This window comes from Xiphophorus couchianus, chromosome 22, assembly GCF_001444195.1.
Source record: "Xiphophorus couchianus chromosome 22, X_couchianus-1.0, whole genome shotgun sequence".
NCBI lineage: Eukaryota > Metazoa > Chordata > Actinopteri > Cyprinodontiformes > Poeciliidae > Xiphophorus > Xiphophorus couchianus.
The window spans coordinates 4,805,695-4,949,251 of record NC_040249.1 but is presented as its reverse complement, the minus strand read 5'-3'; the positions used below and the strand labels follow the sequence as shown (position 1 = coordinate 4,949,251).

The following is a 143,557-nucleotide window of genomic DNA, read 5'->3' as shown; positions in this document are numbered from 1 at the left end:
AGGAAAAGCAGGAAAACATCTCCCAAATGTATTTTAAACTTAGCATATTTGGCAAATTAGCATTAATCTGTGCAAATTCATTGCAACAGCAAACGCAAATGAAAAGCTCAATAAAAATCACACCGATCATGCCGGGACGTATCACAAGGAAATAATTAAAATAATAAAATAATTAAAGTACGCAATTATAAACTTCATCTATTAAGATCTTATTTTTTTTCCCATGCCTCAATAAGTCAAAGCAGGAACCATCAGTCACTTTAAGCCTCTATTTATCACTCTTCCTTTTACCAGCTGCTCTGTCTGCTCCTATCTCCCCTCAAGGCTCCGTCAATCAAAGCTGTACGATGGTATGCGCCCATGCAGGAGAGAAACAGTGGGCTCCATTGTGAAAGTGACATCAGTTGCACAACTTACATTTAAAAAATTTTAAAAACACGATATTTCGGACAATTTTGCAAAAGGTGTGTGTTTTGCTACGGATTTGGTTAGGTAGAAATAAAATCGTAACTGTCAGACGGGAAAGCTTCGTCTCATTTTTTTCCGAAAATCTGTCTTATCAAGAATCCAGGTTGGTTGATTGCAGTCAAATGCTTTGCTGCTTGACCCAAACTTTAACTTCCTTCTTGTGCATCTTGTGCTCCTACCAGAGATGCAGCACGATTTTTTGTGCTAGCTCTGAGTTCAAGAGCGCGTGCAAGGTCTTACCATATTAAAACACAATTATCTTGTCAAAGCGGTCTGTGTTGCTAGGAGCTACACAGCTGCTGTCAGCATGTATTTACCTGGTGAATTAAGTGTGAGCTATTATTAAATATTAAGAGTCGCAAATGAGAAAGTGAGTGCTTTAATCCTGATACACTGACATTAATTTTTTACTCCTATTTTTAAGTGGGAAAGGAAGTAGTTGTTGAGTTGTTCTGCTTCTTGTGCAACTGGCTGATAACTCGATTACATAAGAATTTAAGAAGCCTCTATCATTTTAAATCGTCTGGAGAGCAAAAAATATTTATTCAAAAATAGTTTATTGATCTGAGAAGGACATTAAATGTTGTTGTAACTCATATTATTCAGGGCTCTTCAGAGTTGTTGTAGACGCTGATGACTGTGTCTCCTGTAGCGGTGTGTATTACAGCGGTTGTGAAGAAGCCTCTGACTGAAGGCGCTCTGTTTTTCTATGACAGTCTCATGAAAAGGATGGTCCGGTTTGTCCAGAAATTGTTGATTTTATATAAAATCCGCTTTTGCACCATCCTCTCCAGAGGTGTTTATATTCCTCAACCACCTCCACTTTGTCTCCCCTGATGGAAATGGGGTTTGATCTAATCCTGTTTCATCTGAAATCTACAATCATCTCACTTGTTTTGTTTAGATTCAAGATGAGATGATTGTCACCTTGACACAAAGCAATCCACCAGCTCTCTGTACTTCTTGACCATCTGCAATACATTATATATTATTTTATATTCATATTGTTATATTTCTCGTGGGTATTATGTAGAAAAATGAAACTGACAGAGTTACAAACAGGATATAAATGACTTGTAAACAATCTGACTAAGTATTAGCAACCTACAAAGCTAAAATTGGCATTAATCTTATAGCTTCCTTTCAGCTCTAAACTAAAGTAAAGCTAGTTCTCCTGCAGATTTACTGAGCTCCACTACAGGAAGTCATCACCTTTTCCCATCATCCTGTGTAGAACCTCTGCCACTTGGGATGGGAAACACTTACTGTACTTCATTTGTGTAAGGGCTACTAATAGCAAATAATATAATAAATCATAAATTACATGCATATTGTTCACAATTGTCTATTCCATTACAGCTTATCCAAGTCCTAGTTTTTTACACTTGCTAATTTGTGTTTGCATTTTGGTCGGCATCAAGAGCTTAATTGCGCATTCACACCTCCTCAAATGAACCAGACTTTCCAGGCAGATGAACTATAGTTTGATTGAAATGGACCAAACAGTGCTGGCGTGAAAGAAGCCCTAAAGCGATTTTGCTGTTTTTCTGTGGAAGAACATGTGCTTCGAAGAAGAACTGTCTTCGATTTTTCAGGTCTTTAAGCTCACCATTTTCACTGGGTCACCGGATTAAGTTTGTGGCCACTCCGTCATTATTCATGTTTATCTTTTTTATAAGAGTATAGCTGAAAAGACAAAAACAATTTTGTTAATCTAATTTAAAACCCTGGTGTTAGACTGATGAAGATCAGTCATTGGGGCACAAACATGAGAATACAGGTCAAAAATCAAGAATGAGGGAACGTCTGAAAGCTGTAAGGAGAAGACTGACAGTTTCTTTAATATCCGGCAGGTGGGTAATGTTTTCTTACACAGCAGTGTGTGCCTCTGTGTGTGTTTTTCAGCAGCAATTAGTTTCACCGCTGTAGGGATTGCCCAATTGTTAACCAAGCACCACAATCACAACAGGCAAGTGACTGAGAGTTGTTTTAAGGTCTATTCCGATCAATAAAAAGAGCAACAAGCTACTTTAAAATGTGTTAATTTAACTGTCCTAAATGTACACCACTCATTAAATGCATATTTCTGTTAAAATGAATACTGAGGGAAGGAGTATCACTTGCTGCAGATTTAACCATGCCATCTAAGACCTTTAATATCCAGCGAGACCTTTAAACCCGGGGTGCTGCAGTGAAAATAATGTTCCCACACCAATACTTACACCCAATCTGAATTTAATGGGCTTCACTTTTTTAGCCCACTGCTCATTTCCGCCTTTCTCTCAGAGTTGTCACTCACTGGCTCAGCAGAGTTAGAGAGAAAGAGAGCGCATGCTGTGCCAGCTGTCTAGAGTTACATCTGCCCTTATGCTTTCTGGGTCTAGGAGAAATAAACTTTAAGAAACCTCAAAATGCCATGAATTGCACAAAAGAAAACGTAGCCATGTGCTCACTTTTTTTTCACACGTATCCAAAAAAAAAAACACTTAGAGTTATGTATTACATATGCATTTATGTGCATACGTTCTTACCTGCTAACTGTGAGAAGAAGCAGGGAGGGAAAGTGTGTAAAAGTGTTTGTGTGAGCACACATGCAGGTTAAACTGATGTCCCATCTCATATCTGTCAGCACCAAGAGTTTATTTACTCTGCTATATTATCATTTGTTGACCCAGTCACATGATCTGAGAGCGAAAAGTGCAGAAATGTGGGCACCCAAGAGAGCCTGGCAGAATGTGATGAGAGACAAGGGCCTGTGACCTAACACGCTCCTCAAGACACACGCACACACGCAAGCAGCTGCACAACCTGACCTGCTCCTTTCACCCTCAAATGTCCGTTTAGCTTCTTCCGCTCATTCCCTGCGCCTTTGACTTTTGTTACAATCTGCAGTCTTTGCTAACTCTCACTTCTATTTTCCCTCTTGTATCATGAAGTGGTTTTCCACCGTGGCTCTTCCTAGCGCATACAAATAACAAAAATAGAGCTGCACCAATCAGGCTTTGTACCAAGCCGATGTTGAGTTCTTGTTTCCATTGAGGTATAATCTGCAGATTCTGGTGTTTTATTCTAAAGATATTTATGTGGAAAAAAGAAAAAGACACAAAACAACTTGTAAGAGTGACTATTTTTGATGCATTTATGAAAAAGTTTAGTTTTTATTGTATTTGATTTACCGAAGCCCAATCACAGCCAAACGTAAAAAATATTTTTGCTTTAGTAGATTCATCAGGAAATATGTTATCATTATCATTAATAATACTAAAACTACATAAAAAATTATACTTAACAGTTTTGTAATTTATTAGTTTGTTCATTGTTCAACCAAAAAGTTAAACAGCGTTTTCATCTTTGTTCTTACTCTGCCTTGCAGCACAAAAAAAAATAATCCTTTCTCGCATCACAGCTCAATGTTCAAATGAGCTTCACATCCTCAAAAACAGGAATTCTGCACATTTAACATTTTTACTTGCTGAAGGAGCACATCTTTTAAGCCCCATATCTTGCCAACTGATTTTTTTTTAATTAAACATTTTAAAGATGGCATCGACCGTTTCATCATTAAATTACTCAAATTTCACCATGTTTAGCTTAGCTGGAAGGCACAACAATGAGTCATGACTGCTACATGCCATCCAAGGTTCTTGGCTTGTTTTGTATTCTCTCATGTCTCCTTTCCTGGATCTACCAACAACAAAGACATTGAATTCATAGTTCCTGCGAATAGAAGGCGCAGTACGACACGTAGTGAACTCACAGCTCGCAAAATCAGCTTTTGTGTTGTTTTAGGTTCACGAACCCTGAGACAAATAAGGACAAGAGGCAGCAGAAACTAAAGTTCTTATGTGTGTCATGCCTGAACTCTTAATAATTTAGAGTCTTCATCATATTGCTTTTTTAAAATTGGAAGAAATGTAAATAAATGTCTAATTTGAGAATGAAATTCGTGCACATGCTTTATGACAAACTGAAATAGTATGCCAAAGAGCATAGATTTATATAAACAAAGACATGCTGATGGGTATGAAATTAGCAAAAAACAAAATGAAGGCCTGGTTTGACTTCTTTTTTTTATACAAAAGGAAATAAAATATAAGGCTCACCTGATACGTTCCAATGCCAATGTGTTTTGGGTCAATCTTCACGAGTTCAGCCAGTGGATCTTGGACGCGTCTTCCAATAGACACTAAAATACAATGTGAATGTGTGCACACCCAAAGACACATTAGGAAGTCATATTTCTCAGGAGAATGTCACATTTGTGTTTTGTATAAACTTGCAACACGACTTAATTGCTAAATATGCAAAACCACATTATTTATAATGACTGAATATGCTAATCATCCGCATAATAGAGAGCTTCCCTGGAGGCAGGCCCAACCCAATTGTGAGTCCTCCGCCCCCAATAATAATAATTAAAGCTGCCATTTAGGATGAGCCTCTGCACTCGTCATTTAGCATCCTGATGGACGGCGAAGTCATGAACCCTTAAACCACTAATTTGTATTATCCAGAGCTTGCAGGCTCATAATGAAATGTAGCACACAAACATCTACAGTCTGCATCAACCGAAGTAGCTTTTAGCATCATCTTGCAACTGCTAAATTAAATGATTATGCAGTCAATGCAAACAAATGACGGGAAAAAAATGGCAAAAATGAGAATAACCATTAGATCAGTTGCAGACAAGTTATAGGCTTAATTCATAAAAATGTTGCTAATGTGTTACATTTTATATTCTTTAGAGAAAATATATTAAATCTGTATGGTTTATTTTTAAATAAATGATTTAAAACATTCCACTGAAACTAAATCATTTAAAACAGTAGTTTCAACTTGTAAATTAACAAAAATAAAAAAGCAGATATGGAATTTAAAATGCAATGTATTTATCTAAATTACACGATTCAGTTTGTCCTGCCTTTAGTTCCCTTTTCAAAGCGTTTTTCTTTTTTTAAATGCAGGCACTAAAGTACATGTTTGAATTTCCGAGGTTGGAGTGAGTGTAATACAGCATGAGATGTGTCCGATTCATATCTCGGAGGCGGAAAAGATAAAGAGCAAGAGGAGGATGAGATGCAGTGGAGGGAGTATATCTGGAATCAATGGCTCTTCTCTCTCTTCTGGCTGCGGCAGGAGGCTGCTGCCTGAGATAATATTTAGACAGGGATGAAGTTTCAACCCTAACCTTGCTCAGTGCACCAGCAGAACCCTCCAAATACACTTTCCATCTATCCTGTTTCCCCGACTCTCCGCCCATTTCTCCCTCTGTGAGGAGTTGATTTGGAAATGGAGAGCGGTGAAACTCCCCGACATTTATTAAAAGTTTATGAGCCAAAGTACAGCAAGATGACAAGCCTCATCAGACACATTGAGGCCTGGAAAGAGAGAGACGCGCGCTTGCTTTTTCATGGTGAAAACTATGCTGAGTGGTGCGTTGCATCTTTCTTTTTTTTCTTTCTGTCAAACTGAAATTATTTGAGTTTTTCATGGTGTACAGTATGGTTTATGTGTCATGAACTACAACAAAAAATAACTTGAAGAGAGCAGGAAGAGCAAAAGAAGAAGGCGAGGCCACCACTAACAACTAAATTAAAGGCAGCTACTTTAAAACAGCATTGAAAAATGAAATGGATCAACACGTCACTTTCAAACTTCTGTCAAGAAAATAAATGTGGGTCTAAGTGCAGCCGACCACAGAAACTTAGTAAGAAATAATGTGGCTTGATTTATGCTTGTTAAAGCAGAAGTCTGCTGGAAACATTTGTTCTCTGAATCGCAAAGTTTTTCTTTTTTCTTTTGATATGACAGTGTTCATTTTATTAATCTTTCATATTCTGAAAACCACACTATCAACAACTGAACATAGTCATAACATCCGGTGTAATGACTGAGGACGGTGCGGTGATGATGCATGGGGAGCTTTATTAGGCTACAATACAATTTAATTTGCTACAATGTCGAAATAGTAATTGGTTTGCTAAATATTTTGGGAGCTGCAATTTTTCCTATGTTACTTTGTACATAAATCCAGATCCACATCCAGACTCAAAAGAGATCTTTTAATATGTTTATAGTAGATAATTTAATGTGATGTGCTTTTCTAGACTTTACGGTACTTGTAGTAATATAGTAGGAGCTGATGGGCTTTCTGTCTCTGCAAAGAGGAGTCAAGCTTCAGAGAAGTACAGATAGATAAGGCTAAAGTTAAAACACTGAAGGTTATTGTGTTTTGGGTATGTTGTGTGTTTATGTGTGTTTGAAGAAGAAACATTGCATGGTTATCTTTAAAAATAGAATAAAGACAGGTTTATATTCAGAGTGGTGGAGAATATATGTTATTTCTTTCTCTTTTGCTGGTTCGTGTCGCAAGCATAATTTTGAGGTATTAAGAATAAATCTAACCACAGTAAATTATTAATAAATATCCATTTCGAAAGACTGAGCATGTCATTGACACGCTCACTGACAGCCAATCAGCGTGATGCATTTTGAGTCTTTTTTTATTCATTAACTAACTTTGCAGGTGGCAGTAAGTGCACAATCAGTGTTTTTTTGTTTATTTTACATCTTTTTTTGTGTTTGTTTTGTTTCAGATAAAAGCATTAGTCTCATTCAATTTAAAGTGAATAAGAATATTGTATGGTAAATGATTATTATTATTGTATGGCTGCTTTGCAGATAGTTAAAAAAGAGTGATCATTCAAAGTTTCAAAACGTTAGTAAAGTGGTACTTAATCAACTTTGATTACAAACTGGCTCAAACTGCAACATAATTACTACAGATTATAGGACAATATATGTATTTTAAAAAATATGAACCTTTTTCTTTGTCTTCTTCCAAGAGTCAAAGAGTCTCAGTTTTAGTCCACTTTTAGAGGAAAGACTACCTTCAGATTTCTAAAAAGTTTGACGAAATTTGTTATACAATATTGCGTTTTTTCTCTGCAGCCCATGATGGAAACTATGTTTGTTGTACTCCAATGTGACTTGAACATGATGCCTGGATGTAAGGGACTTAAAAAGTTCGGGTGGGGCTGAGGAGTGGTTAAAAACCTTTAAAAACAACTTCACGCTTCCGTTGTTTTAGATGACAAAATGTAAAACGCTAGCTAAGAGATTTACATGGTGTGTTCATTTTGCCAATAATCTGCAGTCTTTCAATATATTGCAGTGTCTGTTGTTGAACATTATGAATAATTTGAAGCTTCCCAAATGTAAATAGGGCTTGGGACACACAAAACACTGCTTTACCATAGGTTATTTAACTTTTTAAAGTGTTCAGCACTTTATAGGGACCCTGTTTAGTGTTTCTCTCCTTTTTTAAAGATTTGTTTGGCACTGGTAGCCATTATTGAACAATAATTCAACAGGAAAGGAAATGGCAAAGACTGGGTATCGAACCCAGGACATCTGTGTTGAGGCCTCCTTGCTCTACCGACTGAGCCACCCAGTACCCCTTCTTTTGCACATGAAAAATGAAATGATATTATACAGTACATTATACACAGATCCTATTAAAATATAACTCATTGATATATTTCTTCTACATGTTCTTTATAATAAAAAACAAACTAATTAAGCCACTAACTTAATCATTTAAAACAATAACAAATACATTTCAAAACACAACATTGATTATAAAACTAGCAACTGTGGAAAATCTGAGTGTTACCAGAATTAGAGAGTAGTTTTGAAATTAAAGCAATCCTACCTGCACTCCGAAGGTTTGGATCCAAGTCTGGCATCTCTTTGACCGCCTCAGGACTCACACTGTAGATGGATGCCCCGGCCTCATTGGTTATGCTGTTTAAAGGATTTAGGAAAAAAAATACCAAGTAAGAAAAAAATGAGAGTGAGATGGTGGATGAGAATAATATGGCAACAGGAAATAAAAAACTGGTTAGCCCGTAAAGGTGAGGGGGAGGATGGAGTGATTAAGGTAAGAGGTGACAAGTTCACACGCACACACACACACGCACACCCCCACGCCCACATGCACACAAAAATGCAGGCAGGTATTTCTGTTTCACAGGCACAATGCTGGCACATGTTGAAGAAAATTGCTACTGCTTTGCACTTTGCACTTGACAACTTATCAAACTGGTTCCACATCTGACTTAAGCAGCCCTTTTATGCTCAGGACTGACATTATGCCCTAGCAACGTGACAAGTAGTCTCAAAGTTAACAACAAAATTACAGTCTTTCAAATGCTTTTAATCATTTTAAAACCCGGCAGCATGGAAAAAAAAAAAAAGCATGTGCCTAAAATATATAAATTACTGGGCTATGTAACTACGTACGGTATACTTAATAAGGTCAGAACAGGTAATTTGGTGATTCAGGTGGTTGATTGACATCATCTACTCACAGAATGGGTCACTCTTGAAGTAAGTATAAATCATTCACATTACATACTTAAATGGTTAGAGAATAAAACTCTCTTTCTGCTGACATGACTGATGTTTTAATAAAAAGGCCCACTGTAGCAATTTATGCAACACTACTGCCATCTAGAGCTCACTGTCATGTACTGCTGTTGGTGAATAATGCTTGGTTGACTTTTTACAGGTAGTTTTTTTTTTACCTTTCATAAAACGTGTCATAGTCATGGCAGTGGTGATTTAAACCGACTTAAAAAAATATAAATTTTTATTAAGGTAGCAGATTTTTCCAAATTATTGAGAAGAATAATTATCAACAGAGTAAAAGATGCACAGCTGAATACATTTTTGTAAACACGATAAATACATATTAAAAGAAGTTGCAAAGATTTGCTTAAAAACATAGATTCTTCTGCACACACATGACTAATACAAGTCTCTGTTTAAACATATTCACAATGAAGAAGGCTGTTTATCCTTGATCACCGATCAGGAAGGGCGGCGGTACAACAAAGCCACTGATACGGTGCTGATATTGGCAACACTCAGCAGAACTTGTCATATTATTTTGTGCCGCCCCTTTCAGATGAGAGGAGAGACGGGAGAACTTCCTCGGGGCTAAGTGACACAATAACAGGGTCAATGACGCTTCGCTCATGTCCGAGAGTCCAGCCCTGTCCAGCATTCACACACACAACCTGTACCAGAGGCTTAGATTGTGCCACAACAACCTTGCCCACCGTGAGTATGTTGTTAATTAGTCGTGACAGAGGCCTTCTGATGAGACTCATATTTAAATGAACTTGTTCTCCAATGCCTCCTATCCTTCCTCTTCTCTATTAATCTCGTCATGTTCCCCCCATTTCACCCCCCTGTTCTGTTGGTCAGCTTCCAGTCCATTGTGCTGACAGCTGACATATCGCCATGACGACGCTGCTAACGAGCATTGGCACATGACCTTCAAGGAGGTCAAAAGGATGCTGGTCATTAACATGACACGTCTTGCTTCACGTTTATACTGCATAAATAAACAAGTCACAAGCAAGAAAGGAAAACTTTTTAATATTTATTTCATTTTTTTTCCCATTGCTTTGGAATCCAATTTCAGGTGTTGGTACTAATAAATACACTGTTTGACAAAGGCAGTGTTGGATGATAAAAATGAAAACAAAAGCTAGAAGAATAAATGACGAAAAAAAACACATACTAGTGAATGGTTGAAGAAAAAATGAAGGCTATCCAACGAGCCCCATCACCTCTGTATTAATTAATTAATGTATTAATTAATGCTGCTGCCGGGGCATCTCAGTAACAGCAGTGTCATAGATACAGCTCTGAGCCCTCTCTGCCACAGCGTCCATGACTGTCGCCATGGCGAGGGCATCACCCTGGCAGACAGCAGAAGGTCAACAGTGGTTGGATGGCCGATGTGTGGACAGACACAAAGTCACAGTCTGCCTCCTGGTGCAAAGCGATGACTTCTGGCCATTTAGGGTTATCATTTATTCGCGCTTATGCTTGCTCTCTTAATTGCACGAACACACACAAACACATGTCTGCCCTCAGCGCCGTTCCTTCCTAGGGCAAAGTCACAAAAGGGTTGCCCTTTCTCCTTCCCCTTGCTGGGTGAATTTGAGACACACCCTTGAGCTTGATACTCAAACACAGACACATAATGACTGCCCCATTTTGCCGCCCCTAAAGAAAGGCAATAGTGAAGGAGATGGATACACATTTTGATATCTCTTTAAAGCCTTTGGGCGCAATCGGCATGGGTGTAAATTCAAAACACCTTCAACGAATCAGAAATAGGCCGATTATATCACTAATGAACCCAAAAACATAGAAGAACGTTATATTTCTTCTTTCAAGTCATAGCCATTAGTCTTAACACAGACCACATAGTTAATATTAACTGGGTTTTGTGAGTATAACCATGCAACTATTTAAAAGTTGAAGCGCGGTCACATGGTTGTGGACACACCTACGAACACACATTTCACCCAACAGCGCAGACCACCTGGGGAGTCAACCCTCTCGCTTCAGCATACGTCACACCCCAACCCACTGTGGGCCCCACACTCCTACCTGTATCCTCTGCTCTGCATTTAGGAAACAGTCGGAGAGAAAGCGCCGCACTTTTCTACAGACAGCCTCCACTGTGGTGCAATTGCTTTTCCAGTTTATTTTTTTTATAGTTATTTTGCGAAAAACTGCAGAAACGTATATAATTCCTAATTATTCAGGTCTTCTGCAGATACAAAACCATATAGAGGAAGTGGACTAGTTAAAGCGAAATATTAACAATATTGTCCGAGCACATTTCTGCATAAAACATGGTGACAAACTTTGCACAAAGCCCTGTTGAAATAGTTTGACCTGGACCTGATGTCAAGTTCGGCAGGTGGATGCCTCTCTGCAAACAGAATGATGACAGAATTTTTCTGTCTCCCAAACATCTACATCAATGAGAACTGATTTCAGCACTTCGGATGAAGTATGTGGGAGCCTTTTGACCCCTATGAACAGTTCAGAGCATTCCTCATATTATATATTCCCTATGTCATTCAGATTCAATTGGGGAACTAAAGTAAGGGAATAACATAACTATGAAAGGTTTTCTTTGCATAACAATAGAGGGCTTCAACTGTTAACCTCTAGAAACACAATCATGCAACTTATAGATGAATTTCTGGTCCAACACGGCCCTATAGTAGGTCCTTGTTGAATTTGATGATATGCAGAAAAGGGGATTCAGGTATATCATTGCTCTTGAGGTCTGAAGTTGGTTTAAAAGCCCTGATTTAGACGTACCAGGGTAGAAAGAACTGAATGAGAAGATGGAAATATTTTTGCCAAAGCATTTCTTTGCTGCCATTGGCAAGTTGCCTGTTTTTCTTTGACCATTCATTCAGAAGACTTTACTTCCTGGTTGGAGGTATGCTGGTGGTGCCTAGAGTTCCTACAAGTAGAATGAGAAGCAGAGCTTTTTGTTGTCAGCTACTCTTGACTCTGAGCCAGTCACCCCCATAGTCTATCCGTCTTCTAATGTCTACCTCTAACAGAAGGTAGACATAATGCACCTTGTCGTCACAAAACTCAAATCCATCCGTTAGACTCCAACTACGTGAATGCAGCTCTAGTGTAAAGTGTTTTGATTTTTCAGAATGACTAGGAAAGGGATAAATAAAAAAAAGTCAATTTACCCTGTAGTCATAAAGGCATGGATGTGGTCAACAACAAGAGTTGGCCGGTCTGCGGGGTTTAAAGGGTGACCAACTGGTTCCCCACACCCTGACGCCACAACCCAGATTTTGAAACACTGATCCCCCTGAATCCATGATTTCATGTTGTTTACACCACATTCTGACTTTACTATCTACATGTCACAACGGAAATGAAGTGCAGCAGCACATTTGCTTCAAGATTTGACATTTGTACTTAGCATTCTGTACGCCTTGGTGATAATGAGTGGTTATTAGAGCTTTAGTTACCTTTTAATTATCTCAGAGTACTCTGTCTGTCCTCCTCTTCTGACGTCATTGAGGCATTTTTGTCCTAACAACTGCCGCTCACTGGATATTTTCCTCTTTTTTCCAACCATTGTCTGTAAATCGGGGAGTTGTGCAAACAAATACCTACAAAAAACTCAATCCAGCTACTTTGACTTCACTAAAATCCGTTTTTTTTCCTTCATTTGAGTCTTTGTTTAAACTTCAGTAAGTCAGCCTCTGTCATCTAGAGCCTTGAACATACTTGACTGCTGCCATGTGATTAGCTCCCTTGCTATGTGTGTAAACAAGCAACTGAGACAAATTTTTAATTTGAATTGTAAAGAAGGGTTTCAAATAAGGTCTACCGCTTTTGCAAAAACCTGAAAGAACATTCCCATGGAAGGTAAAATATCATGTGTTGATGTTTGGGAAATATTAAGTTGTTGCAGAAAAGTAGCAAATGGTTTTAGTCATGTTTTTAAATTCTTTGTTAATAAATACAGCCAATTTGAAAAAAAAAAAAAAGAATTACAAAGAAGATTGCCTAAAGAGCTAAACTACATTGCAGACAAAAAAGCTATGGTATAAACATTTAATAAATTTGTGATTCCAACCAACCTTTGTGAGTTCAAGATTCTTGTGTGGCTTAATTATACTTGTTTAAGAGAGACAAAACTAATGCAATAATTATTTATCTAAAAAACGAAAAACTAAAATTAAGAAAAATAAAACTCACACACACACTCACCAACTGTGTCTGTCCTGGCAGCTCAAACAGCCTGGATTCATTGTTCAGTCAGCTGCAAAGCTTGACCCCAGGGAGCAAAATTGAGGGATGTGCCATATCTCTCTCCCTTATTCACACACATACACAAACATTCACGTCGGGTCTAAAGACGATGACATTTTTCACAGAGAAAAGCGTCCAAATGGCAGGTGTCAGGGGCCGTCAGTCTCCATGGAGGAGCTAGAAGGCAAGCATGCTCTCACACACACAAGCACATATAAACTCCAGCTGCCAGGGTGAGACATGTCTGAAAAGAGCAAAGCCTCACAGACACTCATGTCAATCTGTTAGCAAGAAAACCCTGTGCTTCGGCCACGCACAGAAACATACAAATGTACGCCTTACCCCCTTTAAAATATGACAAATATACACACATTGTGGTTCATGGAGACTCGTCACACGTTTGTCACATGCAAGACCACTGCAGTGAACACTGTAACCCTGGGGGAAGGTAATGGGTGAAAAATAAGAAGAACAGACAAGGGCTGGCCACCAGTTCAGTTGGGTAACGGAAGAGGGAGAGCCATGGGTGATAAGAAGAAGACTGGCAGATATGCACCGGCCACCACTTACAAATGCCAGGAATGGTGCCAGACAGCCCACCCCCTAAATCATGACAAGTACAGACCAACAGAAACATAAAAAATATTTGAGCTGTAACATATCTTGTACTCACAAGTCATATAATAACTACATTTCACACGCTTGTGGGTTCAACATTACTGAAATGTCTCCTAGATGTCCTAGAGCATAATAGAATATCACAGAACAAAGCAAACAGGACATTGTTGTGTCTGCAGCATTAGTATGTGTAGTGATTGCGGTCGAGTTTGCATTTCATTTGGTAATCAAGGGTCCAAGAATCTGGAGGAAGAGTGGAGTACATGTTGTTTGATGTCCAGTGTGAAGTTTCTGCTGTCAGTGAAGTTTTGGGTTTCGTGTCATCTGCCGATGCTTATCTGATGTGTTTTCTGAAATCCACAATCACAGCACAGACATCTACTGACAAGCTTTATGGAGATGCTGATTTTCTTTCCCAGCAGGACTTAGCATCGGCCCAAACTGCAAAAGGTACCTAAAGCTGTTTCAATGACCATGGCGGTACTGTTCTTGATTGGTTAGCAAATTGGTCTGAGCTGTCAAGAGAAAGACTAGAGACATCAGACAAAATGATGCAGATGACCTGAAGGTAGCTATCAAAGCAACCTTGGATTCTGTTACACCACAGCTGATCACCTCTATGCTTACTGATGTACTAATACATGTAACATAGACCCAACCAAACTCGGGCGTGGGAGGAGTTTGGAGAGGCCATGGAAAAAGACTTCCGCACGGCTTCGAGGCGATTCTGGTCCACCATCTGGCGTCTCAGGGGGGGGAAGCGGTGCAGCACCAACACTGTTTATAGTGGGGATGGTGTGCTGCTGACCTCTACTCGGGACGTTGTGGGCCGGTGGGCAGAGTACTTCGAAGACCTCCTCAATCCCACCAACATGCCTTCCACTGAGGAAGCGGAGCCTGGGGACTCTGGGTTGGGCTCTCCAATCTCTGGGGGCGAGGTCGCCGAGGTGGTTAAAAAGCTCCTCGGTGGCAAGGCCCCGGGGGTGGATGAGATCCGCCCGGAGTTCCTTAAGGCTCTGGATGTTGTAGGGTTGTGTTGGTTGACACGACTCTGCAATATCGCATGGACATCGGGGGCAGTTCCCCTGGATTGGCAGACTGGGGTGGTGGTCCCCCTGTTCAAAAAGGGGGACCGGAGGGTGTGCTCCAATTATAGAGGGGTCACACTCTTAAGCCTCCCTGGCAAGGTCTATTCAGGGGTCCTGGAGAGGAGGGTCCGTCGGATAGTCGAACCTCGGATTCAGGAAGAGCAGTGTGGTTTTCGTCCTGGTCGTGGAACACTGGACCAGCTCTACACCCTCAGCAGGGTCCTGGAGGGTGCATGGGAGTTCGCCCAACCAGTCTACATGTGTTTTGTGGACTTGGAGAAGGCGTTCGACCGTGTCCCTCGGGGAGCCCTGTGGGGGGTTCTCCGGGAGTATGGGGTACCGGGCCCTTTGATACGGGCTGTCAGGTCCCTGTATGACCGGTGTCAGAGTCTGGTCCGCATTGCCGGCAGTAAGTCGGGCTCGTTTCCGGTGAGAGTTGGACTCCGCCAGGGCTGCCCTTTGTCACCGATTCTGTTCATCACTTTCATGGACAGAATTTCTAGGCGCAGCCAAGGTGTTGAGGGGATCCGATTTGGTGGCCTTGGGATCTCATCTCTGCTTTTCGCAGACGATGTGGTCCTTTTGGCTTCATCAGATCGTGATCTGCAGCTCTCGCTGGATCGGTTCGCAGCCGAGTGTGAAGCGTCCGGGATGGGGATCAGTGCCTCCAAATCCGAGGCCATGGTCTTGAGCCGGAAAAGGGTAGAGTGCCTTCTCCGGGTCAGGGGGGGTGTCCTGCCCCAAGTGGAGGAGTTTAAGTATCTCGGGATCTTGTTCACGAATGGGGGAAGAAGGGAGCGGGAGATCGACAGGCGGATTGGCGCAGCGTCTGCTGTCAAGCGGGCGCTGTACCGGTCCGTCGTGGTGAAGAGAGAGCTGAGCCAAAAAGCGAAGCTCTCGATTTACCGGTCGATCTACGTTCCCACCCTCATCTATGGTCATGAGCTTTGGGTCAGGACCGAAAGAACGAGATCGCGGATACAAGCGGCCGAAATGGGTTTTCTCCGTAGGGTGGCTGGGCTCTCCCTTAGAGATAGGGTGAGAAGCTCAGTCATCCGGGAGGGACTCAGAGTAGAGCCGCTGCTCCTTCACATCGAGAGGAGCCAGTTGAGGTGGCTTGGGCATCTGGTCAGGATGCCTCCTGGACGCCTCCCTGGTGAGGTGTTCCGGGCACGTCCCACCGGGAGGAGGCCCCGGGGAAGACCCAGGACACGCTGGAGGGACTATGTCTCTCGGCTGGCCTGGGAACGCCTCGGGATTCCCCCGGAGGAGCTAGAAGACGTGGCTGGGGAGAGGGAAGTCTGGGCCTCCCTTCTGAAGCTGCTACCCCCGCGACCCGACCTCGGATAAGCGGAAGAAGATGGATGGATGGATGGATAGACCCAACCAAGCCTGACATTTCTGTTTAAAGTATTCTCTTTTTCTCTTAGTAATGGATCTTTGTAATGTGCGAGTTTCGCTTTTCGAAATGAATGACGGACATGTTCAACTTGTTATTAATATTCAAAATGTTTGAGCTGTACTTGCTCTTCTAAAAAGAGGGATAGATGGATAGACAGATAGAGAGAGAGATGAAACACTTCAGCACAAATACTCCAGTCTCTATTCAAAAGTCAAAGACATAACCTTTTCATTATCACTCACCCATGGGTTCATTTTCCTTTTGAAATAAAGATGTTCCTCGTAGCAAGGCTGAGCCCTTTCCCTGCCTCTACATCCATCTGTCCCTCCATCTAGCCAACCTTCAAACCTTTCTAGGGGTACTGAGAGCCTGGATCTCGCTCAATCATCACTGGTCCTGCCACTGTATGTTCATCAGTCTCTCAACTTGGCCCCTGGGAGCATGCCTGGACACAGGACATGACAGGGGATACACATACCCGAACCCACATAAAGTCATGAATCCAGTCTCCTTACCGCTGTCCTCCAGGTCCATCAGCTAGCCAGTAATAATGATCTCATCCCAACAGAAGTAAGCCAGAGGGCAAGATAGTCAAGGACTTATTGTCACTGTCTCTGTGTGTTACCAATGGAAAGGAGAGTTATTTAGCTAAGCCTCTAACCGCAGTAACTTGGACTGGTCTCTGACGCCTCACATACATACACTAATCACAATAAAATAGTTTTTAAAAACTATGGTTAATATTAAACAAGCAATGTCAGAGAAGAGAGTTGTTGAGTTTAGCCCTTGAAACAATGGATGCCTATGGATTTTTTTTTTAAGTAGTAGTTATGTCTGATGTTTGTCGTCTCTATTTGGCCTTGAAATACACACCAAAAACTGTATTTAGACAACTTTTTAACTACATTTAGACTTCAGTTGAAGTTTTTGTGCAAACACCTTACCATCTTTGACTTTTAACCACATTTACACATCATTTAGACAGAAGGCAAAGTCAACATTTCTGTTTATTGTCAATGTATTTTAGCTTTTTTGGAGCAGGAGATTCTTGGAGGCCTATATCAACTGATTTTACAGGGAAATTAAGGAAATTAACAACAGCACCAGATTTTATATATCACACAAAATTTACTGACACTATGCAATTAAGTTTATATGGGGTCATTTCACAAGAAATGTCATCTCAAGGCACTTTACAAAAGAAATGAACGACCATGTAGCAACAGTGGACAGTCAATTGAATTGCCTCAAACTCAGCAGGATTGTAGCATCAGCAGAAAGAAAAACTCTCCTTTAGTAGGAGGAAACCCCCAGAAGAACCTGACCCACAGTGAACAGCCATCTGATACATTCTCTTGTATTTCCTATTTTGAAGAGTAGCTAGCAGAAATAAATACAATATTTATACTTTGGGGAAATAAAAAGCAAAAAGCACTTGTAAAAAGTTCCATTTCCACTTTGATGATATTCTAAAAAAAAAAAAAAAAAAAGTCATATATATATGCATGAACCTCTGTTATAGTCCACAAATCTTACTAAAGAACTAACCCAAACTTTGGTAACATGAACAAAAACACAGTTTTATACATAGGTGCCCAACCCCAGCACACTTAAACACACACAAATCACAAGGAAGGATTTCCTACAGGCCACCGTTGCTGGCTGTCATTTCAGCTGTGCATTGAGGCAAAAAGACAGAAAGAGAGAGACGAGGGTTGGGAGACAGCGACGGGTGGGGGAGGAGAGACAATGAAGGCTCACAGGGAGACAGGAAGCAGACGGCGTAAATGAGGTTGAGGGCTTTAATGAACTACTGCAGTCAAGGCTGACAGAGAAGGAGGAATGAGTAGCAGGATGAGGCTTAATTAACTGCAGAATACATTGTCAGCAAACAATTGTACTCCTAATAATCCTTTATGATTTGAATATTGCACACATGGATGTCGCTATCGTGATATATTCTGTTGCTTTCTTTAAAAAGCAACTAAAGAAAGCCACTGAAAGTGGATGTTAACACTGAGAGAAATTATCTCTAATGTTTAGAATTCACTGAAACAGGTGCAACGACCTTGTTTCATAGTGTGATGAGACAAGTGGGATGTGCAGTATTCATTTTCTGAAATATCTACCAGCATTAGGCACATAAAAAGTTACATTTTTGTTTAATTTAGTTAATTCTCAGATATGCCAAACTTTCCATTTTCAGAAAAAATGTGCTGTGTGAAAGTCTCAAAGTCTGAGTCGTTGCTGTATAACTTAATTCTGTTTTTATTCTTTACATAACTTTACACCTGACCAGTCTCTTGTATTCCTGGAGCTGCATGAAGATGCTTGTGTAATAAATACATTTCTGTCAAGCACTCCTAATAATTAATTTTCAATGCATTTTTAAAAGATACTAAAATACTATAAAAACTAAGACACAGCCTACAATGTTTGGAATTATACACAGATATGTTAAATTTAAAGTTATTTTTCTCTCTTTTGTTCATTCCTTGAGGCTAAAAAAGTTTAAAAGGTACAACTGCAGACTAATATCTGAATAAAATAATATTTTAACAATGTTCTTATAACGTCTATGTACAATTTTGTAGTTCTTTCACCCATAAACCAAGCTATAGTAAAGTGTAAAGAATTGTTTATTACTAAAATTGTGTTTCAGTCTTTATAGGACAATCTTGTCTTGTAAAAATCATGAATCCCAAACAGTACATAAGAAAGATCCGAAAAAATTAAGACATTTAAATCATCTGAAGGTATTGAGGAGAGTTACAAATTACTTTCAAAAGATGTAACAAGAAATATGAGCTATGCAGAAATGATCAAATGAACGTTAACTTGGCAAATGCTTCACTTTGCTTCTGCTTTTAGAAAGGAACATTTCATGTTAAAAAAAAAATTGAAATTCACATTTGCACCTACAGTGTGACCTCTAAAGTGTTTTTACGTGTAAGAACTTAAAAATACAGGAGAGAAACTCTTGCAAACATTCAAAAAGTGCTCAGAATGAATTTAGTCTGCGGCCCCCCTGCTAACCTCAAGTCAACAAACACACATGGAACTCTGCAGTGAATAAAGGAGATGGTGCAAACGGCGGGCAGTGGTTATTATGCTTGGACAGGCCTTCTATGCAGTTGTATTCTGAAGCTTGGACTGGATTTAGTTACAGACGAGACCTGGACCACAAAACGTCTGTTTAATTGGACTGAAGTGAAACGAACTCCAGATGGCTTTAATAGGTATTCACTTGAGGACACATTCCAATTTGTCTCCCTCCATCTCATCCAGCTTTTCTGCTTCCCCCACACATTTCTGATGGCTTGCCTGCACTTCAAGTCCCTTCTTGCTCTGTTTCAACCACGCATTTTTTTCTCTGAAATTTATTTGCTTTCTAAATTAGATCAATTTCCCATATGTCATCCTAACTTATATAACCAATACGTTCCTAATGTGGATGGTTGCAATGGTCCAACTTTTTGAGCACCAGAATTAAATCTTTACAACTTCAGTGAACAGCTCATGTTTAAAGTTCAAACATATGAATGTCAGAAAATAAATGGGTGGTTCACATACGCTGCAGTTCATGCAGTGCAGTGTGTTTCACAATAATATATAATAATGCATAAGAGTGAAACTCATTTTAGAAGCAGTGCAATAAAACTACAATTTATTCCCATCTATGCCAATAAGTTTGATTGGCTTCACTTTGTGGCAATTAAGTTGCAAAATAGCAACAAGAGAGAAAAAAACTATTAGGGTGTTTTTTTGAGGAAAAAAAAACACAAAAAATTGAAATGTAAATTGAATTTACATTTCAATTTTGCAAATACTGGGAAAACACTGTAGTATCAGATTTTATAGTTTATGACATATTTACAGTACAGTATTTATATCAAGCTTTATGTGTAATTAGTATGTACTACATTAAGACCTTACCAGTAAGACACGTCCAGTGGGTGAAAATAACGTCTGGAGATCAGATCAGTGAAGAAGGACTCAGTTTCACGGCAAGCAGTACCGTTACCAATGACGACTTTGGTGCAGCTATTTGATGAAACGGAGAAAAAAAGGTAAGAAGACAAAAAAATAATCTGTCAAAATAATACTGTTAATTATACTGTTTTCTTGTGAGCAACATCATATCCAGTTTAGTTCATGCCCGAAATATAATTCCACGTTTGACATAGGAGTAATACCTGTATGTGGTCATGAGGTGGCGCAATTTCTCTGCTTCTTTCTGCTGTCCTGAATTGTGCAGGAACACAACATCAGTATGGAGAATCTGACCTTAGAACAGAAAGATAGAAAAAACCCAGAATAGTTGATGAATAACAAACAACAGAAGTTATTTTATTGTTTTAAATATTTTTACTGGACTTTATGAAATGAGGCTACAATTACATGCTCAAATTAAATAATGTAACAATCTAAGCAGCCTCCTCAATACGCCCAACTATTACCATGATGGCCCCAAAACAGTCTGCACAGTGTAAAGCCACACACTCTGAGAGAAGCACTATCTAGCACTATTTGAAATCTAGATTAGAGATAAGATAATGAACAAGGCAAGTGTGAGAATGACATGGAGTTATACAGAAACAGATATGACATACAGCAATGACAGATTTTTTTCTGCTGTTAATTTGCTGCTGAAACTTATTGGATTTGTTCTAATAAGGACCAAATCTAAATTGATTCTGTTTCTTTTCACATGCTCTAATAAAAAATGTTACAGATGCTTTCCTGAAATTGTATGCTAAAAAGTTATGAGAGTTTATTCCATCATCACATAATTAAAACACAAATGTAGCTGCATGTTGGTACAACATATTTAATTCAAATATTTTCCTATTTTCAGACCATTTTTTTTAGGCTATGCACCTTTTAATTAAGGTAAAGAGCTCAGATTTGGTCTAATCTCATTATTTAACAATGTGTCAAGTTTAATCAACATAAATTTGTTGATTTATTTGCAGTCTTTCTGTAAAATTGCCCACAGAGGCGGCAACATTTCCCTTATTAATCAATGTCCTGGGTGAACTCTCTGTTGAATACCTTATGGAACTGTCAAAGTAAAACATAACAATACCAGGTTGTGATATTTAAGGTCAAAATACCAGTTCCCAAATGTTTCTTGATAGAAAAATAAATATTATGGGATTTGCAATGTCTAGAGTGAACCCTTACTTGTTGGAGAGAGGATAGCCAGTTTGCAGCCATGTGTGAAGCCAGGGTCCACCCCCATTATGACACTTCCCCTGATTGGACAGACCAACAGGCGCTGACGGAGGTTTCGAACAAACATGGCGATCGATTCCTTTTCTGCTGCACTTGTTAGCTTAGTCCTAAGAAGCAGGATCAACAGGAGAGAAAATCAGACTAGAAAATGGCAAAGTAAAGATATTACAAAAATGTGATGTACAAAGGAGAGGAATATGTAATTTCTTGTTGTATTTTAACAAAAAATACAACAATTGTTTGTACTTCTTTTTAAGATGTACAAAAAAAGTTTTTTAAAGGGGAAGAAGAAAGGGCAAGCATTAAAAATGTGCAGAAAGAATGAAACCACTTAATTAGTTCACAACCTTTCAAAATGCTATTGTAAATTTAAATAGTGCCTGTTGATGCATATTCTACACATACCAAGGATCCTATTTAAATAATTTTGCTGTCATCTACAGAGAAATCTTGTTGAAATGTTCAACTTGTGCTTAAGTTTGCTAAATTGCATAATAAGTACACCAATTTCTACTTTGTCTTAATTTAGAATCTTTTTAAGAGAAAAAATATTTTATACAGACAATAACTGATATTAAGAAACATACCTGTAGCTTCGAGTGAGAAAAGGCAAAATAAGCCTTTTGTACGAGTCTTCTACTGCATTTCTTATGATTGCATTAAGTTCTTCTCTTGCTAATGTTTTTAGCCTCCACCTGCAATAAAACAAAGTAACAAAAGTGCTTTGGTCCATTCAAAACTATTTAGATCAGAACACATTTTAAAATCTTATCCAGCACCAAGAAACATGAAATATATTTTGTTTTAATGCCCATTCGTAATTCAAGACAAAGACTTCTTACTATTCTCCATATTTCTACTGATACAACAGTTTGTCATACTCTGTGGTATCATGAAGGAGAGTAGAGCAGCCTCCTCCTAACATTTTTATTGCAACCTTATATAACCACTGCAGACAGGCCTGTCTGTGTGTGCAAAGTTTTCTCTGTATTATTGTGTTTCTGACCTGTTGTTGATGCACCATCGAGTAAAGTCGCTCTTCACTCTGTCAGGAATGTTCACCTTCACTGTCAGAATCTTCAGACTCTCGCCTCGGTTAATCGCCAGTGTCTGAACACAAACACAGTTCTGAGTGAAAACACCCACATCTCCACACAGATATATGTCCCCCCATGTGATTATGAAACTCACAGCCTTCAGAAAGACCCATGTTTTAACCTGCAATACATTGACAACTGCTCAAACACACATCTTGTGTTTGAGCTCCTCTCTCTATTTAATTTTGTTCTGATTAAAACCTTAGCTGTACAATCAATACATGTATTAATTAGAAGCCATGCAGAGATCAGCTAAAATATTTCAAAAAGCAACACAGCATGCCTGATCTTACATTTGAGAAATGACATCAATTTGTCTGAAAAGGTGCCAAAAGTAAAAAAATGGAAGATGGTGAAACTTCTCAAGAGTGGCCAGTGTGTCAACAATTTGTCCAGGAGGGCACAAAAAACCCAGAACACCCACCTCAATTAAGATCAAGATTCAACAAGAAAAAAAGTTGCCAAAAATTGTTTAGGAAGAAAAAGAAGACTGCTGACCAAATAAGAAAAAAAAAACAAAGGCACATCTCACAAATGTCTTTATTATCTCAACAGCTTATAGGAAGACAATATATGGATTGAGGAGACAAAAGTTGAAGTTTTCACAAGGTGTGCTTCCCTTTACAACTGTCTTAAAGGGAACAAAGCATTACAGAATGACAAAATGATACAGACAGTCAAACATGACGATGACATTATGATTTCCTGTTGCTGCTTTGCTTTTTCAAGCTCCCGAAAACATGCTATAATTGCAATCTGTCAGAAAATACTGAGAGAGAAAGCTCCAACTTCAGTTTGAGCTAAAAAAAACTATTAAAGTCTGAAAAAAGCAAAAACTAACAAAAAGGAAAAATGCTTCAAAGCACTATTTAAACAGCTCTACCTCTAAAACCAATATATATATATCTTTTTGAGGACATTTATTTTATGGTTATAGTTCAAATGCTAACAAAGTACACCATGTAAAATACTAATTTCCTTCATCTCCTCATTTTCAAATGATAACGTCTGCAAAAATAAGAATGTGCACTAATCATTCTAAAATAAATCATCTAAGAAAATTCCTTAGCTCCCTCACATCTCCATAAAAAGTTAGAAGCCCAGGAGTGTGTCCCGTGGTCGGGCCTGTTGTGTTGTGTGCTGGTTCCCCCCTGAGAGGAACTGTTACATGCTGTTAAGCAAACAGCAGTAAGTGTCTGACCTTTTCAGTCGGGAACCTTTAGCCTGCCACAGAACAGGGCCAAGAAGCAAGACGTCAATCTGGAGCCCAAGCGGAAGAAGCGAGCTGACAAATGCCACCACTATGCCACCATCAGCTTTGAGACCGCAAGGCCTTCCCCCCCACCCATCGTGCCACAACCATTACCACTCAGCAGCACTGTTGGGTGCATGCAGCGCACCCATATGCAACACACACAGACACGCGCACACACAAGGGTAAAAATTTAAAACACAGCTAATGGCGGGAGCCAGGATTAAATCAGCAAAGATCGCTTGAATAACGATGAAAGTTAAGATTTCTCTCCTGGTGGCATGTTTCAGCCCAAGGCTTCCTCGACAACTTGTGATGAGATTTCTGAAACTATCTTCATCAAACCTCTGAGGTTTAACATATTGTCAAGGAATGCAAGCAAAACACATCTCTGACAACCCACAACTGTAACAAAACTAGTGAATTTAAAACTGCATTGCAAAACCTCTATTCTAAAGGTTCAGTTATTTTTTGTAACTCATTTATACCATAATGCATAATGCTCAGATAACGCCAGGCCAAATAAATCAGACTGCAAGTGAAGCCACAAGTTTTAGTTATAGTTTCAAGCTCTTGTAACCCCAATATCTGCGCACCATAGCATCAGATTATGTAATGTCATTATTGGGTTTGATTTTGTTGCAGTGGCATACATGTGCGATACACGTTGTGTGTGAACTGTTATACAAATGCAGTGCAATTTTTGACATGTTCAAGATTTATGATTTTTTTTGTGATGCAGTTATTATGTATGCTACAGTCAATGGTGTTGTAAGGTGATGCAAGAGTGTTATTTTTCTCTAACATATCTTCCATTGAAATGAATACCAAATATTTAATAATATGAGAAGGGGATACAATGTATTTTTTGGCAACAAACACTCCTGATCAGCCTGGACGAATGCAATTCAGCTCAATCCTTATAGTTTTAGCAAAGGCACTTCCAAATGTAGAGCAATAAAAGTTGGAGTAAGAGGAATATTTAAGACATTTTATTGCTGGCAAAGATTTTGTGGCCCGATGGAAGACAAATGAATACAGCAGTGAGGTTTTTACTAGTTTTTCCCTAGAAAAAAATTTCCTCAAAATAAAAGTTTTATATTTCTTTTTAGGATTTTTTAAGGCGTTTTACAAGGACACATGTTGTACTGTCTTAACATGGCTGTCAAGAATTATAGGCTAAGATCCAGGTTAACACTGTTCATCTAGGTAAAATGACCAAGACCAAGATCAAGTGATTAATTCAATTGTTATATTGTAAAATAACTAACAATCAAAATATAACCTATATTTAAAAGTAAATACCATAAAGATTGAAATTAATAAATAAAAAAAAGCTGTACTATATTCTTTAAAATACTCCTATAATAACTAGTTCAGTTCTTTAAAAAATGAATATTAAAATGAAAAACACAAGCTTTCCTCACTTATCTTAAGAAGCAAGATGCTACTTCTTAAAACCTTCTAACTTAAGAAAAAATAAATCCCTTAAGCAATTTATCTATGTTTTTGTTAGGCTCTAAATGTGATGGCCTGACTAAAGAAATGGCATCCTGTGCTTTTTTTCTTTTCTATTTTTTTTTTTACTTAGGATAGATCACAGCTAGTGTTCCTCTATGAATCTCTCAGTTTCTATCAGAGTTTGATGGCGTGATACAAAACAGGGATGTGAAGCAGAGTGTAAATATGTTTATGTATTAAACATGCCAAGCAGTGACAGGTAGCCAAGTGCTGGCCAAATCCTGACAAGACCAGAAAGACAATCTTTCCTCTGTTGCTTTCCTTAATCCGTTCCGCAGCCCCAAAGTAAGGGCAGTCAGCCAACAACTATCCCCTATCTGTCTCCTCCTCTTGCTCATCTGGTCTGTAGAGGTATACTGTCATCAACACATCCATCCATCCGCCATATCAAGAACAAACAGATGCAACCACACTGACAAACATTCACAGAGAATTTGCACTTTTCTCGACCTTGCTGGCACAGAGGAAATGTGGTTTATTAGAGTGGAATCAAGCCGTCTGCTGAATTTTGTTACGCTTGGCACCATCAATGTTTCCTAAACTATTTCCATTTCAATATTCCGTACTTCTCCAGACTCAAATATTTAGATTTTTGCTTTCTTATAATCTTAACATTTGAGTCAAAAAGATTAATTTGCTATTTCATGCAAAAGATGTTTTAAATTAAAATTTTTATTTAAAAATTGTCTGTTGCAGTTTTAAATTTTGTCCAATCTCTAGCATAAAACATAAAATCCAAGTCACGTGAACTGAAGTTTACGGTTGCAATATGACACAACCTGAGCAAGTTGAGTGGATGTGAAAGTCAAAGTTACTGTCCATCACCTGTTTATCAAACATTTCTCTTTAATTGATGAAGCGTTTCCGATTGCTTGAGCTCTTCTGCGGGCGAACCCCGATCAGAAGCGCTAAACTCCTGTTTGATCATGGTGCAAATCGCATTAAAAGCAGCCCACTTCCACATTCAATAAATCTGCTCTGGCATGCTGCAGAGCATGCTGGGGTCTTATGGCTATAAAGTAAATGTGTACCCTCCAGAAGAGGACTCAAATCAAGTCTAATGGAATTACATCTGGCATAAGCATTATACTTTCAGACAAGCTGAATGCCAGAGCTTCCCCTGAACAGACTTCAGATGAATTTAGAAACCTGCTGTCAATTTATATAAGGCTTTCATGGAAATAATTATCATGTTTCTTCCCAGTCTGACGTTTCTAGATCAGAAAGTAAAATTTTAGGCCTCCTATCAGGAATTACAGGCTTCATAAACTCACCTATAAGTAGAAATTTCTCTCAAATGTAATTTTATGTCATTTCATAAAAAAATAAACAAAAACAATCCAGGTTTTAGTGATCAGTAAGTACCGGTAAGTGTAAAACTGGAATTAGCAGATCTAAATTCATGAAAGCATGTAAAACACTCTTTATGCTCCCAAGCAGCAAAACCCAAGTCACTGTTAATGATTTCAAATTAGCAATCATCAATAGAATAAAAAGCAATTTGAGGATTTCTTAAAAGTGACAGAACATTTTTTTATTTAAATGTTTGAACAAAGCTAATAAAAACCAAATGCCTCCTGTCACTTGGAAGATAAATTCAAGGTTCATTAAGTTCATGAGTTGTTTATAATTTCAGGGACTCATTAAGAGTTCCCTGGGACAACTCCCTCATTTTGTCCGTTTCTCTTCCACTAGAAAAAGAGCCGAGGCTTAATATAATGTGCTAAAGCACACGGGCAAGTGTGCACAAACACACATGCCTTCTGTCAAAACACATCTCTCACCTGCTTCCTCCCCCTGACAACTTCGTGGCTAGAAAAGGTTCATTTTAGCCGGAATCTGACAGCTACCAGGGTCACGGCAGCCTGTGGATTAACACTCCGTGACAAAGGCAAGTCATCGAATTAAATGCCTTGCATACACAGAAGACAAGTGGGAGGGGAGGTGTGGATTGGAGGGGATAAGGTTTAGTCAGAGAAAAGAGGGATGAGGCAGATCAGAGCAGAGCATGAGAGATAAGTGACGAACACACCTCGGCGTCGCTCATCCCGCCGTGTTTTCTTTCTTTCACTGCCCCCGCTCCCTCTTCCCCATCCTTTTGTCCGCCTGTGGGCCCAGCAGCAGAAGCTGTCACTGCAGAGGACCGCCTGTCAATCAAAGCCTCCTAATCCAATGGCATGTCAGCGGGGGGACATGTCACATATGTTAAGAAGAGAGAACGAGGGGACTCTCGGGCGGCTGTGGCTGTGCGGAGCAAGTGTGCGCAAGAACGTGTGCGCGTGATTAAAAATGACTGCGGGGCAGAGCGCGGCTGCCAGGGAGTGTGGTGTGGCAGAGGCAGCGGGTGACAGGAGCCGTGGTGACACATGAGGCCCGGGACCAACTCTGAGTAACATACCAGTCACTGGAGAGACTGAGGGGGAGATGAAGGGGCCAAGCGGGGCGCGGGAGGGGAGGAGGGTATGAAGGCACAGACTAACCGCAACTGACGTGGGTAGCATTCAGAACCGGCACGCACCGATGAAACAACCACAAACAGAGGGAGTGTGTTAGTCCATAAGTGTGTGTGCATCAGGTAAGCATGAAAACCACATAGTAATTAATTATATCCCAGCAGAACCAATGCAGTTGTTTCATACTTGTCTTCTTGAAGTTGTTTGGTTTCCCGCTCTGGTCCTGATTAGGGCTGTCAGCGTTAATATGCCAACACATGCGATTAATCAAAAAGGTTTAAGGCATTAATATTATATAATACGGATTAATCGCATTGCCTATTTTGACCTAAATGCCTCTCTTCTGCACGGAGGGTCACTTAGTGTTCAAAGCAGCGGCTCACATGGTCTTGTACTGTGGTCAACAACGCAGAGTCGTAAACGCAAGTTAAAAGAGTCAGACTGGTTTGCTCAGAGGCAAATTTCGCTTTAAAAAAACATCCCAAAGTTTGGATAAAACTAAGGTAGTACGTATCGCAATGATGAATTATTTTTCCACTGAAGTACGACCAGTTTATAGTTGGCATTTCAAAAACAAAATGACTTCTTTAAACCTTCCTGAATATAAAAACCTAAACAATGTAAAATCTTCAGATAATTTGGTTTGAGACAATAAAAGACTTTCTTAAGCATTTTTGACAACTTACCGTACATATTTACATTTGAAGCTTACAAAGTAAGCATTGTGATTAGTCGTGATTAATCACAGCACTAGGGTGCTATTAATTGTATAAAAAATTTTTATCGACTGACAGCACCAGTCCTAATTCAATATGTACAGAGACAGCTAGTGACCCTCCCCGGTAAAAAAAAAGTCTTGAAATTCAGCTTTTAATTTAGTGCCATAATTTTACACAGAAAAATTATACAAAAAAATCAAATCTTTAATATGAGTAGAATTGAGGAGGGAGGGTAGATTCAGAAATATTTGTGTTGAATAAAAATGCTGGTGTACCAGTGATAAAGTTAGAAGAGAGCTGTGCAATATCAGGCAAACAGTCATTTTTTACAGGAGTACCAGTCGCTATAGCTAGCGCTAACCTATTCTGTACATGTGAAAATGGGTAATTATTTTCATCTTGTTACCTGATGAGGCTGGATGCGCTGAACGTTGCAGGTAAAGTCAAAGTAGAGTTGGAATTTGTCGAAGTCTTTTTTTGGGGGGTGTCCCGCTCCTGGTTTTTTGTGTTCTTGGGCAACTTTCTCCTGCTCTTTTTCCTTTAGTGCCGTTTTAGACACACTGGACTGGATGGTCACGAAGCTCTTTTCACATCTGTCAGAAAGAAACATCAAAAATCTGTTTGGGAATGTTCAAGAGATTCCCAAAGACTTAAGAAAAGTCTTTGGGAAAGTCCAGAAACTTAAAAAAAAACAAAACAACAACATTAACATCATTTATGTACACAGAAATAGAAAAATGTGCATAAAAGAAAATATTTTTACAATGTTTTAATGTAGGTGAGTGTCTCAGGGTCTTTGGCTATTATATCAGCCAAAATATGCTCCACCCCAGTGGCCACTTCCTCCACACATGATAGACCTGTCACACACACACAAACACCGATCCACAGTGACTTTACAAAGTACATCTTTTGATCTCAATATTAATACAAGAATCAAATTTTACATCCTGAACACCTGCCCCCACCCATCCTCAAGACGTTCTACAGAAGCACCATAGAGAGCATTCTGACCAGCTGCCTCTCTGTGTGGTGTGGAGGCTGCAGCGCCTCCGACTGGAAGAACGTGAGGAGAGTGGTGCGGACAGCAGAAAGGATCATCGGGGCCCCCCTTCCCTCCATTCAGGACATTTCATCCCAGCGCTGCGTGTCCCGAGGCCGAAACATCGTCAGTGACCCCTCACACCCCCACCATGGACTGTTCTCCCTGCTGCCCTCTGGAAAGAGGTCCCGCAGCATCCGGTGCAGGACCACCAGGTTCTGAAACAGCTTTTTCCCACTTGCCATCAGACTGCTGAACTCTTAACTGGACTGCACTCAAAAACTGGTCTCCACTTTATACCTTGCACATGTACAGAGCTAAGTAACTTCTATTTTACTGTCATTCCTGCACTTTATATTTTATATTTATATTCATATTTTATACTGTATTTTATTTTATTCTGGAGTAACCTCACAACATTGGAACCTCAAAACATTGTTCTGAGCCGTATGCAACGAAATTTCGTTCTGTATACACCCTGTGCATGCAAAATGATAATAAAGTCAGTCTAAGTCTAAGTCTATTTTCAGCCATACTAACTATAAATAATACGCTACAATGTGCCAGAGTAAATGGCTTGAGTCACAAGTGTCTCCATTTCACAAGAATCTGCCTTTAGAAAGTTAGAGGACAGTGAAAATAACGATCAGTTTAAGGCTTGCGTGTTTTTTGTATGCGACTACAGTCAAGTGCCTCCTACCTTCAGTACCAGGCTTTACCCAAGCGTTGAGGTCCAGAGTGTGTGGTACATTCAGCAGTGCGGTGGCAGCATCTTCCAGGCCCAATGCTTTCGCCCTGCGAGCTTTAGTGAGCTTGCTGCCTTTCTTGTAGGGCGTATACTGCAGATAAAAACACAAAACACAGATCCTGTGTTCTCTTCATTTATACATTCTGACTTTGTGCAGTCACACCATTTTTATCATTCTTTAACTCTGTCATAGCTACATAATTAAGCTCTTTGAGAATTTTCATTTTAAACAACTCATAACAGTGTTAAACACTATATTTGTTTGTGGTGTTGTTGACAGCCCACTGAGTGTTTACATGCTTATTTGCATGTGAAGTAGGTAAATTATATCTGTTAACACAGGATGGATTGAAATGCCAGGTGATATTCATCTGGCTTCACTTAGTCCGATTTTATGTGAAGCATTATTTAGTACTAGCTGTGAACAGAGCCTTATATTCTCCAAAGAAAACGGATTGAAACTCTGCACATAAATGAGTTTTTAGACCAAATAAATATACTCTCACTGCTCTAAATGGACATGTCTGATATAAATTGTTTAAATAAATTTAAAGATAACCCAAAGAAGTCAAATACAACTCAATGTAACAGTATTATGGAAATAAAATTACTGTTTAAACCTGAGGAGAGATAACGTGTGAAACCCATATTTGTTTTTTGTTTTTTTATTACTATTTTATTTTTGGCCTTGTCTTATTGATTACATAGAAAACTGTATTATTTTCAAATCAGCATCACTCCACATATCAAATAACAAAATATAATAGCTATAACAATGTTCTTTAGTTTTAGGTGATTTTTTTTAAACAGATGGTTTAGTTTTTTACTTAAAAGAATCCTCTTTGTCTTCCAGTCTTTTTGCTACAATTTTTTTTAAATCTTCATATTTTTTGCCAGGAGTTGTACAATTTATTTACTCTCATCCAGGCAAGCAGTCACTCAGGTGTGAACACTTTAATCCAAAATGAGATCTTCAAGTCAATGTAGATAGGTTATCACTGAATAAAAATCTGACCACATGATCCAGGTCATCAGCTGATCGGCAGCTCCTGAGGCTTTCCTCCAACTCAGGTGTCAGAACACCATCCTTCTTCAGGGTCTGAACCACAGACTGGGTCTTCTTAGCAAGAGAACTAAGCATATGAAGAAATCAAACAAGAAATCTGTCTTAACCAAGGAAAACAAAAAGGACGGCTTAACATCAACACAGACATGCAGACATTTTGGGCCTCAAAGATGAACCACTACCGCCATCTAGTGGCCAATAGCTGATACATCATCTCAAAAATGCTCCACAATGTAGTTTTTCACACCTAAATGTGTGATTTTATACAGCCAGCTGATATTTATCAGATTTCTAGTAAGTCCTGGGGGTTTAACAGATTATATTTATTTTATGTACAATACCTACCATAACTCCTCATAAACCATCTGGACGTCTCGAACTGCATCTGCGTCCATGTGGTTGATCATCTCTTTCCGGTAGCGCACCATGAAGGGAACAGTGTTTTCCTCGCGTAGCAGCTTGATGATGTTTCCACACACCCACCGCTCCACACATGTCAGTATAGAGATAAGCTGAGGAAAACAACAGAAACAGTAGAAAATTCATACATGCAATGGTAAAATGCAGATACATTTTCATGCATGCATTTTCATGTAGTTGTTTAGTCTTTGCTAATTATTGCATGGGTTGTAAGAATTACTTTTCTGTCAGGTTACAATGTACTGCAAAAAGTGGAAGAACAAAGTATAGAGATGTTGAACTTTTCTAAAAAAGCTAAAAGACAAATTATCCAAGAATTCAAGGGTAAGTCATGTCCTCTCCACCTCATTCAGGTCCCAGTTCATGTTGAGTTCATTCCTCAGAGAGTGTGCTCCGGACTCTGGGAAGGTGGGTCGCTGTCTCTGGCTCGTCTCGCTGGTCTTCTGTTTTTTTAGACTTGGCTCATCAAAAGTGAAATCGTCCTCCGGCGCTTCCTCCTTCTTTACTTGGAGCCCAGACTGTGACGTCCCTTCGTCTGTCCGATGGGCGTCCGACACAATAAATGAGATCCTCTAAAAACCAAAAAACAGAAATAAAAATATTACCAGAAACTGACAATAAGAAGACAGAAAATAGTCAAGTTAGATTTGATCTAACTTGGATCAAATCTGTATTTTTATCATCACCAAAGTTGTGTTTTGTTATTACTAATGTCTTTGAACACCAAGAACTGCTGTATATGCCTATGTCATTCATGCTTATTCTTGCTGAGGTAGCTGTTATAATTACCTCTTCCTTCATTCTGACACTATTGCCTCTCTTTTCAGCCTTCTGTTTTTCAGGGCAACCAGTCTGTGTTTTCCTTTCATTTTCTCCTAAATCATCACCATTGGACTTCTTTCTCTTTTTTCCACCAGAAACAGACATGGCAGTATCTTCTTGTTCTGCTGCATGTTTGCGGGGTGCCCTTGGTTTAGGGACCTTAGGTTGTTTGGGAACTTTAGGCTGTTTTGGTTTTGCGGTCCTCTTGGGCGCCGCTTTCATCCCTCCATCTGTAGGTGCTCTGGCAGCTTTGCTGGTAGCTTTTGTTGACTCCGATGGATTCCACTCGTCCATCTCTTCATCACTACTCACCATCTGAGTAAAAGACCTAATCGTAAGGCAAGAATAAAAGTTCAACATCAGAAAAAGAAAAAAGGATGGAAATTTGTAAAATTATGCAACACTCTAACATTTCCCATTACAAACATAAACTTAAATGTGTTTTGGCAGCATTTTTAGTGCTAGACCAACATAAAGCCGCCAGCAACATAAAGAAAAATTATACACTGGTGTCAATTTGGATTGGTAATTTTGGAAAACAACTGGCCACACTGGATTTTCTTTAGTGATAACAGAGTAAAGGGGGCGGAGAACATATGTAATTTTCAGTTTTCTACTTGTGAAACATTTTGAAGGCCATATAAGTAATTTTATTTCTGTATGCCTATTACAATAAATATACATTGAAACTTTAAATGTTTATTTGTACAAATATGTTTACTAGGAACTGTAAAGCCTTGCATAAAGATTAATCTCAGAGAGAACAATCTTAAATGCAGGTAAATTATTATCACAATATGAGGTCATTTCAAATCTTCTAGTCACTTTGAACATGTCCACGAAGCTACTTTGTATAAACTAACCATTAAAAAGAATAGACTTATTGATATAAGTAAACATAACTCACTGGTCGGAATCTGTATTTTCATTTTCGTTGTAAATTACAGCTTTGGCAGTTGTTGCTCTGGGTCTTCGCATCATCTGTGGAAAAAGGAAAAAGGTTAGGCCACGTTACATAAAACCTGCAACCATTAAAACGTTACATTAACTCGTTTTCTCTTAGCAAATATTACTGCCAGCGCCTTCGTTTTCGCTGTTGTTAACTTGTTGTCGTTTTCTTGTATTTTATTAGAAAAGAAGAACGAGGACAAATAATATTTTCTAACTAAACCTTCAAAGTTACAATTTCTGAGACAAATGTGAGCTCGGAGCAGCCGGCTAGCTCAAACAAATAAAGTTGAGCTTGTAAAGCTTTTCAAATTTGCCGCTACAAGTTTATGCTAACGGTGACAGGCGCGTTTGTAAACGACATTTTCACGTCTTTCGCGGTTTCTGCGTGTTGTATAAAGCATGAGTTAATAAATATACCTTTGTAACGCGGAATATGCTTAGTTTGTTTTCAGCTGTCTCACAAAAAATGTCTAAAGCTGAACAGCAGTTTCCTGCAACAGTGGAGTTTCAACCAATCACAACACGCGAAGGCTTCCGTCTTTGAGTTAGTTACCGCCCCCTACCGTCTGGTAGTGCGTGAACCACTGAGAACTGCATTCAATCGTCCATACATTTAAAAAATAAAGAAAAAAATACAGGTAAACTGTTCATTTGTTTACCTTTATTTCAGAGGTATACCTCCGAATCTAAAACAAAATTGTAAATAAACTGTAATAGGTTTCTGGGAGCAAAAAATACAATGGTTAGCCAGTTATGATCATATTTTCTAAATATTTATTTATTTTAGTCTTTTACCTTATTATACAAACACTTCATGCCAACATATACAGTAGCTCGAAAGTCCACTGTTAAAATATGAAGTCTGTGATGTAAGCACAATTACACAATGGTTAGTGGTTAAAAAAACAATATGATTTTGTAGCAAATAAATAGACATATTATCATAAAGCTTAAACAAGGTGAATGTCATTAGCACTACCGAAGCGATAAACCTCATAAATGGTAATTAATTAACTGTAGAAACTCTGACTGACTTAATAATGTATGTTTTGAAATCATGGAAATGGAGTAGTGTTTTCCAGACAAGTCTCGTTGAATCCATATTATCATAACAATATCAAAAGGGACATTTTTTTATTCTTTAAAACCTGCTAGTTTTAGCTCTTCAGAAGGAAATAGCTGCAGTTACCTTTCTGATTGGAGCAGTGTTTGACTCAAGGACTGAGACAAGCACATGTTCTTATCAAAGGAGGAAAAGATAAGGTTAACCTAACTTAGAAGGGGAAAAGATCAATAATCTTTAAAGAGCAATAATTTGACCTGCGTTTAAAGAAAATACTGTTCGAAATGGGACTTGGGCTAATATGTCTGTGAAAGTACTTTTACTTTTACTTTTGTAGCTTGCAATGAACATAACAAGGAGATGTCTATGTTACATTATAAAAAAAAACAACTACTACTAAGAAGTTACACATTTTGAAAATAAATGTCAACATAAACATTTGTCAAGAATGATTCAAGACTCGTGTGAGAATGCTCAAAGGGGTTAAGCCTCTAAAGTTGTGAGATTCTAACAAAAAATCTGGAAAGTGTAACTATTAGCATTATGAGACCTGGATAATTTCCCGTTATTTAAGACCAAATTTGCTGACTATTTTCTGTCTCAATATTTATAGTTTTTTATCCAATTCTGCTATTTTCCTAACGTGAATCCATTTACAACTTTTTTTCACCTCTGAAGACTGAGAACCAAACTGCAGGCTGAAATCTGAATTCAGGTGGATGATGCAACTGAATGCCTCTATTAAGAGAAACTTCTCTGAAGCTACACCAGTGAAGGGAAGTCAAAATCAGGAAGAAAAACTAGAAATACAAAAGAAATTCTAACCAACCACAAGCATCAACAAAGAGGACATGAAAGAAGTTGGGAGAATTTGAGGTTAATAATGCCAGAGCCTGATATCTCAGACTATCTCAGAGTTGTTTTATCTTGTATAAAATTAAATTATTATGATTATTACGATTCTCAAATGTGTATTCACTTATTCATAAACCAGGTCATCTCATTTAACAAATGTCCAACCAGCCAACATCACACCCAACATGACATATGTATCAAAGAATTGATTAATTTATCAGTAAAAGTATAGACACAGGCTGCCAATGTGATGTCAATCAATTTAAAAAGAAACATGGATTTGTTTCTATCAGCTATAAAACTCTTTGTAAATGCTTGGGAAATCCAACAATGAGAAACCAAAGGAAAACTAGATGAACAGCTGTTTTTTTACTGTTCTGAATAAATCGTTAAAACTTTATCATTCCCTGTTACTTCTTATTCCTTCCTCTTTAAATCAAACATAGACAATGATAGCATTGTTAAGCTGCCCGTGATTTGTAAAAAACTAAATCCCTTATTCAGATAAGACCTTTTCTTTTGATTTTTTCTATTCTATTCTATTCTATTCTATTGCATCATCCTTATGCAAATTTCTAACGACTGAACTGCAGATTCAACATTTATTGAATATATGACTGGCTGTAGATTGGGAAATTTAGAAACTATGCCAATTATCCATAATAACTGTGACATTTGACATTGTTTATTCCAGAAAAAACTGAAAGTTACCTTAAGTATGAAGCTGATGTCACAAAATGAAAGTTTTAATCACAAAGATACAACTGCAATAAAAATAAAATAATTTTTTTTTAAAATCATTTCAAATCCTTAATGTAGATGATGTTGATGTCTACTTATTTCTCATTTTGTACTATTTATTTCTTTATCTTTTTTATATATGTATGTATATGTATATTGTATATTATGTATATACACATAAACTGCATTTTAACTCGAGTCGAGCAAATCTCAATATCGTTGTAATCTGTTGATGACAATGACAAATAAATCTTATCTGATCTTATCTTAGAATTATATAAACAATTTTATTCAGAAAAGTATATATTTTTATAAACTTAACATGTTGTTTGCTGACAGATATTGCTATTGTTAGGAAATATGTAAAGAGACTTGCATATTTGTAACAGGGATTTCAACAAGTCTATTCAAGCCGAAGTCTCTCTGCTTTTCTTGGTAACAGATGATGAGTCAGAGTGAGCAGCCAACCACAAAATCAAGACGAGAAAAAAACCATCCAGCCGTAGCAGGACAAGGCTGTCTAGGGAGCTTGCCTGGGTTTTCCTTCCAATCACTTTCAGTTCCGTCTGCCTCAGATCAGTGAAAAGGGTAAAATCTCAGAGACTTCAGTCATTACTGCGAAACAACTTCCATCCTGCTCTAACAGAAGGTAAACAACCTCGTTCACCTTCTCTTCACTTCCTCACAGAGAAAGCAGCATCAGTGTCCTGACGAGACGTTTGTGTTTCCAGGTGTTGTGTTTGAGTGAAAAATGTCTGACCCAGAGATCCCAAGCCAACCTCTTCTTGGAGAAACAGTCGTCAATGTGGGCCCACCAGCTCAGGGGTAAGGAGGGAGTGTTTTATGTTTTTCCATCATCAAAATTCATGAATTTATGTTTTGTTCTTCAGTAATGATCAGGGATCTGTATTTTTACATAACATTACTGTTGGTGTGAGGTTTTTATTTTATGCTTTGTTATTTAAAATCCTCCTTTTGGGATCAAAAAGATCGGTTTTGTTCTACATCGTTGTAAAATATTGCGTTCAATTATTGAAACAAGGCAGTTTGGATATAGTTTATGCTCCAGCTAATGTTTTATTCTAAATAATGCGAGGAATTTTATTGATTTCTTATATCGAATCCCTTGGACATTTTAAAATGGTGGCAATAAGCAGAGTCAATGGATAACCTATTAAATTTATTTCCATCTTGCCGTTAAAAGTAACGTTTGAAAGTAGGATGTAATATTGGAACTGAACTAGATTAAAAAAAATAAAACCTCTACATTTACTGATAGCAGATGAACTCACATTTGAAATTATACATTTTATGGTCCATTATGAAGGTTGTTACTCTGCCCAAGTCTGTAAAATTCATAGAAAATTTTGTATGAACAAATATTACTTTAGGGTGCTTTTGAAATCCAAGAAAGTGTAATGTTTTAGTCTCTGTGGTTCTGGATTGCAGTATGATTCTAAAATGTATTAGGACGCTCAGAGGAAATATATTTTTTTAAAAGTCATCGGAATGTCCAGCAGCGATCGTTGATTTTTTAAAAAAGAAAAAAAAAATTCCCAAACTTTCTTTTACGTATCTAGTTAGCAACAACTGATGTCATCTGTGGGTGTATGTGGTGAATACCCTGAGCTAAGTTCCTCTTTCAGAGAACATTTTATGAAAAAAAAACAAAAAAAACATCTGGTTTTTATTTATTAACTGTGACTCCAGAATTACAGGGGGGAGGGGGTTTACCTTCTTTTAAAATGCCTTTTCTCTCCTCCTTGTGTCTCTTTTCAGCCAGCGGTCCACCCGGGCCTACACGGTGGCAGGACTCACCTTGTTGGCCTGCGTGCTGATTATGGGTCAGGCAGCGATCGCCTACTTCCTGGTCAACCAGAAGAGCGACATCAGGGATCTGCAGGAGCAGAACAACAGAATGAACGTGCAGATGACCAATGGAGGATCTGGTGAGGAAGCAACGTTCAGTTCACATTAGGAGCGTTGTATTGTAATCTAGACTTTTTTCTCTCTCTTTGCTGTGAACATATAATGGATTGTCAACAGTATTAGTAATTTAATGGGGGTTTTTTTAACATTAGTCACAGCTGAGAACATAAAGGATGGAATAAATTATGTTTTAGTACATTCATTCATTTTACTTTCAGCACATGGTTATCACTAACCTAACCTCTTAGAAAAATAAAAGTACACAATGACTTATAAAAAGTTCCCTATTCAAAGCAAAGTATAGGCAGGGTTTTTTTTCTGTTTAAAGTTTTCAAATGTTCTTTGTTGGAAAACGTAGTTTTGTTTCCCCATCAGCAGCAGCACAGCAACAGCTTCTGCAATCACAGCCTGTGGTGCCATGAAGAGCAAATAATGTCAATTACAGCCAGCAATTTTTGGGTTCCAAAAAATCAAACTTTGCTGTGGTAAATTTGGTTTGAGTTGTGTTAATTTAAGTCCTATTTTACATGCAGCACCAACATATATAGCTAATAAAGCATTATCAAGACACGCTGCGTAAAGAAATCCTCAAGGTTTTATCCAGAAAAGCCAATAGTAACAAAAGTAACCTACTTCTTCTATAATCCATTTAAGTTTTGTGTAACAAGCAAACAATGTCTGATCACAACACATAAAAAAAAAGTACAGTTACATATTTTAGGAGCGGCAGGCCTTGATAAAATCCAGGAAAATCAGTTTTAATATGTGTTTGGGATCATTGTTCTGTTGTCTCAAAGTTACAAGTATCTCACCTGAGCTGTCATCCTCACATAAAGGGAAATTGATAACGTTCAAGAACAAACAAGAAAAAAACCCAACAACACAAGATTCAAGCCTATTATGAACTGTCAATAAAAAAAACCAAGTGTTCAATCAACAGACTGAGAGCGTACTGAACAAGACGGTGTGGACACCTTCAAATTTTACTTAAATTTGCCATAATGAAAAGAAGAGTGTTTGAAAGAGTAACAGCTTGACTTTCTAAGAAGGTTTTTCAAGCTTTGTTTTGTTTTTATGCATGGTGGTGGCAGAATCATGCTCAGCATCCTGGTGGAAAACTTCTTCCACATTTTTCAGCTTCAGAATTAAGTGGTTGGAGCTCAGACACAGCGTGTTGTTCCACTGGAAACATCTGACCACCGCTGCAGTCAGGCAGGTTATCGGCGTGTTTTAATGAGCCTCTTAGGTTAATATAGTTAGTAAACAATAATGGTTTGTCCTCAAGCGCCTCTACGCACTGAACATTATTACAACGAAACACTAGGAGTTTATGAGCAGGCCTCTGTAGAGGACAAATTCTCTCTGTCTCACATGTTGCTTGTCTTTTCGTCTGCAGCTTCGGTGCCTGTGAGGCTGCACATCCCCATGAGCCATGCAATGGAGATGATGGATACCACCATGGAGGTAAAAGATGATTTTAGTCCTCTTCCCCAATTCCCTCCCTTATGTATAATTAGCATTTTAAGATGTATTCTTGAAGTAAATGTCTTTTATTTTTGTCAAACCAAGTCGTCTCTTATTTATTTTTTTATTCTTTTTGCGCTGCAGGAGGAGTCAAGCGGAACTAAAAAAACCAGTATGTTTCTGCTTAAATCACCTACTTTCAACAGAATTCATGGTATAATCTTGTCTACATAACAAACAAACAGGTGCGGTGACAAATTTTAAATGCCTTTTCTTCCAGCCACTCCCACCACCCAGTGCCAGCTGGAGGCTGCTGGTGTGAAGCCAGGCCCGATGCCTGGCTTCTTCCCCAGATGCGACAAGCTGGGTCTGTACGAGCCCCAGCAGTGCTTCCAGGGTCAGTGCTGGTGTGTGAGCCCGGCCGACGGGCAACCGATTCCCGGAGACAAGAGCTGCATCAGATCTGCCTTTTCTGGTGAGATGGTGTGGCCATCAGATTTTGTAAAATAAATATTGGAAATGACTGCATTTTGTTTTATTTTATCAATTGAAAAGAACTGTTTTGATCCAATTTGTTTTATATATAAAAAACTTTATAGATTATTTTTTAAAAGTATTTTTAATATGATAAATAGTATTAATCTTTTTTATGTATATATTATTTTAGTATCCTGGCAAAAAATAAGAGGTTACTGACATTTAAATGTTCGTTTTTGTAGGAAACCTGATGACTCTCAACCAGAAATTGGTGAGTAAACAATTTTGTTTATAACAATAATATTCTGCTAAAAGCTATTTGAACCCTAACCTGCTGTTCTGACTGAGATTATGTGTTTCAGAACTTCAAACAAATTTTAATGTTGCGCTCAGTTTTCCTGAGCAAATACAAAAATGTTTTCAAAAGATGATTTCTTCTATTAAGGGAAAAATGCTTGATCCAAACCAACCCAGCACACGGAGATGCAACTGCTGATTCCTAAACTGGTTGTTCTGTCTTTGGTGACAACAGCTACAAATAAGCTTTTGTGGTAACTAGTGAGTGGAGGGATTTTTGCGGGATTGTTTTAATTTAGTTTAATTCAGATAACTTTCCTAGTTAGCTTAGTTTGAGCTTAAAGTCACTTATAGCTAGGTATCCTTCATGACTTTCTACTAGAGAGCAATATGTGTGGCTCTTTACAGTTTGACTAGTTCAACTGTTTCTTGTGACCTTTTTCTTACAGATAGATGTCAGTGACTGTGTTCATCTGTTTGTGATTCTTTTTAGAATCGACTTTATTTGAGACATTTTAGCTTACTTCCCATTGTCACACAGGTTCTGTTTAAGTAATTTGTTGATTATGCTGATTATAATCAGGTCTGGGTGTGGCAGTGAAATGAAACCAACTTCTAAAAAAGGATTTAATTACATTTGGTTTATCATTTAACAAGGTGGCAGTTACTCTTTTATCTGCAGCCAGGTTGGTTTGGATCAATTTTTCCCCCTCAGTGAACGACATAATCATTTAAAAACTGAATTTTTGTCTTACTAAGTCAATCTTTGCTGATAAAATTTGTTTAAAATGATCTGAATTATTTGAAAAAAAAATCTATCTTTAACCAATCCTTACAATTACGTGTGCTCTATGTTACTCTATTTTCTATTTTCAGTTGACTGTAGTTTATAAGCAAGTCCAACTAACAGAATACATGTAACTTTTAAAAAAAATCTACCCTGTATTGTAAAGGTGTGGTCACATAAAATTTTATTCTTGTTTTTTAGGACACAGAGGACGCCTGAATCTCTTCCTAATGAACAGAAACTGACAGAAGTTCAATTTCTAATGACATCTTCCAGCTTTGCCAGCTTTTTTTCCAACAATTTAAATAAAGATAGTTTGGTGGTGGTGTTCAGAGTTGCTGATTGGATTACTTCCATGTTTCCTACTTTCCTGCAACTTATGTGCAAGCAATAAAGCGACTGTAGGTCATTTTAACGTGTAAGCTGATATATTTCTCTCATGTGCATCTCATGGATAGCTAATTTTTTCTTTTATTCTGATTCTGTAACAGCAAAAAAAAAAAATTAATAAATAGATATTTGGTCTTTGAATGTCAAAAATTAGGAGAAAAACATGTATTGATTTGTATTTTAAAAACAATTTATAAAACAAACACAGTTCTCATTATTTTTCATTTATTTGAACAACTGAAATAAATCTGTTACAGTTTTGATGAGATTTTTTTTTCAATGACATCTCAGTGGAATTTCAATCTGTGGAGTTTGAGTTGTGCAGGCAGGAATGAAAGCAACAAAAAATAAAATAAAGCAAGTTAAAGAATAATGAAGCGGCGCAAAATAACAATTCCAGGAGAATACTCCTAAAGGCAAAACAGAAAACTTAAAACACCAAACCACGCGTAGCAATACAAGGGAAACAAAATGATTGTCAATAGGCACATCTTCACTCTTCTGTTCCAGATATCACGCAGTATGAATGATTTCCTACTTTACCTTCAAAGGCAACTTTAAAACAATTTAACACAATTACACAACCAAAAACAATTTCAAATCAGATTTTTAGTTATGGCTTGATTTTCACGACAGATGTGTCCTTTTACATCGCAATGCAAACTATCAGTGATGTGAAAAATCCCCATGCTGCTTTACAGTCGTCGCTTTGTTGAAGATAAAACTTTTACCGAGTTAAAGGATGAGCAGAATAGACATTTTTGAAATGCAGATGGGAAAAATGTGATATTTACAACCTATTCCTACATTTTTTTAAAAAATATCTTCAAATTAATCACAATTCAAACTTTTGACGTTAGAATATCTCCAAAGTGATCTGTCGTTTTAATTTGCTCTCTAATAGATATAAAAGACTTGGTGCAGAATTTGAATAGCTTCAATAATCTTGCAGCCAACCAGCAGGGGGCTTTCTAAGATAAAGTGCACACATGCAAAACAAAAGTGAAATTTTTCAAATATGTTACATATCTAAGAAACAGGCCTTTGACACATCATATGGTAAATATAGCTTTGTCAAAAATAATGTAACAAGTTAAAATCTCCAAAAGAAGTGCAAAAATAAAAGGAATCAACTGGTTTCCAGCATGAAACAGGCAGCCAGATCTGAGAGGAAAAGGCTATTGCACACATGGCATGAGATGAGATAAGGTCAAGTCCAAACCAGATGAGGCACTCTTACACATACAACAAATTTCCACCGATATTCTCACGGGCAATAACACTACATATACTTTAAATGTATTTTTAGCTTTTGTGCACACTTCAAACTCTGCATACGGATTGTTGACAAGCGGAGACGGGAGAGTTGGACGCATTCAGGGGGGCAAAAATGTGTCCAACTTGTAAAACAGGAAAGTAATTTTAAACATTCAACAAAAACAATAGTCACATGAATTCTGTAACCAAAAAAGGAAAGTGATGTAGGCAAGTCACTTTATACCATAAATGTTCCATCACCTGCAAATAATAATGATAAAAGAAAAAAACAGTAGGGATCTAACAGGCTGAGGCTTTTTTACACAGAAAAAAGAAAAAACAAAGTACATTGATTAAGGCGCCTGCAGGTAATTTCTGATCGACTGAGGGCATGAGATGTTAAAAGAAAACTCATAATAGGTGGTGAGCAATACCACAGCATTATTTTAACATTAAAAATGCAATGATCAAGCTTTTCCTGGCCAACACATATTTCCAGTTTTCTTTAACATCTGGGCCGATTCCCATTTTATTTTCTAAAGACTTAAACTCAAAAGAGGAAAAAAAAACATGTGATCTCGGTTCTTTTTACACAGGCGAGTAGTTTAAATCCAGCATAAAGTTATGAATGGAAGTATATGTCTTGAAGTTTTACATGATTTTTATTAAACTAAAAAAATGACATTATTTTGGTTCATTGTAGACCGGAGATGCTGGCCTTTGTTAATCATGATTAAATCATGATTAATTGAATAAATTAGGGAAATATTATCAGATATTTTCAGCGTTTCACATGATGAGCAATCAGAGGTGATGTGTTGACTCTGATCTCTGACTGACTGATTAGTGCATCTGTAATTAGAACATGTCTACCAAACATACTCTGCCGCTCTTTGCTCTTGTGCAGGCGCACCAATTTTATTTTGTTCATTCTTATTTAGCTTTATAAAATACCCAACTTTTGAGTTTTCCCATAAACTCAGATTACATATTCACAAATATGCTTTAAACTAAATATTCTGCTACTTATTTTTCTTTTATGGCTGTTGGGACACAGAGCAATTGTGATTATGAGCGTTATTTTATGTTGAAACGGACCAATTTTTTTTGTTTTCCCATTTTTGTTTGGTAAAATTTTCACAATGCGTTTCCATTTCCATCACTGGGGATCCTCCAATATATATATATATATATATATTATTTGATATAATTATCAAATTAGGACTGAGTGTTACATAGAAAGTAGATCACAGCTGTACCAGCACCACTTTGATGTTGTAAACTTTCCCTATTTTGCCACTTTCTCCTCATTTACGTCGTCCTTTCAGGTTCTGTATGTACTCCTTGACGGTGTTTTCAATATTTGGTACAGCGTAGTTTTGTGCCGCGTATATCCCTGTGCATGTTCCTACTACAACACCCATCAGCGCCGAAGAGCGTAGCCTGGCAACCACGTAACCGGCCAGGAAACCCTTCAAGAACGGAGAAGCGAGCAGACTGCCTCCCTGGAAAAGACAAGAAGAATCAGACTGGTGGTTTCTCCAGCTGATTTACAGCAACATGCGTTCACAATTCAGCCGTCATTTCCAAAGACACCGAAGATTAAGACATCGTTTCCAAGTGAAGTTCAAAGTGAAGATGGCAGGCTGAATGTTACTGCACATATTTGAACTTGATTTGAACAGTAACAAGCAATCTGAAAGATCCAATTTAAAGTTTAAGTTTAAATTTATAACGAAAATATTAGTAATCAAATTAAATTGATTGGATGCTAGTCATTTCTAAGCCTTGCCATTTTGTTACTTCTGTAGTTTTGGATGTTTTCTACCCATTGAGCACCAAAAGAATAATCATAATAATGATAATAATTTCATTGCATATTAATTACATCATTTAGGCTGCTTTGACAGCTGATGAATAATTACCTATAATTTACTCATAACCTACTGTGAAAAAAATGCTACGAAATTCCAGTAAATATTACATACCAGCAGGAAGGTTAAAAATATTTTTGTCTGATCAGAGGTCCTGATATGTAATATTTTAGAAGATTTAACTGTGCAAGAGATTTGAGAATTACACCATTCTCCATACTTATCAAAAACAATTCCTTATAAAAGATAAAAATACTCATACGCAACACAGAGAAAAACATTTTTTTTTTTGTTTTGGATATAAACATGTAGGGATGAAATGATAGACAGTTGGTGCAAAATCTGAATAGCAGTTATGGTGAATTGGTAGAAGGACTGGAGTAAACAAAGGAACAATATGATGTCCAAGTCCAATCTTTAAAACACATTCTAAAACTTGAAAAAATATAAAACTGATAAAAAAAATATATCAATCAAGCTCAATAGAAGCAAAATATGAACCAGTGAAAGTGAGAGGTGTTTGTGTACAACACTTTCACCCTCAAATATATTACTATCAAAGTTTTTGCAGATCATTTGCCTCTGAAACGATGTCAGTCACTTAACCTGAACCTGAACATTTGCACATTTGTTCCAGCGTGGGCCTTACTGGAGGAATCCCAGCTTGTATTTCATCTTCCACTCGTTTCTGGATGTCCTCCAGCTGGTCTTTCAGCTCCACCAGGTCCCTGAGCTGACCCAGAGGATTCTACATTCACAGCCGCAGAAACACAGAGACAAACGGGTGAGAGAGGGGATTCTTAAAACAGGGTTTACAGAACCAATTCAACTACTTCTGATTGAGCTCAGTACATTTACATCCATTTGCAAACTGGATATTAAGCTCTAACTAGGCTCAAACTTTATCCCATAAACAAACTTCGCGATATTTAAGCAGATAAAATGTGACGAAATAACATCGTCTAAACGTTATGTTTTTTGTTATTACAACAGCTTGATAGTGGTTGTAGCATTTGCTATATGTTCCCTTTACTTTAAAGCACTTTACACGAGTGTACAACTGCGCAAAAACAAATACGAAAAGGCTATTCTGACTGAAATAGCTTGAAGCTAATGCTAACCGACCACTTGAAGGGCTACATCAATGACAGGGCGGCTTAAATTTGACATTCACATTAAAAAGCGAGCTTAATGATAAAAGCACCGACCTTATCATCTGACATTGCTTAGATTTATCCAACAGAGTCACCCTGGTTGTGTGAGACCAGAAGAACTGAACAGGAAAAGTAAAAACAGTTCTTTTTCTGGTCTTGTAGCTATTAGCAAAAATGCAGTTGGTGAATTACCGCCACCAACTGGTTTGGAGGATGTATTGTAGTGATGCTGAAACGGATGTCCTGTTAAACAATTATGTCTGTTTTAGAAAATACACCAAAGCTTGACAAATGTTGCATCTTGAATTATGACTGTGAGTTTGATTGAAATTACCTTGATATATTATCATTTTCTGTGCTTTTAAATCCTTTAAAATCCAACAAAAGCTAATTCCCTTTTGTTTTTGTTTTTTTGTGTTTTGGTTTAGGTCTCTATTTGTTGTGTTTTTGTCAATTATGCCCCTTCCCTCGGTTTTTCCTCATCTCCCTTTTCCAAAAACAACTCCACACTCTTCTTGTTAGTTTCCTCTTGTTCTTATTGCTCTCATTACTGTCAGAAAATGAACAGAAATCCCCCCGCACGCAGCATCCATGTTGTTAGCAGTAATATGCGATGGGGATGCCTTTTTCCGTGCAGAGACCAGAGAGTTGTTCAGCGTTTATGAGGAAAGTCATTAATTTTGAGGTCATGTCATGTCCTGCTTTGTGTAGGTCTAAAACATAAAATCTATTGAAGATGCTGAGAAGTTTGTAGTTGTACCAAAAGTGAAAATGAAGGCCAGCTCAAGGTTTAGTTTAATACATGCAAGTCTTTTCATTCAAAGATTAGAGCAATATTTTTCAAACTGAAGGCTGGCAGGAACACAATCGGGTTTCTTACCATTGTTCTGTAGTCAAGTCAAGTAACATTTATTGTATATGCAGGTCAATTAGGAACAAAATGAAACACTTCATAGGCAAAAATGTTAAAAAAACCCAGAGCGATCAAGGATCACAGAAACAGTTCGACAGCCATCAATTTGAGGTCGATGCTAAATTAACATAAAATATAAAGGTTGTAAAACAAACATTGCTCCACATAAATATTTTATGATGCCCTATTGGACTTTCTGAGCAGCATTTAAAATATTCTGGAGGGTAATTTTTCTTCTGTGTGTATGAACTATAGGCCTGCAGGGATGATCAAAAGCGGGATTTGAAAACAGCGAGAGTGGGAGTGTGCTGCAAGACTGAGAAAGATGAGGCAAGGAAGCACGGAAAGCTCAGTGGGAGCATCGTTTATTCTGATCAGACACAAAGAACAAGCAATAAACTGCAGGTGGAAACACGCTCCAATAGATTTAAAAAGATTTACTTTGCTGCAGATGATTTTTCCCACTTTTCACGTCTTCTGTAACCTGTTTAGGACAGAGTGCATTAACCTCTCCTCAATCTGGCTTATCTCAGATAGAGATGACACATTTTACTGCCTCTTTCAGCTGCAGTGGCACTCTGCATACTGTTAGATGAGTTGAAACCCTGTCTAAGCACGTCCCTCTGGAGGTATGGAAGTGTTTAAGGAGCCACGGAGGTAAGGCGTCTCTGATCTTCACTGCTGTTGATGATTTAGCGCAGTTATTGATTGTGGCTTTGTCCCATTTGGCTGACTAATCCTTGGACGCCTCCATAAAGGAAAGGTCACAGAAGCTTATGGTGCAGAGATTTCACTGACGTCTGTTAGGAAGTGTGTCTATGTACCATGAACATCAAGAAAAGACAGATCTATAGGCCAGAGTGCATGAAATCAGCTTTGAGAAAAACATGAACTTATTAATATTCAGAAAATAGATATTTGTCTTTTATACCTTCCAGGCTAAAATGTTATTTAATAAGCCTGTTAACATTTTAGTGTCAAAAAGAAAAAAAATGAAAGATCGGTGATGTTACTCTAATTAGTGATCCAAATGGATGTTTGAGTTTATAGAGGTTTGTGGAAAATAATTTATTTGAATATTAATTTTGTGTTCAGTGGTTTTGACAGTTTTTTTAAAAATCTAAATATTCTTTAATGGTCAGTGTTTTGATGCATTCATCTTGAAAGAAAAGGATCTTCTCTTGTTTTGTGCATTTAGGGTTATCAGAATCACCCCTATATTTAACTTAATATGGAACATCGGTTTTTTGTTTGTTTTGTTTTGTTTTTGTTGATTTTGCTTTTTAGAAATGTTGTCATTTTCTTTAAATTGAGAAGATATCAAGATGATACCAGGCTTTTAAGCAGTTTGTAAGTTTTGGGTTCCAGATATAAATGTGTATTTAAGCTAAGTTTTTGTATCAAACCCAAGCAATAAGAAGATGATGACCAGAAACTTGACACCGTCAAATTGGACCTGTTCAAAAACAGGCTCAGGGCCACTCAGCAAGGAATGAGCCATAACTTTGAAAGCAACTTTTAAAAGCTATGCTACAGTTTGTAAATTCAGAATCAACGCCTTGATTTCCACAAACGTCCAGGAGTTTGTTGACACAGAAATTAAAGGGTTTGGCCATAATGACAGACGTAATGTTTGGAGGGAAAAAAGGGATCTTCCAAACCTGAGAACATTCCCACATCTGGGAAGGTGACAGCGCCATATGTGTCACCTGTGAACCAGAAGGGACTGGTACAGTTTACAAAATGGATGGAATCACGAAGAAAGAACTTTATGTGGAATCTCGAGACATCAGCTGAGAAGTCAAAGATTGATTTGAATTTCAGAAAAATTGTACAGAGAGCTGAAGATGTGTGAGCAAGTTGGCTTACAGACTTTGCTGAGTTAGACTAGTTCTGTCTGGGGGAAATGGGTCCAAATTCCAGCAAACTATTTTGAAAAGCTGATGGAAAGATAACCAGAAACATTTGGCCAAAGATATGCGGTTTAAGAAAGAATTTTACCAAATACTGAGGACTTTTTAAAAGTCTTAGAAAGCTAATAAGTAATTAAAAAGAAACTCTTAGCAGGTATTTAGGAAAAGAATATAAATGTGTTCATTTTAACTGACCAACCCCCCCCCCCCAACGTATTCGCATTTAATGTAAGAGAGTAAAAAATAAATAAATAAATAAAAATAAAGAAATGTAAATAGCCATTGATGGTGGCAGTTTTACAAACTCAATCAAACCCAGTGCCTCAGAATATTAAGGAAAATAACCCAAAACTGCTCTGAACTTTCTTATTTTTCTAATGTCGAAAATTGACTAGCCTCTCCCAGCCAAACAAATAAGAAATAATTATCATTTCCTGACTAGTAATTCACTTAAGACTGTTGTACCGATGACTGCATTAATAAATTACTGCCTGCTGCCTCCCCACCCTCTCTCTCTCTGCTGTGGTATAAACAGACGGCTAATGACAGAATATGCACTGCTGCATTTGACGGCAATAAACTCTGTCGGATGTTTTACTGACGTGACGTTTTATGTCATTGCTGTTTTCTGCAAACAGCAGTGATGCAAATAGCCTGCAAAGCTATCCCTTAAAGTTTTACGCTTTAATTTCTGTCTCTTTTTTTTTCCAGCTGGGGATCACTTTTGATCCAGGTAATGAAATGAAAGCGTTTCATCAATCGTACGTCCTTGCACGGTACCAAACAGCCCGAAGCTTTTCCTCTCAAGCCTCAAATCTCAAAGCTTTTTAGGAAGCAGCAGGCTTCTTTTTGTGGGTGTGTGTGTGTGTGGGCAGAGTTGGCCCATGTTCAGTAAAGTGCTCTAATTAACCTGCATGTTCAGTATTCAGTCGGTGTTTCCATTGACGGTCGCTGGCCGCAGCTGCTTTGCAGAAAGGAATGTGACTTGAAAACAGGAGAAGTGGATGGGCAGGGGAAGGAGCTGGATGTAATGTGCCCACTTCCTCCCAAAAGCGCATGACTCAGCATTTTCTTGGAACCAACAGATTATCTGCCACATGAGAAAATGAGGAAGCGCAGATGAATTATGGATTATTGTCCTAACTTTTACTGTATGCCCAGTGACATCAGTCTTTGTTTGATTAAACATACAAATATCCAGCCTTCAAAGGCAACGCAGTAGAAGTCAGCTTTTATTGACTTTGGTGGGAGGTGGGGGAAATGATTTTCATGCACAACATTTCTCTTGATTGTAGCTTTGAATCAATAGCACGGACAGTTCAGACGCACTGCTTTAGCTTCCCGTAAGATTAACTATTCAATCACTCTACATATCCCAACCTTTCAACTTTAGACCAATAAACTGAAACAACGTCTTCCAGAGTTCATCTTTTCCAATGAAATGGCGTTCAAACAAATGACAATGAAAACCTCAAAACAGGCTTTAAGTGATCCTGTTCACCATTATTTTATTTGGTTAATACATAAAACACCACATTGCAAGGAAATGAAGCTTGTTCAAAGTGGTGGTCAAAACTGGAATAAAGTTTGCGCTTCTTCTTTCCAAATGTGCTAAAAGTCCATCCATCCATCCATCCATTTTCTGCTCACCCTTGTCCCTAATGGGGTCGGGAGGGTTGCTGGTGCCCATCTCCAGCTACGTTCCGGGCGAGAGGCGGGGTACACCCTGGACAGGTCGCCAGTCTGTCGCAGGCTAAAAGTCCTACAAGAGATATTATGCATTACACAGTACCATCAACGCATTAAAAAGAGCGCTCAATTGATGTAATGCCAATAGTGTTTTCCACTCATTTTTAAGATGTGTGCCAATAACTTTTAAGGAACATTTTTAAATAAAAATAAAGCAAACTACTCAAAATGCAACTTGACCCTCTAAATTTTGTTTGTCGTTTTAATAAAAGTAATTTTTTTTCAATAGACGCACAGGTAAGTAGTTATATTAAACCATCTATAATCTGCTTTCTGATGAGGCAGTCAGATTAAACCTGCATCTTACTTTTCTTTTCCTTTCATTAAGCCAACATTTCTGTATTAAAAACACTTTTTTTTTTGTCTGATGTATTGTAATCTTAAATTATTTGTTTTCATTAGCTGTAAGTGGAAAATCATCATATTGGACAGAAATAGCGGTTTTAAAACATCCGCGTACGTGTAGTTGCGCTATCTTAGTCAATAGAGATACTGAAATAAGACCATATTCTAATTAAGTGAATATGACTGTCATATCTGCCAGTAAGGATGGCAATATCACTAGACATATTTAGATGTTAAAGCTTCGTTGATTTCCCTGACAGTGTGACGTTTTAAAAATTACTTAATAGTCCTTTTTTGTTTTTGTTTTTTTTGTATTTTTTACATAAAAACATCAAGAAAATTGTTCAATTCTCTAAGTTGATGGTTTTGATGTTCATTGCTGACATTTTTAACAGAACCCAGAGGTTCTGGCATCCAATTAAGATCCATTGTTTCCATTTCAGTGCACAAGTCTCTCTGGCTGCCAGCCACTAATGGTCCCACTGTTTGTACCGTGTTTGTGTGTGGAAGTGAAGTTGTCTTACTCACATCGTGGGAACTCAATTCTCTTTTCACAGCCGCCGTTTTGGCGACACGTCTCCCTGAAGGGGGACAACCTTTCTTATTAACAAGGCTACAGGACTGCGACTACAGCTGTAGTGAGCTTTAAATACATATCAAGGCAAGCCGCTCTTTCTGAACGGAGGCTGAAATAATAGAGTAAATTAGTATTTTGCAGTGTAGGAGTTTGCCCAGGAGGTGCCAATTAAAGGTTTTCGGCTTTGTTGCTTCTCTGGCAAGATGAGGCAAGGTAAGGGAAAGGAGGTGCTGCAGCTCCACTGCACCACTCTGCTTTGATAGAGCTAGGTGTGTGTGTGCAGGCGTGTGAGTGCGGGGGTGTGTGTGCGTGTGTGTGTGTGTGGTTTACACATTTATTAACTTAAAGGAAAGGAAAACATGAAAACAAAGATTAAAAGAGAAACGTTTGTGAACCAAGGAAGGACTGGGGGAAAAAAGAGAGAGTGAGAGGAAGTTATAAAAAAGAGAGAGAGAGAAGTAGAAATGGGTGTGTCCATCCACTGGGTCCACTGGTGTTTCTCACTGAGGTCCTTCCTCTCTCTCTCTCTCTCTCTCTGTGATGCTGCACTCCTTTTACCCTCGCTCACTTTCTCTGGGTTTGCCAGCACACTCCCTTCTCTTCCTCACACACACACACACACACACACACACGCCCACCCCTCCACGCATGCCTCCACACTGGGGATGCCTGGATCAGTGGAAGCCCTGATCACTATTAGAGTTCCTAGTCTGCTGAGGGCTTAACAGGTCTGGCTCAGGCTAAATCAAATTCAGAGACTTTTTCAGGACACTGTCATAACATGAATCCTCACTGTTCGGACAGATCCATTTTGGAAGATTACCTTCAGCTTCTGGACTTCATCTCCACAGAGGTGAAGAAGGAAATCAGGGGTATGACGGCAGCTAAGGCTATTTCTTGATGCATTTGAGGAAAGCTGTAAATGCTAATCTTCTACATATTTTTGTGTCTCTGAAAAGACTGGAACTGAATGCACGCAGCTCATGTTTTTTAAAGTTATTATTATTATTATTATGAGAAATGTGATGTGCTAAATGTTCATGATGCAGCTGGGGGAAACAAATGTTTTCCACACTTATTAAAACATCAACAGGCAATTTAAATAGATTTTAAAAGATAAACTGTAACTAAAACTGAGCTGCAGAAATCGGTCAAGCGACCAGCCATGGAGGCGCGAGGGACCCGGGGCCAACTAGGAGGTCAAGACCTGAAGGGTCTGGGGATCGGCTTTGGCTTCCAGCCCCCTGGACACCCAGCCAGCTCCATCATAACTGCAGTCCAGCAGCAGGACTATTCGGCCAGCGTTTGGCTTCGCAGGAGGGAAAAGCTCGAACACGTAAGTTCTGAATGGAGAGAAATACTGGAACAACTGAATACAGAAGAGGAAGATTCACGTCCTGTAGAGGTCGGAAAGTGTTCTATCTCTGCAGCCACACTGACTGCTGATATATCAGAGCTGTCAGGATGCTAAAGTCAGTGCTGAAGATATAACTCGTAACCCTTATAGCAGTGGTGTCCTAACTTTTTGGCGTTTTGTACTTTTTGGTAAAGTACAAAACAAAATGTTTTGTACTTTTAATTCTAATTGCAAAAAGTTGTTTCTTTTTTGTTGTTTTTACTCGCTAAATAAACTACACACTATATTTTAATCAAATAATGAAAGCAGTCAGATGTCTGTAGTTCTTTGTATGCTTAAAACAAAAAGTGTCTTGCAGAATTGCCAGACTAAAAACTAAAAAACAAAACAAAACAGTAAATCATATCCTAAATTTTATGTCAGCTAAATCATCAAAATGTTGTTGCTAAAATGAATGGGGCTATGTTTTAACTGAGGAGTGAAATTTATTCATTCATTCAATCAATTTGTCAAAAAATTGGGAGTGTTTGGTAGCGGCAGCATCATAACGTGGGCCAGCTGGGTCGGGGAAACCTGGTGATTGGGTGATATTTCATAACAATTTGTTCAGGTCTAGACAAACGCAGAACAATAGCTATAGATTTATAGCTAGAGTTTAAATGGAGTGATTTAGATCCAAACTGGTTCAAATCTGAGAGTGGCCCAGTCAAAGATTCAAAGAGAATCTATGTCAAGACTCTAAAATTGATGTTTAGTGACTACAGGTAATCTGACTAAGCTTTTTTTTTTTAAGGTCTTTTGTGGCTGTAGTGTATTTGTATTTGCATTTGTGGTCAGACAGAAGAGAGGCTTGTGAGAGAGAGGGAAGATATGCGACAAAGGTCATCAAACCATGACCATGTTTGCCTTTTTGAATGCTGCGACGCATTTCAGTCATGTGCTGTTTTGCATTTTTCAACATTCATCCCCATGAGACTTTTGCACTCGGAGAGACATTTCCTCACACAAGCTGCTTCTTAAACTCATTGTTTATTGTTAGTGTTTTATTCGTTACCAGACAGAAGTCAGGAGCGGCTCTGGAGGCTCCCCGGCCTGCAGGTAAACAGAATCAACATTCAGCGTTAGGCTTCTAAGTGTGGAGATTTAGCATCAGGGAAAAGCCTAGAAAAGCTGGGTGCTGAATATTTGATGGTGGAGGCGAACAGCGTCGGGTCCTGAAAGCCGCTTCCCAGTCTGTCTGCATAATCAACCGGGATGATGAAGCAGCCTGTCTCCGTCCCGCAGTCTCACAGAACGGAGACAGAAGTTTAAGTTTAAAAAGGTTTTCTGGAAAAACATTTTTTTTCTTGTCTACAAATGTCAGATCACAGACACGCGGAACCTCGCAGCAAATTCCTTTTTCATTTTCTGCAGACCAAATGCGCCACATACACATAATGTAGGCTCTTTATGTATTATTAAACAGTAGCCAAAGTGGACCTGAACCTTACTGCTGCTGGAATTGTTTTTCATTATTGTTGCGATCCTTTCACAGCATTTGCTCCCCATTTGTCCAAGAATAGATTATAATTCTGCTATTAGTCTATAAAGCACTAGATGGTCATTTATAAATAGGGATCACCAAGTCTCCACAGCATATGCTATGTTAAGTTGTTATTTCAGATAAATATTTGTATGTTTAATTAAACAAAGACTGTGGTCACCGGGCATACAGTAAAAGTTAGGACAATAATCCATAATTCATCTGCGCTTCCTCATTTTAAAAGTTTTTTCTATCCAACAATCACAAACGTAAATGTCTAACTCTTGCTATATTGTCAAATCTCAGTGTTGAAGTGACACTAAGCTTTTTGACAACAAACCCTTCAGGTGCTGGAGTGACTTAATGAATATGAGGAAAAGCACTTTATGCAAACTGCTATGTATCGTGAAGGATATGTGAGTCTGTGGGTCTGTTTCTGTCTCAAAGGCCCAATATACTTTGTTGGAGTGCATCTTATCAATAAGCCTTTAAAATACCAGATTTTGAATAAAAGTCAAATTAATTCTTTCTAAAAGAAATAAAAAAATAAGATACATCATTAGCGAAAGAAACAACACATAACAGTCAAAAGATGTCCCTGAATAGAATCTTAAGTAAACTACTCTCCACTAAATAAATGTGCTCAACTTGATAGTCGGATTTTTAAAATTCTCAGTGTGAGATACGTTTTATTCAATATATGATTTTTTTCATTTTTATTTTTTGCAGATCTTCGAGAGCGGTGGGGAAAATTATAGAGGGAGCTGAATGTTGATAACATCTGACAGATTCGATTTCCCGGACTTGCCATGAAAAACTAGATGTTTAATGAAATTTTCATGGTCTGCACATAAATCTAACGGAAGAGTAGGAGTTGATCTGCTGACAGAGAGAGATGATAAATGGTGTTAAAAGTAATGCAGGAGACAGATGAGGAGTTTGATGAAAAGTGCTGCCGGATGTTGGTGTTGACCAATTTTATTTAACACGCCCAACCGAGAAAATCTAGATGCATAATTAGAGTAACAACTGTAACAATCTCTCTGTCAACACGTCTCTTAAAAGTTTATATACTCCCATTTTTATACTTATTTCAGAAGCATTGCATATCCTTTTAGAATTCATGCTCTCGTTATTAAATATCAATTATAAGCCATGCTTCTGTGGCTGAAACTAATTCACATACACGTTTTTCTCTGACTGCCTGCGAAGTTAAGTCAGACTAAACTTCTCTTTTTTAGGTCAGTTAAACCAAAAATAATTTCTACTTTCTAAAGGCTAAAAATAAAAGATATAGCTTCAACTGTATCTTAAATATGTTTTCCAAGACAACAACAACAACAAACAAACCTGTTAAAACCTGTGGTATACTTTCAGGAGACCCCACAGAGGAAACCTTTGGTCTATTTTATGTTGCGGTCCAACATTTTTAAAAGTTGCTCCACGGGCATATTGTCAAGTGTGATATAATCCACCCTACTTTAAGTGAGTGATGGAAAAAGTAAATAGAGTTTTACCACATCATAATTCACAAAGGAAAACTGATCTGTCAGTATCATCTGGGTCTTTTACAAATAGTTACGAAAAACAAAAATTAAGCCTCACAGTTAAATTAACGTGTGCTGATTTTTGTCGGCACTCTGTTTGGTCATTAGATGTATTTCATCACAGCAAAGCTGCAGGTACTTCGTCTGATCCTAAGTCTGCTTTTGATTGATATGTACATTAAAAACGTTTTTTGTAATCACGGATGGTAAACCGTTAAAGCCACTGGAAGGCTTAATATTAGTTTCTTCTTTATCAGACCTTTATTAACCGGCTAATGGCTCCATTGAGCTCAACACTTGTTTCACAAGAAAATAACAAAACCTTAAAAATATAAAACGTTATGAATTTGACAAATAAAGAGCATAAGTAATTGTTTATTTAGGATAAAAATGTACAAAAAATATATATAATTAAATCATTAATTAAATGAAACAAACTGAAACAGCAACAATTTGAGCTTGAAAACAGAGGCACTGTTGAACGGTTTTATAAGATCTATCTAACTGTTAGTTGCTGAATATTTGAGGTTGGTTTTCACTTTTATCCTGGACTTTCACAAACATAGGTTGACTGGTTTTTTCCCCGTTTTTTCATTAGTTTTTTGTCTATGCTCCACTTCGTGTGGTACTGAAGTGGCTTTTCTAAAACTAAGTGCCTTAAATGATGCATTAAGAGTCTTTGAGTGGGAGCTGAGCAGATTGTCCATTATGTCATTATGTTATTCTGGACTTTCTGCACACGAACGTCATCCCGGCTTCACACGCTTGCTTTTAGATTCACACATCACCCTGGGAAACACTGTGCAATCTTTAACTTCCTCTGTTAGCTGATGGATCCAGTGTGTTTGTTTAAAACAAAACAGATCAACAGCTGACAGGCTGGCTAGGGAGGCTAACACTGCATCACTTAGACAGACAGTGAAATCTCCCGGAGGAGTTTTAGGAATTGACAATTTGTAGTGGAGAAGTTGACTGCATTTTCACTTTAGTGGGAGCAGGGTTGATGGGTGGCTTAAGTTGGCAGTATTGGTCAGACTTTATCAGGCACTAAGGAGATTTCCCCCCCTAGTCTAACGAAGAGGAAGTTTGGTTCATTCGTTTTCCCATATACGTGTGCTGATGGAAGGAAGTCTATGAGGAAAGGCAGCATTTATCCCAGCTGAAGCGACATTAATTCAGTGTTGCAGATTAAGAGTCAGAGAAATCCCTGCATGTACTTATTTTTCCATCTTGGGAATTTGATGGAATGTTTTTGGAAAGTTGCACACACCACTCGGGATTTCAGTAGCCGTCAGCTGCATTGCATTTGATCAGTCAGTCTGATCGTAGAGAACGATTGATACCAGATTCTAAATAAACGCCAAATTCATTCTTTCTAAAAAAAAAATATTTAAAAAATAAGGAAAAGAGGGAGAAAAAATATATTTTGAAGAAAAAAAATTCAACATTTTGTTCTTTTTAGAAATAAATGTTTCTAAAAATGTTGCTGCTTTTTTTTGGTATGAAAAAACAGCATAATTTATACCAAATAAATGATGCTTGCATTTGTTTTTGGTATAATGCAAGCTGCTAAATTTTGCTTTTTGAATAAGAAAAATTTAGCTGCTTAAGTCACTTATTCCAATACGCAAAATAAGAATCTGATCAGATTAGCATTTCCTTTTGAAAAAAAAATCCAGATATAATTATAGTAGAAGCTTGTTGATGGCTGCATTTACCTTTTGGTGGGAGTGTACAAACAGCGTTTAACTCTTTAGGTATAATTTTGTGCATGGTATGCATTAAAAAGAAAATAAATGATCACAAACCTCAGATTAGCATGGCTTTCATAAATATAAATAGGCGTAAACTCCTGATCCAAACGACATACTGTACATATACAGTACATATGTGTATTTTAACTGAACTTACTTACTGAACAATTTGGAATAAAGATAAAATGTCACAAAAAATATATATTTCTTTACTGAACTACAGCAAACAAAACAAAGTGGAATTTCTCCTAAAGTTTACAGTGCTTTAGTGAAAGAGTTGCTGTCTTCTCTGCTCATTTCCTACAAACTCAATCTCTGCAGTCCAGCCTTTTTAGTCCATAATCATCTCAGGCATTGTTGTCCACCTTCACAGCAGCACAGGCCCCATTTCTGCAGCTATGGACAATTATTTTCAGACTTCGTCTCCCTCTTATCTGTACTTGGTGAATTTTTATCTGGCAGTCATTAGCAGGAGAAACGAGTCACCTTTATCTTTGTGCTGTTTCTCAGCAATTCGGCATTAAGCAGCAGCTACATAATAATGATGCTTTTTGTTCTTTCAGCTACCCCACACACTTTCCTCTCAGTATTCAGAGTTGCTTTAATTAAAGCTCTTTCTTGTTGTCTGTTAAAGCAGATGCTTGCTTTCTGGGAAGGCAGTAAAGGTAATGGGAGGTGAATAAAATCAAATAGGAAGCACATCACAGCCCATTTGACAGAAGTTGCCTTTTTTAATTGTCTGCAAGTGTCATCTGTATCTGGAACTTGAAAATCTAACTAGGTGTTAGCTGCGCATAGCTAGAAGCTTAGTACAAACTCCGGGAGACGAAACAACCCAGAAGCTCTGGGTGTTTCGTTCCCTGTTTCACATCCTGCCTCATCCATTCTGCAGCAGCAGCTTCTTCAGATGTGATTAAACGTGTCGTGAAGAGTCATGTCCTGCCACAGATTCTCAACTACATTTAGCTCCAGACTAACTCATGCATTTTAGCGCAGGATTGTTGCTCTGCAGGAAAGTACATTTGGTTTTGGTTTTTCCTCAGGATTCCCCCCGTATTTATCTTCCCCCTAACTCTGACCAGTTTCCTCGATCCCAGTTGGAGTAAACAATACCCCACACAATGACACCACAGTCATCATCATTTGTTGAGGAGATGGTGTGTTCAAGGTACTGTGCAGTGTTTGTTTTCAGCCACACACGGCGTTGCATGTAGGCAGAAAAGTTCTGCTGTGGTCTCAGTGATCAGCGTCTGTTCGTTGTCTCCTCTCCAATCTTTACCTGCTGTTGGGAAGTTCAACACTGTATGTTTCATACAGGGCAGATTAATGGAGTGTACAACGACTGGTTGTGTAGTCCGTTATTGGATGACAGATTAAACTTGAACTTTGTTGGATTTTTCAGAATATCGCCCTTGGAGATTTTACCATCTGATGATGGGAAGAGACGTAAATCAATAAGTTGCCTCAAATCTCATCTATGTGTGTGTGTCAGTATCAACAGCCAAAAAATTGTCTGGGGTTTTTCAACTGTTTTAGGGTCATTTTGATGTGCTGACTCTGAAAATTTCATTGGTTTTGCTCGACCAGGTCAACTTTCTGAGCTATGGATGCAACATGAGCATCAAAATGCACGACTTGTTCTCACATCTGGATCGGTTTCCTGAGAACCTGGGGAGAGATTCCATCAGGACAGAAATTAGATAGGGTACTCTGATTTACCAGCACTGTACGGCTAAATAAACCTGGTCTCCCTCTCACAGACTTCACCTTATCTATATTTAAACATGTTAGTGATGCTGAGGTTCTTAGTAGGAAGGACTTGGGGGTGGGGAGGGCTTCTGTCTAAGGCCCCATATTACCTTGGTCCGGCCCTGCATGAACAGCCGCTGCGATGCGCATCTCTGGAATTTACTTGGAATCTACTGGAATCTACCTGGAATCTACCTGGAATCCCCGGTGGCCCCTGTCAGTCCACCGATGCTTTGGGAACATTTTGATTCATTTAATTGTGGCACGTTTGGCTTTTTGCTGCTGTTCTGATTATTGCTACAATATTTTCTCTGATGTTTATTTTATGAACTCTAAATGCTCTGGGCCGAATCTTTAACACTTGAGGTTCTGCAATAGCTTCTATCTACAGTCGTGAACCTCCAGCCCAGATCCCTTCAGCAGCGGCTTTAACCCGCCTGGTAGAAACGTTAAGGAGAAGCAGAGCGAACAGAGACCAGGTGGTACCAGGTGGTACCAGGTGGTACTAGGGCTTTGAGCTGCGTCGCGACTCGTGGTGACAGTCGGTACCGTGTCTAATATCAGGACGTCTGATATAAAGACAGATAATCTTTATATCTGTCGGTGGGACCGACTCAAACTGCCTGTAGCGAACCCTGATTAAGTTAAAGTCAGAAGTTTTCTCTGCAGCCGAAGCATTTGTGTGTTTAGGGGCGAGGCGCGGAATTCCCGCTATTGCGAGGACAATTACAATGATATAAATAGAAACAGTTTTTCTAGCGCCAACATCTGACGTCAACGTTTTTATTCACAAAGCAGTGTTTAAAAAAATATTCTTGCCCATAATTTGATAGTTACAGGGCACAGATCCGCCCCCTCCTCCTCACCATGGACCCGGAGTCTGAACAACATGGAGGCTCTGAGAGTCATTATTAGACTGAGGGCAGCCAGACTAGTTTATTTTGCTAAATTATTATATTTAGCTAAAAATTATTGCTGAGGGGCACAAACGGCCTTCTGACATACAGATTAAAAAAATTAAAAATAAATTTAAAAAAAGTTTTTTGAAAAAAAAAAAACCCTCAAAAAGGGCATTAGGGGCATAAAGGATAAAAGGGGTAGGGGCTCAAGCCCTTCAGACTTTTTGCTTACATTTGCTGTTGCGCCAGCAGAGGGAGCTGTTGGACAATGTAGCAAACAAATAGATCCAACTCATTTGCAGTTAATTGGCTGTATCTTTTCACAGTGAGACAACATGTTGTATCAAGTTGAGTTAAAAAAAACTGAAAAGCATAACCAGACTAATTTGCGAGTTTCATTATTTGGATAATTAACAGAGACCCATTAGGTTCTCTTTCCTCTCTTAAGAAGACAAATTATTCTTTTATGATTATGTTTTAATACAGTTCCTCCTGATCTGTAAGACTTGGGGTTTTTTCAAAGGTTCATCTGGGTTTAGCCAGGGCTTGAAAGCTGTGATCCCTCTCTGGATTTATGTCCTCTAAAAACATGGAAACAGAGAAAGTGAAGCAGCTACAGCACACCCCCTCACATCTCTCTCTCACGCTGTTTGGCTGAAGCAAGAGCTGACCTTTCCATGTTGTGTAGCGTCTGAGGAACCCCCCTCACCATCTGCCAGAGAGCACGACAAATAATATATTTTTTTAAAAGTCCAAAGGTCAACTGTAAAAACAGACTGGCTGTGAAATGGCCCGGTCCGAGCTGTCCACAAGCAGACAGGGTCAAACAGAGATCCGCTGTAAGCAGCGAGAAAGCTGAAAGTAGCAGTTTTACAATGAAACATGGAACCTGAACCTGACACATTTTTAAAAATATCTAACATATTTTTCAGTCAGAGAATGTTTCCTTTCAAGCGTGTGAGGTAAGAGCCCCTTGGCGTTATAGTCTCTTTGATGGCTCCTGCGATGCGGAGCTCACTCGGAAACTTCACAAGACTGTTCACATCGGGCCGAGATGGAGTTTCACAAACCAAAAGGCAACCGATTAGTCACCCTGGGGCTCTGCTCAGAGGTCTTATCGAATGAATGATAAGCGCGAATAAATTACTTCCTCCTGCCTTTGAGATTTATGTTTTGCCATTTCTGGGCTCACTGACACTTCAAAGACTGATGATGTTGCGGGACATAAAGTGACAGAATTAGACGATAACAGCTACCTGCTTTCTGAGTTAGCAGCAGCAGCAGAAGGAAAGTGAGTCAGCAGCTCATCATAGACGTGTCACTGCTGCTAAGTAATGAATCAAAAAGTTTAGAGTGGTTGATTTATGGGAGCAAAATCTTTTGTTAGATGTTAGATTCTGAGGCTGCTGAAGTTTCAGTTCGATATGAAATGTAACGGACATGATTCAGTCTAGTATTTCATCTTTAGGTTACACTTTTCTTTTGTTTCTCTTTGCGCTCTGCAGTGCTGTCTGTTCCTGTCTGAATCACAATGACACGATCTGTCAACAAATTATTGTAAAACATTAAATGTGAATCTTGCCATTGTTACAATTTACGACACTTGTCATAGAAACGTTAGCCACCGTTTACAACCCTCCAGAGCACTGTTATATTGACATATTGACTAAGCAATTTGACTGTCTTATCCATACACAATGAAACAAAAACTTGTAATTATTACGTTTCCTGACTCTGGAAACATGTAATTGACAGATATTTAGTTTTGAGCGATGAACCAAGGATATAGAGAAAGACATTGGCTCTTGCAAATGATTCGAGAAATGTACCAAAGTGACTGAAAAAACAGTCATTCAAGTGTGTAGGACAAGGAATACATGTAAACGTTGCAAGACTCAGGACTGCAGTTTGAGTCCACCTCCTAAAGGAAGACTGTCCCTGCGGTGCTGTAGGTAGGACAGAGCCTCCTACACCTGTCTGTTGGACCACAAACTCTCTTCACAACGAATATCCTCTCTGAAACAATCTTGTAAAGCGTCTTATTCAGGCCTCTGCAGGCGTCTGTGACGTCGTCACACGCTGCATCCATGGCAGCCAGGAATCCATGTATATGGATGGCGGTCATAAACTTACCCATCTCTGTTGTGGGAATAATTCATCAATGGGGTAAAGAAATGAAGAGCAGGGCGAGAGAGGAACTCCATCAGCATCCCGCTGTGGGTCACAAACCATATTGTGATTATGCTGAAGTCCATTATGTTCTCAGCCTCTTCTTCTTCTTCTGCTCCTCTGCTGTTCATCATGTCCAAATCCTTGTCCTTCCATTGTCAGAAATGCAATACTGTGTTGTGCTCTGGCTGCATGCCATGCACTATATACTTGCCAGTCGATGGTTCATTCGATGCACCTTTGAGTTATTTCAGAAAGCTTATTGACTATTGGTTGACCTAATGCTTTGTACATTTACCTACTTTAGAGAAACTCAGAATTCAAGTGGGAGTGATTTACCAATGGAGTTCAGATTTTAAAAAAACAACAAAAAAAACAACAAGGCAACTTGTTCCAGCAAGAGAGTGGTCAGACAGGATTTTTTTTATGACAACACTTAAATGACAAACTTATTCTTAAATGTTGAGGTTAAGACTATTCAATAGGAAACATTAAAGTACATTTTGAGCCACATGCCTTTAGCAATAGAAAATGTAGGAAGAAAGCAGGGAATCGAATGCGATCACTTACATGGATGTTCAACTTCTTCAGCAAAATGAGAAACTGTTTTCCCCCTCTCACCCGACAGGCACAAGTGACACAGTGATTCAAAGATCGAACAAGTAGGTATTAGAATTTCAATTCCATTCTGAGAAATGCACAGAGAAAAATAGTAATAAAGTGCAGTTGTTTCCCCCCTATTAACCACTCTGAGTCAGCACAGAGTTGCAGCATTGGCTGTCTAAACAGAAGCTGACTTGAGTTTTAGAGAGCCTTCTATGTTATTGTCTGGTAAAGGAATTGGCATTTAAGAACTACTTTTAGTATATCCTTAAAAAGACAAATTGTCTCTCAGCTTTTACCTTTTGTCTCTCTGTTTCAATTGTTTAATGCAGTTTGTTAAATGTTGTCCTGGAGATTTACTCAGACATTAGCAACTGCATCCATACCGTGTTTGATGTAATGACAGCAGAACATGCGCCGAAAGGTGAGAGGAGAGACAAGCAGGATGAATGTACGGGGCTGGACTGCGTTACCGCTCTCCCCTCCCCTTTATGGGTGTGTGTGTGTGTGTGTGTGTGGGTGTGTGTGTGTGTGTGTGTGTGTGCAGGGAGAGCAGGGAAATGTGAGCCTGCTATTAGGGGGAGAAGAGAGGCAAGATAGCAGGAGGAAGACAGGAAGGATGGAGGCAGGGATGAAGAGAGAGAGAGAAGGAGAAGGTGGACAAACATTCGATATGGCGAGATGAGAGGAAAGGAGGAAAGTGAGACACAGCAGAAGGAGAGGGGAGAAAAAAAACAGGAAGAGATAGATAGATAGATAGATAGATAGATAGATAGATAGATAGATAGATAGATAGATAGATAGATAGATAGATAGATAGATAGATAGATAGATAGATAGATAGATAGATAGATAGATAGATAGATAGATAGATAGATAGATAGATAGATAGATAGATAGATAGATAGATAGATAGATAGATAGATAGATAGATAGATAGATAGATAGATAGATAGATAGATAGATAGATAGATTCAGAGTTTTCATTCATATAGTTGGACAAGACTTTGAGAAAGGGAGCCACTTTCTGCTCTCTCACTCTTTCTGAGCCACACACACTCTTTTCACACACACAGACATTTACAAACAGCAACACAGAGATTTTTTTGCAGTGCAGAGAGGGAAGGACTCCCCTCGCCTGTGTCTCCGGGTGGAAAAGGGGGGGGAGCTAAGGACCAGGAGACGTAGATCCACTCTTTCTGTTGCACGCCAAGAGAAGCACATGTGCTCTGGACAACAGAGGGAAGCATCATGAAGGTGAGCTCTGCATCCTTACAACTGCTGCGTCTGTCTGTCTGCCGGCGTCGTGTTGTGCGTTGCGTGGCTCGGTGTGGAGTGGAGGAGAAAGTGATAAGTCACTAAGTGCACGAAAGGAGGTCTTGGCAGCTGGAGAGCAGCTGTGCTGATCGGAGACTGACTGTAGCAGGTTGTAGAGGTTGGCTGTGCTGTACCTGCTTGTGCTCACCTCGCTGATGTTATTAGAACTATTCAGTGTGCATCCAGCCATGTCGGTGTACATACTAATGCAAAGAGCTCTGTATTGGTCCTTGAGGTTTTATTATGAAGCCGGGGTGCTTTACTGTGACATGTTGATGAGGGGAGGGGAATTTGCCATAGGCTGATTTTATGGCAGGTTAGAACCAGAGAATTGCTCCCATGAAGGTGTGAAGTGTATCTGACTATGGAAACATGTAATTGAGTCATCGGCATTTTTCTTTACTTATCTCATTTTTTTATTTACATATATATTTATGTATGTGTCTTCCTGTATTCATCTGAAAATGTTTCGAGTTGGGGAAGCAGTTAGTTTGTTTTAGTTTCCTCCAAGCAATTGTCTGTTTGAAGCTCGTAATACACTGACAAGACGTCGGGTCGCAAAAAAAGATTATTATTTACGACGGTGGACGCTTTGTTAAGATGATGCAAGCCTTAAAGTGTCAAACTGCAGCACAGGATGCGCAGGGTTTCGTGCACCTGAGCTACAGAGAGGATGGGTGTTAGGTTTACTCCAGAATCTCTCTACGCATTGTCAAACTAAAAATACAGGACATTCTTCAGAAGATAGTGAGCTCACGGGGTTGTATTTACATCCTTTGATACGTATGCCAGCTGAACTAAAAACATGACTTTAAAACATTGTGTTCATAGATGTACGACTAATCTGGTCAGAAGTTGACACTTATCACAAGCAGAAATGTCCTATCGTGATTTATTTCATTTAGGATGTAGTTTTATCGTTGCAGTACGGAATTTTCATAACAGCAATTGAGTGAACAAGTATACATTTCTTGTGGTACGTACATTTCTTGTACGTACCACATACATTGAATGCATAAAACTTATGCATTTAAGTCTATATAGTTGCTTCATAATAATTTTTAAGCCATTGATATTGATTGTTCTACAATCATACCACCGTCCATCAAACCAAAAGTCCTATGGAATGATAATTGTATGTACTCTGATTTACCGGCACTGTACGGCTAAATAATGAGTGATGCAAACTGTATTAGCATTTATTTTTGATTTATGTCTTTAGCTCATTTTTAAGCTACATGGCGTTCCGTTTTGGATGTTACATATTCAAGATATTTATCTCGCAGGAATGAAAGGTATAACTCAATCTGTCAAAAATGATTCTTATTTTTCCAGTCACTGCTCCCAACTGTGTATGCAATTACCTCATTTGTTTCATGAGACACGAGGGCCGCATGTCTATAAGAGCAAGTAACTCATCCAAAACATTTCACTCATTGAAAATTCAATTACTGTGTAATGAAATTTGCTAATATAACCAGAAAGAAAAAAATAACTGCAGTAGGTGTTTTTTCTCCCCCGCATAACAGATAAACTCTGTTACTGTTTTATCTTTTAGTAGTTTAATTTCATCATTCTTTCTTCTCTTGCTTAAGAGTTTAATAATTTATTGAAAGGCAGTAATAATGCTTCAAACATTTACTTATAGACCAAATCTAACCTGTTGTTGCGCAACATATGTACCCAGAAATTCTCCATCTTTTTTGTTCTTTTGCACAAATGGCGCATAGCAACAGCTTTGAATCAAGGTTTAATTCCCTGCTGAGTAAAACAGAAATATTTATCCAAATTTGTAATTTCATCACAACTCTAATCAGGAACTAAAGTGTACTTAGACTTGCTGCAGAGTACATACACCGAGTAGCTCAGCTGTTGTTTCAATAAAAATCACTGCGCCGTCCCACGTGACTGAGACCCGTTTGTCAGATTTTATGCTTCCTTTTGTCTTCTGGTGCCATATGTTTCTTACTTGGCAGGGCAGAGCCTTGAGAGTGGACTGCTGAGCAAAAAAAAAAGAGGCTTAGTTTGAGTTTCAGCAAGACTGCAGGGAGCAGCAAGAGGAAGAGGAGTGATGGAAAACAGGGGGCAGAAAGAGCAGAGAGAGAGAGGGGCAACACAAATAATGAGTGGGGTAATGATTTAAAGTACAGTAGTGAAAAAAAGAAGAGAATGTATTGAAATATGGTACACGAAAAGAAGCTTAGCAACAGCTTAGATTTGAAAAAATGTTTACGACAAAGGTTTCCAAAGTCAGTCCTTTAGGGCTTAGGATAAACTCTGGGATGAAGATATAAAGATAGAAACTTTTATCTATTTCAAACGCCAGTAATTAAGATATTTAACAGTTCTATTACTCTATAGCAGAGACCTATTGAGACTGATCCTATTGCAAGATGCTGCCTAAACCTGTCTGTCACATAATGAAACACCTAGTCCACTACCTGAATGCTGAGTATGTCAAAAACCAGTTTGAGTGCTATAAACTTACAACATCTGTGCTGGAAGAAGCTGGAGAAGAAGATATGAAAATCGGAATGTATTATTCAGTAGGTTCCAAACTATGAATCAGCAATTTGTGTTCTTTGCTGTCACTCGCTGTCCCAAGTCGGATTGTTTATTGAAGTAATTTTCCAGCAGGGTCATGCAAATCTTGGATGCTTTGTCTTGGTGAAGAATATCAATATTTAATAGACGAAAACCCCGTTAATTAGCAAAGAAGATGCCAAGCATTTTTACAGCCAAAAACACTTTAAAAATTAATATCTTCAAAGTCGCTGAAATCGGATGAGTCGTGGTGGGATTTGGTGTTGCATCGTCTGAAGCTGGTTCTTAGGAAGAAGTCTGTATTTTTTTTAACACCAGGAAAACTTCACGCTTGATTCGGTATTGTTTCAAGAAGCGATACCACCCTTGATGAGAGACGTTAAATAACACCAATGATGCCTCCTATGGCAGCGTTTTAAAAGGCGATTTCACAACAAGGGCACAGGAAAGCCTTTTGGAGCGAATATGTTGATTTAGCTTTGTTAGCCACTTCTGGGTTGGTTTTGATTCCTTCTCTGGAAATGATAAGGCATTGAAGAAGATCCTTAAAAAAAAAACCTTGACTCTTACAATATGACTTCTTCTTACCCACTTTCTATCTGTTTTACTTTTTGTGAGCCAAGGAATACATCTTCGAGGTAAGATCGAGTCCCAGACAGGATGATTCATGGTCTCTCGGTAATTCATCTTACTATGAATTACTGAATCTTTATCTCTAAAATTACTAATTTATGTGAATATCGAAAATCAGGAGCCCAGGGACTTTTTTTTTTTTTTTACCTGAAACATTTATAATGTAAGTTGAAATCTCAAGACTATAAAGGTGTTGTGGAGAGAAATGTACTGCCTGGTGTCAGAAAGCTCGGTCTCAGTTGCAGGTCATGGGTCTTTCATCAGGATAATGGCCCAAAACACAGCTAAAAAGAGTCAAACATCGGACTATTCTGAACTGGCCTTCTTGAGGTCTGACCTAAATCCGGTTGAGCATGATGTGGAAAGAGTGGAAACATGCTATCTGGAGAAGACACTAGAGACAGCCGGAGCAATACGTTTTATTCAAAAATAATTTTTGTTCAATTTTCATTCATTATTACCTTTATCAGTTTCAAGTTATTCCAGTTTCCACTGTGTGCTATGCATTCACTGAACAGAGAGGCACCGCTTATTAAAGTGGTCAGTGAATGTATTATGAAAAGGACAGGAAGTGTACCACATGCGTGGCGTGTGTAAAGAAAACTGCTGTGAAGAATTGCATTTGCTATCACCTAAATAAAGTTGCAGTCTCAAATTACAGACAAACATTTTTTTTTTCTTGATACTAGATACATTACAAATTTAAGTTGCTGACACACACATTTCTTAAATTACACCAACTCTCTGTAAGATGGACCATCTCATTTTCTCTCTTAGTTCAGCAGCTGGACCTGTGACAAGATGCAGTGGAGCAGTAAACATAAAGACGTACGCCCTAACAGAGGCCGACAAATATCTTAAGGGAACTTTTCAACAGCAGCACACATTGATTGTGTCAGAATTTCATTGGCACTCAATTTCGTTTTTTACGTAAAAATAAGAATATTTTACAGAGGAAAAGAAAGATTTATATTTATTTGCGATATCCCTACAGCTCTGAGACAGGGATGTAAATGGAGTCTTTAACATTACAGTAATGTAATAGATTGGTCCAGTTTTCCCAAGAAGCTAGCTTTGCAAACAACCCCTACTTGGTTTTGAAGCACCAGTAAAATAAATAAATTAATTAATTAATTAATAAACATCAATTGGAGAATTTACTTTTCAACATGTGTATGTCTGTGTGAGAGAAAATAATGGTTTTATCCAAACTGCAGTGACCCTCAGGCCGCCCCGACACATTTACGGAGGCAGAAGCTTAGTATCTTCACACACACACACACACACACACACACACACACACACACACACACGCAACACCACACGCCTGTGCACCCCCGCACACACACATACACACCCTCACTTGCAAATTGAAAAAAACCGACTCTACACTTTGGACAGACACATTATTCATCATCCTGTGCTAACAAGGGATTATCCAGGCATAACAGATGACACCTCTCAGAACATTACAAGATCTTAGCAGAGAACACGCTGTCTGATTTATCAAAGCATTAATTATGAATGTCTCTGAAGTGGAGCTTAGGGGGAGCCGAGGAGAATGCGTCGATTGTTTATTGGTCAGTGTATCTGCACATCTATGGTCAAACACAGCATCTGGGTCTTGTTAAACATATTCCACCTGTGTAGTTTTATTGTTTTGCAGCTGTTGTCTAAAAGACAGATGCAGTAAACTTTTTTTTATAGCTTTGTGTCCTTGGCTTGATGGAATGGTGCATAAAAAATGTGAAAGCTCATCTATTTTCAGTCTGAAACAGTTGGAATTATAATTTTCCTTAAGCTTTTTTTTCACGGAGCAATTAAGAGCTACGTCCATTTCACATTAGCTAAGTAAGGGAAGTTCTTGACATTGAGAGATAGTCAAAGTGTAAAAAAGTAGTATGTATATGAAAACAATGATGAAAGGGCAGAACTGTTCTACAGACATTTTAAGCTGCAACAACCTTGACGTTGGAGAACAACTGTAGCTCAACCCATAATGAGCTGAGTTTGAATTTCTTCTTTAACTTATATTATTGAAAATCCCATAATGCAAGGCACAAAGATGAATTACGTCCAAAAAACAGAAAACACAATGAATGCCAAGACAGATAGCTCTAGCAGGTTCAACAGCCAGATCATCAAGGTGATTCTGGGTGTTGTTAACGATCAAAAGGCTTCTCAGATGGAAAATGTGCTGTTTTGTAGATATGTTTGATGTGTCCTATATCTGTACAAAACATTTGATGACTTCCATAGGTGATTTATTAATAATCCCTCTCTCTAATCATTTCTGCTGTTTACCCATAAAAACTGGGTTCCCTTTCAACCACTACACATTAGCATTAGCATGTAGCATTAGCATGAAGCGTTTTCCCAGGGACAGAAAACATGTTTGAAAATGAGCTGGGAATGAACATACAGAGTTTAAATGGCGAGAGACACAATTTTCATGATAATACTGAGCAAAATACAAAATGACAATGTCCATAAATGTTAGACTTTTGACTACTTCCATTCACTGTTATGCTCTGTGTATCAACTAATTAGGAAAAATTAGTTGATGCGCGGTCTTTTTAAAGCCTTTATGGGTTTCAAAAAGACAAAACTGGTAGGCAGGTAGGATGTTTGAATGGGCTGCATAAAAAGAATGAGAAGTAAAGAAAAAGGTATTTCTGTGACACAGCAGTTCCTGTTCTGTTTTCACTCAGAATTTAAAAGAACAAAAAAAATAATAATAATCCTGGCTCAGTTATTTTAAAGTCGGCCCCCCTCTTTCCCAATTTTATGTGTGCCACTAAACGTCTGGATAGGGCAGCTCATTACTGCAAGCATCAGCATCCTTGAAGGCTGCATGAGGTATGCAGCGGGCTGACAGGCTGCCAGCACGCACAAAATAAACTCACATCCTCTTGGCTAAAAGTAAAAATAAGGTTGTACAAAACCAACAATGGTATAGATAGTCCTGAAATAAAAGAGATGGGCCTTTTTATATGATTATATCTAAGCAGACTGAGTTTGGTTGTGAGCTTGTTTGGTTAGAATACATCAAGAAACAATTAGAAATCCTATTTAAGGGGAAGAGCATGACTTTTGTTTCATCCAAATTTATTATAGATGCACAACATGAACATCTATAATAATGTTCATTTTTATAGATGAACATTATATAAAAATGTTCATCTATTTTTAGATGAACATGTATTTGCTTTTTTATACATTATATAAAAAAGCAAATAAAGCAAAGTTTCTTTGCTTTATACTACAAATATGATAGCACTTACTGTATTAAGGAGGATAATTGTAATTATTTCCGTATAAATATGAATAGATTCTCATCATTTCAAGTTCTGAAGATTATCAGTTTCATTATCTCGGCTTGTTTCAGCCTCTGAACTAGCAGCTAAAATGGCTTGTGGATGATCAGATTCATATTCTGGCTCAAACATACAATACTGAACCCAGGCAGGTGAAACATTACCTCTGTCTGAGATTTTCATTCTAAAGCGAAATGGTCCATCTGTCTGGATGGAAAATCCTTCAGGATCCACTGTGGGATCTATTGAAACTCACTCATCCAGAACGGTGCTTACTAATGCCACAAAAATGAAGCTAATTTCTTTGACTCAGCTCTTGATGCTTACAAGTACTCTCTATTTATTGTGGTCACTAAGAAGGAACACACATTTATATTAAAACAACATCATATTTTTGTGATTATAAATCCATATATTTTATTAGAATTTTTAGAAAAAAAAAAAAAAAATCATATATATAAACTATATATACTGTATATATATACAGTTTATATATATAATTGCGACAGACTGGCGACCTGTCCAGGGTGAACCCCGCCTCTCACCCGAAACGTTAGCTGGAGATAGGCACCAGCAGCCCTCCCGACCCCACTAGGGACAACGACATTAGAAAATGAATGGATGGATGAATATATATAGTTGCAGTAAATGTAAAAGAGATGCATATGCAGCTATTTTGTTTAACCTTTATGTTTTCAGTTCTGATCTAAATTCAGTGCTTTAGGCCCACAAAACTCTGCTCTTCATAATACACGTAACGCAAGTGCTCAATCATACAGCTGACAAGGTGATACCATAAAACGCACCCACACATATAAACTAGTCAGAGCGGTGAACATGCACAAGTACTGTTCTTGTTAAGCAGCACCTCTTCAACACTGCAAATGAATCTCTTGCAGCTCAAAACACAAAGTCAGAGGTGTCAACTGGGGAAAATGCTCTGCTCCACAAAAGTTCTGCAGTGGGTAAGGCTGGATGGCTTTAAATAAAATGTGTCTTTGATCACTAGACACAAAAGATCTTTTGTAGAGTAATTTGTCTCTTTTCGTCACCAAGGTGATACTTCATCGGGGGGTGATCTAATCAAGTTGTTTCCCTGAATGATGCTTTTCAGAGTGCAGCCCCTCAGAGGATCAGATGAATTAAAGCAGAAGAGACAGGAGCCTGATCTCTCATTGTGATTCACTTTGGGCTTCCTCTGTTCTCTGCCTTTTTTTTTTTTTTTTGTTCCCTTCCATCGCGGTCATTTAGCCAAAGCCCTGCAGCTTGTCGGGATATCAAGTCCAAGCAGCTCAGCTGGCAAAACTTTAATGAAACACTTTTAGCTTGTATAGTGAGTGCACCTTTGTACATAAGTGTGTGTGTGGTTTACACACTCAGTAAACCATCCCCCGTCTACGTACACCAGCTGAGACAGTGTAATTGAAAATCCTGCTGATTCCAGCGCTAACCTGCAGACTCACACACACACACATTCCCTCACACACATAACGTGCGCGGGCGGTGAAGAGCTGCTGACGGTGACATGTCCGGTGGCAACATGAAACTTTAGCAATAACAGATAAGCAGAGTGGCGGGAAATGGCTGGCATTAAAACGTGCTGTGTGCTTCAAAAGGTTGGAAACACCAAACGTTCAATAAAAGCTCGTGTCACTCCATCAACTTCAGTTTGTTGTGACCGTGCAAATTACATTTTGGTAGAATATCATAGCTGCTTTCCTAACCAACTAGGCCGGTGTTGATTCGTTTGAGATTATTTAACTGTTAAGGAAAAGGGACTGAAGTAACAGCAGCAGTTATATTGTAACTCTGATGAAATGTAGCGTGTTATTTCTACTGCTCTGTAAACCTACACTCTGTTTTGTTCATTTTAATGAAGTATAGGATAAAAAAAAGTCGTATTGGCTTATTCTTAAAAATGTGGTATTGGTGCAAGGGACCAAACAGGAAACCCTCACCAAAATAACTATATAGTTAACGATCCTTATGACAGAATTTAATTCAGGCAAACCAATCCATTTTCTATTCATCTTATAAACTGCATGAAGGAGATTTGGTTCCAAAGTGTGACAGACAAACAAGGTCTACAAATAAGATCAAATGAAAAATGTAATAATAATGACCTTGTTGAAAAACATGAGACTTAGAAGCTGTTTTTTTTCTCCAGCTGCTACAAGTTAATTAAACATTAAGATAAAACCAAGACAGAGAAAAAAAATCCAATATCTTCTGCGTGCAAACAGAAGCCTCCAAGAGAAAGAATGGCTTCTCATTAGAGCACTCAGAAGGAATATTTTATTAGATTAATCCAACATCAGTCTCTGCTGCTCTGCCTGGCTGCCTTTTTACCCAATGTTTTAGTATATTGTTCTCATAAAGACGTGTCTATTTTGGTTCACCCAAACCACAGGCTCCCATGATGATAGTTAAAATAGTAAAAAAGATCTTCAAAATAATTGCAAACTTCCTGTTGAGTAGCAGCAAGTATTCTAAGAGGCAGGGGAATGAAGAAACATACAGTTAGGCTTAGACTTAAACAACAACATGTTATTAAAACCAATAGAACACCTGAAGCAAAACTGTCATAATCACGGCACATTCTAATGTAAATCACATCCTCTGGTTTTGCTATCATTCTTTCTTGTTTTGTCACGTTGAGAACATTTTTATCTAATTTCCTTTTACGTCTGAGACTAGCCAGCGATCTCTTTACAAAATAAAGAATATCTTTCTAAATCTTTTATTACGACGCCTTTCTGAAGGATTGTTTTGAAGAGGCATTTTCAGATGTGCTCTTTACTTTTTTTAAATACTTGCAGTTAGCTTATTTGAACATAGAGTTCTGTCTTTAATTTACTCAATAATTGTTGTGTAAGTGCCAGAAATCAGTTTATTGTTCACAACAAGAAATTTACGCACACCCTGAAGCCACCCAGAATTTCAAGTGATTCAGATTAAACATCATCCTGTGGCTCTCATCATTGTTTAAATAATCAATAAACAGATTCAGAAACATATTTGTTTTTCTGCCACTATCAGCGTGTCTGATAAACGTTTTATATTTTCTGACTCAAATTAGACGAGAATCCCCACATCTTCAAAAGTAGCCATGTTTTACAGTCCCATCGTCATGTTCTTTGACAGAGCAGCCTATCGCTTGACACGGTTAGCATTAGCAGCCATTATTAATGTGTTGGGTTAAAGAAACAACAGGGTACAAAAACATTTGCAAAGAATAGTACATGCAACATCTGGAAGGGGGAAAAAAATTTAAATCAAGTTAAAAATCTTAAAATAGTTTTAGTAATTGTGGATTAATCGTGTTTAAGTGGCCAAAAGAATTGTAGAAACAGACAACTAAACTCCCTAAATGTAATCAACCACGGAACAGTTTTGTGTCTCCTTTTTCGTCAGCACGTGCCAAACGGTCGCAGCCAAAGGAACGAGGACGGATGCTGGAGCAGGGCTGCCACCAAGCAGGGACTGAGAGTTGATTGAGTGGGCTCAAGTCTCATCATAGTCAGCGGGGTTCTCGTGTCATTTTAATGGGACTGTAATTGACGTATCGATTCAGAGAGCAGAGCCGGGATCAATGTCCTGAGCGAGACAAAGTAGAAGGACAAAACTCCTCGCAGAGCAGTTGTCACAACTGAAAGTGGATAGCAGCGACATCTTACAACTTATCCGGCACAATTTGATGGGTGGAAATGTTTTCTACAGGTGTCCACATCACACCAGGTGTTGTTGTTTGTTTGTTTTTTTAGGAAAACTGGCAAGTGGGAACATTTTAAACACATTCTTTTGACATAATAAGCTGTCGTCGTTCACACAGAAGCTCTGTCTGCGGTGGATGGAAGGAAGATGCAAATTTGAGGTAGTTGAAGTACAAGAAAATCTAGTGAAAGACGTAACGGCCTCAGACTGGTTGTAAAGCTTTCATGACCAAGGCGAGGTCAAGCAGGAGGAGTAGAAAATGAGGATAATAACAAAGTGGTTCATCATTTTGAAGTAGAAGAAAAGAATGCATGCAACAGTTTGAATGCACATCTGAAAAGTGTATTCAGTCACACTGGCTCAAATGAACTGTTATGAAGAATTAACATTTCACTGCAAACAAAGTTGAAAGCATTTCCAGGTCTCTGTTCCGTGCAGCTAGAGAATGAAATGCTATTCAGATTGGATGGATTTTTTCAGAAACTCTTGATTGATTCTTGATTGACTCTTGATTCTAACTCATAAATATGTTTTGATCTGAACCATTTCATTGCAGTTCTTCTGTCTATTGTTCTTGTTCTCTATGCCAGGGTAGATTTTTTTTGGTCTTCAGATATTATTCTATTGCCAGTAACAACAGTAGGATCTTTGTCAAAAATGTGGGTTTTTTCCATTTTGAGAAGTTTTGAATTGTCAGTATTTTTTGAAAGAAAGAGATTATGGGTAGATCTAATATTGAAGTTTAAGTTGTTCCACAAATTAGGAGTCCGTTCCCCTCTGCTTTTAAGTTTGGTTCTGGTAGCTAATAGGGGTGGTTTATTATCTGATCGAATTGTTCTGGAAACGGGAAATGGTCACGAAGAAGATCCTGGAAGTAACCCGTGGCTATGCCATTTGTAACTTTAAAAACCAATAAAAGACCTTTAAAATCAATCCGATAAGAAACTGGCAGCCAATGCAGAACCAATGCAGAGAAACCAAAACTCACGTTTTCAGGTTCCTGTTAACAGTCTAGCCATTTTGAGTCATTTGGTAAAGAAGATTGTTTTTCTAATGAGTTACAGTAATCTGTCTAGTGCATTTACCATTATTCCTCCACTGAAGGGTTAAGGCTCCAAAGCTTTAAAAAAAAGATTTTTTGGCTTTTGAAGCAGCAATCTGATCTTCATCCTCTTTTATTTTTTATAATGTCACACACAAACACGCACACCCCCGCACACGCCCACACACAAGCTCAAAGAGCATTTGCGTAAGTGATAAATTTTTTTCATGTCAGCGTAAGGCCTTCAAAGATGCACAGTGGCCTTCACAAATAGGAAAAGGTCAACCAAATACCTTTATAAGGGTAAGACTGGTTACTTCTACTTTTTTTGTTGTTCACAAAATGTTATTTTTCAAGTCTAATAATAAATATGCTTAAAAATCTTCTTAATGTCTTTTTGTTGGATGCGAGACGAGTGGGAGCTGTAACCGTCACTAATTTTAACAACCAAACACCACATCCACTGTTTATCAGTCTGGATGGGATGACACATACAAGTATCCGCTCGATCGCTGAATCAATCAGTTCTGCTCCCTCCCCAGACAGAAAGGAGCACCAGTCACTCCCTGCTGTGGTGAATTTCAGCCTCTGGCACATAAATTACTCAGGCTGGAAGTCTGTTCCGGCCCACGAAACGCTGAAACGCTGCGTGAGCTGAAACTGAAGTCAGATTTTTGTTGCAACCAATTCGAGACTTTCTTTCACAAACTCCTCGTCTCCGTGTTGTGCAGACGCGGCGTGACGAGTTGAACCGGGATCCAAAGTGCTGACCTTCACCCTCATCCTGGAGCCGGGTAATAGATCTCAGGGTTAAGGGTACAGACAGAGATGTGGAATGAAAGGACCGAAAGAAGACAGCACATTTCCCAGCAGGGCCGGGATTGATGGGGGGCTTTAAAGTCGGTGCGTCTCTTTCAGGGTAAATCTTGTTAGGGTTGGAGCTGTTGGGACTGCATAGCTTCTCCCTCCTGCCTGTGGAGGTGATGGATGGCCATGCTGTTAGTGACTTCCTATCCATTTCATCGCAGTTCCACATACGGGACTAATCTTTACGAGAATATCTGAAATAAAGTGGATTTGGGTTGAAAGAGAGCACTTCTTTAAGGAATTCAATGAAGACACTTAAAACAAATGTAATAAATAACTCTGCCAAACCAGATGAAATGGGTCATTTGTTTGAGTGTTGACTGTAATAGCTCTTTTTTTTTTCTTCAATATCCTATCACTGAAGCAGCAGTGATGAAGAGCATGTTCTTCTTGGAACTTGGATCCTGGAGAAAATGACTGTCTTCCATTTATCAACAGACTGCTGCTCTATAAACATATAAGGACACAATTTTGGACTTTTCTTTAATTGTCTAGACCTACACCTGTAACAAAGTTAGAAAAATATAAAGTAAAGTCATTTTTTGCGCAGTGGATATCTAACATCCCAGACATTCTCCATTGAACTCGGTCCTGATCGGGACCTCAAAAAAGGCGTCAGCAGGCAACTTGAGGAAAGGGTCGGAAAACATTGTATTGTCTTTTATTGTGGACTTATTTTGCTTTCTTCTGTAGCTTTTTTTCTATCACACATTTGCACTATTGTTCTAACATATGATCAAAATATTTAAGTATTTAGATTATCAGAGAATAGGAAACCAAAAACCAAACGCATAAAGACCATCTGATGTTTACGAAATTTGTTATGGAAATCCTATTTTCCCTTCTTTGATGATGTCACTGAATGTTTCTCAGAGTTTGGATGGATGGATGGATGGATGGATTGATTGATTGATTGGTGGGAGCTTTTTAAAAAAATCAATACTATTGTTTACCAGCTGACCTGGTTACTTTGTATGTTTTTAATCACTGTTAGAGATTACAGCTCAGAATCTGTGTTAAAAAATCCTTTTGAAACATTTGTAGGATGGGTCAGATATACCAATCCTACAAAGATACCAAGTATCTTGATATCAGATACTCGGCCTTAAGTAATTTGCTCATCTTTGATCTTACAAGTCAAACTAAACTCAAAGCCGCCGGATTCAAAACTAAGTAATTAAACTAGAATAGTCTGTGAATCGTGCATGTTTTTGTAGCTTCTATTGGTTTGAAGATAGAAGGAAATGTGGATTCAAAGTCAAACCATTTTATATGTTGAGTTCGATTTTAAACATATCCCTGGGTCACGCAAAGAGAGAAAAAGAGAGAAAAGTGGCAAACCACTTTTATTCCACTGCATAGTTGTTGGATATGAAATGAAAAGTAAGAAAACTCAGTTGAAAGGCAAGGAATGTAAGAGATGTGGTAAAACATTTTCAAACATTTTTTTCATGCATTAAAGCTATCGCTATAAAGACGTATGGGGCTGATTTTGTGTGTTTCTTATTTCTCTTTGAGAACTAAAATATGAAAAACTTCAGCTCATACTAAAACAAACAGAGATCAAGGAAACATCCTCCAGCTATGGTTTGAAGATCGGTTGTTCTTTATAACACTAATGAAATGAAGATGAACATTAGTTTTTTTGTGTATGTTTTCTTTCACCCTTGTGTAACATAGGTGTATGTAAATCTCAGACTGATCCAAGGTTAACTATTTGGGGCTGAAGAAGAAAACTGAAAGAGAATCTTAAACCCCCTGGAAAGAAAAATGTATTTTTAGCCTTGTTAGGCATTTCACAGTGGAGATGCTTTTTAAACGGACCACCAGCTCACTTACCAGAGACATTTCTGCTAGTTAACGAAACAGTAAGAATTTCTGAGAAAAGATGTATTAATTTAATATTTCAAAACGCTCTATTGTGTTGTTAGAAAGGAGATTGTATAGAGATGTTGCTTGGCAACCTGTCTTTGCACTTTAAAGCACATCCTTATAATGGCTTCACATCTCACACCTGGACTTTATTTAGTTTGTGAATCGCAGCTAATCTGAGGCTACGAAAGTGAAACCTTAGAATTTAACACATTATGTGAGTTTAATGAACATTCATGCAAAGCATTGTGCTATTCGTCGGCTCATGCAGAAACTCTATCAGGGTTATTTTGTCGATTTGCCACAGAGAGGGCGGCTGGTACTCCCTGCTCTCTTTCGTCTTTTCGTTAATCTCAGCTAATGGGCGTTTCCTTCTGGCTTGTTGCTCAGACATAAGAGTCGTATTGATTTTCCAGTCTGAATTTTGCCAGCGGAATAAATTCCCAAATGTCAAACTGCTCCAGTAAAACAAAACGACGAAGCCAAGATGAATAAAAATTGACAAGATTGACAAGGCGTTTTAATGAAAGTCCTGTTCAGGAAGTAGGACTGTTTTTGTGGTTTTAATTCGATTTAGAAGTAATGGGATCACATCTCTGTGAGGCCTTGGTTTTTGCTTCAAGGTTGTTATAAACTGCAGTGTGCAAGCAAGAATGAGAATGCAGGCGAAGATATGAAGAAGTATCTTAAAACCAGTAATCAAGGTCGCTGCATTTGCACTTTGTCCAATAACATACATTCAAAAAATGTGTGGCAGGAAGCGAGACCTTAACCTTAGTGAAAACAGTGGAGACAAAGACACAAGAAGAGATGAGGATCTTTGTAGTTGCAGTATATTTGAACTGCTAATTCACTCCTCTCCTCCGTGTATTGTGTCTCTATATAAAGGATTTAGTAGGGATTAGGGGTTGCCATGATTATGCACCAAGTGTTTATGGTATGGTTCCCAAAAGCATCTGACAAGTGGGAATGAGCAAAAATGGAAGAGCTCATTGTAATTAACATCATCTTTGTTTATATCACGGAAATCTGTAAATATTATCACATTTTGTTGTACTATATCAACTTATACAAGTTTTGAAAACAATCTGTACCTAAACCACAACTGTTAATGTTCAAAAACTACTGACATAATTCATTTAAAGCTAACAATTTAAACCAAAAATGAAGATTCTAGCATTTGCTGAGACAAAAATCAAAATTTTAGTATTTCAAACGCTGTTTCTGCTATGCATTTATGATTTATGCTGTCCACATAGTTTCAGTATCACTTGTACAAAAATAAATTAATCTTTTGTCTCTAAGTGATCAGATTATGTCCCAGGTAACAGTTGAGACATTGAGCAACTTATTGTATATGAAAATGATTGATTATAGAGCAAAGCTTTAGCATGTTAATGTCAGCATTAACATTGCTTACTTAGACTACTGTGATGTTGTGTGGACCATCACAGCAGCGTCATAGTGTTATATAAAATTTTCCACAGTGCAGGGTAAAAGTGAGAATGTTTTATAAGGTCTATTAAGAAACTTGAACATTTTCAAGTATTGATAGAAATTCAATCAGATGTTGCTCTTGCCCAATCTAACACACTAATCTACTTTAATATAAATGAATTAGTTTGCTCTGTATTTACTTCCATGTTGCAAAACTCTAATTGTGATTGATATGCGGTGGATAGCAATATAAACATGGTCGATACCTAATAAATTTACACATACATTTTTTTTTGTGTAATGTAAATAATTCAGATTATGCCTGTTTTTAAGAAGCTCCCCACCGTCTGGAGCAAATGTAAGCATTTCCATGCATGCGTCAGGACTGGACAGAGCAGTCAAACAGACTGATAGTGGAAAAAAAAAAATCTTCAAAGTCATGCAGCTCTGGGCTTCCAGCCATGACAAACCAAGCACCCGGAATCTGTTCATCCACTCCTTTCTTTGATTTAACCAGCTGTGTCAAACTGAGGTGATTATTTCTCATTCAGATTTACCAGAAATGGAAAAAGGGCCATCTGCCAAATAATCTCAGCGTCCAAGGCTTCAACTTTAACTTGATTTACTTTATAGTCTGGGAGATATTTCCTCCTCCTCCTCGAGGCTTTATCTCCAGCTCTGTTTCTTAAAAATCTCATTACCTGGACAGTAAGAAATCCTCATAAAACCAACCTGCTTCCTCCTTGAGTCCACTTACCAGGAAGTCATCTGTTTATAAAAATTGTTTGATCGTAGTCAGGAAGGGCAGAGCTGTCTGACTGCATCTGCAGCTGGCAGAGAGCAGCAGCCCTGGATAAAGGAGCCAAACATCTTGTGTCAGTTTTCCTTAAGAAAACTGACACAAGATAGGATGCAGAAAACAGCCATGACAAGTTTAACAGATACATTGTTTTTCATTTCTATCTTGTTTTGTGCGGAAATGCAGGTACAGCCACCAAAGCAGATTACATTTTTGTTGCTTATCTGCAAATAGAAAATTATTAGTTACTCCAGTCAGATCTACATAAAAACAAGTTTCATCGGCAGATTTGAAGTTTCACATGTCTGCCTCAGCATCAGTCCGGTTACGGACATGGATTCTCTCGATCTGCTTCTACGCTGATAAAGACAACTCTCCTTCTCTTAGAGATCCAATTTTACCTCGTTTTGCATAACATGAGCAGACAGGTGACCATTCATTTTATGTAGTGCAGTGTAATCATGAAGTTTATTTCACCTTAGGCCTATATGATAGCATTAAAATATGTAATGGAGATACTATTGCTAAAAGTTTTGATAGCAATGTTGATTACCATGAACCCACCTGATTGTTTTCTTTCTTTACAATTACTCAATGTCTCCACCACTCTCTGTGTGAGCTTTAGAGTCTGATTCACTGAAATACATCAGGACTAAGCATTAAGGATATTAATTCAACTCTTACAGTGTTTCTTCAGGAATGCCAATTAGTCTGAAAAATTATTAAATTGACTGAAAATATCATGAAAACCCCACAATAACACGAGTTGAACCATTTAGCAGCAGTTTTAGCTACTTGAGGAATTTGGTGCTTCTGTTTTTCTATTTCTGGTTGAATAGTGTACAATATTTTATAAGTATTATTATTTTTCGTTGAACAAAAGGGGTAAAGGACAATAGACGATGCTTCCCCTCACTCCTTTTTGAACGTCCCACTTGCTTTCTGCGATTATCGTGTTCCACAGTTATTGAGCGTCCTTAAGTTATTGTGAAATGTATGCCATTTTGTAATAAGTGGGAAACTACAGTAGGTATTTACATATGTACATGTATGGTGTCAACAAATCCTCAACCTGAGCTATGTTTAATCTTAGTAACAAGGATACTTTTATGATACAGATTTTACTACAAATTAATTTTCCTGCTCATCTGGAATCAATGTTTATCAAGTGACCTCTGATATTTTTCCTTCACAAACTCCACAGAAAACACACTTCAAACATGATCTACATAAGCTGTTAAAATTCCCAACTCACTGCATTTCATGCACCACACTTGCTGTTTACCCATTGTCCCATTGTCTACCCATTCTTCTCCACCCTTCCACCACCCCCCACACACAGAGCATGCAAATACACTCCACACACCATGGCAATGGTGTGAAGAGATCAGAGCCAAGGTTACAAAACCAAACATGTTTTATGCTCTTTAATAAAGAAGTACGCCTAAATACTCACATGTGGGTTGTGTGACTGACTTACTGCTTTTGAGCGTTGCTTTAATACCCTTCCATTCAGCTTTGATGAATTTGCAGGGGGCTATTTTTGTATCTCCATCTCCATAAACGCCACTATAAAACACTGACATTACCTTGATCAAAGGCTCTAAAATACATTTAGGACATACAGGATTAAGAAGGGAAGGCACTGTACAGCAAAACTCAAAACCACTCAGTTCTTTCTGAAAATTGCAGATTATCATCCAACAATGTCTCTGCAACTACCAGAGTCCAATCGCCATGGTAACCAGCTGTAGATGGCCGACAATAGTTTCTGTATCTTCAACGGCTGTTGTGGGTTTGCAGGTAATAGGTTTGCTGATGTTCACCTGTAGCATTGAATTAATAATAATAATAATAATAATAATAATAATATTAACAAAGAATAACTGTATTCTTTAATAGAATTGAATTACTCTATACTATAGATACTATAAATAATTATAGTTTCAAGTTGAAGTGAGTAATTTAACTACAGGTTTCTATAGTTCCTAGAATTGTCCATACAGGTTTGATATTTAGTAAAAAAAAAAAAAACATAGACAGAATGTTTTATCATGTAGGATAAACAATATGGCTCTGTTGATAAAGATTAAATGTGACACAAAAAACAGAAAAGGGGATTACTGAAATACTGAAATGTGCTATACAAGAACGAATGGACGGACGGATGGATTATTTCAAAACACAAAATGGTTAAAAAAAAAAGCAAAGTCAAGTTTTTACATTTCTGAGAAACTGAAATGCAGTTCTTGCTGTTTTGTTTTTTTTCCTGAGGGATCGACACTAAACTCGGAGACACAAAGACAACCTGCTTCCTCAGCACTTACTTGGGGAACATGGCTGCGTGCTGTCAGATTTTGCTCCCTTGCTGTCAGTCTTTCTGCACCTCCAACTTATTAAAAGCTGCCGTACCTACATGGATACACAAACACACCGACAAGCTGGAGACGCGTTCAAAAGTCAGCAGACGTAGCAGAAATTCTCCTTCGATAAAGTTTAGTTCCCCATGCTGTGATTCTTATGTTAAGAGCAACAAAAAAAAGTTTTGCATAAGGAAACAGAACAGTAAGAAATTAAAGACAGAGTGACAGTTTAAGTTTCAAACCGCAGAATAGACCAGTCATTTGTCAACAACTGATTTAATTCTGCCAAACACTGAACGTGAAGATTGTTTTTCATATTCAAAATAAACAGCAGACAGCTGAGTAAGTCTTTAATCCGCCACTCTTATTCAAAGAAACCCATCAGACCAAACTTGATCTTTGAAACCATTAAATAAGTGTTCCTTCAGTTTATTTTTTCCAATTTTCTTCAACTCATCTGTAGTGATTCATTCGGCAATTCTACACTGTTCTTGCTAGCAGTGTTTTAGACTACTTTGATTTATTCAATTTCCCTGAATCAGCAGTCCAGCTTGCTTCTCACTTGTCTATTCTAAGTCATAAAGAGCTTGGTGCTGTAAGTGCTGATGTAACTTACTGTTCACAACTTATTTATTTTTTGTTAAGTAGCTAGCTAAAATGAGCACCGCAATGCTAAGAATAGCTGTCCAAAATCATCCTCTTACAATGTGAAAGAATGCTCTAAATGGTTTGCTAAGAGCAAAAGATCACATCCTATCAACATTACAAAACATCAAAAATTACTACTATATTCAACATATTAAAAGTAGTTATCGAAAATCTAATTCATGTGCAAAAGCAGCTTTGAGCTGAATTGAATTAGTCTGAGCTTTTTAAAAGAAATTTTTACATGTAATGGTTCAGTTCTCTCTGTCAATGTTTTACGTCACTTTCCAGAGGAAATAAAGGTTAAATCTGGACAAAGAACCAGTTAAAGTCGACTAACCTATCCACCAGATCAGGTTGTTTATTTGATCTTCTTGCAGCGCTAAGGACTAAGATTGCTCTGTGTCTTTTCTCCAGCGGTCGGTGACGCACTTTGACACCACGACAAAGAACATGACACAAACTCTGTGAAGCAACGCTACTGTTTTCTGTGCAGGTCAGGATTTAAATATTCAGGTTTACACGCCGTTTCCCTGAAACAATAAGCAAGTAAAAGCTAATCCTCGTCTACAAATCAAACTGCATGACAAATCCATTTATGGCTAGAAGAGAAATGTGAGCCGTGGACGACATGAGAAAGTCACCCTGCAGTAACACTTAGTACAGAATCCCTATGTAGGAGGACTTTATAGCATTCTGTTTAGCATCAGGGGGGGAACGTGCACTACATCAAGATTACTGTAAATGTTTTTGAATGTGGTCACAAAACTAGAGCCTGCAATGGAGCTTTTGTTCTGTGATGCTGATGGATTGACACCAAAGCCTGACCTCTCCTGCTGATGGACATATGAAAGGTTTCCTTCGACAAAAGACAACTGCAGCTGTACCCGACTTCCTCGTTTCCTGCAGGTAATATGATGTGGGTGAATTTGTTTGTTCTTTAGTCTACGTTGACTTTTAGACAGAAAACATGGATAAACTGGGAAAACATTGAAATCAAAATTAGTTTTAACAGTTAGAAAACTTTTCAAAATCCATATCAATGTGGGGGAAAAAAAGCCCAACTGTATTTCATTTTGTGAAAAGTCAGTCCATTTCCTTCTCATGTGCTTTTTGTGCATCAATTTACTACTTTTGTTGGTTATGTATTTTTGATTAATTATAAAGATAAATAATCATAAAAAATCCTTCGGGTGATTTAGTCGGATTGCATAAAATTTTCTTAACATTTTGCATTCCACATAATTTCAGTAGCTGCAATGCAAATGACCATTTAGATCACAAAACAGTTGTGTAATCACAAAGGGGATTGAGTCAAGTGTGACAATGTGATTTGGCAAGGTAAACACAACCTCTTTAACAGGTTATTAACAGGATAAATACTAATAACTTTAAGTTTTTATAATAAAAGGTTTCTTTCACACCTAACCAATATACTTAGATGTTTGAGTAAACAAAAAAAAAGCTGTTATGACTTAATAGAGCTGATTATAGAAGTCGAATACATTTGATTTAAAAACAGAGCTAGAAAAATGTTTTATCGGTAATGCTTGACATTTTTGGCTTTGTGTTTGTTTGAAAGTGTGTGATTACTTATTCTCCACTGCAGTAACATCATTCTACACCGTCCATTAAACAGAGAAGACGCTTTCCACCATGGCGTCGTACAAACCTTCAAAGATCAGCGCAACCTCTGCTTGTCTAAACGTGTGCCAGACAAATTATACCAGGATATTTTCTTTGCAGTTAGACTGTTGTATTGTTTGCGTTGACTGGATTTGTTCTGTTGCCTCAAGACACGGGGACAACTCATAAGCAGATAATTGGGACAGCAACGCATTTCTCATTCTCTCCTGGGGAGAAACCTAGTCTCCCTCTCTGTTGGCGCTCTTTAGAATTACTTTAAAATGAGCCTCGAAATCTGCAGGGTGCGCTGCTGTCACAAACTTCTCTGCTCTGCACTATTTTTGACGCGAACCTGCTTTAGTTTCACACTCTTTTTTTTTTTTATCTTCTGACATCGCTCAGGGCAACGAGACGTGAGCAGTTTTGTTCCAGGAGCTCAGGAAAACAGAACAGACTTTTCCACTTTACACTTTGGTGAGAGGAACGATCCTGTTCTTTGACAGATCGCACTGAACAGATTAATGGACGCTTGAATGGGAGTTGGAGGGAGAGCAGGACACGGTCTCTGTTTAATACGGCTGCCTCTGAAGTGAGCATGTAAACATCCACCTTCTCTGCTCTGGCCTTCACCCGTCTGCGTGCCAAGAGGGCCGACAGATGGGGGAGACATAAACAGTTTTAGTGTGTTTGTTTTCGTGTGAGGAAAAGTGGCGTGCTGCCTTTCACGTTGCACAGACATTTTTTTGTTTTTTGTTTTTTTGTTTTTAATAGGCCATGGGGAGCTATTAGAAAAAGAAACTAAAAGCCAGAAAGCAATTTGACTCAATCGTTGTATTTATGATTGAGTCAAATTGCTTTGCAAGTCACTCAGGATTTCTGCGCTGAATGTATTCCTTGGAGCCTAAATGAGACAAATAGATACTTAATAGAGCAATAAAACTCAATCTATGTTTCACCGTGTTAGTTGGATTCAAACATTTACAATTGTTGCATAAGGTGTAATTCTGGGTGACAGCATCGGCTTATGTATTGGACACCGGGCGCTGACTCCTACAGTGTGTTTGGACAAACAAATTATCTGTTATTTATGTGGTGAATTGCATGACGGGTATTGAAATGAGCTGCAAAGAGGCTGATTTGAGCCTGTCTCCTATAATTTCCTCGTCACAACAGCCTGTCTGAACATTGGTTGACCAACATCTGTCTGTAGACCTCCCCAGTTCAGGCACATATCCACCCCATAACTTTCCACAGGCAGTTTTTTTCTCAGTGCCTTTTAACACAATGGCTATAATGTATTCCCCATGGCAGACTATGACGTGGGGAAGACCGGAAGAAGTGATGGTGCCTTTCAATCTGTGTCACCAGTGTGGTGGTCAGAAGGGTCTTGCCCAAAGACACATTGGCAAAATGACTGAGAAGGATAGAGTTTGAACCAGCAACCCACCGGTTACTGGATGAACCCCCACCTCCTTGGCCACTGCGACCCCATAAAATACAATCACTGCAACCTGAAAACAAATGTAAACCGTGCATACAAAGTGTCAGACGCAGCCAGCAGAAAATACAAAAATTCCCATACATAAAAGGTTTGCTTTTGTGTCTATTTATGGCCTGCTTCTCAAACAACTGTCTCTGCAGCCTACTTTCTGTAACTGAAGACGCATTGATCTCCGGCTGCGTTGCAGAGTCAGTTACTTTGTCCATAGGATGTACCTGATTGACCTCTTTGTGTATCCTATATGCTCACTTGTGTCCAACGCCGCATACGAATGTAACCTCTAAGAAGTACTGAAAAGTACCGGAGGTAGGCAGCTCTCCCACAGGTGGGCTTTCATATACAGTTGCCTGTCTTGCTGACATTTGGCTCAGTCGACTGATAGGTTTTGATCTGACCTCCATTTACCCTTTGAGTGTTTGATGAGAATGCTCCTGTTAAGTGCACTAAAGGTGGATAAGAAAGTTTCTATCTCCTCCCAGGTCTCTGATCGTTTTTCAATCAAACTTGTTGATTTTACTGTCTTACAGAGAGTAGGTTATTCATTCCAAACATATCATCTTTGAAATGATAATAATTTTGACTCCCTTATTAGCATGGCATGTCTACCTAGCCTCAATATCAATGGTGCAGGAAAACATGTCACTTTTCTACTTGTAGGATACTGTTGGATATGATTCCCTGCTGGGCCAGGTTACCATGGATTCTTTAAGAGTATTAAAAAGATTCTGTGGCATGAGCAGAGCGACTTATCGGAGACAGATATACTGCTATTGGCAACCAGATTTAGGCAATTTAGGAAAAATAATAGCATTATTTAATCTTGCGCTACTTTATGCAGACACTCTGTCTGCACTTATGAAGGCTCACTGTGGCTGACACAGCAGGGAATTGGATCCACTTTCTCACTAATTCAGATTATGTCTATTTGGTCACATGGGGGTCTTTTCTGAATTTACTGAATACAGCCAGGTAATTATTACACATATATAAAACAAAACTAAGATTATGTTATCAGAGGAATAAATATTTACTCTGTCCTGTACATTTCACACCCTTTGCTCCAAAACACAACACTATGTCATCATAGTGTTGTGCTGGCAGGTACTTTATAGCTTTGTTGCAACGTAATATTTCAGAAAACATGCTTATTTTCTTAGACCCATCTCTATTTAGTTTCACAGTATTCCAGCCACAATTTCTCAATGTGCAAAGTTTCAGGTTAATGATGCATCTTTTAATAAACCATGGAGATCATAAAAAATGTGTATGCTTGCTATCAAGAATGCATGAGGCGTGCACATTCAGGGGCAAAAGGCTTATGCCTTGTTTTGGTGTGTACGCATTGTTAATGAAAGCCCTTGCTTTGATAAATAGTTCTGTGAGTCGCCACCTTTCTGTAACATCTCTGCTCGTGCCTCTTTGGCTCATTGGGAAATTCATCACCAATTGCGTTTTAGATTAATTTATCTTCCATGCGAAGACCCAAACACATACATTTCTCACACGGTAAACTAATGAATCCTTTGTGTTGGTGCGTCTCACAAAGGTTCTGCCGTATGTGAGTTTTGTCTCTGAGTATAATGAGTTTAGCTGACTGCGCTAATGGTCTGTGATGTTCACGAGTAATTAGTTTGAGCTCATCAGGCAGGTTCGAGGTGGATCAGGTGACATTTATTATTGTTTCATGCATAGCTGAGGAGTGCTGCTGGGTGAAAGTGCCAACATCTTTCTGAACAGAATTACAGAATGAAGAGACTACAGTGGTACAAGGGCAAAAAAGAGACTATTTTTGTATTGTGTTGAAATCATTTTTAATTTAGATGTGTTTAAAAAAAGATATCTCTCACTGCAAATATTGTGAAAAATGAAACTACTGTTTTTCTCAAAGTGCAAAGATTTTTCTGTCAACAGTGAACACTTTTTAAGAGCACACACACAGTTGACACAAAGGAAATCAGTGTTTTCATTTCCGTAGATGTTTCTTCCATACAGACTTGCCAGTGACCAAATATCAAGATATTTAGATGTAAAGTACATTTTCATGCTGTACTTCTGTATTTCAATGCCAAAGTTAATTTTTTTAAAATCATTTGAAAATATGCTTTGTGTGAAACAGTGAGGATTTCAGTATTTATTTAACAAGAATAGTTTTCTATGTAAGATTTACAACCACAAGATTTATTATAACGTTGATGGCTATTTCTACAGAGAATTCTTGTGGCACATAATGTAGATTACCAAACAGAATCTCACAGACATGTTTTAAGACACAACAAACCACTTCACTTATTTTTAAAAGCCAGAACTGGGTGTACAAGATTGAATTTATTTTTGGATACTTTCTCATATACATAAGAGAAAGCTTGGAGGTGAGCCTCACCTCACCTCTAATTATTTAGATTGTTTCTCCCACTATGCTGATGTTCATCTGGTGCTCCAGAAAACTGTTAGATTGTCATTTCAAAATCAGGTCTTCGGTTGATTAAATGTGGAGTCCACCAGGGTTCAGTGCTAGGACCGAAACTTCTTGCTTGGTAAATTAACAACATTTGTAAAGTGTGAAAGAATGTTGCACATTCGTTTTGCTAACGATACAAATATATTTTGTTCTGGGAATTATTTAAAAATTGCAACAGAACATTTGGCTTGTGAAATATCTAAACTTAATGAGTGATTTAAGGACAAATTATCAAAAAAAATTGTATAAAACATAAGTTATGATTTTTGGGAAAAGAAATATGAATAATTCTATTACAATGTCCATTGAATAGCTAAATTATTGGGAGTTGCTTTGGCTTATAAACTTACCTGGAAATATAAATGTATATATATATATATAAAATGAAACAAAAAATTTGTAAAATTAGTGGACTTTAAATAAAATAAAAAACATCTTAGAGTTATCAACACTCCAGAAATTAATTCATTGTTCTATTTCTGACTCATTGTATAGAGTTGTGGGGCAACAAATGTAAAACATTAAACCTCTGTATATGATACAAAAGAAAGCTGAGAATTTTACATAAAGTGCATATTAAAAAAAATTAATAAATTTTTTTTCAAGGGATTTTGTCAACCTATAAAAATATAGACGGATTATGTAAGTTCAAAAACTCACCCAGGAGTAAATAATGGTTCAGTCTTTAATGAGCTGAAACCATTAAAGGCTGGTATTTTAGATTGACATGACATTTATCGTCCATGACGCTGTGCCAAAATGTGAACAAAAAAAACGTTCCTGCTTCCACCATCCTTCACCTCCACTTTAAACCCAGCCTACCAAAGGCCACCTCATTACAATCGCTCTAACATGTCCTGGAGGGAGTAAGAAAGAGGGAACAATAACTACCCGGTCCTCGCCACAGCACCGTATTTGTTGTTACACTCTGTTAAAACTGGATCACCTATAGATACACAACTGCTGCTTTATGGAGAGGAGAAGTTCAGTGTTAGAAACTAGGACTGGAGACACAGCAGAGGCCTGACTGAATTAAAAGTATATGGAAAATGTCAAAACCAACAAAAACATGAAAAAAGGATACACCTAATATAGAATGTAGATCTACAGCAAGATGGTACTAAGCTAGAATTTTAGGCTACTTCCGCATAACAATCTCCAACAGAATATATTACATCTCTTTCAAAGGTCTTCTGTTCCTCCAGGGACAAATCCTTTGGAAGAAACAGGAACAAATTCCCACCTCCTGTCACCAATAATGGATTATGCTCTGTTTGTACAGGGCTTGTTTGGCTGGTGGGCTCCAGATAGTTTGTGTTCTTTTCCTAAAAGCTGCAATAACCTCTGAAAAAAGTAGATTAAGAAATAAGCAATACTTAATTTTTCATTATCAATGTATTCTTTCCTCATCAACGTGGCAGAAACTCAATTTTTCTTATTTTAGTCTTCCATCTATCTATTTGAAAGTTATATACGTATATATTTTTTAAAAATGACGCACCTTCTTTTTTCTTCAAGTGTCTTTAAAATGTTTAACTCTGCTATGTAATACTTTAAATGTGTTACTTATAAAGATGAGAAATTATGTATAAAGCAGAGATGACCATCCGCAGCTACATCAGCTGGATAGAAGCAAGTGAAAGCAGCTGGTATTTCAAGTCTCTTCCATTTTTCACCATCACTACAGAACATAATGAAGCCCACTTTCTTCTCGGCCATATTGGAATGAGTCCAAACATGTTACGTTCTTGACTAAAACAGCTTAAAATCTGCAGGTGATTTATTTTGTTTTGCGTTCACCTTTTTCTGTTAAAAGTGTTTTTTGTTTTCTTTTTTACTGACTGCTCTTTTAGAACCCTTATCCATCTCTATTCATGCACCGTGTTTAAATTTAGATCTGATGTTCTGAGGTCACATATGACACCACAGGCTTGTGTTGAACTCTCCTCCATCATGCTATGACCTGCAGAGCTGCGCAGTAAATCAGTTCTGTCAGCCAGCCAGCTAAGGTTGGGGAACTTTGGTCTTGCTTTTTTTTGTTTACAGTAGTGTTCAGGAGCAGAAAATAAACCTCAGTAATCAATCTGGTGTTTTGTTTTTTTTTGTTTGGTTTTTTTTTGTTTTGTTTTTTTCCATCTTTCTTGCAGTCTCAGCAGAAGTGCATTGTGATATTTGCCTTGGTGTGCTGCTTCGCTGTGCTTATGGCGTTGATTTTCTCGGCAGTGGATATCTGGGGAGAAGATGAAGAAACGGAGGAAGAGTGTTCCAGTAACTGCAGGTGAGATCTGCTGAAGCAGAGGTTTCTTGTGACGCTTCCGTTCTGATACCTGAAGCCAGTGATCAGTTGGTAGAGTTGCCAAAAAGGGGTATATAAATATAAATACATAAGTATTGATTTCTAACAATTTTTGGTTCAAATCCCGGCACCAGGTCTTTGCATGTTCTCATGTCTGCTAGGTTACTTGGTCTTTCTAAATTGTCCTTAGCAGTGAGTGTATGTGTATCATTGTAGTGAACCCATATGTTGCTAGCCACCATTTTCAAATGAGTAAAAATAAACAACATCTTTACAAAATGACCAATTTATAGATCAAATAAACTGTATCATAGAGCATTTTTCCACAGAATCAAACTTAACACAAAGTGCCTTACGGAGGTTGAAAGCGCAAATACAGACATTAATTTTGCTAATTCACAGATGGTCAGTTTATACACAAATAAAAATACTTGGTGATATCACAGACCAATAGCATCACAGTCCTGATGAAGCTGATCACTGTGAATTTCACACCCTTCATCCCAATACACATGTGGTATTCAAAGTGGGAGCAGATCAATATTGAAGCAGCTTCACTTCACAAAACAAGAGCAAGAATCTGCTTTACTTCCTCAGTTTTAGACCTGCTTAATAACATGCATTTTTTGTAGATCAACATAAATGGCACGATAACAAATACAGCGGCCATGGTTGTAGTTTGAAGTGTTTTTGTTGCTATAAAACAACAAAAACATATACTAAAACCTAGAAGGTTGCATAAAAACTATCACGATGGTGTATGACACAAACATTTTTCACATTAAAATCTGACAATCACTGTTGTATAAATGATAAATATCATCTACTAACCACAAAACTCTCATCTCTCTCTCTGTCTCTCTCTCTCTGATGAAACCTTGAGGAACACTAAGCTAAGAGCAATCAATAATGACTGACAAAATGCTGGGGCTTTGGAAGACGGATGAAGCAATTCTTGTTTCTGCTCTGAAACAAATTGTTTATTCAAACTCCATTATCTTGTTTAGGCTTAACTCTAGACTGAAAGGCCGAATTAAATCTCCCTCCTAAGTGGGTGATTATTGGTCATTGACTAAATCTTTTACTGTGAAATAATCTAAGAAAGTGTCTTCTGCTGAGCTTGACTCTATTGTTTATGTAAGAATAATAAAACAGAAGAAATCTGTAAGGTGGTGAATATTTTTTCACAGCACTGCCATGCTTCCCATACCATGCTGAACTATGTTTGGTTTACAGGCACGACTACCGCAGTGATGACATGACATTTTAGCAAGTGCGGTTTATTTTGTAGTTGGTGAAAAAATGCTACAGCAGGGAGCTCTCCAGTGTAGCACAACACTAAAATGTGTCAAAAGCATTTAATTGTTCAGAAATAGAGTCCCTGAAAAATGTCAACGTTCAATCAGATGTCTGTCATCTCTACCTGACTGCCAACTGCACGGTACTGAAGATTGTACTGTCTGTGTATAAGACAATGAGTGTCAACTGCATTCAGTGACGTTAACAGATTTCAATGAGTTAGTGGCTGAATCAGATCAGGAGGAAATTCAGAATGCTTTTCTTCAGACCTCTTTGATGTCACATTGGAAGTTCTGTCATTTCTTTGTTAAACAATTTCTTTAGTCATTTGTGTACAACTGTTTCTTGGATTGAAAACACAAAATTCTGTCTAACTAATTGGCCATGCGATAGATACTTCAGCCTTGCTCTAAGCTGCTCTAAAAGTTGGAAAAAGCTTTTTCAAAATTATACAGTCGATGCAAAATGTAGGAATATGAATCCCGGGACAGGAAGTCTAAAAACTACCACAGTACGTCCTGGTGGTCCCGAGTGAAAGCGGCTAATCAGCAGGTGTTGAGCTGAAACAGCAGTTTTTATTTTCTCCTCCTACACTTCCTGCTGGTTCTCCACCATTAGACCCTCAGCGTTCAATTTAGCATCCCGCCTCAGATTGCTTCTCCCTCTCTCTCTCTCTCCTTCACCCCTCATCTCTGTGGCCATCGATTCTCTCCTTCTTCTGCTCTTCCTCAAATCAACCATTAACATCCTTTCAGGGAACTCAACCGGGCATCCTTCTCCCCCCCACTTGAGGCTGAAAGCAAAATCCCAACTTGTGAAGCTGAATGAATTTTTCTTGTCCACTGAAGCATCCCCTTGGGTCACGCTGAGAGATACGGATGAGGTTGAAGACGGGTGAACCAGATGGAGGGAGACGAGGCTGCTGAATAAATTCATCAGCTTTTATTGGCTCGCTGTCAGGGATGACGGGGCTCTCGTTCGTCCAAGAACACTCAAAGGAAGTTCCAGAAATCTGTGCTGTAATACTTCCACGGCTGCCCTGCTACTCATATGGTTAATGATAATGTTTGCAGTGCAACTGAAACAAATAACTAAAAGGCATTGAATGAATTATTACAAAAAGCTTTTTGCTCAAGGGACACAGGCACTTCATTAAAGCAAACGTGTAGCTCAACTTAACTTAATTTCCTCTGAATAATCTAAAAACGGCAGACCTTCGACTCTTGCTTTGTTCCTGCTAATGTGCTTTCGTCATCGACAAAGCTTTCTGAAGCCTCACAACCAATGACTCAGGAGTTACTGTGATGTTATAATTGTGTTTCTTATGCAGATTTTCTTTGTGTTCTGTTGTGATTGCGTGGTGGGATGAGTTACCAGTTGTGTACCAAGAGAAAAAGAACCCAAGAGCTTTATTGCACCCCATTCTGCTTCCGTTGGCCTTCATGGAATAAAATTACACAATTTCGTCAGAATAAATTTTGTTTTATTTATATGGCGGCAATTTAGAACAAATGTCGTCCTGATGCACTTTAGGTGGGGGAAAAATACCTTTTCAATTGAATCATACATGCATTCCAATTAATCCTACTTATCAAACAGTACAGTAAAGTCAATCAATTACTCAAAGTAGTTTAAAAAGTGAAGGATAATAAACCTAATTCATTTCTTAAAGAATTTAAGATACATTTTATTTATCTAACTTTATATCATGTTATAGTGTTATTCCCTCATTAAAACCATACCTTTCATCCATGCATCCATCCATCCATTTTCTAACACCTTTGTCCCTAGTGAGGTCAGGAGGTGCTGGTGCCTATCTCCAGCTAACGTTCCGGGCGAGAGGCGGGGTACACCCTGGACAGGTCGCCAGTCTGTCGCATACCTTTCATCCATGATTGAGAAATCCTTTAATCTCCATGGCAGCCATTCAGCTGAGCAAAATGCCTGGGTGGACCTAGCCCCGCCTTTGAGACACAGCCCCTCCTCAGACTTCTCACAGAGCAGCCCTCCCCTGCAGTTCCCCCACTCAATTCCTTCAGACTAGCCAGCAGAAATAATTAGAGAACACCTGGTGGAACTGCGCATGAGCTGAGATCATTATACAAGCTCCTTCTCAATGCAACTCTGGTAAAAAACATTGTTAAAGAGTTAACAAAGAAGACATGTTATAATGACTTATTTAAGGCCGAGATTGAAAGAGAACAGTTTTTAAAGAGACAGGGTCCCCATTTCAAGGTGTTATAAACAGTATTTTCATAACAACTGAAAGTAACGTTGTTTCTTGATTGTGCTATAAACTGGCAGAGTGCGACTGGAAGACACATAATACTGCCCATTTAAGCTTTTAAGTTGATGAAAATAAAGTGAAAGTAACTGATTTTGTATTTATATTTATATACCCCTTTTCTTGACCCAAAGTTTGCCTAACATCTGTTCTAATAGCACAAACCCAACCTTAGGTAACAAAGCCCAGGTGAACAGGCTTGCCCTGCACTCCAATTAACTTTGATATAAATGCCATGAATTACTTACACTCCACATTTTTGTTTTCTGCAAAACAGATGTAGCGTTGGTTATTTCTATTAACTTGTTCAAAATGTGTAAAATATTTGACCATCAGCAAAAATGTAATAGCAAAAATAGTCCAACACACACACACCAAAAAAAACTTCTTGCAAGCTTGTCTAGGCTTTTAGCAATAAATAAAGAACACCCGTTAAATGGAAATAGTTTGTTTTTCCCCTGTGGTATTTTCCTCCCTGGTAAAACTAAATTGAACGCCTTGTGTGAGCAGGATGGAGGCAGCTGTGAAGCCTGTGTATTAACGTTCTCGCTGCTGCACACGGCGAGCTCAGGGCGGCTTGTGAGAGGGCAGATAATTTACATCCGTTGTCAAGAGCCAACTCAGCCACGCTGTGATTTCCAGCATGATCCCAGGTTGTTAGTGTGAGAGTGCTCCAGTAGACGCAAGGAGTCGAAAGCAAGCACATTGCACTGTTATGTACCGCATGTTTACACTCACTAGTGATTTTTATATTGAGTGCTACGTCTTCGATATGGAAACATATTTGCTCCGACAGCTGTGTGATATTGTGAAACGGTATCCCGGTTGTATCACTTAAAGAAAAAGTTGGGGTTTTTTTTCATTCAGTCACATTCTTGTTCTCTTCCTGTTTGACTGTTTCTGCACACAAATGCAGCATGAAGTTTACCCAACTGCTTTGTTTGCTGCTGGGGCTGAATGGCACCCATGACTGCACAGATGGGTTACAGAGGAGGGAACCAGCCACAGACAGAGCGGACTGCGTAAATCACTGAATCTTCTGCAGGGATAAACAACTGCTGCCTCCCTGCTTTGTCTGATTTTTATACAGAACCCTGTCTGGGTGCTTGAGCCAGTCACAATCACTATTCATCATACCTCTAAGCCATTAGAGAAGACTCAGTGCATTTGTTTCTCAATAGGATTACGCCTTCCTCCTCTTGCTTTTCATCCATCCTGGTTTTCAATCATTGCGGAGCGTGCATTGTAGCTGCCCAAGCTTGTTTGTGCAGTCACAATTTGAGGTACGGTTGCTAGAAAACCCTTTTCGCTTCATGGACTTTGGAGTTAAAGAAATCAAACCTTACAGGATCTATTGGCCAGTTTTACATTGAAGCCATTTCTTCACTGAACTTATTGACCGCCATTTCCATAAGGACATATTAGGGGTGTTATTATTAGACAGTGTGTGAGTCAAACAGTTTGACCCTTGGCCAGCTTCCACAGACTGACTCGGCTCTACTTTAGCCAGGAATACATTTGGGAACAGAGATCTGGCAACTGGCCTCTCAGTTTGATTCCACTACATTATCACCTAAAATACATTTTCTGACCATTATGCCCTTGAGTCATGTTCTGGTTATGTAAAAGCAGAGATGCCAATTCTTGTGTGGTACAGTTACTGGTTCTGGCAGGTTCATCCCCAAAATAATGTCAGGGCTCAAAAAAGGGGATTAAAATGTCACAGGAACAGGAGCGCAATTAATCTAAATAAAGAGAAACCCATGTAACAAGTAAACCCACTGCACCAAGTTTGACCACTTACAAACTAACCCAACCAAACCCCAGCAACAAATGAACAACGCCAGCTGAATCGACTGAATCAACACAATGCATGTGAAGTCTTGGGTCTTTAATTGCAGCTTGAGAAAATGTCACAGTTTCAGCAGGAGTGACTGTAGTTTCATGGATGAAGACATAAAAGGGATAGCAGAAGAAAACAGAATCAAACAATAGTCTCAAAATTTGAAAGCGCGGACCTATCTGAAAACACGTCCAGACTTTTATTCGCTTCTATCCATAAAGAGCCTACTGACTAAGAGAAATGCATCTTGAACATTTGTCTATCTAATCCAAATATTCATGATAGAATACATTTACTGTAGCCAAACAAGCAAGCAAAACCTACATGGCTAAAGTGTGCTCTCCTTCACTAACTGCTGGATATGTTCAAATCTAATCAATACAAATGGATCAAGAGATCATCCAACAATATGTAAAGAAAAATAACAAAATAAAACTCAATAGCATAAAGATCATACAAATGGCAAGCAAGCATACTAAAAGGAAAGGGTGAAGGTGAGAATAACATAGATAGCAAAAAAACAAATTAACTAAATGACTATAAATATTCCATGTGTGCACGGTGGGTTACAGAATTACACCAAATATTGATGCTGTTTGTGTGAGTTTGGAATGAAACCAGTTCTAAAATCTAATTTGGCTGCATGCAATAAATGTGTGACAGCAGCCTAGCTCAATAGTGAGCCCTCTGCTGATTTAGGCTGTAATATTGTGACACATTGTCTGGATATTAGCAGCATCATTTTGTAGTTAACCAAATTAACCTTTGAGTCACACTGACAGCCAAACCATCTGTCAGGTCTAAATACCTATTAGAGACAATTTTAAACAAACACAGGAAAGACAAGAGAGTTAAATTCTTTGTTCTCACGAGGAGAGCAGACAGAGATATGCTTTCAGTTACAAATCTCCAACCACTCTGAAAAACACATCTCCCGCTCCTCTGTTTTATTGATTTTAGGAACCCTGCCACACGGGGCGCTGCAACTCTAAAATGGTGGAGGGGAAAACAATTCACATAGTTGCAGCGCTAAATGATAATCACTAACTAAACACATGTTATCTACAATCTAAATCCTTCTTGCTCCAGGCACGGCGTCGAATGGGACACGTTGTATAGCTTCAAAGCAACTGCTTTGTAGCACAAAGAACAAAGCAGAGTTTCCTCCAGGGTTGTAAAACTCAGCTGGGAACAACTAACACCTCTATTTCCCAGGGATTCCTTTAGGAAGGAATCAAAGTTATTTAACACACAGAAACATTACTTATACTAAGAGTAAAAGAATAAGAGCATATAAGTAAACATTATCTAAATGTAACTACAAGGCTACATGATACAACGAATATTTGATAATTACTAAAAATACAATTTATCCAACAGTTCCCTCCTGTTTATCGAATATTCCGTTCCATGCCCCTTATCCCTCTAAAAACAGTCACTTCAAATGATTTACAGCTGGGAGTTCATGTTTTGGAAAGCAAACATGTATACACTCAGAGGTCACACCCAGTCCAAAAGCCAGGATCTGGATACCTGTCAGAAGAATCCTCATCAGAGTATTCTGAATCAACATCAGATTTTTTCTCTGCCCCGATTATTTATTTGATTAGATTTAAAAAACTGTAATGAGAGGCAACTGCAAACCAATCTCCATTAAATTACACTTTTTAGTTCTGGCCATTCTCTCGTACATGTCACTGAACTCGTTTCCTTGTCAGGAGTGGTCATGAAAGAGTCTTGTAAAACATTTTATCTGGTTGCTCCGGTTGCTTGATCAACCAAGAAGCAACGAAGATTGCAGTAAAGCTGTTCACCAACACAAAACAGCTGCTTGCTTGTCTATTTTTTTTTCTCTCTAAAGATTTGGCTGACCAAAATTGTTGTTTAATCCCGTTGTTAATTCAGCATCTGTTTCTGAATAGTGCTGAGCTTGAAAATGGCAACAGAAATAGGTTTCGCATTCTTATCCTCGTTTGTTGATTTAATTTCATAGAACTTTGTGAAATATAGGGAAAATTCTTGATTTTTCTAAATGACGCCTTAATGAAACATTAAGGCTTAAACTGCAACCATGGAGGCCATTTTCCCCATCATTTAACATCTATATTTAGGCTAGTTCTTATCATAAAGTCCACTACATTTGTACAGAGAATGTAAGAGAGCATGTCGGTCTGTGATCTATTTCACACAATCTATTGAATCAAACATGCAGCTGATACATGGAAAATTTTAATGCATCTGTGTATATTTCCTCAACACCCACATAGATGCTGTTCTTCTCCAAACCTCTGATGATTACTCTGAAATAGATGTTCTGCAGATCGATCCAAAATATTGATAAAATTAATGCTAAGACTACAGTATATGAGTATTGTATCAAAACTAGCATGGTTAGACCGATACTAAACTACTAATAGTTTCAGATTTTCTCGTGATATTTTATTTCAATTTTCTATTGTAGTTACTCAAATCTACCTCAAAAAAGATTTTGTTTTGATTTGCTCTCAGATCATTTTTCCTGCGCTTTATCTAGGGAAAATGAACAAAAACATTTGTTCTTTTTCTATTGCTTCTGTTAACTATGCTGACATTTTGGGCGTGCCGTGGTGGCGTAGTGGTTAGCGCGACCCGTATTTGGAGGCCATGAGTCCTCGACGCGGCTGTCGCGGGTTCGACTCCCGGACCGGACGACATTTGCCGCATGTCTTCCCCCGTTTCCTGTCAGCCTACTATCATATAAGGCACACTAGAGCCCACAAAAGACCCCCTGGAGGGGTAAAAAAAAAAACTATGCTGACATTTAGAAATTTTGTCTGAATTCTGCCCTAAGGTTATGGAAAACCCCCACAAAAACAACTAACGGTAACGATATATGAAATTTAAATAAAAAGTATCAGTATCAGTATTAGTATCGTATTGGTATTGGCAATACTCTGCTCACATCTGCTTTAAAATATTTCATGTGGTAGAAAATTCACAGACAGACAGACAGACCTAAATAAAATCCCTAATGTTAATATGAAGTTAGCAGCAGAAGTGCAGCAAGAATATTACACCACAAATGAATCCATTTCCCTGAGAAAGTAGTAATGAAGCTGGCATTGCTCTCCTCTCATCAGTCCAATGCTCTTCCCAGTATTTGCTAGAGGCAATCTTGTGCAAAATTGAATAATGTTTAACAGAATCTGGGGGCATGTTTGTGTGCGTGTATGGAAAAATTAGATTTCACTCATTAAGCAAATGACCCAGAGACGAAGGAAGAAGAACGCTGTTAACTCATTTGCCTTGTGGTTGAAGGTAAAAAAAATAAAAAATCTTACTTCATTAGCAGTGTGCATAATTCTGCCACGAAGGTAAACGGGTAATTACATTTTGAAAGACTGTGGACCTCATTAATTCTGGCTGAAATTGACACACTGTAATAAACACCCGAACTCGGTCAGTCGAGCTGGGAAATGAGGAGAAATGTAACCGTCGCTTCAGCTCACATCAGGGAAACCGAAGGGACAACTGTCAGCCTTGAATCAGGGCCGATGACTAAAGACAAGTTAAGGACACAAAGATCCACAGAAGCAACACCTATTACACATGAAAATGAACTAATAAATCACACTTGCAGTGGAACTAAACGAAAAAAGACATTTACGAAGCAAATCTGAGGCTCTGAGCCTGATATTTTTCATACTTAAGGCAGTTTTGCTTTTACTATCTTTCTCCACAGCATCGTGCTTGTGGAGAACATCCCCGCGGACATGTTGTTCTCAGACGACAGCGCCTTCCACCTACCTCTCTCCACAGGGCTCAACAGCTTACTGGACAAAGCTCGAGTTGCTGTCGAGATCGTTTCCCCCGTGTGGTTCCTCAGTCCCTCTGATTATGTGTCCAGCTTCTACCCTGCTGCCGGCCAGGTAAAACAAGACAAGTTCTCAGACACTTTACACCGCACAGGTTGTGCTGTTCATTGATACATATATTGTCTGTTTTATATTTTCCTGCTCGTGTTTCAGTTTTTGGTTTCAGTGCAACAGCAAAGGCCTCAAAAAGTAAAAGAAAAAACAAAACAAAACAACATTTTCTGACAACTTTTTTCACATTAATTTTGTGTATCCTTACAATTATATTCTTGCCAGACATAACTGAAATGTAGCCAACAAAAGATGCTGAAATGTTTACTGATTTTGAATGTACCTAATGACCAAAACAGCAAGATGATAGATTTGTGTTTTGACAGCATCTTAGTGAGTGTTATCTTTGAGTACAAAAGAAAGCTTTGCCAATAGAGAGATATTGTTTCACCGCTGTTCTCAAAATGATAAGTCGTCTTATTAGATAAATGTGATCCATCACATCGTTCTTCGTGGGCTGTCAGTACACTCTTTGTAGTTTTAAAATAGACTTTTTGCTTTGCAAGTGCACCTATAAGACTTATAACCATGACTATCACTGGGACCAGAAATTAAAAACAACATCACAGATACTGTAGCTCCCTACATGGAAAAACAGCATTAATAACATAAGTTTAGGAAGTGAACTGTCTTATTAGAATACTAAGCTCTGGGTCTGTCGGGTTGTTTCAGGGCAGGGCTCTGCTATCCAGGCTGCAGGGACTGAAAGATAAAGGAATCCAGCTGAAGATCTCCACAGGAGACTTCGACTCAGCAGAGCTAAAGACGCTCGCAGACAATCATGGTCAGCTCTCCCCTTCTGCTCTCTACGTTTCACCCGCTTTTAGCTGAACACAAGACATGTTGCTTCTACATCTTTAATCTGTCAGTAATTAAATCTCCTGGACATGTTTCTGCTTCGTTGTCCATGTCATAAATAACAACTTCTGTCTTTTATTGGCTTAAGCGTGTACTTTTATTTCTTTTTTTTTTTTCCCCTCCCAATTTTGCAGGCGCTGAGGTTCACAAGGTGAACATGACAGCCCTCACCGGAGGCTTCCTCGAGTCGTCTTTCTGGGTTGTCGACCGGAAGCATTTCTACATCGGCAGCGCCAGCATGGACTGGAGATCTCTGACCACCGTAATGTAGACCTACCTCAAAGTACATCATGAACAAAAGCTGAAATGTTACAGTGGAAAGTGTGGAGGGAAATAATCATAATATTGCAGAAAAGGAGGCAAAGCAAGTGTGTGTTAAGCATCATTTATTCACGAGGTGATTCAACGTGCTTTAATAAAACAAAGAAAAGAAAAAAGATGAGAAAAGAAGTTCTAGAATAACTAGTAGACATAAACACAATAAACTAGAATCACTAAGAAGGATTGAACTTAAGTAAAACAGAAACAAGGCTGATGTAATCATAGAAAGAGACTAAGGAACAAAGAATAACAATGAAATTTGAATCAATGAATCAAACCCCAAAACAACCCAAGATGCTAACACCTAAGGCACAATAATAATGAGAGCTGCCTGTATTCTTCCTAATTTCAGTTGGGTTTTTTTGTTTTTTTTGCTGAACCATAATTTACACAAAAAATACAACAATAATGTCTTCCAAATAAATAGCTACAGATATTTTCAATAAGTTAGAATATCATTGAAAACTCCATGCATTTCTGGAACTGTATCCACAAAGTGAAATGCATTGTATAGATTAACTATTTAAACGAGAGAGTCCTTTAAATCTCAATTCATACCAGTTGAGGACTGGACTGGAGAGTCTGACCCAACTCTCCAGTCGATGCAGTTGCCATGACTTTGTGTTTTTGTGTTTGTTATGATGTAAAGCACTTTGAAATGCCTTGCTGCTGAAATGTGCTATACAAATAAAATTTGATTGATTGATATAGATTAACTACACACCGGTTATGTCATGATTTGCGGTTGTTTGAGGTTCGGGCCCAAAAAGCAGAGAGGTGAGGCAGCAACTTAGTTTGATGATTTAATGACTATAAAGAGCAAGTACACAGTCCAAGCAGCACAGGTGAGAAAAGTAACAAGAACTCTAACACTGGTAACAACAAAACGTAAGACAGCAAAGACAGGAATCCGACGGGGAAACACAGACACAGGTGGGATTAAATACACAAAAGGGAATCAGGGAACACGCAATCAAGGGCAGACTGGATGCCACAGAAACTAAATTGACACACAGAAAAACCAAATCCTCACAGATTAGTATTTCCCAGCCTTTTTTCCTGTTAATTATGATGATTTTCTGCTTATAGTACTGAAAATATTACATTTTTGTATTAGAATATTACATCATTCCAATAAAAGAAAACGTTTATAATATGGGTATACATAAAATATGGGTATACTGAAAAGTTTGTTTAATACCAGCTGAAAGGTAGTTTTTTTTTTTAAGGTACTTTTAATCTGACAATTATCAGAAAGCATATTCTAACTATTTTAATATGACTGTAGTTGATGTTGCTTGTGTGTCTAATTGTGTTCTACTTGTTCCGCAGAGAAAGGAGCTTGGTGTGGTGGTGTACGACTGCAAACCTCTGGCCTTGGACCTGCACAAGGTTTTTAGCCTCTATTGGGGGCTTCAGCATAAAACCTTCATCCCCACCTTTTGGTCCAAGCGTCTGTTTCCCTTCTTTAGCAAAGGGAAACCTGGAAGTCTCTTGGTTAACCAAACAAAAGTTGAAACCTACATCTCGGTAAGTTACAGAGTATCAGTTTTTTTTTATTAGCTTCACTGAGTCGACAATTTTGATACCGATAAAGGGCATGAAATGAACTCACTCCGGTTTATTTTAGCAAGCAGAGATGCACAACAGAGTCACGCGAATTTAACTTGAGTCACAAACTTTCTGACGATAAAAAGACTCGGAGCTTAACTGGAAATTTAAAGCCAGTGACTTGTGAAGTCTCTTAGGCTTGAGGCTTTTCACTTGAAAATAATTAACATCTTATGTCAGAGTAAAACCAAAAGTGTCACTTTTGCATTTGTCAAATGACACGAATGTAACATTTAATTTATGTTTTAGCAAATTTAATTACCCAGAATCCTCAAGTCATAACATAATGGGAAATTTGCCAAAGAGAAGCAAATGTGGGATTTAAGTTGATGTAAAGAGACACCTGTTGGTTTGTTTATGCTCATATGTTTTAGTGCTTGTGAGGATTTGGGTTTTTCCTCTGTGTGTTTATTTTTTGAGTTCCTGTGTCCTCTGAGTCTCCGTGTTGTCCTGTCTCCCCTTGATTATTCCCAGGTGTGTCTTGTTTCCATGATTACCCTCAGTGTATTTAACCCCACCTGTGTTTGTTGTTTCTCGTCGGGTCCTTGTCTGAGTTGGCGTCTAGTCTCAGCGTCGTTCCTGTCTAGTGTGTCGTTCTGTCCACCCGTTTTACCAGTTGCTGTCGGCGTTGAGCCCTGGCCTCTGCTCAGCTGTGCTGCCTGGGTTTTTGTGGACTGTCTTGGACTATTTTCACCATTAAACATCATCTTTTCATTTTCAACCTGGGCTTGCTGCGTTTCCCTCACCGCTACCACACCACTTCATGACAGTGTTCCTATAAAGCATGGCAGCACAACATATTATTATGTTTTCATATTAACAAATATGCAAATAAACAAATGTTTTTTGTACATGTAACTAAAATAGTTACATGGCTCTTCACACATGACCTGGGCCTAGCACATTTCATTTTTTTTCACGATTTACAGTGTATGTTAGAGATGACCGATTTTACAAAATAGTTTTAGATGTGGGATTAAGGATGTATTTATGAAAAACATATTTGTTCAAGATATGAAGTCATTGTATTGTTTATTGATGTGTTTTTGTTGCTGAGAAAAAACCTGGTGGGATAACAACTTTAATAAATTTTCTTCTACTGGCAGTATTTTTAGCTGGAGCTGTTAAAAATGGTAACCAGGAAAAAATGTTCTTTTCATTTCACAATAATTCATTAATTTGTGATAGTCTATTGCATAAAATCTCAATTAAATACCTTGACTTTTGTGGTTGTAATCTGAGTATACGTTCAATATATACAACAAAAGAATAACTTTACAACAGAATCTAATTTTGAAGGATTGTCATTTAAGGCTACAACCACACATATGATTCAGTATTTTCTTTCCCCCACGTTATAAATAGGCTGACACTGATGTAAATTTCAAACTAAAATGGCCTTTGTTCATTAGCATTATATTAGAAGCATTACCCTTCAAAGGATTTCTGCTCATCATCAAGATCCTTGTTCTAGTCTCTCCGGTAATAAACTGTTTACACAACGCTCTGATGTCATCTTCAGAGTACAGCACACAGTCAGCAGTTGTGTATTCCCAGTCCAGCAGTCGTAACGCATCCTAACTGTATTTGCACTCTGCTTCTTCCTCGTTGACAGAGCTCACCAGATGTTTTCACCACCAAGGATCGCAGCAGCGATCTGGAAGCAATCTCCGCAGTCATCCAACAGGCCCGCCATTTCATTTACATCTCCATTATTGATTATCTGCCCCTCCTCAACATGCAACGGTTAGAGCCTGTCTGCCACTCTATGCTGTTTTTTGCAAGGATTGACCATTAATAACTTGAATGTATTGCTTTGACCTAAGTGATTTATCATTCTCTGAGCTTCTCTGTGTGTCTGTCTGGCTCAAGGCCTGTGGATTCCTTTGCATCGGTGCCAAGATACTGGTCTCGTATCGACGGCCTTTTAAGAGAGGCGCTGATCTTGAGGAACGTTCACGTCCGTCTGCTGATAAGTTGCTGGGAAGAAACTCATCCTCTTACTTTTAACTTCATCTGGTCCCTGAAGAGCCTTTGCATGGAGCAGGCCAACTGTTCCCTGGAAGCTGTGAGTGCAACACCACTCTGCACTATTTTCAGTTCCTGTATATGCGCTGTACGCTCACTGTATAATTGTGTGCCTCTGTTTGTGTGTGTGTAGAAGTTCTTCAACGCGCAGAGGGACAGCAGTCTCAGTGGAATGAATCACAATAGATTTATGGTTACAGACAAAGCCGTTTATATAGGTGAGCTCATCTGCAGAGTTGTTACTGTTTCAACTTTTCACTTACTGCACACGACAACAGAGTCTATAAGCATTTTTATCGAAAGCACTTTATGATTCATTTTTATCAAGATCTATATTTTTGTTATAAACTTTTGTAAATCCACAAACTCCAAAGCGCCACAGGTCCTCTCCCAATCATCTGGGAGAATGTCTTTTTCTTCTGGAAGCATATCTATTGTTATCATCCCATTTGGACCCTTGTAGAGGATTGAAATTTCATTCCCATATGGTCAGCTGAAACTAAAGTGAAAAATTTAACAAGCCCCTGATATCACTGAAAGGTAACATACCTTGTCTTGATACAGTCGAACACTGTGAATTTTACACCACTGCACCCAAAGCATGGGTTTGTTTGGGGTTTGTTTTTTAAACACAAGCATACGCGACATGAAATGAAGTTTTACATATTTTCTTTCTTAGTACCTTTGTGAATACTTACGGCTATCTTCCAAAATTGGCTATGTTTTTAGAGGACAACAAGTAACCATTTATTGAAATTATTGGATATCTAAAGTGACTAATGTAAATGCAGTGGATATCACAACCACAATATTGTTTATTATCTGATTCGATTGTTCTGAGTAAGGATTGTGGGTAAGTACTAGCCCTTGAGCAGTCAATCAGCCTACTGACTGTGGATCTCCAAACAGATCATCACTCTTCTTGGCTTTTGGTTCAGTCAAATGAAACTGAGACGTTACGTATAATCCTGTTCAGTGCACTGGAGGACATGTGGAGTTTGGTTTCCAATTAAAATGCATGCTAACGAAGTCTGCTCCAATGAGACAACAGTCCATAAAGCTCTCAATAAATCATCATTACATATCACTGTATCAATATTTGCATCTTATTGCAAAATCATCCTTCTTCTTTCTCTGGTTTGTTTTCTGACAGGCAACCTTGACTGGGTGGGGAAAGAGTTCACCTATAACGCAGGAGCAGGCCTTGTGATCAGTCATCCAGCAAATGTGACAGAGAGGAACTCCACAGTGGTGGAGCAGCTGCAGGCTGTTTTCAAGCGGGACTGGTTTTCACGTTACGCCAACACAATACAGACTAATAAAATTCCAGTTTGCAGCAAGCAACAGATCAACAAGTCGGTGCTTTTTAAACCCAGCCACAGAAACTATGAACCTTTGCCAGGCCAACATGATGCCAGACCTGCAGCACTGAGAAACCATCCAAAAGCTGATCGACCCACACCGGACAAAATAGCACACCGTGAAGACAGGCTGAAAAAAATCAGCTCACAAAGCTTGGCCAACGAACAGGGGCCAGTTATGAACAACCACCAAGAGAGGGCTGGAATCAAAATCAAAATGAGTGACCTTGATGACGAGCGTGCACAAGTAAAAGAATGGAAGTTTAACATTTCAGAGGATCCACCCAGCCGGTGGGCTGAAAGCAGCGGCTTCAGAGAGATCTCCAATGGATCTCTGTGACGTGTAAAGGGCAATTCTGTTACTGAACTTTTGTAGCATTTTAATATTGTCATTTCTGAGTAAAAGATTTAAGCATAGTCTGGTTGGCAAATATTCACACAAATATTCATCCCACAATCTCCTTCGTGACATTGTGGGATGTCACAAAGGTCATGGGTTGGATTCAAAAGAGACAAAAACACAAACATACCTGCTACATATTTAACTAATTTTCAGTCAGAGGATGTAAGTGAAGTTAAACCGATTGCCTGAATATGCACTATAAGATGTTTTTGGCAGTCATACCTTAACGCCCTGCATGTCTATGCAGAGACAGGAAGCGGTGCAGAATGTGCAGCTATAACACCTACTGTATATCTATTTGGTAGCTCTCCAAAATGGATCAGCTTTATAATAATTGCCTTTTTTGTAAATAGTTTTGTTAATATCCAGTAACACCTTTAGAGAGAACACATTTCTAACTAAAAAAAAAACCAAACAAAAAAAAACATCGTTCCGTTTATGGGAAAAAGACACTAATGTGGCTCTGCCCAGACAATGCTTTTAGTCCTCTTAATGGAAATAACTCCTGGAACTGATTTTGAATACTGACCCAAAGCAGAGGAACTGGAGCGCTAAAGGCTCTTTACAAATCGATATCCATCATGGTTTAGTTGGTTGCAAGTTACTGGAAACCACGTAAGATTGTATGCATCAAAGTGAATTATTTTACTGACACCGAAACAGATTTAAATGATATAAGCATTTGCACAATTTTCTTGTTGCATTTCTACTACTGAAACACTTTCACTACTTCCCCCCCACAGGGAGATGCAGTTTGGTATTTCTCAATGTGGAGGATGGGCTTTTACTTTGAAGGGCTCCCGGCAAACAAAAGTTACTCTTCTTTTATTCCTATATCCCAACCAAGCAGGAGGAACAGTGCATTTATATTGACTCTTTCCAAACACAGCACTGTAACCAGGGTGCACACAGGGGAGAAAAAAAAGGGGGGGGACACTTGGATCTCTGCTGTACACTAAATCAATGCAATGAATTTTTAACCAAGCTGACAGCTGAAGTAGCTGCTGTGGACCCTCAAGGACATGTTGGACTGTAACGTCATCCCTGAACCTTACCTGCCTTCCCTTTAACGTAGTCAGAGCTATGCTGTAGTTTGGTAGGAAAGAAATACCACTTAGCACTTGACTGAAAGCTTGTAGCAAATTTCATTTTTGCATTTTGAATGTTAGCATGTAGCCTGTGTTTACACAAACCTCTAGCCACGTTTTTTTGTGGTTAAGAACTACATCTAAGGGTTCTTTTTTTTCTTACTCTAAAAGCCATTAATCAAACAAACAGGAAGGCATTATCAGCTGAAACTACAGTTAGATGTTTGGACATCTTGTCTTGATTACGGCTAAAATGAATACATCTGTAATAAATGTCTGTCTTTTAGCACCATGGAAAATACCAGTAAAAATGTAATTAAGCACAAACGCAAAGAAGTTTGGTGTACAAAGAAATAGCGGTCCACACACAGGTATTTACAATGCCTTACAAAAGTAATCACACATGTGGAAATGTCCAAGGGGTGTCAATACTTTTGCAAGACGTTGTATAAAGCATATATCTGGGTCAACTGCACGTCACTCTTTGTTGCAGAGACTTTTATTTGTTTACCTTGTGTTTCTTTTGCCTAAGCATTTTTGGACCAAACCGTTTCTAATCAAACAATTAATCAGTAGCTCAAATCAGTCATGCAATAACGTAACTTTTGAAGAAGAAAAATCAAGGGAATGTTTTGTAACCTCCATCTTACACTGACAGAGAAAACATCTAATGCCAAATCTCTGACCTCAGTGGAAGATCGAACAATCATGTGCCAAAAAAAATAAATAAATAAAACACCGCTTGACATGAATATCTTCTGCCACCTGGTGGACGATATGAAAAAAATTTAACTTTCTATATGTAGGACAAAATATTTGTCAGATATAGGTGTTTCATAATGTTTCACATGATTCACAATTGCTGCTATATAAGTCACTAAAACTCCTTTAATAAACAGCACTGACAGGTTTTCAGTTCATTACAGGGCTAATGCATGTCACTACTCATACAAACTGTAATGTCCGATTTCAGCAGAGGTTTGGTCTGAAAGTGTTCTGACACCTGTCGTTTCATGTTATTAGATTTTAGCAGATGTAAATAAAAAAATTTCACTTTGCACAAACGATATGCTTAATTCTAACATGTGTATGTACTTTCCACTTTGTTTAATGCACTCTGTAACCACACTGTCACATTGGACGTATATCTGGAATGCCATTGATAACATTGCAATTATCAGCTGATTGTGATATGTCTTGGTAAAAAGAAAAAAAAAATGCTGCTAATATACTCTGCCTATGTCTTTGTGTGAAATAATACCTGCCTGTATGTTTCCCTCTTCGCAGGGACTATATGCATGATACTGGAGTTTGTTTTTACTTGGAAAAAGTGACATCGAACATGTCACTTGTCAAGGTTTGAAACCAGAAACGACTTTGCAAAAGCATTCATGACAAATTAAAGAAGGCTTGTTTCTGTACTACTTGCTAGGGATTATTTTGACTGATAAGATCTGAGGAATTTTGTTTTTGTGAAACTTTTTGGATTTAAACTATCTTGATGATGTCAGGTGGTACAAAGGTGTTTGTGGAGCCACAAATTTCAGAATGAAGAAATGACTTTCATTTTAAAGCTAAAGATTCTCAAAGTTGCCTACATTTATTCTGTTGTACTGGCATGACATTCTGCATGCACTGCCTTTATGAACTTTGCACAGTAAGCTATGAGCCTTCATAGAAATTAAGTTAAAAGGGAACTCTTATATACCTTTAAAGATATGAATAGAATGTATATTTATGGAATATTATTGTAATGCACACTACTGCTTACCGGATTGCTGAGTTTTTACTCTTAATAAAAAAATAAATATCCTATTATTGTTTGCGACTTTTATGTTTCTCAGCATTTATTTGTCTACAGACACATCAGTTCTGAAAATTATTGCATCAGGGTTCATTCCTACAAAAGCTGATAAATATATTTTGAATTTTAAACATGTGCATCTGTCCGATAGATTATATTGTCAGAAAACATACAAGGTCCCAGTTTTTTCTAGTAAGCCCTCCATCTTTTTCAAAAAACTAAGACAAACCATGCCCAACACTAACATATATGCATTGGTGAAAAGTAGCCAATCTATATTGTACAAAGAAAATCTTTAAGCAGAACAAACAAACAAAAACATCCTCCGTAAAATCAATTTGTCAAGCTGTATGATTTATTTCACTATAATCAGTTTTTGGCAGGTGAATGTTGGCAAACATTAAGGCAGACATGTCTTAATTTACATGATTATTGTGTCTAAGCACATTTTAAATATAAAAGTATATATGTTTACAAAATAAATGCTCAAACTTTGCACAAAAAAAGTGGTTTCAAATTAAAGCAAGAAAATAAATTTTAAAAAGTCAGTTAGGAATTTCTTTACACTAACAGACTATTCTTCATAGAATAGTCATGGTATACATTTGAAATGAGATATTGTAGCTTTTAATGATACAAACAACATAAGACACGTTTCCTCACACAATGAATGCTCGGAAACAACAAATTGAACGTTGCAAACTTTTTGCATAGTCTAAGTTGGAGGAGCAAATGCATTTATCTGACCTCTAATATTGTTTGAGTTACACGTTTGTAACTTGAGGCACGTTACACTAAGCGCGACGGCTATCAGGTCAGAGGTCACATACCTGTCCTGTCACCTTTTCTGAAAATAGACGTCGAAGCGTGTGACTGCCGTATTTCAGACCAAGGACGTAACAGCGCCATCTGGTGTCCTAAAATCTAACGGTCATAGAGCAGCGTACTGACGTAGTAGTTACCACAGCAACCCAGTTGGCGTCACCACTCTACTTTCAAATTCATGACTTCGCGTTTCTTCTCGAGGTTTCAGGCCGAAAACTCGCACACATCCTCGACGGAGACATGACGACATGTCCGTGAGGAAGAGCTCCCTCTACGTCTCTGTCCGTTTGTCGGGGTTGCGTATGTCCGAGTTGCCGCGGAGCTGGACCTGAGGGGTCGGAGTCATCACCGCGTCCGTACGTTTGTTCCCCAGCGTCGGCCAACATGGCTGAGGAGGACAGCGAGTGGATTATAGAGAGCATCGTCGGCTACCTGGGAAGTCCCGAATGGGTTATCCCAGTCACGGACTTTATGGAGCACAAATGCACAGGTGAAACTTAGCTCCCATATTTCACTTCACTCATATGTGGAGTCAAATGCTTTGTGAACTGCGAGGCGGCTAAGCTAACGCTAACTTGTTATTGTGGTTGCGTCGCCAGTTGTGTTTGTGGTTTCTGCACATCTAAGATCTGATATGCATGCGTGTAGCTAAACTGAATAGCAAAGTGTTCCTCTCAGCCCCAGAGAAGTCGTGTGATTTCTAATTTTGTTCCAGTTTTTGATGACGAGGATGAGAACAAGCTCTCATACACAGAAATCCATCAGCAGTATAAGAAACTTGTGAGTATAAACGTCACCAGTTTCATTACTCCGTGCGTTCACGTAAATTATGAAGTGTCGGAAACTGCTTCCTCGTCGAACAGGACGAGTAAAAGCTGTCTTCGTTTCACTCTAGGTGGAGAAACTGCTGGAGAATTATATGCAGGAGGTTGGCATCAACGAGCAGCAGTTCCTGGATGCATGCACCTCTCCCTTTGCCAAGTCTCAATCTTTGCAGGTATTTTGAGCTTCCTCTGCACACCACTGGATCCCTGCCAGCTGACCTGAATGCAAAGGCTGACTGCAAAGTCAAGAATGGGATTTGCTTATGTAACCCATCTCTCCTCCTCATCCTCCTCCTTCAAGGAAATATATTTTTTTCTGTCAAATAAGCAAAATCTGAAACTTAAGTTTCTGACGTAATCTGCAATCCAGATTTTGCAAATGTATGTTAAAAGTACTCTACAGGTCGAAAGGTTGAATACTAGATCAGATTTGTAAATATATATATTTACAAATATATATATATAGTGTAGTCAGGATACTTTGTAACAAAATATACAAAATTATAGAAGGAATCATTTATCAGATACATTTTTTTTTTTAATTGAACATTTACGTAAAGTGTTGAAGACAAAACTGTTTCCTATTTTAGGTCAGGCAGAATTACCAAAATAATTTATTTTTCTAAATGCCAGAATAAAGAGAAAGAGAATTTTATAATCAACTTTCTTCAGAGTCAAGCATTTACATGCAACCTTGGTATTTGGCAGAATTGCCCTTTAAGCTGTATGACATGGGTTAAATGTTTTTGGGATATTTCCAGAATCTTCTTAGAATCGTTTGCTGGAATTTTGGTCCATTCAAATCTTCTATGGGCATGAGAGCAGAGCTTTGTTATGGCCTCTCCAAAACATTGACTTTGTTGTCATCAAGCTACTTTGTAACTAATTTAGTGGTATGCTTATGCCGTTTCTGCTCAATGTTTAACTTTCTAGGTGATGTCTTCATATGCTCGGTTAATATTTCTACATAGTTTTCTTTTCTCATGATTTCATGTGATCTGTGAAGTGCACCAGTTCCTCCTGCAGCAACACATCCACACAAAATGATGGTGCAGTCCCTGTGGTTTGCACTTGGGATAATGTTCTCAAGTTTGCAAGCTTTCCCACTTTTTCCTCCAAATACGATTCTTTGATTTTTAGTTTCATTAGACCACACATGTCTCCAAAAGTGTATCTTCCTCACATGTTGAACTCATTTCATTGAAGATGATGACACTCTTAGACGCTTCAGCCAGCGTTTTCACCGTACATTTATAGAATAAAAGAGCCATGATATTTATGCTTGCAAATAATAGTTTCCATGCAACCATTTTCTAACACCCTTGTCCCTTAAAGGGATTAGGAGGGGTGCTGGTGTCTATCTCCAGCTAATGTTCCAGGCGAGAGGCGGGGTACACCCTGGACAGGTCGCCAGTCTGTCGCAGGGCGACACAGAGACAGATGGGGCACACAACCATGCACACACACACTGACACCTGGGGAGAATTTAGAGAAACCAATTAACCTGACAATCATGTTTTTGGACTGTGGGAGGAAGCCGGAGTTACCGGAGAGTACCCACGCATGCAAACTTCGTGCAGAAAGACCCCGGGCCGGGAATAGAACCCAGAACCTGCTTGCTGCAAGGCAATAGTGCTACCAACTGCGCCACTGTGCAGCCCAATAATAGTTTCAAACAGACAAAATTGGCATCTTCAGACATGTAGAAATTGCACCCAGAGATGAACCAGGTCCATAATTCTTTAAACCTCTAAAGGTGAATTGTGGAAATTATCTATTTGTGCTGTAAGTCCATTCATACTGGTTTTAATAAAGGCACTTCTAACGGCAACATGAAGTTGCTTCCAAATATTTGGCCTGCATTGCAGTTACCTCCAAATGTTTAGCTTATAGTGCAGTTGGCAGAGAACTATAAACCCTATATGCAACAAAACACCCTGTTTAAATTTCACTTAAGCTGCATTTTTCCTTTTTTATAAGATAACATTAACATCTAATCACTAATTAGAAGACCCACACAAAAAGATGTTAAAAAAGGTTTTTGTTTTGGGGGGTTTTTTGTCCTGGATTTGAGTAAGTCAGCTGTGGGTATCTAAATCTAAGCAGCTGCTCATACAGTCTGTTTCACTGTCATTGTAATGGGTGAATAACGGTGAGTCTTTCCGGTTGTTGGAGGTTTCTCTAAATTAGTTTTCTATGAAGTTGTGCAGAAGGCTGTTAGTGGCCAATATCTGTAATCGGGTGTGTAGCAGCAGAGAAACCTTTAAAACATGCTGGACAGTGGACCCCAGAGTCTGGGGTTCAGGAAAAACTGCATTAGAATTTGATTGGTACTAATCAAGGAGTGTGACATGGCTGTGCTAGATCAGCAGTGATTAAGTTTGGGATTTATTTGCTGTCCCCAGGTAATTCAAATCTCATTAATTACCTTAAAGGTAAACGGTTACTGCCTGCAAATACAATCACTTTTGCTAAAAAAGCAAAGATTTATTAGTGGTAGAAGCTGGGGTTTATGTAGGCAGAAATGTATTTATGATATTTGTCAAAAAAACATTTTTGTACTTTTAGTTAGAATTACAAGTTGATGACAAGTCAGCATCCCTGGCAAATAAAGCATAGTCAAAGACTGAGATAAAGTCACTGAACACAGCACTTAGAAACATATTTAATTGCTATGTCTACAGTTTAATATTTAGTGGATGTACTGTGACTTTAATGCAGTTAATAAATGTGAAAATTCATTTTTAATTTGGATGTAATTCTGCTGCTGCTTAATCTTCCTCTATTGTTGTCACATATACCATGCATTGCAAGGTATATACTGTAAATGACGAGGCTTATTAGTCAGAAGATCCAATTGCACTGAATGACATTGCCAAACTGCTGCCTAGATGTAGGATTGGCTCCTAGTAGAACAGGAAGCCAATGTAAGATTAGCTGTAAGCATTGCAGTGTTTGAAAACATAGCCGAGTATACTTGGGGATTACTTACGTTACAGTAAGTGTATCCCTTTCTGATACCTTGTTCATAACAGCTGTAGTTAGTTAAATTCTTTAATAGAGTTTGTTTTACAATACCATCCTAATCAAGATTGTTTTTGTTCTTGTGTTGGACACCACTTAGAACAGAAATGAATGTTCTAGATATTGATTTGGGTTGGCTTAGTTTGTTTTCCAAGTTTTTTGGATACCCCTATATAATTTTTGGTGCGACATTATTGAGAAAAGCATGACTCCAAATAAGATGATGGACTACTAGGATTGTTGTGAATAAAAGAAAGAAAAAAAAAAAGCCAAAAAACTCCTAGATTTTGAGATTCATTTCAAATGTTTTCAAGAAATACATTGGATATACGCTAATGTAGAAAAGCCACAATTTGTCATAATTAGCTGTTTAAATATACAATATTAAAAACTATGATGTTCTCTAACATTGTATAGTTCATTACATTTGAACTATTAAAGTTGTCAGAAAAAAAGCTCAGACGCTAAGTCAGACATTTGGAACAAAAAATGCCAACAGTCTTCTAAGATAGAGGCCTGCTGTTATGTTGGAGGTGTGCACATCTGGAAATACCCAGTGGTGAATCCGGGCTCTTTTCCTGTATCAGAACCATCTCTCATGTGCAGACATGTTGTAGCTTCTCCCTCACTGTCTCGTGTGTGTGCGTTCTGGATCCCGTTTGCGGCGTTCATGGAGAGTCTGCGTCTTGGAGATGTTCTGATACCGCAGAAGAGCTTAGATGTACCACTTAGATTTTGGGGAAAATATCCATATGTACATCCCATAGATTTACCACTTAGATAAACTAGGATGTTTTGCGTTTTAAGTTTGCTTAGCGTGCTTCATGTTGTCAAACAGATTCTATTTAGGTGACCTCATGATTCAAAACGTCTGACAGTAATCAAGTTTAACCACTCACTAGTGATATTAGACCAAAATGTTGTGGTTGATGAAAGTTAGTTCTTGATTTAACAGGGTCAGAAATGTTGTTACCCTCTGAAACCTTTAAGTGCCACACACTTGGATGTACTGTTTCACTGTAATGCAGCACCAGATTTTTGTTGCTGTAAGAACAGAAAGACTTGGTGACAAGCAAAAACTAAGGTAGAATAAAAAATATTCTGCCTTTTACAAATTTTACCTCGGCAGCAACCTTCCCGTGTGTTTTTTTTTAATTTTTTGTATAAGTTTAGATTTCTGTTTTGTTTTTTGGTTTTGTTTGTTTGTTCAGGACATGTTCCAGCCAGTTCTGGCTACAGATGACTTCCAGGTGTTTCGCTCGCTGATGGTTCAGAAGAACATGGAGCTGCAGCTCCAAGCCCTCAGAGTCATTAAAGAAAAAAACGGTACACGGAAGGAAAACACAGACACAGTTTTGCTGCATATCCAAGCACGCATTTTCAGTGTGAATTCTGCATATAAAATCTGTGTGTAGGGGCCCTACCAGAGTGTCTGACCGATGGGGTTGACGTGATGACCGAATTGGAGCAGCAAGAGATGAAAATCCTGGAGGAAGTCCTCAAGTACGTCCCCTCTGTTTATTTTCGTTCACTTGTTACTTTCTGTTTCAAAAACACTGATATGCAGGTAGGTTTCTCTTTTCCCACGCCCATTCCCATTTTATCAATTATTTAGGGCCAACAATGAGGCTACATGGTTGATGTAGCCCATGAAACCGTTTTGCTGACCAGCCAGTGTCTTCTGAAGGTCACTTCCTTCATCCATTCAGTTCCCGTAGTAATAAAAGGAAGACAACATCTCCCTTCTGAGAGCGTTTTAAATTAAGCAATTAATATAACATGTATTCTTTTAAACTGTGGCACAACGGTGGAGGTGCAGCCTCTCACACTACTCTTGTTTACTATGCATTTCTTGTCTGTATGCGCCGACCGGGCATCTTGAAGCTCCTATATCCCAGCTCTCTAATAGGATTTTGCTAGTGACAGCCAGGCCAAATAAAACACACCGAATCCAATAGGAATGCAGCTAAGCTCATTAGCTTTCAGCTAATTTAGGGTATCAGGATTGAAAGTTAGAACGCGATGAGAAAATGTACATCCCCTTTGTCTTGCTCGCCTACATCGGCTACCTTCATCCTGGCTCCCTTCCTTTTTAGGTCGTCACAAAAAGATCTGGCCGTTCTAGGAACATTTCAGTCTGGAAAACGTGTCTAGTATCGAGTTTTAAGAGTAACAGAGGAATCACAGGAAATGACCGGCTTTTCGAAATTCTCGAAAGGGTTTTGACTGATGAAACACTTTAACTAAACAGTTTGTCCAACACTGAATTTAGGTGACACAGAGTCTCAACACATCCAGGTTAGGATGTCCTCCGTCTGGTCCAGCAGGTTACAAACACCTAACAGGATTTCTGACAGGGAGCCGTCCCGGTAACTCCGTCTCACTCTTTCCTCTTTGCAAATGTGTCGCAGAAGCACCGATTGCAGTGTGTGTGCCATGGGTTAAATGAATTAGCTTGAAGTAGCACAAATATTTCAAGAGCAAAAGATTGTAGAAGAAATCCGTCGACAAGGTGCAAGTGCATCTCGAGAAATGTAAATGATATATCAGTAAAAGTTACTGTTTTTCCATCGGAAAATCTGGATTGCACTTTTTGCCTTCCCGTATGTCAGCAGGACCATCTTGTTTGACGAGTGTATTTTAAAGCTTCTGTTTATTAGGACATCGAATTCAGGTCAACTCTACAAATGAAACTTTAGGGCCAGGCTAACCCTTTGTTTTTATTACAAGAATGAAGTCAAAATATTACGAGAATAAAGTAGTTGTTTTAAGAGAGCTTCAACAAAAAATTATAATGATGGATGTCACGTGTCTTATGAAGTTATACGTTGACATCAGTTTTACGGAAAGGAAATACTTAATCTTTTAACACACCTGCAGTAGCAAAACTTTGAGACAATTGTGCAAAAGGCTGAATTTATTTTGTAGAAAGAATCACACAGACTGAGCTGCTCACACCAGATCTTGGTAAGTCCATGGAAGCTTCTTTCTCATTAAAACGACTTTTGAGACATTCTTGTGGTAAATCTGACTCTTTTTTCTAATATTATGACTATATTCTCATAAATCAACAAAAACTCCTGCAACCTGGCCCCAAATACTCTTCTGTGCAACTCACAGAAGGGATAATGAAGAGCACTTTTTAAAAATATTTTCTGCCATTTGTAATTAGATTTTTTAGAAAAGAATGCGAGAAAGAAACTCGACTAAAATCGGATCTAGTATGAAAACATCAGATTTAATTTTGAAGCCATATCGCCCAACCCCAGTCCAAGAAGTTTAATCCTTGCCTCTGCTACAGTAGCGTGTTTGTAATCTGCAGAAGAGGGAATAACAGATCTAACAACTACTGAAGATCCTCCAATTGACTCCAAAATGCACTGAATTATCCTGGAGTTGTTACATCAACTATTTCACAAGGGTCAAGGAAAAGCTTCTGAACAGACACTGTTGTAAGAGTCGACTGTGCCTCGGTTCCAGTATTAGACCCGTTTCCTCCTGCTACCGTGTTTTTAGGAAGTCAAAAGAGGAGTACGATGAAGAGATGTCCAGGAGGCTGCTATCAGAGAAGAAGACTGGCTCCACTTCCAGCAGGTCCTCAGATAAACCAAACACAGAAGATGATGAGGCTCGAGAGGCCACGTTGACGTCCAAACAGAGCAACTCTTCCAAACGCACGCCAGGTAAAGCAGAGACTTCCAAAACAGCATTAACATTGGAAAAGGTTGTGGTAAAAACATGAGCAACTCGACATCACTAACCAGAGCTGTTTTTCGGTAGGAATTGTGCTTCTGTGTCACATTTTGAACGCGAGTTGCAATAATATGAGCAACAAGCTGTCCGTAAAGAAATGCAATTGCTCTAAGGCGCTTCGTTCTGTCTTTGATAAGTCCAAGAGTTATAGATTTTAAGACATAACTGATTGAAGTCATTCCAAGTCCTAGAAAATCAGCGGCTGTAGTCCACAAACCAGACATCCGAAGCCAGTTTCTGCGTTGTGTCGTTTCATTATTTGTGCAGCCTACAGATAATGACTCGACTGCTATTCAAACGAAACGGTTCACTCAACTGTACAGAATTTTACAAAAAAGAGAATATTTTAAGATCTAGAAATTTGTGTAGAAAACTTGGATTGTCTTATGTTCCAAGTTTTTCCTGGTTGACAATAGGGAATGCTGATGAAAATGGATGTTTCAACAAAGCAAGGACTCTAAAAACACCAAAATCCCAGGATCTTGATCTAACAGAACTCCTTTGGGTTGACATGGAACATTCATTCTGTGAGGAAAACAAACAAGAAAAACTGAGAAATGTTTGCATGTTGACAAGTGTCAGAAGTAAAAAGTTAGGGTGGAGTTTCTCCAGTGAGAGACAATAAAGCAGATTCTTCTTCCATTGTACGTTAGAAGGTGTGCCGAAAGATAACGCAGCTCCCGTTGGTTGTTGTAAATCCTTTGTGCAGACTCTGGCAGTAGCAGCATCCAGTGCAAAGTGCTGCCAGCCCTGCGAAGTCCTACAAAATCCAGCAAGTCTTCCAACGCCAGCAGCCATCAAACCGTGGAGCAGAGCGACAGCAGGGAGGCTGCGGCCGAGGCCTACCTGGAGGAGGCACACCGGGAGGCGGGTTTCTCCAAGCCATACACCGTGAGTCTGAGCCTGGTGTAAGGCTTGCACTGCCTGAGGATTTCTCTCTTCATTAGACATTTAGCACACATCAAAAACATTTCCGAAACCACCTCAAGTGGATTTCCGCAGGCTGTATAGCCGTTCAGCCCAAACACTGTGGGGGCAGCGGTAAACTCCCCTACCAAAACATGACATGAATTCCACTGTTTTAATTTTTGTTTGTGCTATTGTGCTAATTCCAGATTTCTGGCCTTAAACTGTATGCAGGAGCTGTTACCATCAGAGCAGGAGCAGCTCCAGCAAAGGGCAGCGTATCTGCGTCAGCAGCGAGACAAGCTGCACGCCCTGAAGAAAGAACAGCAGAAAATCAGACAGACGGCCGCCCTGGAGGAGCCACCAGCCAGCCCTACACCAGCACCAACCGCCAACTCGGTAAGTGCAGCCTTCTGTCTTTCCAAATGAATCACTTTAAGCTCTCACTTAAATATTAGGTTTGTTAGAATTTGCTAAATTATTTCTGTTTGCTAAAAGCCAGAAAACCTAGCAAGAACATTTTTTAAGAGATTGTTTTGTGACTTTCTTTGCATATTGGGTGTAAGCTTAATTTGAGCAGGAAGGTCATTTAGCTTGACATGATTTATTTGGATTGTTTCAATTTAATGAATATTTATAATCCCCGATGGCTCTATGACATTCTGATTTGTGTAATTGAAATAAGGTTTATCTTATATATTTGCATTAAAGAAAGTCATTACGATTGGGGGACATTTGGTTTTGTGTGTGTGTGAGCTAGACATGTCAAAACAAAATCTTCTTATGTTTTAGTTTGAAAAATTACCTTGAAAATGCTTGAAAAGTGTTTGAATTTTACTGTGGGGAAGGTGTGCGCACCTGCACCGTGTTTTCTTCTATCTTTTAAGTTCTCAGCTCACAATTGATTTTCGGTGATTTTACTCCTTTCTTTTTACTCCTGACATTTCTTCTTATTTCACTTTTATTCTTTAATTCCTTCTTGCTGTGTGTGATCTCCTCCGCTCTGGCCTGTCAGGAGGCAGAGGGAGAGCCCCAGATGAACGGGGCCAGCTCCCCTCCTCCATTACAACACTCGACTAACTCCACCAAACAGAAGGTGATCCATCAGCTCCCTGATGTGAGCACACACGGTGCCTTACAAATGTTTTCACACCTCCGAACTTTGCTTTTTTTTTCCAGCAAATACATTGGGGGAAGGGAACTTTGCGATGTAAGAAAATATGTGGAAAAGTTTGAGGTGTGAAGACCGTTTGAAAGCACTGTAAACTTAGTGTTTACCACTAGTGTTACCGTGTTTGTGTTTTCTCCCACACAGACGAAACTTTAGGTATTGAAACCTAATCTCTTTGAAAGAGTTAATTCAAAGACGCACATGATAGCTTACGTGCTAGCGCGCGTTCATTCTGTTAACCTTCGGGGAGAAGCTGCAGCTCAGCATCACTGACCCCTTCTGCCTGTTCTGACCTCTTCACACAGGAGATATCTGCTGAGGAAAAGAAGAAGCTCCAGAAGAGAAAACATCTGGCTGACAAGCTGAAGGAGGAAGTCATCAAGAAATAATAATCGTGGATGCGTACGCAATAAGTTATCCAGTCTCATCTCTGTTCTTGAACACACAGCACGCTAATTAACTTTGTACAAGACCTGATTTGTTTTTTCAAAGGAAAGTAGAAAATTGACTATTCTTTTTGCTGAAGTGATGCATCTGACATTTTCACTAACTAAACTTTATTATTATTAAGCTAACTAAACAGCCAATCTCCTGCAGCAGTATGCTGCTGAATGGCATACTTGGCTTTTGTCCAAAATCACTCCCTAGTACAAAGTGTCATTTTGTCAGTATGTTTGGATCCAGTTTCCAGAAACCTATGATGGTTTCTCCAACATTCACAACATGCATTGGGATATTAGTTCACGATATGTAAATATCTCCAGAGCTGCAACAATTGACTCATAATCAGTTGTTTTCCCACGAAAATGCTGCTGAAATCACAGTTGAATATTCCTCAGATTTGAGGTAAAAAAAAAAAAAATTTTTTATATATTACTGCGACTGATAAAATACGCAAGATAGTGGCTTAAAGATATTACTCAAATTATTTTCTAAAGTTAAGAGTTGTAGCTCAAAAATGTCATTTTTAGCTGAGTGGGCACCATCATGGGGGTGCAAAAAAGGAGATGATAGCGCCATAAGTAAGGTACAGATGGCCAAATAAAGTCACTGAGGTAAAACTATATATACATAAATATTTCAGTACTTCAAAAATTTAACCTCCTATAGCACAATTAGTGAATTTACATGTAAATATTTTTCTCATTTTGATGATCGCGGCTTATGAAAACCCACTCATTTCATTATGTTCATTTTTTAAATGTACTTTCTGTGGTTCACCTGAATTAGCTCAAAAATCCTGTTTTGTAGCAGTAACAGGGAGTTGAGGCGCAAACTTGAAAATGGAGAACAAAGTTTGTTAGTTACGTAAAATGGAAACAACCATGCGATGGTTTATCAACGCTGATGGTGCTAGCTTGCGCATGTTCAGCTTTTCACACCGTTTCCATTAGCAAAGGGAAGCTTCCTCCATTCACACGGTTGATCCTTATATTAGTCAAGAGTTCATGAGATTAACACTAATCACATATTCCTAAAGGGGCCAAGAAGGTGATGTGGTTGCTTCACACGAGTGCAGTATTTATTCTCAAAGCAATCAGCAGTTTTCACTTTAAGCATGTATGATGCACCAGTTTGTGTTTGTATGTATACGTTATACATGCTTGTTTTAAATAAATCACATTTTGTAGAAACAACTTGAACTCCAAGCTATAGAAATAACAGCAAAGGTCAAAGGTGGCTCGGTCATACGTTGCCTCTTAAGCTGTTGTAAGCTCGTAGAAAGGCGTCACCTGTTAAAAACAAATTAGCATCTATTTACAACCGGATGCACTGATCATATTGTCAACGAGTGATTCCAACTCCAGGATGGAGAGAAAAGAATGAAATCATATTAAAAAAAAGAAAAAAAATTCACAAATTCAATGTCAGGATCACATTTAATTTCAAAACTTATCAAATAAATTCATACAAATGTTAAGAATGGATAGTGGTACTAAATGCACTTGGTACAAATTGACTCAGCAGAATCAGTCTTTATTGGGTGACGTTGACAGAAAGGAGCAAAGCCAGCTCCCCGCTCAGGTCCAGACGTTCCACTTGCTTTGACCCCACCGCTTTCATTCTCCCAACAGTTTTGAATCCCTTCATCTGACGTTGTGCATTTCGACCGTGTAAAACACATGACGTTAAAAAGCTACGCTGCCTCAACCGCAGGAGGGGCGTGAAGGGGGTCAAATCAGGTCTTAATCAGAACTAAAGAAATGGCTCACCCGTTCCTACATCTCATCATTGCAGCACGTTTCCTTCAACTCATTTAACTGCATGAAAAGATTTAAAAAAAAAAACATACGTGGAGAAAAGCTGCTTAGTCGCCTGGAAACCAACTCTGCACCTGAGATCTGTCTGAAAGTCGAATTTCTCGCCCTCGTTTAAGGTCGGACTCGGTTAAAACCAAAACCAGAGCAGAACCATCCGGTTGCAGATTGCCGAACTCGAAAGTTTTTCTGGACAAGAAAAACTCCAGACATCCTCAAAATGTTGGCCACAAACGTGACATTGCCACAGTTTTAATGCGGAATCCTTAAAACTGACATGTTGAACTTTTTCCAGAGTTTACACTGAATCAAATGAAATCACCTAAAAAAGGGTGAACAGTGATCCCCCATCTTTTTTTGCGTTGTGAAAAGAAAAATCAGGTGGCCGGCTTCCTCCCCTTTCAAAACCACGCCGAGGAAGGGGAGTGACATGGTTAGAAAGGGCAAAGAAACAGTACTTTAACAAACTCGTGAAATGCAAGACTCCTGGCTAACACAATCCCGCAAAATATTGTGTTAAAGTTCTGTGTGCCTCGCCCCCAAAACGGATGCCATGGCTTTTTTTAACGTTCGAGTCCTGCTCTACTGGAGCTAAGCGTTCCCCCCCCCCCTTCATTTAATGTTTCTACGCTGCCTGAATCCCTCTGAATCTGACCGGGTGGCTCACAATCAGCTCCAGTCAGTCAAATCCGAGGGCTAGTCCCGCTAGCCTGGGCGGCTGGCTGAACAGTTTGTACGCTGGCTGGTCGGGTTTTTGGCTTCTTCTTGCCTCACTGGTTCGGTTTGGAGATGGATATAGAGGCTTTCTGGCTGTTGAAGCAACAGAAATACAAAGGGGAACAAAAAAAAACAACAAAAAAAAAAACACGGTGTCTGAACTGGTGTTGCCATGTCATGTTTTGACAGTTGAATGGTGAAAGAAAGGGAAAAAAACATGGTAAAAAAAGAAATGGAAGAGATTTGGATTTCCCAAACAGAGTTATGTGTTTAATAATAAAAGGGGGAAGTTAAAAAAAAAAAAAGAAAGAAAAAGACAGCCTATAGAAATAGACTGCAATATGTCTTTCCAGAGAAGCTCTCCACCTCCTTCCAAAGAGGGACAAGGAGCAGAGTTCAGGACTGAGGAAAGGCAGGAGGCTCGTCTGGCTCAGTGCGACGCCTCTGAGGGACCACAGGGTGGCGCCAGAAGGCCAAGGACCAATGAGACGGCCAGGGAAAAGAGGGAATGGGAAGGACTCCACATCCGTCCACCATGGCCGTACCAGAGAGAGCTATTATAAGCCTTAAGAGCTCAGACGGGGTCGCTTTCTCTGAGACTGCTCCTCCTCTTCCTCCTCGTCTTCCTCCTCTTCATCCTCATCGTCAGGGTAGTCCACCAACCCGACAAGAGCAGTCTAAAAGAAAAACAGAGAGAAAACACTGACAAAGTGCCTACATGCTTTAAATAAATTAAGAAAAAGGCATTTACATTTTTTTTTTTTGATGAAAGTAATCCACGCTTATGACGTTTGGTTACCTTAACAACAGGAGTGGCAGGAAGAGCAACTGTTTTGACAGACGCAGACGAGCTGTTGCTTGATGTGACGGCTGGCGAGGCAGGTGGGATGGCGGCAGACTTGCCATTGTTGGCACCGTTTGCTCCGTTGGCTGCTCCTGCAGTGACAGACGACGACCACGTCGTGATTCGGGAGCTCAACACAAAGTTTTCGGGGTGTCGAAAACATCCGCAGTTGAGCAGATTACCTTTTTTGGCTTCCATGAACTTTTCGTAGCTGTCGGAGAAATCCTCGTCCATCCTCCTCTCCACTGCCTCACCGTCTTCGTCGTCGTCATCGTCATTGAACCACAACTCTTCGTCCTCGTCCATAGACCGCGCGTCTCTACGATACCTGCGGATGATAACAGGTTTCATGTAGAAAATCGCAAGGAAATCCAAGTCATTATTGAGAATGGAAAATATTAATTGTTGTCAACAATCTGAAGGGATATGATAGGGCTTTTAAAACTGGGATTCTATGAATAACCACATATATGGTGTCTTTAAAAAAAAAAATCTTTAAAAGTCTTGCGGCCACCTGTAACTAGCAGCTAATATACCCTTGCTAGCTAGCTACTGTTTTTGCTTCCTTCATGGGAACAAAGCCTGGTTGCTGCGCTTGATTGTTATGCATCAAGCTCCCCCAAACATTCCTTATATTTATAGCTTTTTTAGCTTTAAATTTCATTCAGGGTGAAATTAAGAAGATCTTAAAAAGTCTTAAATTTGACTTGCTGAAACCTGCAGATATTCTGAAGCAGCTAATATCTTACATACAGTAATTAAATGTCTTAGCATCTTTATTTGAGATAAGTCCAGATATTTGTGACCTGGAAACTGAGGCTAACAGCCAGTCAAAGAGCTGCCAAGACCATCCAAAAACACTTACTTATGTAAGCTTATTAGACTGATATGATGTTGAATGTAGAAGTCTCTTTTGCTCTTGGACACACTTTTGGATTTCACCAAAAGTCATCTACTGGAGGTAAGACATTTATTGTTTGTACCTTTTATCAGAAACTCATCACATAAATCCTAAACCCTCCCTTAAAGAAAACGACTAAATCAATAACTTTACAGTCTTCACTGACCTGTTGAGTTTCTGACTCTGCCGGTCTTTTTCCTGCTCATATCGGCCTTTCAGGCCCTTGAAAGTCTGAACGTACTCGATGGATTCAAGTGCTTTGTAGAAATTATCTACGATGTGAGCTATGAGAGATTTGATGTCCTCCTGTGGAGAGGAGAAAAAATGTGAAACTTTCTGAGAAGTCAAGGGACAAATTTTTAACCTGGGTAGGAATTTAACGTTTACGTACCACTTTGATGAACTCGAAGAGCTCGATGATGGCCGAGTTGAGGAGGTTGTATCGGGTGCCGTTGTCCAGCAGGGCATTGATGACGGGTTCAAATAGGTTCCCTTTGATAATGTAGCGGTTGTAGTACTCGTCTTTTAGTCCAATGATTCTCCGCATGAAACGCAGCGCACCTTCGCCAAAGAAAAACCATCATGTTTTAAGTGAAGCCCTATAACTAGAACTGTAAGATTTTTGGGAAGAGCAACATACAGGTTTGTAGGTTAGGACTTACAAAGAGCAAGGAAGGTGTGTTTTGAGTTCATGAGCACCAGCACTCTCCTGAGCAGGTCTTTGTTCATAATGTAGGTCTTGATATGGTAGGTGTGATGCTCCACACAGAAGGTGAGCAGCTCCAGGATCAGTGCGAGCAGCTGAGCCGTTTGGAAGTTGTCTGCAAAAAAACAAAAACGGCTCTAATCAGAACATTCCAAACATGCAACAAGAAGACTTTTTTTGTGCAAATTAATTTTCAACAGGATCCCATAGCTGACCATTGGTTGTTCAATGAAATTAAACTGGACCCACCTGGACAAACTGGGTTAATCTTTGCAGATCCTTCTGGATGATCTGGAAGGCGAAGGCAATCAATATATATATATAATTAAAAAAAAATACTTCTGTAATGTAACATTGTGATTATGCTTTGCATTGAGGGGCCAGGTTTACCTTTTGAGTTTTTGTCATGTGCAGTGTTGGCCAGAAGAGGAGCAGTCAGGACATGCATGCAGTACTTGTAAAAGAAACTCAGGAATTCTGTCTTCTCCGTTTTCTGAAAGAAGTTAGTGAAAGTGGAATCGGTGTTAAAACAACTAGCAGTTCATCCATTGAGGATTAAATGCAATCATTCTATGCCCTCCTATTTATGTTTGAGGTTGTAATGTGACGAAATGTAAAAATGTTAAAGCAATGGGAAGGGTTTTGCAAGGCTCTTTACAAGGTTAACTTTGAACAGTCTCAAACAACACTTTGAAGTCAGGGCGTCGTTTCTCTTTTGATAACCGGCAGATATGTGACTGGCTTTACTTACATTGGTGGAAGCCAGCATGTTTTCAGGGTCGATTAGAGTCCTGAGCAGACCCATAAGCTGGACGGCCCCTCCCAACTCTGGATCAGAGTCACAAATCATCTGCTTGATCACAACATTTATCAGGAGAACGTCCTAAAATAGAAGCACAAAACCCAAACAGACACGGGAGAAGGTGCATTCATTAAAAAAGATGAATATATTAAAACAAGTTCAGCAAGTTTGATTGTATGTTAATAATAATAATCTATGCTGAGTGAATGTTACATCCCCTCAGGTCATTTCTGCTCACATCTTCTGTTTGCTGTGGTTCCTGCATGACAAACTCCCTGACCATCGACGGGCTGAACTCCACCAGGTACGAGAATATGTCAATAGCTGCTGCTCGCACCTGCAAGTCATCCATTCCCTACAGAAAAGCAAACATATTGGAAAAGAATATTGTAGAATAAAACCAAGACAACGCAAAATTCCCATCAATTCAGATGAATATTTTCCATTGGGTATTGATTATGTCACATCTTTTATCTTCTTTTGGAAGAAATACAAACTGCAGACTTTACAGTTCAGTATAAACACCGTACATAATTATAATTCGTGGTAAACTCAAATGTGTGAGATTTGCACATATTTGTGTTTTTTTTCCTTTTTTATTAGAACATCACCTGAAAGTTAATTTATGATATAAATTCTGCCTAAATTGAAATATCTCAAGCATTTATTTCTTTTATTGTTGATTGAAGCCTGAACAAAAAAAGGCTGATAGAAAATTGTTGCTTAAAATGCTTTAAATATGATCAGTTCCTGTGTAATGAATCAAGAGTGTTCGTTTTTGTACAGATTTGCTTAAATAAATATTTCAATTACATTCACAGAAATGCAACAACATACCATGACTATTTCAAGAGCGGGTAAAATCCCTAGATTTGCCAGAGTTTTATAGAAGGCATCTCTGTTTTGCGGCTGCAATGTTTGCGAAAAAGCACAGAATTCCTTGACAAAGTTCACCTAAAGAGTGGAAGAAAAAAAAAAAAAAACAGATTTTAAAATTTCCAAACAGAATGGACTTTAAAACATGGCTTCAAACCGCTTTTGAGTCTTAATAAGTGACTTACCAATTCTCTTCTTTTACTTTCTTCTGTGGCTTCATCTGTAAGCTGTGCAAAGACCTCAGTGAGGAACTTCTCATCCTCCTGCGACAACAGCGAGACATACGTTAGAAACAAAGACACCTACCAAAGTAAGAAGACTTAGAGATAAACTCAAGCAATGGTGAAAGAAGAGAACCCAATCCTGACATTTATTGGAGCTTACCATGATGGTTATCTCTAGAAATGTTTCCATTCACCTGTGCAAGAACAGTTGGAAAGAACTAACAGAAAATTTATACTCCCATCATTCCTTTAACGTTAATTTGCTTCTGCGCATTACTTTGGCACGGCAAGTACATTTGGTCGTTTCTCAGACGTTGAGATTTTGTTTCAACACAAAGACCAGAAATCTCAGATGAACATGTTTTAATTTTAAGCCAGACGACGTGACAGGCAGAAACGTAAACATTTTCTCAAAACAGAGAAAATCTGAACAGATAAGGTCAGAAAAACAGAGAATACAGAAACATTTGAAGAATTTTAAGAAAACAAAATTATAATAAAAAAAGTTGCGTAGTACAAATTAGTTGAGAACCAGGAAGCTTTAAAATGCATCTCAACCCATTCATTCTGTATGCTTCCCCACTAACTTTGATTTCTTGCTACAGAGCAAATTTTGACATACAAAACTTCATTTGCAAAATAATAAATAATTATTACAGGCATATAACTTCATGTTCATTAATAATTTTAAATGCCATCATAAAATTTGCTTCTAGCTTTTTTTTTTATTTGACAAAAGGGAAGAAAGAGCATCATAAACGAGACAACACTGAAGAACATTCAATCTAAAAATTACACTGGATCATCGAAATTAAATGTACAAATAGAAAATCCCATCTTTCTCAAAAGGCATCCACTCGTCACTTTTCCTCATACTGTAAGTAAACCTGCTTTTGTCCTTACCTGCAACATACTGACAATTTCCACTTTGTTGAAGAAGATGAAGGAGGTGAGGGTGGACAGGAAGTTCTCTTCAAACACTGACGGCGTGGGCAGGATTATGTCCTGGATGTACTGAACTCTGTAGGTCTGGTGGATTTTCTGCCGCAACTCCGAGTCTGTGATGGGAATCACCTCCTTAAACTTCGCCGTCTTGGTCAGAAACTCCCGATGCCGCTTCGGCTGCACCAGCGCCGGATCGTACTCCAGACAGCCCACCACGTCCATGATGCAGTCGTCCGAGAACATCACCTCGAACAGGGCCGCTTTGTTGAGGAACAAGACGCCGCGCACGATCTCGTAGAGGTGGTGCAGGCCTTCTCGGTTGTCCAGGTCCTCGCACACTCTGAAGAGGCCCAGGAGTTTCTTGATGTAGCCCTCGCTCATCAGCGCCAAGGCGAGTTTCTCCCTCCGGATGGGCGAGGACAAGACGGACGTGACCAGGTCGGCGATTTCTTCGAGCCGGCCTAACTCGCAGGGCGGCAGCTCGACCAGGTGGGTCGTCTCTGGGATCTCTTCGAAGTGGTCTTCTTCGGACTCGTCGATGGGGTCCTGGGTGATATCCAGAGCAGGGTCCTTGCCTTGAACCTGGGCGACAAGTGTTTAACAAATCATTAAATGAATGCATTACTGAGTACAACGGTTTGTAATCGTCTATAATCATATGCAATTATGGCCATCGCAGTAGCAACACCGAAAAAGAGGTTCTGATCATTTATACAACTTTTACGACAGTTTGAGATGTAAAAATTGTTTATAATAAATTACCTCAAAATGTTTAATTAAGAAGGTAAATAGATATGCAACCGTGAGTACAAAATATTTTGTTCATAGGACAAGGATGTGACCATCGATTGTAAATGAGCCAAGTTGTGAATTGACCTGAAGCTCAAAACATCTGTTTGTTAGATAATACCTGACAAATCTTCTCCCAGATCTCATCACAGCCGGCCTTTTCCTGGAAACTTAAGGCAAGGTCATAATTATCTGCTTCTGACCAGACAATCAGTGTGTCCTGGAAGCAAGATAAAGAAACACGCAGTTTTACTCAAAGAGCCACATTTGATTCACATAAATTAGTAGCTTTCATAACAGATAAAGGCACACAACTTTATTGAGCTCAAAGAGAGAGTCAGCTCAGTGTAAACTGTTTACCTGTTGTTTCTGATATGCTGTATTCGGACTTATCTTCGACTCCAACAATAATGAACCTAAAAGAGTGAGAAAGGTGGTTTATTAAAGCGACGGTGACGTGTTAAAAGGAAGATAGGCAACTTTATTGTAAATTATATGCCTAAGCAATTAGGGCATTTAAATAAGACTTGAGAAAGAAAATCCAAAAGGCAACATTCGCAGAAACCTGGTCATAAAACTAAGTAAGATTTGTTTGTATAATCTCTCCTCGAACAAATGTGGCTAGCCTATTATGATAACTTTGTACGTGTGCAGTGAGACTTCGAGGGCCCCCCCGTGTTACTATAAAGGTGTCTGTTACCCAAATAAATAATGGAAACCGAATAATTCTTGAACGCTATTTTAGATTAAAACAACATAAACCCTTTTAATTGCCAAATACAGTTGGAGTTATAGGCCATAGCGTCATAAAAACAAGTAATCATTAATTGAAAGCCCCGAGTCCGAACAAGCAGTAGATAGCATGCTAAAGCTAGGTAACGTAACGTAAACGCGGCTATGCTAACGAGGTACTCACCGTCAGATTCGGCTCGAACCAATAACGAAATTCCCTTCAGTCGTTCCACAAATGTGGACGAAACGTGTCCGGTGCCCCGGTCATCCCATTGTCGGTCTTCGTTCAGGGTGTACACTTTCACCCGCCGCCGAGTGTCCGACATGGTTAACCGAGTCTGAGCTAACAGGCTATCAGCTCGCCCTGTCTAGCGTTTTCCTCGACCTGTTAACTTTTTTCCCACCTGCATGTTATAAAACATGCACGTCTAATGAAAGTTTACGGCAGCAGTTATAGAATTATTTTTTTTTGCCTAGTTCATAAACATATTACGTCTACCACATAAAGGGTTTCAGTAGAAGGCCTGCTAATAAAACAGTAAAATTCAAAGAAAGCACAACAACTCTAACGGCCTCCTCGCTAACGTCCACAGACCGCCATCTTGTAATCCGATCTTCGTAGATGTCAATCAAACTGCCGTCGGATGGGCGGAGCTTTGCAAGACTGCATGAGGTCGCCACCTGCAGGGAAAGAAAAGAATCGCAGCAACATCCACCCACAGAAGTTCATATATTCATATCATTTTAACATTGTGTGACACAATTTGTGTCCATAAGACACATGTTGCAAAAAAGTACCTGTATATTTTAGGGTACTGAACAATTTCCATATCCAAAACCCACACTTTTCCTGATCGTGAATAGGCTTATTTTGAAAACTACGTTATTAACAGATTAATACGTGGCCTTTATCAGTCATGTGCCAGAAACTTTTGGATCAACAAACAAAAACAACAAAAAAGGTTAATATTAAAGTTTCCTTGAATAAATAAATAAATGGTAAACATTTGTGAGATATTCCAGTTGCAAATAAAAAAAATGCATAAACAGACTGTAATATTTATGCACAGACTAATGACAAAGCGATAGAAGCAATTTCATTCTCTTTCCTAATCAAATCTGGAAAATTTTCACAATCAAATTCCATACTTTTCCACCTTTTCAGGCAGCACATGAGCCTTGATGTTTCTTATTTTTGTATTGAAGGATTTTGCATTACAATTTGTGGATTTTTTTGTATTGCAAATTACCACTAGTGTTTCACCTGAAAGTGAAGTCTTTTTTTTATGTTTCCTTGTTATTCTCAGTGGGTTTAAGCAATTTTTTATTATGTTAAACTCTTATTAAATATGTAACCTTCAAAGTGCAGAATGACAGAAGTGATACTTTCAGGGGTTTTTTGTGCGTCTTTCTCTGGCACTCACTTTTTGTGCTCTATGCTAATTTCAGTTTATTTAATTGTAATGTAACAAACTTTTATTACAATGTATTTCTTAGCACCATTTTCTGTATTAACACAATTTGTGTTTGAATATTTGTCTCACTTTTTGTGAAGCTACTATTTTATTAAACTCAATAAAATACTAATAAAAATAAACAAGAAATCACAACAAATATACTATAAAAGAACCTGAAATTCTTTTATTTACAGATCACTTACAAACTACAAACATAACACAAGACAAATGTCTTGGCTATGTCTTCCGCATTATTGTGTCCATATTTTGATCCCGGCAGTCTGTCAGTGCACATTATAAACACGTAGATATTAAATATGGAGCTGCAGATCAAAAAGAGCCAGTACTGTAACTCAGGTGTGAGTAATAAAAGCGGAGTTGATCTGCGATGTGGTGAACAGATCTCCAAACTGTTTCATGCACTGAGACGACATAAAAAAGGATCAGTACAAAGACGACAGCTACCTTTCTCTCTCACTTTGTGCTCCTAAGGCAGATTGCCACCAGGTTACTTGTTTCGTCTAACAGCACCTCTGTCATCTTCACGTCTGCTTTTTCAGTTCACAAAAACATCTCCCTCTGGCAGCCTTCTCTGTCAAGTCTTTGCTCTAAAAACATCGCCGCAGAGTGAATCCCTTTTTGTCAGGCAAAGCCTGCTGTGGCACCCGGTCATGAATCTCTGCTGTCCCTGTGGATGCTGCTGGCGCCCATGGAGATGCTCTGCTTCTCACTCAGTGTCTTGACAACGGTTGCAGCAGGGGAGTGAAGCACCTTCCGAGACAGCCTCATTCTTCCGTCTGTTGGATCTCGACCAAAGTACTTTACCTGTCATCACAACACAAATTAAACCTTACATTACAGTAGAGAATGAAATCAAGAAACAACCAGTTTTATAAACACCTACTTGTATCTCCTGTCCCACCTCTAAGCCCAAAGCACTGGGATGTTTAATCTAAAACAAGGGATTCATTAAATTACAATCTGTACTCAAACCTTGATTAAACTTAAACAGACGCAAATGTACTGACTCGTTTGTGATCCAACTGGGAATTGTGCAGCAGGACTGGAGTCATGTTAGGATAAAGTTTCACCATAACACCAACGTCCCTTCAGAAGAAAGGAAAAGCCATTAGTCCCTATGTAATAATTCAGGAGTTGCAGTGCACCGTAAAAGTTAACTTTGTCTTCAAACATCTCTGATTCCTGCCACTCCAGTAACAACAGGGTGCCTCACAAAATGGGAAATACAAGAGAACATGGCTTTCAATATGGTGGTGCTGAATTTTATTGATACAATGTAATAGCCACTCAGGTAAACTTGCCAACATCTGCACTCAAGGCAATAATTTAAGTTTAAAACAACTGGAATTGTACATTCCCAAAAGCATTCACTCGTCTCCCTTCATATCACTAACACCTTATTTCCAATTACACAGAGTTTAATATGATTTTGGCCACAACTCTTCCTGGAAGGAAAATTTCTGACGATTAATCGGAAAAACAAATTGGCACATTCTACAGATGTTTCATTTAACCGCTTAAGCTTTTTTATACATAAAATATTAGGAATACATTGAAAGATGAAAAAAAACAGCCTAATGATTCAGTTCTTTCTTGAGACAATACAAATATTTTATTACCTTTATTACTTTATTGAATTTGAACAAAGTGAAGCTAAAACTGTGCCACTTGAAACGTTTAGGGTAAAACATATTTACAGACAAAGGTGTTTTAATTTTAAATGCAAATGTGTTTATATTTTGTACAGTTTTGGCTTAATTACAGCTTTGAATATGTTGTTTTTTTTCAGCAATTGGCCTTTGGAGTCTGCAAAACTGAAGTAGTTGACAATTATTTCAATGAGTTTATATTGAGAAATTAAAACTTTTAACATATTTCCACCAGTGCTGCCTTAGCAAAGCTGCTAATATCTATTATTAAGGTATTGCAGTGTTTCCACACCTTATTTCTGAGATTGTGGCAGTGTAGATGGCTCCAAACTCCAGCTGCTGTTCTTGCTGCCAAACAAAGACACAAATGCCAACATTAAGATGCTTCATAAATCAATAGAAAGCCATAACTCTATAAATGTTCAAGACAGAGTGGCCAAGTTCAGGAAGGTGACAGATCCAGCCAGAGAATCTGTTGTAAAACCAGGTGAGGACTCACATCGTCTTTGCAGATGTCTTTGATGAAGTCTTGGGCTTCGTTCATCGCTCCAGGTGTCGGGGCGAACACAGAAAAAGTCTCCTCGTCCATCTGGCTTATTGTAACGCCTTGATTGGGGCCGGGGGAGAAAATGTATACTATTTATATTCTGCTAAAAGTCTGTAGTAATTCAATGTACTTTTCAAAAGTTTATTTTCCCCTGAACTTTTCCATATTGGGACACTTTACAACCACAAACCTCTGTGTGTTTTATTTGGATTGGATCCAAATGTGGAGGATGAGCCTCAGCTATTCTTCTGCTATTACCTTTTATTCAGCTCTATCAATGTTTTCATCAAGCCTAATTTTTCATTTAGCGGTATCAGAGTAAATGAATACAAACACATGTCACACATTCACATTTTCTGATAGCATTTTTCAAATTATATTAAAAACAAAACATGTTTCATTTTATATTTACTTCAATCATGCTCTACAATCTGCTGCTCTGTTACATGAAAACCCAGTAAAATACACTATAATCTGCTATTTTAACAAAACTAAAGTGGAAAAACGTTTTTGAGGCTTTGTATTCCTACATCTTCCGGACACGACCTCATTACTTGAACAGTACCTGTCTGAGCCTGAATTCTGCGAAGGTTATATCCTCCCGGACCAACAAAGCGACCTCTCCTAGACACAGGCACCTGGACATTTTCTGAGACAAAAAAAAAACAAACAACGAAACATAAGTCTAACATACCAACAATCTTATTTTAACAAGTTTCAAACTGCCTGATTTTTCTAACCTACCAATAACAGGTCCGTTCTCCTTCCTGTTCTCTCTGGGTTTTGCTATACATTTGTTCATAATGCCCAATATTTCCTTCTTTGCCACTAAAACAGAAGAACATTCAATCAAAAATGGTGGTACATTTGTATTTTAGTAAAGTAATCTTGACTTTCTATAGGGACTTGTATACCTGTAGCCTGCTGAATCGCCTCCATAACCACCTTTAGAGGTAAACCTGGAATCTTCACATCAGCCTTGAAGGAAAAGAAAAGAAATTAACTTAAATCACCATTGAGACATTTATTGTTAGCAGCTGCCATGTTACATAATGTCAATTCACTTTAATTGCATGTATTCATTTAAAGCTTTTTTGAATATTAAATGAGGGATTATTTAGATTTACACTGAAACTCCAACATAACAAATATTTGTCTGAAAAACGAGATGCATTTATATATTTTCAGACAGAGCTGGGCAGGTTTAAAATGCAGCACCTGTAAAGCAGTGATGCCTTTGTTTGTTCCTGCCAGCTTGAAGTCCATGTCTCCCAGATAGTCCTCTATTCCCTGTTCAGGAAAGCATAAGTGGCAAACATTCACATTTTAAAAAAATTATTACATTGGAAGATCTTCTTTAAAAGCTAAATTAAGCAGAAAATTGTACCAGAATATCTGTCAGCAATCTGTAGTCTTCTATCTCGGTTGGTTTCTCCGGGTTCGCCTTGGAGATGAGACCGATGGCGACACCTGCCACCGCAGAGGAGATGGGAACACCTGGTAACACAAATGTGGACATAAATTAGTAAAGAACCTCTTAGTTTTAGTTATATGCACAAACAATCACTGCAAAAAGTAACCAGAACATCAATTAGTTCTATATATTTTAGTATTGACTGCATAAATTCTGATGAAAATGATCATTATCCTCACTACGGCAAAAGCAAAGACATATTTATCAATTGAAGTTTTTTTTCAAAAGGCATCATTGTAATTCAGATGAGTGATCTGTGAACTGAGTGATGCATAACACTGACATGAAATGTATGATGCAACATTGGCGAGTATTTTTTTTGTTAAAATATTTATGATTAAACTCTAAATGAAATTTGCTACTAAACAGAGTGGAGAGCTTCGCCGCTTCTTGAACCTGAATCCATGAGAGCCAGGCTGCCTCCACATGCCGAAGCCATTGAAGACGATCCTGAAAGGAGATCAAAACCAGAAAATGGGAGTCATGTGCTTTTTAGGACCTCTTTTAAACTGTACTACAGTTTCCAGAATGCATCACAGCACTAACCGTTTGACTCCAGCACTTCAGCTGTGACCCTGATGGTGAAAGGGAAATCTTTAGGAATGACGGGCCTCAGAGCTTTCTCAGCAAGAGCGCCTGCAAACACACAAAGCAAGAAATTTAATGGCAATAAAGTGCTGGGGCGCAGTCTGTGGTCGATATAACGTGTTGCCATGTTTTTCTTTCCTACAGCCATTTTGTGCCTGTAAAAACATTTACTTACTTCAGTTTGTATTTAAATGTTTATTAGGAATTATGGAGATAAATACAAGTAAAAAGGCCAGTGTATCTTTAGAAAATATTATTAAGTTTGGACAAATTGCTCCTTTAATCAAACTAAAATACCTTTAAATGGTTTCTGTTTCTGGAGTCATAAGAGTGTACTTTCTTCCAGTAAACTATGACTATATTTTGGATAAGAACATTAGATTTGTTGGTCATCAAGGCAGTTATGAAAAGTGTTTATGGTCAGTATGAAGCATCCCACTGCAGACTGCTCAAATTCAGACCCAAAGAAATCAGGAACAAAACGACCAAAACCACAAACGTTATGGACGCTGATGGAGAAAAGAAACAAAAAAGACCAGCAGCCAATGCAAACGAACCGTGTCCGAGTTCTCTCCTGTTGAGTCCTCCCATCTTCCCGGTCTCATTCGTTGCGTACGGAGGGAACTGAATCAGACAAATTGGATTTTAAAATTAGTTGGAGGATCAGAAAAGAAAAAAAGAGATACTATATTTCTCCCAATGAACAAATAAATGAGTATTTTACTCACTTCATAATGAAGCATGAAGTTTTTGTCTTTGATGCCACTGCAGAACAAAACCAGAAAAGAAAGATTTATTACAGTTTCATTTTAACCTGCTTGATTATTTACACAGGAGATCATTCTTACAGCTAACTTTGTAGACGGATCAAAAGCAAACTGTAGTCGAAAGGACTTTGCTTATTGTCTGAATTCAAATTATACAATTTCTTTATGAATATAAACTTTAACTGCATTGCCCCCAAGTATAGACATACTGTACTTTACATCACATGTACATAATATAGTGTAAAAATGCTAAACAGGGCATTTACATAAACCAGAAAAGTCTGACTCCATTAAAAAAGGCTTAAGTCTGTTTGGAGGTTGTGTAAAATCTAACGAGAATTAGGTTCTCATTAGATTTCACAAAATGCAATACTAAAGCACCTTAATAGTGAAATTTCTAAGTTTGAACATTATTTTTTCCTTTTCAGAAACTGTTACATTTTGTCTGTAGTCATAATTTACACATTCAACTCATTTTCAACAACCACAATTTCATCCCAAGTATGCCTGACTTCAGCTTTTTTTTTTTAAAACAGAAGTACTCATTTCTAGAAAAATAACCAAATGAACAGCAGGCAGGTGAACGTCTCACCTCAGAGCCGTAGTGATGATATCCGGCTTGACGCTCGACTCCAGGGAGTCAAATGTAACACTGGAAAGCACCTGCAGGAAGTACAAAAAATAGTCTATTAAGATTTTTTTTATTATTTCAAAAATTATATTGACTGTTCTTTTTCATTCAAAAAACACTTAGTCACTTGATGTGTTGCATCTTTGCCATTTTAAAACAAAAGATATGTCACTGCAAAATGGAACCGAACCTTTTGGACATGTGGACACATTTGTTTTCAAAGTCTCATAAAAATAGGTAAAAAAAGAAAGAAACACTTAAAAATAAGTTTGTCATTTATTGCAGCAGTGCTACACAGGATTTTTTTAGAACAATTTAAGTGAATTTGTTAAGGAAAATTCACAGTACAAACACATTTTATTTTTTGTTTGTTTTTATGTTTTTTTTTTTACACACCTGAGTTTGTCCTCTCTGAAACAGAGCGGAGCCATGGAGTGGCTTGAAGAGGTCGATTTCGCAGGAAATCTTCCTTAAAGCCGTCAGTTCCCTCCCATCGCATCTTTGACATGAATAAAAAGCAGCTTTTATTATAAATAAAGATCCCAAAGCATCATTGACATGTAAAATTACAGTAATACAGGTGACACCAACCTCTTGTATTCATTAAGCACTAAATTTCGGAAAACCTCTTTGCTCACGACGTTGAATGATTCGATGACTTCAAACGGCTCAGCCTGCGGAAATTTTTCTAAACATAAACATTAATCACCACATAAGATGATGAAAGTCAGAAGTTAGAAATTAAGATTAGTAAGAAGATGAAATATTGGCCACCTTTTATGTTTTCCTCGGTTTCTAGTCGAACTTTATTGATCGCTTCATCTCTTGAAATCTGACATGAGAGGAAAGACATTATGAGAAGATAATAAATTTCATCATCATATGCAGCCCGAGCTATTTCAGTGATGATAATAAATGGATGGGATAGCAGGCTCTACCTTATCATGTGTATAATCTGTAAAAACAGCATAGATCCTCTCAGCAGATAATCTAGAATAAGGAAAAACAGATCATGACTCACACTGGCGGAGACACTTTGCGTCCAATGTTCCAAAACAGACCGACTGTTTCACTTTAGATCTTAGATCTTACTGCCGCACGTGTTCCACCATCTCCGTGGGAACAGAGAACATCTTCACCGGCGTTCGCTTGGTGATCTTCTGCTCCCGCACCAGCTGCTGGATGGCCAGTATGATCTGCTGAGTGTGTTTGACTCCCACCTTCACTGCATGGCAGAAGTCCTGCTGCAGCACGTTCTCGGCCGACGCCTCGATCATCACTGACGGAAACAGACATCTGGATCAAAAGCCCGAGCTGGTAGGCAAAGACAAGTAGCTGCGGGAATTTCAGGCAAGTTCTGCCCTAATTTCCAAAAAGTAACACAAACTATTTTCTGCTTTTTAAAAATTGGTAATTGGCCAGAAACATGAAATTGATGCACTACTAAAATATACCAATAGTTATATTGCTGAGATAAAAGACATGCTTACTGAGCTTGAGTGTTTACTTTTTTTATTGTCGATATTCCATAAAAGAAATTCTGCACATTCCTCATGCTAAAACAATCCGTCCTATTCCAGACAAACATTGTTTATGCCCTTCTTCTGCATACATTTTAAATTTCAATGTGAGCTTAAAGGAAGGGATAATAAATTGATTTATAGATGGACTAAAGGACAAGAAGAGATGATGGATAAATTTATGGCAGATACTGCTTTAAATATCCTATATTTTGGTAATAGAAAAAGGAAAAAAAAGCTGTAAATAGATTTTTTTCACCAATTATATGTTCTTTTTCTATACTTATTCCAGACGTAAAGACTTATTAATTAAATTCCATACTATTTTTTTCAGGCTGCACGTCATGAGCTCTGGTCTTATTCTCTCTCAATTTAAACATTTTCACTTTTAACCTGGAGGAAATTTAAAAAGTTTTCAATTCAAAGGCTGCAGCAAATTATTAAAAATAAGCTAAATATCTAACTATTTAACTAAATAAGCTAAATAGTTGAGCTTTATAAAAGCAACAAGATCCTCAGATAATTAAATCTGATTCCATTTTAGTCTGACGTCTGTGATCAACTCATGATGCACCTACATATTCCAGAGGTTTGACCTTTGTTTCCCCCCGGTTTCTAATTCATTTTATCTTGCCGAACACTAGGATAGGCTTTTTAAACTCACCCACTTGACTGCTGGGGGCTCCGGCCACAATAAGGTTCAGACTGCTGGACGCCATCTCTGCCCTGGTGGGGTTGACCAGCAGCTCTCCATCAACCACGCCGACTCTCACAGCACCTGCAGACCCACAAGCAGTCCCAGTCAGAGCAGGCCTTCATCAGGACTGTAATGTAACAGCCGGAAATGTCGAGGGAGTCGATCTAAAACATCTGAGCAGGACAGAAACCGCTGTGTGGTTTGTCACCTATGGGTCCATGCCAAGGGATGTCCGACAGAGCCAGAGCAGCCGAAGCTTTAGTGAAACAAAGCAGAGTTTTAGAAAGGTGTTTTTTTTTGTTTTGTTTTGGAAATAATGAGTTTCCAGGATTTTTTTCTTTTTTTGGTTACCTGCATTAATTGCTAGAACATCTGGATCATTGACACCGTCAACTGCAAGCAGGTTACAAAGAACCTTTAGGAGAAATAAACAATAAAAAATACTGTCATTTCTGATCTAAAGAAAATCAGTGCAAAGCTTTAAATGAATAATTAATAAAACAGGTTCAAACTGAAGTTACCTGAGTGTCATAAAAGTACCCAGGAGGGAAAAGTGGCCTTATCGAGCGATCTAAGCAACAAAGTGGAGTTGGTTAATAGCAGGGACAGGACACAAGTATCTAAACGTGATGAAAGGAGGGCACATCCAGCTCACCGATGAGTCTGCTGGTGAGGATTTCATTGTCTGTAGTGCCCAGCTCTCGTCTCAAATAGTTGGTGGGGATTCGACCCGCAGCAGCTGCTTTCTGCCTGTAGTCCACCTGTCAAAGGAAATAATCACTAACCAAGATAAATCCAAAACTCAAATCCACCTTACGTAAAACTCCTCTGAATGACCATGGCTAGCTAAACGCATTCATTAAAACAACAACAACACAGGGTTGGAAATTTCTCTGCAGTGGACGGGAACTTACAACAAGTGGCATGAACTGAGACAGCGACGGTTTGGTTTTGCTGACGGCGGTCACCATCACTGAGGTGTCTCCCAGCTGCAGAGTGAGGATGAAAAACTGTCACCCTTCTCAAAGTTAGACAGGCTTCTTTAAAATACTTTAAACATAACTCGTTTGAAAAACGATCGAGTTATACAAGTGCTGTTGCACATGGGTTTAAATAGTATCTGCAGAAATAATATTGATAATAATAGTCTAAATAAAAAATTGTGTTTTTCTTTAAAGCTTCTAAACTTTTTTGATTAATTTAAATAAACTATAGTAAACTAAAGCACAAAAATACTACGATATGGCACCTCTACACAATAACAATCTCATTTTGCAGGAAAACTGACACATAGTGGCACATTGTTTTGTTTTTTAGCAATTATCAAATGATACATTAAATAATTTTAAAATAACCCAGAGGGATATGACGCTTCTGCAAATCAGATGTAGTTATTTTAAGTAACTAAAAATAAACATCTTTGCCAGGAGCTGAAAAACTTTCCTTGAGGTGGCAGAAATCGTGTAAAAATTTGTTTACTCTGCGACTAGGACGTTTCAGCCAACGAACTAAATATATATATATATATATATATATATATATATATATATACTCAGCATTAAAATAAAGTAAATTTTGGCATTTCTTTTCTACCTGTACTACAGCAGACCCATCAGCAAATCTGGCCAAACTCCCTGAAGAGATTTCAAGTTTCCTACAAGACCAAGAACATAAAGAGACACTAAACAACAGCTTCAGTTCATTTATCACAATCGACCGAGAACAGAACTCGTGCTGAGCTCGGTCCCAGCTAATGAGAAAGAAAAGAAAGACTGAAAGTCAACTCACTTCTCTCCAAGGTCTACTCCCACTCTCCGTGGGTTGGAGTTCCTGCTATAAATGCTCTGGTGACATGAACGGACATGGAGGCGCGCGAACGAGCGTCCGAGTCCAACTAAATATTTACTCATATTTACAGAAACCCGAAGCGCGAGAGATGGTTCTGAAGAAAGCCAGGAGGAGTTACAGTTTACAGGTAGGAGCTGCCATGACAGTCAGTCACATGTATGGAACTACGTAACGACATCGCCGCTTCTGATTGGCTCGGTAAAATAGATGTGTGTAACATCAAATGTAGTCGCATTACAACAGTTCCGTTTCGTGTCGTACCTCTTCTTCTTCGTTTTCTATTATGGAGGATTGCAAATAACTTCAAGGTGCATACCGCCACCTACTGCATATGCGTGTGTAGAAGCAATGATAACATGAACTCTTACTTTAAATCCTATTTTTTAAGTTTGTATTATGAAGATAAATAAATAATGCTTTACTTAATGTGTAAATATCCTCTATGTTTCCTTTGGCTACCAATAAAAATATTCCATTCTTGTCCTGTCCATCTTACTGTTTTCCTCAATCTCTCTATTTCAGGCTCATATATTTCACAATTCATCAATACTCTAAATTTTCTTTCCCTCACATCCTCTACACTTATCATTATTTTTAGCTAGCTTTAACTTTTTACCTAATTTTACCTTATGAAAAATTATCTAACATGATCTAATATGATCTAACAATTTCCTAACAGTGTTCACAGCTCTCTGGTTTTTGGGTGGGATGTCTGCATTGACTGAACATTTTCACTTCTCTTCAGCAGTTATTTTATATCTAGGCTTTTGCTTTTGCTGTCTTCTGCTGCCTGTGCCCATCTCCTACATTCATGCAAGTCTTCTGCAGATGACTTCAAATGCTTCTGCAATTGTCACCAACAAATCTGCTTACATCATTCACACTAAATTTTTCCAGGAAATGCAATTTTTTCTAGTGTTATTTTTGCTTTTAACAACCCTTAAATAATTAAAATGACATTAAGTGAAATGGAACGGAATAAGCTTGAACCAGTTTAAATCAACAGAAACAAATTGCAAGAAACTTTCGTTTTCAGTCTAGTTTCTTGCAAATTCAAACAGGTGCAAGATGAACTTCTAGCCGCTAGGTGTCAGGCTGGTGACAATAACAATACCTCAATGTCAATAACGTCTTTCTTTCCATCGCTCACCAGCACACATTTATTTATTTATTTATTTATTTATTTATTTATCTATCTATATTTTCAATGTCAATCTTGTGTTCACATCTTGTTTATACCATCAAGGACTACTCTCCTACATTTTAAATTAATAAAAAGATTCAAAACATTTTTATTTTTGTTCCAGATTGCCAAAAAACAATTTTCATCAAACTCCTAAAAGAGTTATTTTAACTTTTGTTTTTTTAACCATTGCACTGCTACTGAAAAGTCATTTCTTTCAGTTCAGCCATTCTAGAAGATAATTACCAACAAACAGCCTCCAGTCAGTCACTGATCCGTCTTGCTTACAGCGGGGGGCACTCACAGTTGTTATGGCAACAAATGAGCATTAACAGCATCTCTGGTGCATGCTGGATCACCTACAGGCACGACAACATGCACACACAAACACAGACAGATGCACACACCAGCTAATTGCTGGAGAAAATAGGAGGTTTCCCTCAAGTGCCTACAAGTGCATGACACAGGCTCACATTCCCATAATTACTAGAACCAGTAACCGTAGGAAAACATCATTCTGTTGTGTGTTTTTATGGCTAAGGGAGGCACTGATATCACATTTCAATCATGCAGAACTGATGAAACAGAACCCATCAAATGTTCAGTATGCAGATTAATCAAAATCAGTCTTTTCCCTCACAAACGTATTACATGTTTTTGTGGGAAGTTGAGACCAAACTAAA

The 143,557-nt window shown here is 38.5% G+C and overlaps 6 protein-coding genes and 2 long non-coding RNA genes across 13 annotated transcripts in view; 4 read left to right on the top strand and 4 right to left on the bottom strand.

Annotated features, from left to right (window-relative positions):
* Positions 1-34,079, bottom strand: part of srbd1 (S1 RNA binding domain 1) — a 52,389-nt gene extending 18,310 nt beyond the window's left edge. Inside the window, exons 1-16 of the mRNA XM_028006489.1 lie at positions 33,992-34,079; positions 33,531-33,604; positions 32,591-32,951; positions 32,146-32,373; positions 31,727-31,893; positions 31,331-31,448; positions 30,268-30,406; positions 29,289-29,385; positions 28,932-29,118; positions 22,490-22,593; positions 22,071-22,178; positions 21,433-21,590; positions 20,442-20,532; positions 20,182-20,289; positions 8,183-8,274; positions 4,572-4,654 (exon numbers count right to left, since the gene is read on the bottom strand). Of these exons, the coding sequence (XP_027862290.1) occupies positions 4,572-4,654; positions 8,183-8,274; positions 20,182-20,289; positions 20,442-20,532; positions 21,433-21,590; positions 22,071-22,178; positions 22,490-22,593; positions 28,932-29,118; positions 29,289-29,385; positions 30,268-30,406; positions 31,331-31,448; positions 31,727-31,893; positions 32,146-32,373; positions 32,591-32,951; positions 33,531-33,604 (2,115 nt within the window). The 5' untranslated portion in view covers positions 33,992-34,079. The remainder of the gene's footprint in view (positions 1-4,571; positions 4,655-8,182; positions 8,275-20,181; positions 20,290-20,441; positions 20,533-21,432; positions 21,591-22,070; positions 22,179-22,489; positions 22,594-28,931; positions 29,119-29,288; positions 29,386-30,267; positions 30,407-31,330; positions 31,449-31,726; positions 31,894-32,145; positions 32,374-32,590; positions 32,952-33,530; positions 33,605-33,991) is intronic.
* On the top strand, positions 8,192-12,762 carry LOC114137707 (uncharacterized). The gene is made up of 3 exons (XR_003594073.1): positions 8,192-8,306; positions 9,440-9,594; positions 9,742-12,762. It is a non-coding gene; the product is annotated as an uncharacterized LOC114137707 (long non-coding RNA).
* LOC114137706 (uncharacterized) lies at positions 26,964-41,602 on the top strand. Its single transcript, XR_003594072.1, has 3 exons — positions 26,964-26,975; positions 30,701-30,711; positions 41,521-41,602. It is a non-coding gene; the product is annotated as an uncharacterized LOC114137706 (long non-coding RNA).
* A 183-nt stretch (positions 41,603-41,785) lies between these two features.
* LOC114137705 (SLC35A4 upstream open reading frame protein-like) lies at positions 41,786-46,055 on the bottom strand. Its single transcript, XM_028006493.1, has 3 exons — positions 45,917-46,055; positions 45,358-45,456; positions 41,786-44,339 (listed from the first exon to the last, which is right to left on the bottom strand). The coding sequence occupies exons 1-3, from the start codon at positions 45,929-45,931 to the stop codon at positions 44,142-44,144; spliced, it is 312 nt and encodes a 103-aa protein (XP_027862294.1). The 5' UTR covers positions 45,932-46,055; the 3' UTR covers positions 41,786-44,141.
* Positions 46,056-51,969: 5,914 nt separating this feature from the next.
* Positions 51,970-110,204, top strand: LOC114137703 (inactive phospholipase D5). Of its 3 annotated transcripts, none has more exons than XM_028006490.1 (10): positions 51,970-52,695; positions 91,242-91,372; positions 100,538-100,724; positions 101,394-101,505; positions 101,714-101,841; positions 103,233-103,430; positions 105,127-105,257; positions 105,384-105,579; positions 105,673-105,757; positions 106,693-110,204. In XM_028006490.1, exons 1-10 carry the CDS (start codon positions 52,525-52,527, stop codon positions 107,238-107,240), a joined length of 1,887 nt encoding a protein of 628 aa, XP_027862291.1. In that variant the 5' UTR covers positions 51,970-52,524; the 3' UTR covers positions 107,241-110,204. The 3 variants fall into 3 exon arrangements, with proteins under 3 accessions (XP_027862291.1, XP_027862292.1, XP_027862293.1); XM_028006491.1 differs by lacking the exon at positions 51,970-52,695 and adding an exon at positions 63,873-64,216; XM_028006492.1 differs by lacking the exon at positions 51,970-52,695 and adding an exon at positions 64,134-64,216 and having other exon boundaries at positions 91,318-91,372.
* A 945-nt stretch (positions 110,205-111,149) lies between these two features.
* On the top strand, positions 111,150-122,972 carry cfap36 (cilia and flagella associated protein 36). 4 transcript variants are annotated; one of them, XM_028006443.1, is made up of 10 exons: positions 111,150-111,510; positions 111,736-111,800; positions 111,916-112,017; positions 116,080-116,194; positions 116,284-116,371; positions 118,385-118,551; positions 119,331-119,512; positions 119,762-119,926; positions 120,543-120,623; positions 121,004-122,972. In XM_028006443.1, exons 1-10 carry the CDS (start codon positions 111,405-111,407, stop codon positions 121,085-121,087), a joined length of 1,155 nt encoding a protein of 384 aa, XP_027862244.1. In that variant the 5' UTR covers positions 111,150-111,404; the 3' UTR covers positions 121,088-122,972. The 4 variants fall into 4 exon arrangements, with proteins under 4 accessions (XP_027862244.1, XP_027862243.1, XP_027862245.1 ...); XM_028006442.1 differs by having other exon boundaries at positions 120,543-120,644; XM_028006444.1 differs by lacking the exon at positions 121,004-122,972 and adding an exon at positions 120,707-120,954.
* On the bottom strand, positions 122,560-131,120 carry ppp4r3b (protein phosphatase 4, regulatory subunit 3B). Its single transcript, XM_028006440.1, has 16 exons — positions 130,677-131,120; positions 130,121-130,176; positions 129,882-129,980; positions 128,930-129,553; positions 127,988-128,065; positions 127,764-127,880; positions 127,165-127,281; positions 126,876-127,007; positions 126,515-126,617; positions 126,374-126,415; positions 126,081-126,239; positions 125,810-125,979; positions 125,585-125,724; positions 124,700-124,845; positions 124,473-124,609; positions 122,560-124,350 (listed from the first exon to the last, which is right to left on the bottom strand). The coding sequence occupies exons 1-16, from the start codon at positions 130,816-130,818 to the stop codon at positions 124,240-124,242; spliced, it is 2,373 nt and encodes a 790-aa protein (XP_027862241.1). The 5' UTR covers positions 130,819-131,120; the 3' UTR covers positions 122,560-124,239.
* A 988-nt stretch (positions 131,121-132,108) lies between these two features.
* pnpt1 (polyribonucleotide nucleotidyltransferase 1) lies at positions 132,109-141,868 on the bottom strand. Its single transcript, XM_028006441.1, has 28 exons — positions 141,632-141,868; positions 141,437-141,497; positions 140,758-140,832; positions 140,499-140,604; positions 140,365-140,414; positions 140,195-140,258; positions 140,052-140,099; positions 139,811-139,924; positions 138,719-138,905; positions 138,565-138,616; positions 138,401-138,458; positions 138,218-138,314; positions 138,023-138,125; positions 137,588-137,658; positions 136,957-136,993; positions 136,786-136,852; positions 136,187-136,276; positions 136,037-136,090; positions 135,554-135,663; positions 135,385-135,456; positions 135,081-135,144; positions 134,911-134,994; positions 134,732-134,815; positions 134,119-134,225; positions 133,912-133,967; positions 132,978-133,056; positions 132,854-132,901; positions 132,109-132,774 (listed from the first exon to the last, which is right to left on the bottom strand). Exons 1-28 carry the CDS (start codon positions 141,751-141,753, stop codon positions 132,619-132,621), a joined length of 2,316 nt encoding a protein of 771 aa, XP_027862242.1. The 5' UTR covers positions 141,754-141,868; the 3' UTR covers positions 132,109-132,618.
* Positions 141,869-143,557: the final 1,689 nt, after the last annotated feature.

What these genes read in the sequence shown, in the direction of transcription:
- cfap36 (XM_028006442.1), top strand. Translation starts at nt 111,405, where the DNA reads ATGGCTGAGGAGGACAGCGAGTGGATTATAGAGAGCATCGTCGGCTAC. An exon ending in TATGGAGCACAAATGCACAG is followed by an intron (nt 111,511 to 111,735) that starts GTGAAACTTAGC and finishes ATTTTGTTCCAG; the next exon opens with TTTTTGATGACGAGGATGAG. An exon ending in TGATCCATCAGCTCCCTGAT is followed by an intron (nt 120,645 to 121,003) that starts GTGAGCACACAC and finishes CTCTTCACACAG; the next exon opens with GAGATATCTGCTGAGGAAAA.
- LOC114137705 (XM_028006493.1), bottom strand. An exon ending in TACAAGCTGGGATTCCTCCA is followed by an intron (nt 44,340 to 45,357) that starts GTAAGGCCCACG and finishes TGTCTTTTCCAG; the next exon opens with GGAGGCAGTCTGCTCGCTTC.
- LOC114137703 (XM_028006490.1), top strand. Translation starts at nt 52,525, where the DNA reads ATGGAGGCGCGAGGGACCCGGGGCCAACTAGGAGGTCAAGACCTGAAG. An exon ending in GACGCTCGCAGACAATCATG is followed by an intron (nt 101,506 to 101,713) that starts GTCAGCTCTCCC and finishes CCAATTTTGCAG; the next exon opens with GCGCTGAGGTTCACAAGGTG. An exon ending in CCAACTGTTCCCTGGAAGCT is followed by an intron (nt 105,580 to 105,672) that starts GTGAGTGCAACA and finishes GTGTGTGTGTAG; the next exon opens with AAGTTCTTCAACGCGCAGAG.
- ppp4r3b (XM_028006440.1), bottom strand. Translation starts at nt 130,818, where the DNA reads ATGTCGGACACTCGGCGGCGGGTGAAAGTGTACACCCTGAACGAAGAC. An exon ending in ACATGCTGGCTTCCACCAAT is followed by an intron (nt 126,618 to 126,875) that starts GTAAGTAAAGCC and finishes AACTTCTTTCAG; the next exon opens with AAAACGGAGAAGACAGAATT. An exon ending in ACACACCTTCCTTGCTCTTT is followed by an intron (nt 125,980 to 126,080) that starts GTAAGTCCTAAC and finishes TCTTTGGCGAAG; the next exon opens with GTGCGCTGCGTTTCATGCGG.
- pnpt1 (XM_028006441.1), bottom strand. Translation starts at nt 141,753, where the DNA reads ATGAGTAAATATTTAGTTGGACTCGGACGCTCGTTCGCGCGCCTCCAT. An exon ending in AACCGAGGAAAACATAAAAG is followed by an intron (nt 138,315 to 138,400) that starts GTGGCCAATATT and finishes GTTTATGTTTAG; the next exon opens with AAAAATTTCCGCAGGCTGAG. An exon ending in CAGAATTCAGGCTCAGACAG is followed by an intron (nt 134,226 to 134,731) that starts GTACTGTTCAAG and finishes GCCCCAATCAAG; the next exon opens with GCGTTACAATAAGCCAGATG.